This window comes from Dipteris shenzhenensis, chromosome 28 (genome assembly GCF_047967505.1).
Source record: "Dipteris shenzhenensis isolate YYH24624 ecotype China chromosome 28, Dip_SZ_1.0, whole genome shotgun sequence".
NCBI classification, from domain to species: Eukaryota; Viridiplantae; Streptophyta; class Polypodiopsida; order Gleicheniales; family Dipteridaceae; genus Dipteris; species Dipteris shenzhenensis.
The window spans coordinates 28749720-28893898 of NC_141623.1; the positions used below are offsets into that span (position 1 = coordinate 28749720).

General features: G+C 42.3%; 2 protein-coding genes and 3 pseudogenes across 3 annotated transcripts; 1 reads left to right on the plus strand and 4 right to left on the minus strand.

Moving 5' to 3' along the window:
• Window positions 1-13718: 13718 nt before the first annotated feature.
• LOC147883413 (uncharacterized) lies at window positions 13719-30526 on the minus strand (annotated as a pseudogene).
• A 10444-nt stretch (window positions 30527-40970) lies between these two features.
• LOC147883414 (uncharacterized) lies at window positions 40971-49128 on the plus strand. The gene is made up of 3 exons (XM_087399486.1): window positions 40971-41057; window positions 43095-43809; window positions 49070-49128. Exons 1-3 carry the CDS (start codon window positions 40971-40973, stop codon window positions 49126-49128), a joined length of 861 nt encoding a protein of 286 aa, XP_087255612.1.
• Window positions 48920-51712, minus strand: LOC147883415 (uncharacterized; annotated as a pseudogene). The gene is made up of 2 exons (XR_015543792.1): window positions 51663-51712; window positions 48920-51493 (listed from the first exon to the last, which is right to left on the minus strand). The product of XR_015543792.1 is annotated as an uncharacterized LOC147883415 (transcript).
• A 51212-nt stretch (window positions 51713-102924) lies between these two features.
• LOC147883416 (pentatricopeptide repeat-containing protein At3g49170, chloroplastic pseudogene) lies at window positions 102925-103527 on the minus strand (annotated as a pseudogene).
• Window positions 103528-103720: 193 nt separating this feature from the next.
• LOC147883417 (pentatricopeptide repeat-containing protein At2g33680-like) lies at window positions 103721-105059 on the minus strand. The gene is made up of 2 exons (XM_087399487.1): window positions 104528-105059; window positions 103721-104442 (listed from the first exon to the last, which is right to left on the minus strand). Exons 1-2 carry the CDS (start codon window positions 105057-105059, stop codon window positions 103721-103723), a joined length of 1254 nt encoding a protein of 417 aa, XP_087255613.1.
• Window positions 105060-144179: the final 39120 nt, after the last annotated feature.

Below are 144179 nucleotides of genomic sequence, written 5' to 3' on the forward strand. Positions count from 1 at the left end.
TCTGTGTACTTTTGATGGGGGTCTCTTCATAGCAATCAGAAAATAATGTGTAAAAATCAACTACGCTAGTGTTTGGTCAACAGAGAAAAGATTATCTTCCTCCAAACCTCTCAAGCTATCTTACCTGGGGTCGTATTCCCATCTCCATCCCTCATCAGTCATGTATATGTTTTCGTGATGATGGGATACACAAGATCTGATTGGTGCTTGGATATCCTGGGGTATATAATGTACGCTCATCCTTGGGTGGCCATCCTTAGGCTTGGGCATATTTCATTCACTGGCAAGACCATTCCAAAACATTATTCAAGTTTATAACAAAGACTTGCATTTTACTAGAGGCTGGTTCATATAACCTACGTACTTCTAAAAAGACATAAAAGGTAGTCAAAACCATGTTCCTATGCCGCACTCGTCAGTATCTGTGTTTTATGAGTTTGATATGCTTCCCTATGGTCCATATAGACTCTCTACTAACCTCTACACTACCAGACATCTCAGATCGTATTACGTACATGTTCAGGTATGAGGTGCTAGTTTTTTTGCTAGAGAGCTCGCCTTATATCTCCAGTAGGCCTCTACATACCCCCTCTCCAACAACAAAAGAAATATATGCATGGAAAGCTCAATGGCTCAAAGGCCCTTCATTGCTCTTAATCGCATGCATGTATACCTCTCAATATACCTTCCTCAACATACTATAGTCCCGTTCTTATGTTCTCGTAGTCTTTTGACTAGGTGTTAACAAGAAGTACTCTGTCATCCCATATTTGTGAACGTGTTGGGACTTTTGGTTGCCGTTGTTCAGAGCTAAGCCCTGTTAATCGGTCGTGATCATGGTGGCGTTTTGAAAACCCTGTGCGTCTCTCAATCATGGTCACTAGAACAGAGAAGTGGAATGTTTCTATGTAGATAAAGCATGGGTGATTATTTGACTAGAGCGATATTTCTATGGACGTAATTGCAGAGCACCCCATGGCCATTTAGGGCTCACAATAAAACGTTTTGCTCAACATATCGCGGAACGCGACTACCTCAACATGTGCTATGTAAATGCATCACGTATCGCAAGCTTCCCTAGAATATCACATTGTGTGTGTGTGTGTGTGTGTGTGTGTACCGGCCCTTATCCCATGGTGGGCACAATTATTGTGATGGTACACCCCAATATGGGAAGTGCCTACCATTCTCCACAATAAAATGTTGAAGAAGTGAAAGGAAAGCATGAAGCTGAACACAAAACAAGAGAATGCTTGCTTATGGAATGAAGAAAGGTGAGGTCCATATGTAGGCACCTCTGCATGAGCCACCAAGCTCCACAATCATCTCCTCAATCAGCTCCTAGAATCTGTCAATCAGTAAGAGTGCTCTCAACGGAAGCAAGAACGGAAGAGGAAGAGAGAGAAACAGAGAGCCACACAAGTTTTGGTGGGTGCAAAACCACCCTAATCTTCTTTTTCATTCATTTATATATGTGTTTGAGTATTGTACATAACTGGGGTAAAGGCACAGTGAACTTTAACCCCCATAACCTCCCACTTAAAGGACAATGTGCCTTTAAGGGGGAACAACCACTGAGCATACTATCCAATGCCCATCAATACATGACAATACTCAAACCGCTGACTCGGTAGACTCTTCATGAGCATATCTGCAGGGTTATCATCTGTATGAACCTTGACAAGCTCTGTGCGCTTGTCCTCAAGTACCTCCCTGATGAAATGGTACCTGACCTCAATGTGTTTGGTCTTTTCATGAAAGACCGGACTCCGTGCTAGCTGAATAGCACTCATGGAATCACTATGCAATGTCGGTACACCTGTATGAATCCCCCAATCTCCCACTAGCCGATCAATCCATATAGCCTCCTTGCAACCCTCTGTGGCTGCAACATACTCAGCCTCTGTGGTAGACAAAGCAATGAACTTCTGTGTGTGAGACATCCACAACATTGCACCACCTACAAAGGTGAACACATAACCAGAAGTGGATCTCCTACTATCCACATGCCCTGCATAGTCTGAATCTGTGTACCCAAGTACACGCATGTCTCTGTGGGGGTTAAAGGTCACTGTGCCTTAACCTCGGTTATGTACAATACTCAAACACACATATAAATGAGTGAAAAAGAAGATTAGGGTGGTTCTGCACTCACCAAAACTTGTGTGGCTCTCTGTCTCTCTCTCTCCTTCTTCTGTTCTTGCTTCCGTTGAGAGCACTCTCAACTGGTATCAGAGCCCGGGTGATCTAGCTGAGCGTGCGTGAATGCTTGAAGCTCAGCAACTCTATGGGAGGAAGGAGAAGCTTTGTGGGAAGCTTTGTGGGCGACTTTACTTGCATCCGAGTGTGCAGAGACCTTGGAGGAACCTTTGGAAAAGTCACTTTGGCTTTGTGAAGTGGTTTTGAGAGCCTGTTAAGAGCTTTCAAAGAAAAAGTCGTTTTTTTGAGCTTTTCCCTGTTCTGTTCGATGACAGAGACTCCGTATTGACTTGTAGAGGCAACTATTGCTTGCTTTTGGTGTCCACATTACTTCAGGAGCTTGGAAACACCTTCATTCTTGAATCTGGGATCATTTCATTGGATTTTTGACTCACTGTGTCAGTTCCTGCGTTTTTTGCCCGGGTGTTGGAACTCAAGTTTGGAGCAACCATTTGCAGATCTGTCAGTTCCGGTGGACTCAGGAGGTTCTAAAACTTCTATGTTGCTCATCATTCGCACTCCGGTGGAGTTTACAGATAGCTCTGTTTCAAAAAACGTTTTTTAGTCCGTGTGTTGGACCCAGTGATTGAGACCACGGTTTCCAAAACCGTCTGTCCCATTGCGTTCCGGACGCCCAAAAACCCCTACCTATCAGTTCTTGCGCGATTCGGTGAAGGATTTTCAGAGTTATAAATCTCTGTGTATTCGATTTCGTCTCTCTGTTACGCATTTTTCATTCTAAGGTTTTGAAACCTTAGATTTATGCAACATGGCAGTGGATAAGTGTTGACTCCCATTTCTCACTCATCGGTTGGAATTTTGGAGTTCTGGCAGAAGAGAGATATTTGCAGATTTTCGTGCTGATTCCGATTATGCAATGGCGCCCATGTTTTGAGGCATCTCAGGTTCTATTTTCAGTAGCGCTCATTACCGTGGGACTATGATTTCTTGAGCATACCTTATGCAGATCACTCTGGTTGCAGTGTGCGCTCATTCGTGGTATGCATTGGGTTGCAATGGATGATTTATAGGCCATTTGGATGCATTGCAGTCCTTGTTGGATGCGCTGATAGGCTCAAATTGCCTTGTGGGATGCTATTTTTTATGGACGCTTTGCACATGGATGCTATTTTATGCTGAGGGACAGCTTTGAAACATTGCAGGTGATGCACTGATAGTGCTATGCTCTCTTGGATGAGACATTATTGATTCATATGCCAGTGGACAGTGTTTATGCTTGAGTCATTTGGCACTTATTGGCATTTTCTTTTGGGCCAGATTTGCTCATATGGTGCATAGTATATGCACATGAGTCAGATGCATCTTTTTTGATGCTTTGAGCTTTGAATTTTGGTGATATTTCACTTTATTGTGGCATACACATTTGGGTGCACCTGGTATTTGGTGTGATTCTTTCTTGTAGGCACTAGCATTTGGGATTTTGTTTCATTTGCATCATGGCATCCTCTTCCATGTCTGAAAAGGACTTTTTAAGCATTAATAAGTTTGATGGGACAAACTTTTCTTTGTGGAAAGAACAGATAAGGGATGTGCTTATTCAAAAGAAGCAGATTAAACCCTTGGCAGGGATTGAAGCTAAGCCTGCAAATATGTCTGAGGATGATTGGAATGAGTTGGATGCATTAGCAAAGTCTTCTATTAGACTTCATCTTGCAGAGTCAGTTTATTTCACAGTAGTAAATGAGCAGACTACGGAAGATTTGTGGAAGAAACTGTGTGCCACTTATGAGAAGGAAACTGCCTCTAATAAAGTTTACCTCATGAAGAGGTTGTTTGAGCTGCAGATGAAGGAAGGAGTCTCCATTGCTTCTCACTTGAATGAATTCAATATTATTTTCAGCCAGCTTCAGGCTCAGAAGATGAATTTTGATGCGGAGACTAAGGCAATATTTCTCTTATGTTCATTGCCATCCTCATGGGATACCTTCCGTACAGCTGTCAGTAACTCTGCACCTGGTGGAGTACTGAAATTTGATGATGTTGTGGGTAGCTTGTTGGCCGAGGAGATTAGACGAAAGTCTATGATGGCAACAAGCAGGATGCAGCCTTAAATGTGCAAAGGGGCAGATCACAGTTTAGGGGGAAGTCCCAAGAAAGAGGGAAGTCTCGTAGCAAATCTAGGGCACGGCACATCAGCGGTTTGAGTATTGTCGTGTATTGATGGGCATTGGATAGTATGCTCACTAGTTGTTCTCTCTTAAAGGCACATTGTCCTTTAAGTGGGAGGTTGTGGGGGTTAAAGGTTACTGTGCCTTAACCCCGGTTATGTACAATACTCAAACACACATATAAATGAATGAAAAAGAAGATTAGGGTGGTTCTGCACCCACCAAAACTTGTGTGGCTCTCTGTCTCTCTCTCTCCTTCTTCTGTTCTTGCTTCCGTTGAGAGCACTCTCAGTCTCCTCTACCAAAGTAGATGCACATCTCCTTGGTACCCTTCATGTACCTCATGATGCACCTCCCAATGCCTCTTTCTTGGATTAGCCATATACCGGCTAACAACTCCCACTGCAAATGCAATGTCTGGTCTAGTAGCTAACATAGCATACATAAGGCTCCCAACTACTGATGCGTAAGGAACCTTGGCCATCATGGCCCTTTCTTCATCTGATTTGGGACTATCTATATGACTCAGTTTCACATATGGAGGCAATGGAGTACTCATTGCCTTCCCCCCCTCCATATTGAAACGCTGCAATACTTTTGTAACATACTTTTTTTGTGAAAGTGAAAGGAGTTTCCTAACTCCGATCACGCGTGATGCGCATACCAAGAATATGACCTGCAAGTCCCAAATCCTTCATATCAAAGGCCTCATGCAACTTGGCCTTTAATGCATCTAGCTCATAAGTATTTAGCCAATAGCATATCATCCACATATAATGCCAAGATTATCAAGCTATTATCCTTAGCCCTTTTAGTGTAGAGGTAGTGATCAATTTCACTCCTTCTAAAACCCTGGGACCGAATGAAAGCATCAAACTTCTGATACCATTCTCTAGGTGCTTGCTTAAGACCATAGAGGCTCTTCTTTAGCTTGCAAAAACTAAATGCTCTTTGCCCTTTTCTTCAAAGCCTTCTGGCTGCACCATGTAAATTTCCTCATGCAAATCCCCATGCAAGAAAGCTGTCTTGACATCCATCTGCATAAGCTCCATATCCTTTGATGCCACTAGTCCAAGCATGCATCTAAGTGTAGTCATCTTCACAACTGGAGAGAATATCTCATCAAAGTCCACACCCTTCTCTTGCTTGAACCCTTTAGCGACCAAACGGACCTTGTACCTAGGCACATCATCACCTGTGACCTTCATTTTGTAGACCCATTTACATGGCAATGCTTTCTTTCCATGTGGCAAAGAAACCAAGTCCCAAGTCTTATTCTTCATAAGTGAACTCATCTCTGATTGCATAGCATACTCCCACTTGCGTTGATCCTCGCGCATCATAGCCTCTCTGTAGCAAGAAGGCTCCCTGCAATCAGTAAGCATCACATAGTCTACCCCTGGAACAAACCTATCAGGCGGTCTAGACACTCTAGATGATTTTCTCAACTTGCTGTGCCACCTGCATATCAGCCACATTTGGCTCATCATTTCCACCAATAGATGATCCATCATCTACCCTTAATTGTATACCTACGGGAGTACTTGGTGGTACCATTTCTTGCACATTTGGTGCATGGACAGCTTGCTTTCTATCAACATATGTAGGTGGATTCACATCCTGGAAAGTGATTCTCCTCATTTCCACATCCCTCATGGGTGCCTTGTGGATCTTCTTCTCATTGAAGACTACATCATGGCTGCGTATGATCTTCTTTGCTTCTAGATCCCAGAGACGATAGCCCATCTCTCCACTTTCACCATAACCCAAAAAGATGCATTTCCTAGACTTAGGATCTAGCTTCTTTTGAAGCTCTTTCGGCACATATGCATATGCCTCACACCAAATATATGCAAATGAGAGTAAAAGGGCTTCTTGCCACTCCATGCCTCTTCAGGAATACCACCATTCAAACTCTTACTAGGTGATCTATTGATCACATGCACTGCAATCTTCATTGCCTGAGCCCAAAAACCACCCAAAAAACTTGCATTGGAAAGCATGCATTGCAACCTTTCTTGAATGGTATGATTCATCTTTTCTGCAACTGGATTTGGCTCTGGAGTACGAGGGGATGTGAGCTCCCTCTTAATCCCACGTGTATCACAGAAATGCTGAAAGTCATGAGAGAGATACTCTCCACCATTGTCAGTCGGTAGACATTTAGGCGTTCTACCTGACTGATTCTCAACCAAGACCAGCCAGTTCTGAAATACCTGGAACACATCACTCTTCCGAGCTATAGCATAAGCCCACACTTTCCTAGTTGCATCATCAATGAATGTCACACAGTATTCAACCTCGCCTAATGACCATGTAGGCATGGGACCACATACGTCTGAATGCACCAAATCAAGCTTTTCAAACTCTTTCTTTCCCCTTCTTTTATGGGCTGATTTAGTCTGCTTTCCATAGAGACAGTGCTCACAAAATTCAAAATCAAAGAAACTCAAATGCGGTACATAACCGAAACGGCATAAGAGTTTCATTCCATTCTGGCTCATGTGCCCCAACCTACAATGCCACAAAGAAGTGCTTGGCTACTTGTTTATTGCAACAACATGATCAAATACCCCTGATACATGTAAGGGATACAAAGTCCCACACTTGGCACCCCTGGCCAAAAGCATAGAGCCCTTCTGAATTTTCCAACTCTGAAAGCCAAAAGTGGTGTGAAAACCAACATCATCTAGCTGACCCACTGAAATAAGACTCTTGGTTAACTTAGGCACATGTCTCACATGTTTCAAAATAAATGCAAACCCATTTGCAAAAGAAAACTTTATGTCACCTACTCCCACTATGTCACATGCATAGTCATTTCCAAGATGCACACAACCTGTCTTTCCACTGTCATAAGTGGAGAACCATTCCCTATGGGGAGTAACATGGAATGAAGCACCAGAATCCAAAATCCAATCCTGGGAATATGCATCATCTGAAGTGGTAAGCAACTCTACAAATAAACTAGACATGAAGAGAACGTCATTGTCACTATCATGTGTGACTGCATTGATCTCCTCAATCTTCACTTTTCCTTTGTCCTCCCTTGGACTCTCTTCCTTTTGATTTGCACCCCAATTTGCATTCTTTTTCTTATCCTTTTGCTCTCTTTTCAGCTTGTAGCAATCCTTTTTCATATGGCCCTTCTTGCCACATTGGTAACACTCAATGATCCGTGTCCTGGATTTGCTATGCGACTTCCCTCTTTCTTGGGACTTCCCCCTAAACTGTGATCTGCTCCTTTGCACATTTAAGTCTGCATCCTACTTGTTGCCGTCCATAGACTTCCGTCTAATCTCCTCGGCCAACAAGCTACCCACAACATCATCAAATTTCAGTACTCCACCAGGTGCAGAGTTATTGACAGCTATACGAAAGGTATCCCATGAGGATGGCAATGAACATAAGAGAAATATTGCCTTAGTCTCTGCATCAAAATTCATCTTCTGAGCCTGAATCTGGCTGAAAATAATATTGAATTCATTCAAGTGAGAAGCAATGGAGACCCCTTCCTTCATCTGCAGCTCAAACAACCTCTTCATGAGGTAAACTTTATTAGAGGCAGTTTCCTTTTCATAAGTGGCACACAATTGCTTCCACAAATCTTCTGTAGTCTGCTCATTTATACTATTGTGAAACAAACTAACTCTGCAAGATGAAGTCTAATAGTAGATTTTGCTAATGCATCCAACTCATTCCAATCATCCTCAGACATATTTGCAGGCTTAGCTTCAATCCCTGCCAAGGGTTTAATCTGCTTCTTTTGAATAAGCACATCCCTTATTTGTTCTTTCCACAGAGAAAATTTTGTCCCATCAAACTTTTTAATGCTCAAAAACTCCTTTTCAGACATGGAAGAGGATGCCATGATGCAAATGAAGCAAAAATCCCAAATGCTAGTGCCTACAAGAGAGAATCACACCAAATACCAGGTGCACCCAAATGTGTATGCCACAATAGAGTGAAATACCACCAAAACTCATGTCTCAAAGCATCCGACTCATGTGCATATACTATGCATCCATATGAGCAAATCTGGCCCAAAAGAAAATGCCAACTGCAATGGCAATCCAAAATGCCAATTAGTGCCAAATGACTCAAGCATAAACACCGTCCACTGGCATATGCATTAATAATATCTCATCCAAGAGAGCATAGCACTATCAATGCATCACCTGCAATGTGTCAAAGCTGTCCCTCAGCATAAAACAGCATCCATGTGCAAAGCGTCCATAAAAATAGCATCCCACAAGACAACTTGGGCCTATCAGCGCATCCAATAAGGACCGCAATGCATCCAAATGGCCTATAAATCATCCACTGCAACCCAATGCACACCACGAATGAGCGCACAAACTGCAACCAAAGTGATCTGCATAAGGTATGCTCAAGAAATCATAGTCCCACGGTAATGACCGCTACTAAAAATAGAACCTGAGATGCCTCAAAACATGGGCGCCATTGCATGATCAGACTCAGCAAGAAAATCTGCAAATATCTCTCTTCTACCGGAACTCCAAAATCCCAACCGATGAGTGAGAAATGGGAGTCAACACTTATCCATTGCCATGTGGCATAAATCTAAGGTTTCAAAACCTTAGAATGAAAAATGCATAACAGAGAGACGAAATCGAATACACAGAGATCTATAACTCTGAAAATCCTCCACCGAATCGCGTAAGAACTGACAGGTAGGGGTTTTTCGGCGTTCAAAACGCAATGGGACAAACGGTTTTGGAAACTGTGGTCCTAATCATTGGGTCCAACACATGGACTGAAAAACGTTTTTGGAAACAGAGCTGTTTGTAAACTCCACTGGAGTGCGAATGATGAGCAACATATAAGTTTTAGGACCTCCTGAGTCCACCAGCACTGACAGATCTGCAAATGGTTGCTCCAAACTTGAGTTCCAACACCCGGGCAGAAAAACACAGAAACTGACACAGTGAGTCAGAATTCCAATGAAATGATCCCAGATTCAAGAATGAAGGTGTTTCCAAGCTCCTGAATTGAGGTGGACACTAAAAGCAAGCAATAGTTGCCTCTACAAGTCAATATGGAGTCTTTGTCATCGAACGGAAGGATTAAGACGATTTTTCAATGTGGTAACAACATGATCATAATCTTCAGGCATACTTTTGAGCAATACTACCATTGCATCATCTGTAGTGATTGGAGAGTTGATAGAAGCAAGTTGAGTCATGAGACTCCGCATGTGATTGACCTAGGCAGCCAAGGGAGTGCCACTAGCCATCTTCAATTCAAAGAAAGCAATCTTAAGTGACAATTTTGAGATGTGAGAGCTAGCACCAAAAATAATATCAAGCTTCTACCAAGCTTTAGAAGGAGACTCCAAATCAGAAATGTGATGAATATAGTCATCTCCTAAGCCAAGAGCAATAATGCCATAGGCTTTCTCCTCTCTAGCAAGATCTCGTGTCGGGCGTGTAGGAGCTAAGGATTCTCCAGCATTAGAGGCTGTTGAAGAAGAAGTTGAAGCAAGCTTGACAAGCCTCCAGAGGTTTTCCCTCATTAATGCAAACTTAACTTTCATCTACCATGTGTGAAAGCCTTTACCATTGAACTTATCAATATTCAAGAAGGTAGCCATGAGAGGGTCTAACCCAAAATGGGCAGTGTCTACTCTCTTACAAGGCTAGAAAAAGTTGAAAAGCTTCAAAGTACAAGCATTTAGTGTAGCAAAGACTTGTAACCAAATTCCATAAAAATCATAATGAAAATGATACTTCAACTTGCATGCTTCATAGAGGTGGCTAAATGAAAGTATTCCAGGCAAATCCAGGTATAGCAACCTAAAGGAAAGTTGTAGCCATAATTGTACTGATGCTATTCAACACTTTAAAACATCAAAAATGCCAAAGTAGCATCTAATGTAGCACCAAACTCACAACATTGTCAAAACTGTCCAAAACAGAGGCTTGATCTTGGAGGGCTTGTATCTCACTCTTCAAAGCAAAGAAAAGAGGGCTTTCTAGGTAGAAATAAAGCTAGTATAGTAGAGAAGAGCCACTAAAGAGGAAAGGTGAAATGTCGTGTCACGTCACCATAGCCAGGAGCTTGATTGTCGATTGGTTTTTCATCTGTTTCTCCCTCCCTAGTGGACCATTTCACTTCAAATCTGTACAAGGGCTAGCTCATGATGATGTGCAAGCATGTCTTAGAGGAATTTTGAAATGATTGCTCCAGCAAGTCGTATTACACAAAATGGTGTCAGGAAGAAGGCGGCTGTTGCGGGTTTGTGGGGACCATTGCCTAATTGCTCTGATGTGGAAGGTCACCCATACGAAGGGTCTCTCTAGCCAGAAGGACTCTGGGAATGGTTGCTTGTAGGTAGAGAACTCAGCCCTCCAAGTGTTGGGCAGAAAGGGGCAAAATGGAGAGGAAGGTGAAGAAGAAGAAGAAGATGATGACATGGCATAAATGGGCTCAAGGAGGATCATAGTGCTCTGATACCATGTTGAAGAAGTGAAAGGAAAGCATGAAGCTGAACACAAAACAAGAGAATGCTTGCTTATGGAATGAAGAAAGGTGAGGTCCATATGTAGGCACCTCTACATGAGCCACCAAGCTCCACAATCATCTCCTCAATCAGCTCCTAGAATCTCTCAATCAGTCTATGTGGCATCTACCACCACCTAACAGTGCTTATGGGCACCTAACTGTGCCTCTAGCACACACACATAGAACCTAAGGTGTGCCTTATCCCATCATAAAGCTCTTTATATAAAATCATACCTTCAAGGAGTTCTCTAGTACTTTAAGTAGCGCTCCAGGAAACTCTGAGGACATTAGGAAATGTTGTATGAGGTGTAATATTTTTTGCTTTTTGAAACCATTGTTGGTCATAAAACTTACCATTTCTAAAATAGCATTAACAACCTTGGCATTATTGTTGCATAAGTAGGGAATAGGAAAGATCTAGGAAAGGATCATTTTGTAGGCTTGGCCAATAGGTCTATTAGATTGAAAGTGGATAAATCTGGATATAGGAAAAGGAAGTGCTTTTGTTTTATCAAACTTATCCACTGTAAAGGTACCATCTCCTAAATTTCAATAGAGAGATTCATAAAATTTGTGGATAGAATGGTTTCCTTAATCTCAATGATAGGTAGTGAATACTTCTAAAAAGGATTATTTGGATCTCTAATAGCATTTGGATGAAGAAAATATTTTATATAATTGTTGTTAATACATAGAATATCATCAATGTATCTAAACACATGTTTGAAGAGTGGTAACAAATCGATTCTACCAAGTCTCATGAGCCTTAAAATGAAAGAAGACTCATACCAAAAGAAATATAAATTTCACCATAATGGGGCGCATGAAAAACCCATTAGAATCCCTTTAACTTGTTTCCAAACTCTATCACCACATTGTACAAAATGAGTGAGAAGCCATGTTTGTAATAAGATCAATTTATCTTCGTCTAGGCAAATAGAGTCTTGTGTATTTGTCATATATTTATACCACTTTGGTTTACCCCATGTTCCTTTTGACTCATTAAGATGTGTCAAGATGAAGGGATGCATGGATTTTTGCTTAAAGGTTACAGTAACTACTTTAGCAGGTATGGTAACTAATTCATCCTCCCCATATAAAGGTAAAGATTCATAACATTTTGCTATGTCTGCACAAAAGATAGAGTTAACCTTTGTCAGTAGATTAGGAGATACCTCAAATATAGAATTGACAATCCATAATAAAGATGAATCCGCCTTTAAAAAGATTTTAGCAATTAAGGTTTTGCTATGTGCCCATTCCTTTAAAACATTCAAGGGAAGAATAAATGCAGCTATGAGCATTGGTAATCCACCTATGAGATCTTTTGTGTGGTTTAAATATTGAACACAAGAAAGGTAGACTATCATGAGATGGTGTCACACTACATAAAAGGTGAATTAAATCCTTAAAAAGATTAGAGGCAACTTGTTTTTGGACGGTCCATGTATTTCCATCCATGCAAGGGTTGAAGTCCAACCCATTAAGTCTACGGCCAGTCATATCATGTATCCAATGAATGCATTCAAATTCCATAGTATTAGAGCATTTGTCTGATCTTGAAATGTACAAATGTGACCCCTCCATCCAAAAATGAGATTGGAAAGTATAATAATTAAACTGGGATAGAACTTATTAAAGCGAGAGGAGTAATAAAGATAAAAGATGCCAGCGGTTTCTTTATTAAGAGAATTTTGTATCAAAACCAATCTTCCAAAAGACTCCATCAAAGAAGATCTAGAACTTGTGTCACACAAAAGGCCATTTTGAGTTTTTTTACCAAGGTAGGAGCATTGCTATTATTGTAGGTCATAAGCCTTCTTCCCTTATTGGAGCTAGAGTTTGAAGTTGGAGTAATATCACCAATTATTAGCACCACATTGCTGGGGGTATTAAAGGGTGGTGTGGATACATCCACAATGTCTTGGCAAGGAAAATTAGATCCACGGCCACTATTTTGGCGTCCTCCTCTTGTGAAACTTCTTCTAGATTTGGCCCCACCTCGAAAAGGGACCAAATTGCCTCTTACAGTGTCTCTGCCACCATATTTTAGCTTCATAAGGTTGGCACTTTCTCTTGAAAAGGAAGGGGGTTTGATTAATTTTTCAATCATAGTGAGTCCTTGCTCATTATCCATTGAAGAAAAAAGTTTGGCCTTTGGATTTTCTACATATTCCAAGACCCCTTGAATCATAAACTCTCTCACAAAGATGAAAGTGACAAGACTTTCAACTATGGGTTTTGTCAGTCCATTCAACCAAATGAGGAATGCAGTAAAGGATGCTGCTAAACTCATATCCGGGTAAAAGAAATCCAAGTGACTCACCATATACCATATAACATGGTCTACCCAAATGAGAGAGCTACCACATTTATTAGAAACACAAGCACACCCGAGGAATGGTTGTAACCAATTCCACCACAGGGATTTGTAATTTGTAGCCCTTTTTGTACTGGAGTTAAAGTCTCCTTGAACAAGTAATAGTATTTTGGAGTTAGAACATTTCCTAGCATCCATTGTAGAAAGTGTAGGTGCACAAGGAATGCTTACCTTTTTTAAAGATGCCAATGTGACTCCTTTGAGAGCATCCTATTTGCATTTATCCACATCCCCATTAGATAGTGAGCCCCAAAATTTTAAGATATCTATGGTCCATGCCAATTTCTTGTTGGACCAAGAATTTCATAATTATAATGATCGTCTCACAACTGCAGGCAGTGCTTGAAGACCACATCTAGGATGCAGGGAGGTGTTCCAATTCAGGGATTGACATGCAAGCACATCTCCTTCCATCTCTGTTCCCCCTGTTAAAGCAGAACCCACTGTCTAGAGAGCCCTCTCTAGCACATACATTTTTTATTACACTATTCCTCTGTGCCCAATTCCACTGCAACAAGTTTTGCTACCAGGACAGCTACAACCTTGGTGGTTACTAGGTCAACAATAGCAAATTTTGTTCCCAGATCAACTGTATGTTTCTGGGGCATCAGGTCAACCGCAGTAGATCTTCCTTTCTTTGGTTGGATAAGGAGGCATCCTGGCCTCAGGATATAAGATACAATCATCCTTCAACAAACAGAGCAACACATGATAAAGCTTTACTGATCAAAACAGTAAATCTGAGCTTAGGCTCCTCTCCTCTTTCGCTACTAGATATTTTGTTTCTCACTTCTATACAGTGGTTTTCTTGTATCCAAGATAGATATTCCTCTATATTCCATCTACATTTGACTTAATTGTACAAATCATATGATTATAATATAATCAACTATATCTTTGCCAAAAATATATATATATATATTCTCTCTTCACCAGATCAACATGCCACTATAGATCCATCTAAAGAATAACCATAAGATGTAATGTTAGTCATATATTCAAGGAATCATGGTGACCAAACCCCGATGGCAATATTTGTGATTAAAACCCCTCAAGAAGGTCCAAAAATATATGAACAACATTTTTACATCAAATGATATATGAGAGAAGTATTACTAGAGACAAAAATATGGTTGAATCCTGAAACAAGAATATTTCTAGGTTTATAAAGAAAGTTTCCATGATAGAACCTTTGTACTACACTTCAACCAGCAACGCTGATACCTACCACCATCCAACAAGCTTAAGTTAGGATAACTTAAGCCAGAAGGGAAGACAGGTGTCATAGCATTACTGGACTTGTTATCGATGTCCGAAATATAAAGTCAAAGATTAGACCACTGAAAATAAAAGGATTAGGAAAATTCCTCAATCCTCACACACATTAATTATCCCTTTAGAAAGGTATAGCCATATAAAGAAGCTAATGCCATTAGAAAAATATAGGCATATACTTTTTTATAATAACAAATTTCCAACTTGGTAATGCCTTTTCTCTCTGAAATTCTAATTTTCTAACAAACCCAATGAAAAAAGAATTTTAATAAGGAAAACAAGGTGAATGATTCTAAATCATTCATAAGGCCTTCCCTAGATTCAAAATAGCAAGGAAGATGTGCATTGTAGAAAAGAGAGTGAAGATCCAAATAGCGAAACAGGGTAGATTGATGAATTGAGAGCGATGAGGGAGGGGAGAGGGGGAGTGAGAGAGAGATGTGGAGGGTTTCTAGAAAATACAAACTCTAGATTTTTTTGAAAATAAGAAAATGTCCATTTTTACTTCTTCATGAATCGCCTTCACTTAGACCTACCTATGGCAGGCCAAAAACCCCAGCATAATGGGTTCCAAAAGGGCCACCATAGACAACTGTCCAGAGGTCCCATGGTGCTGTTAAAAGGTATCCCAGTCCAAAGGTATAAATAATAGGTCCTAAGGTCCCCTTAAAGGACCTAGACAAATTAGACGAATAGCTTTTATTAATTTTTAACGCAAGCAAAGTATATGGTCACCTAAATGTCCTTAATGTTCCTCCCATGGCTTGTGGCCTCAGGACCCTAGGTCCCTCGGAGTCCAGACTCTCGTGTCAAATGCGCTGGACTGCGTAGTCTTTTAGTTGGAGTCCGTGCGGTCCTTGATGTTTTGTGCACAGTCCATTAATGGTATGCCCATGCATATTATGCATAGCTCATGTGTGCTCGATGTATGATGGTCTTTTGTGTGGTAGTGTGGCATCAACCGTAGCTCTCTTTGCTTAAGGTCCGCGACCTCGATTCTATGTATCACCACATAGATTCGTCCTTGTATGAGGATACAAACTGAGACGCTACCCCATACTGTATTATTGCATACCCACGCTCCGATTATCATGCACAATGTGCAACACGCATTCCATCAATTCTATAATGATTGCTAAGCCAATTGCAATGTAATAGGCTCCTAGAAGTCGCCTTGACCCGCAGACTTGTGTAACTAGTACCTAACGCCTCAACTTAAGAGTCGAGATGAGCAGCTCTAGATCACAGCACATCATCACAATACAAGTCATACTCATGTACATTAGGAGGATGGTATGCTCTTACCTTTAAATCTTTTGAGCATTCAATGGTCACGACTTACGAAGTCCATGATCAAAGTATATGGCCAGTCGACTATTCCACCATGTTGTGACTTCTATGCTCTCAACATGTTATTTATAGTTGTGTCCTCCTTATAAATCAAGGGTCCCCCAAGAAATGAAGGGTCACCCATGAAATAAAGGGCCACATTGCATTTTCCTATTCCTACACCCGAAAAATTAAGGGTCACTTGCAAATCAAACCCTTTTGCATAAATTCTTATTTCTTAACCAATAAGCAACGGTTAAGAATATGCTATTTATCAATAAGCAACCATCTGTATTTGAGTGATTTTGTCACAAATAAAGGTCATGCCCTAATTGATATATGACCTGAATTTTACATGGTTTAATGCCTTTATCCCTTTTTTTTTCATTTTTTCTTATAGCCTCATGACTCATTAAAAGTCCCCAAAAACACTTTTGTTGGAACTAGCTACAAAAAGAGTTAATATTTGATCATAACATGCCACGATCTTTTTGACTTGTTAAATGTTATGCCAAAAGATGACAATGTATGTGTGTGTGTAGATTAAAAAGTCCCATCAATAATTGAGCCATACAATTAATTCCATCAATTGGATAAAAAGTTAAAAAAGAAAAATATATAAGGAAAAAATATTTGAGACATCTAAGTTGAAAAATGTAACTAGAGTTTGCAAAAATTTTAATCAAATAAAGAATTTTTAATAATATTGAGTTTGACGAACATAATATTGAAAAACGATGTCGAATCCTCAAGCAATCCAGGTTTCGAGGTCGGGTCCACTTACTTGCCACCATCCAAATAAACTAGGTGTTAGAACATCATAGTTACGTTTGGGTAGACAGGTAATGTCTATTTTCCCGGGCTTGTTATCGCTTTACTTAGGAATATAGACAACCATATGGATTCTTAGATAATTAAAAAAACAATTTAGCCACAAGTGAAGTTTAAGTCAGAAGTGGAGTAAGGAGTGAATGAGTGCATGGGTTAATAAGGGATTAGAGGAGGTATAGAACGATAAGTGGGCTTAGTATGTGGGGTGGTTAAAAAGAAAGTGTAAATGAAAGATTTCAAGGGGGTACATAAAAGAATAATTCATAGTTAGGGAAGTATTCATGTGTGTGTGTGTGTGTTTGTGTGTAAAGAAATAAGTGTCTGTGTGTATGAGATACATTTACTAATCAAATTTATTTTTGTGTGTGTGTATGGCGTGCATGCATACTTCATTATTGAGCAAAATGTCTGCATCTGTGATACATGATACCTTTTTAAAATGCATACTTCATTTGGACTACATCTATGTTGCGTGCAAAGTGCTTGCCACTTCTTAGAGCTTTCGACTGCCATGCAGGCATTAGTTGAAAAAATGTCCATTTGAATAGTAGATGGGAAGACCAAATATGTCTGCAACATAAAATATATATAAAGGCGTTAGTATAAGTTTAGTCGCCCTCCCCCAAGAAAGAATTACTGTAAGGTAAAAGGTTGCAACGAAAGTATTGAGGTGGTCATTAGATGTTGTGAATGCAGCGTATGTCGAAGGTTTAAGGTGGCGACTGCGTATCTTATCCGAGCCAACATATTCGTGTGTATCATGTCCAAAAGCTCAAGACATGCATACTCTACATTATCACACGTGAAGAACTCTGTGGTGGGTACTAGTTCATGATGCGGGAAAAAGTGATGGCACGAGCTACGAAGGCAAAAGGTCGTGTGGCTGCTCGTCGATAGCTCATGTTCGAGAAGGACTTGCCATGCGAAGTAGATGCATTGGAGGAGCAGGTGCCAGAGGCATGCGAAGTGTTGCCATCAAAGGTCAAAGCAACCCAGGCGTTGTCAGAGGGTACTCATGGTCGTTCTCCCAAATCGTAGATGAAGGAGCCCATCGATGAACCTTCCAAAATGTGAGTGACTTCAACTGTGTCTTGATTTTGGTGTGTTGTGAGTGCCGTCGAATGCCACCTGCTTGCAATGCTACAACACTCAACGCTCTGAATAACGCTGCATTCACCAACTTTGCCTATGCCAATGCTCCAATGTTGTTATGTACTCCAATGCTACGATTCTCGTCCCCCCCCCCCCCGATCTGTGCCATGGATCAATGCTACAACTGCCCCCCCCCCCTTCTGAATTTGCACTGCGAACAATGCTATGGCTCCCCCCCAATCAATTTGCACTTTGGATCAATGCAACAGGCCCCCCGCCCCCTCCCCCCCCCCCCAAAATCTGTTGGGTCCCTGTGCTTGTGTAAGGCTTGAATATGTACCCCCACACAGCCAGTCAAATAACACATGTTTTCCATCCTAAGAGGCATCAAAAGACCAAGAGGCAGACCCAAAAAAGCAACAACCTCAAAAGCAGTAGCGACCAAAGTTTTCAAGATCATCACAATAGGGATGGGTGGTGCAGACATCAACATCGTTGTGCTCAATGATGTGGGCAAATTCTTGCATGAGGCATGCCATGCTGGCCTTTGTTCTTCCAAGAGGGGGGGCACATTGTTTCACGTCCATTTACAGATGGTTTGCCACATAACCGCACGCAACATCCAAAGTGTCAGCAAACTCATCCAAAGGTACATAGGTTGGGACAATGGCCAATTGGGGGGGTGATTATATGCAAGAACTTGAAGCAAAAGAACTTACACACCTTCCACGGAATGTTTGGGTACTGCATGAAGGACTACAGTAAACCTCACTTCTGAACCACTTACAAAAACATTGAACCAAAGGACATGAACATCGACATGGACATGTATGCAAAATACAATGCAGAGGACATCTGGAGTCGTGTTTGCTTGACAAGCTCGAACATATTTGAACGGGTGTTCATGTATTCGAAGTACAAGATGGGATCCGGTTGCAATACTCGACAGGTGCATCATTTACATGCTTCACACCGAGAATTATTACCCCTTTGCCTCATGGGTGACCGTGTACCAAGGACGAGGCATGGACTACTCCCGTACATATTCCTTGTGGTGCACTATGGTCACACCCGCGATGGTCACACTTTCAGATGTGGGCAATATTTTCTTTGCTTCTGACGTCCCCACCACACTACCACGATTGGACTTGCACTTGCGAGGTACTTGGCGAGCCGCCTCTCATTACTTTGACATCAATCCAACCAAATCCCCCATTGCTACGTGCATCGCCTCACCTATCGATGTTCCCAATCCTATCAACTCCGGTGATGCTAGTCCGATGCTAGAGGTCACAATAGACACTCCAAGCTCCAGCGTCGATATCCCTTCCGAGTGCCCACGCAACCCTGATCATCGTACAAGAAAAAAGGCCGCTGTGCTATAGAATCCTAATGATAACGATAGCGACACACCACCCCAAATTCGTTATTTTATACCTTTGATGTCTTGTGCAACGAAGGGGATCCATATTGCGTAGCGACTACTTTCCATTTTTGTTTTCTATAATGTGCAAGCATCATCTTCCCCCCCCTTAATATTTTTCAGAAAAGCAAATTTTATTTTTTGGCATGTGAATTTTTTATGTGCAAAATAAAAAATACCGGTGTCTTCGGTCCTGCGATCGGATCACATGTCAACCCGCTACGATTTTTGAGCCTAATGTACCCATAATGTAATAAGCACTTAAGTAGAAGCAGATAGGTATATAGAAAACCAAAATTAGCACTTAGGTATTGGCTCAAGCAGATATCTTAGCAAATTAAAACAGGGCCTTGATGCGAGATGCAAAATCGAGCACTGGGAAGAGGTGATAACAAAATTGCGCTTAAGACTCTTGGCCAGGTCCTCCAAGCCCTTGGCGAGCTGCACCTCGTCCAAGCTCCTCGTCTGGAACGAGCCATCGCCTGCCTAGGCCATGGTTTGCAGGATGTGCTTAAAAGGGTCATTGCCCAACATGATGGTGTATACCACCAGCCTCGCATCTTGTTGCTTCATCCACCCCACTAAGTACACAAGATCCACACCGCCATTGTTGCCCTGTCGCTCAAAAACACCACCACCAAGATCTTGTTTGCCATCTCCGCACCTCGCATGGATTCCGCGAGTACCTCCTCCGCCCTCTGCAACCCCGCCGAGTAGGTCATGCCCCCTAAAGCTCCATACCTCAGTAGCCCATCCACAGTGGCCTCCGTCAGCTCCTGCAGCTTTGTGGCCACAACCACTATGTAATCAAAGAGAACCACCGACGACGTGTCCTTCACGGCCTGCAAGCTTATCGCGTACAAGTGGATCTTGATGAACTACACCATAGCCTCATACACGCAGCCTAACCTGTTAGCATGCCCATTATTCACGAATTTTGACAAGCTCAGGCATATACACCGTCAAGGAATGGGAAAGAGAGATGGGGACATCTCAAAAGAATGAGAAATTACAAACCCAATCCCAACCCCAACAGAAAACACCAAATGACCTGAGAGAGAGAACATACTGTCATATATGCAGGGGTGACCATAGTCCCTGCTGTCCATGGAGCCTGACTTGTCAATCACATGTGCGGAGCGTGCTTCGAGTGATCACAAGCAAAGTGATTTCCATCCTCCGTCACATAGCCATCACTTGATCCTCCCTCCCTGTGCCAGTTGAAGATCCTTGTGCCAAATGCTCGTCAGACCTGCAGACGTGACCACTAAGGCTTGTTCTGCTTCTTCACATGGGTCCACAAATTGGATGCAATGCCAGTATGCCTCGTGGGTCAACTCATCTAGGAGCACATCCCTGCCCAGCCCAGAGCATTTTGAGCTGGTTGCCATGTGCTTCTCTATGCAACACCCTCCAGTTTCACTTGGACATGGCACCAAATGAGTATGTCCTCTTGTCCTGCTTGTGATTACTACTGTCAACTTCCTTTTGGCCATGGAGGTTTACATAAGACGGTGCATGGCAACATGACTAAGATGAAGTTGGAGGAAGACATCGACATACAAGATCGGAAATATGCACGCAGAGTCCAGCAAGGCTGAGATGTGCATGATGCACTACAAGGCCATTCCTCACATCATAGAAATGCATTGCATTCTTGTTGGTGTGAGGGCCGCCATGGCACCTTTCCAATGGACGGATCAGTATGCAGCAGGCTTTATGTTGTTTGGATTGCGCTAACACATATTCATAGTCAAAATTCCCCCTTTTGCCATGGAAGCTGCGTGTCTGTTTGCACATGGCACACCCCTGACCCCTACATACAGCACTGCATAGGGCAAAATTTTTCATGGCAGGCATGCCTTTCATGGTCACCCCACTCCAAGGGAAACACACAATCATTGTTGCAAGAGGGTAGTGCACACTTCATGCCACATATGTGCTGTCGAGAATTGCAACGATGGTCACCTTCATGGTGGACCCTTAAGGAGCAAGTCTTACTCCAGTTGGATGCCTTTGCAGAGAGTACACAAGGTTTGCCGTAGGTGTGCTTCCGGCACTTGCAATCGTGGGTTCCATCATGCCCAGCAGGGTCATTACATGCGAGTACCATCCAGCCATGATCAAGTTGGTCAAACATCTACTCTTTATATTCCTCAACACAAAAAGTGCATTCTTCTCTGCAATTGTGGCGTCCTAGGCAAGAGTGATCAGAGGTATGCCCTTTCTCTAGGATGCATTTCAAAAAGCAGCTCTGGCATTTGCAAGAATAGAGGACAAGCTTGTTTTTTATCTCAGATAGTCAGGCAAGCATTTCCAGCTGTAGCTTTTGGAGATCACTATCTTCTAGAAAATCTTAAGTATTGACTTGTAACCATGCAAGCACCCTATTTCTCCTCATCTCAACCACACCAGCTAGGAAGCTTACATACGATGATAACCAACTCTCATCAGTTCCTTTGTGTTGGAAAACTCTGGCAAATGCCTCCTTCAAGGGGCTCAGTATACTCCCACGGCCTCATTCGATTCTGCTGCAAGCTCCAGACCCGCATCCGTAATTGTCAGAGTCTGACCTGCTACATGTATGGGCTCATCTTTCAACTCCTCCTAACTATCAAAGTTCACAAGCGGCATTCCATCCAAGCAGTTGCCAAGCCTAAGAGCACTTTCTAGATGCACTCTGATCCTCATGGCTATTCGCTTTGAATCTACAGGAGCCCAATCTCTTGCGCTTATTTGGGCAACCACCAGCTTCAAGTCCAGCATAAAGCTGTGGCCAGTATTGTGTGGGAAATAGTTTTTCAATTGTTTCTCCAATGTCAGAAATGCTGTCATGAAACTCAGGGTGTTGGAAGGGGGGCATTGCAGCAATCTCTACCTCCCCCCCATACATAGTGGTAAGGAAATTCTCCTTGGACTTGTTGCATATCTGGTGGATCTTTTCACAGAACTCATCCTTGAGATCCTCCACATCCAAAGCATCAACACCCTTGATGGACATATAGAACAAGCCCGTGAATAGCTTCACATTAGCCTTCACCAACCTCACACCATCCTGAAACCATTCTGTCTCTTTATCTAGATGAAAACCCTGTGCACACACAATAGATAGACATGAAGACATGAGGAATGGAAGAAAGCAAGGGAATGGAGCAAGCTACCTTCTTGTTGAATATGGTCACATTGCTGATAGCAGCATTCAGGATGGAAAGGAGCATGTGCTCCTGCTCACGTCGCTCAAAACTTCCCAGACCCTTATAATATAGCAACGCATACATGCAATCAGGTTCACAGATGGCAATCATCCACACCCCATCTGTGCACCTTCCGCCTGCTACATCCAGCAAAGAACCAGCCAAGTGATTAAGAAGGTAGAACTTTCTACTGCTTTGCTTGCACATGGAGGATATCACTTTAAAACGCCGTTTCCAATCAGCAAGAACTAGGTCTTTGCTGGGAACAAACTCCATCCACACAAGCTCTTTGCTTCCTGCAAACTATGATAGCTGAATTTTAATGCCTGTCCAATCCATACGCTGAAAAGACTCATCACGGTGGAAGGCCTTGAGTGAACTAAGGCCCCGATCATACATGGCCATGAACCTTGAGGCCTCATCATACACCAAATCAAAACCCCTCTTATATTGCCTCGTAGGATTTCTCCCAATTAGAGAAACTCCGAGCCTTGGGCACAGATAAATGTGCAAGTCTGACTTATCTTTAGCTACCACAAACTGTAACACTTGTCCTCCCTTGAGTAGCACTACCTTGCTGAGAACCTCCTGGCTTGGGTCAAGAACCGCTAACTCCAATGGCTTGCTGCAGGAAGGAACCACTGCATGACTCGATGTTTGGCCATTCATTAGTCGGTACAAGTCTCTCTTATCTGCTATCAACTCAACAGCTGTCCATGTGACCATTTCTTTTTGAAATTCTTCAATGTCATAGTTTAGAGTCATCTTGGTAGTGAAAACTGCTAGCAGAAACAATCTCTGCAACTGTCTTTTTCTTTTTCTTTTTTTGGACAGTAGCCAGATGGGTAACTACTGGTTACACTAACCAGATCAGTCCTGCTCTGGTCTAGTCACATTGACAGACTAGTTAGTCTGTAACTTGGCCACTAGCTTAACCAAACTGGCTAACTGAACCAGTCTAGTCTAGTTAATTAGTCAGTCTGGTTAGGCTGTCCTCTGACCAGATCTCTAACCAAGGTCAGCTAACTAGATGCCACGTGTCAATCACACACGTGTAGGCGCCACGTCACCTGTCACATGTTCTGTCACGTCAGCATCTGAGGTGGCTACCACGTTGATAGGATAAAACCTATATCGAGTTTTTGAGCACTATATATAGCTATGGGTAGGCACATAGCTGTACACATCTAGGGTAGGTGTGGGCTTTTAGCATTTGTGGATTTTTCTTTCACAAGCATGATGGACTGATGTATAGTTTTTTTGAGACAATAAAGTATGTTTTGCAGGGACTTCATGGGAAATGATGAAATGCAATGTGGTTGTACCAGACTTCCAGAGCAAGGGTGTCCAGTGTGTGATCAAGTGAAATGTTTTTAGGGTCATGTAAAGTCAAGTCATGAAGGGTTTTTTTATATTTTCCTGAGTCATTGCATGTTACAGGAATTGAGATGTTATGGTGTCCATGTCAAAGGGCTTTTCATGTGTGTGTACGGGGTTGCATGGGCTGTTGCGACGATGGAGTTCCTGATACAAGATAGTTGATCGTTAGGTGCATGTGAGCTAGAAGCTTGTTCAGAGAGTGCAAGCTCGTAAACGACGAACGAGTCACTGGCTATTGCTTTGGCTAGAGTTCTTGATATGGGCCAGGATCATCATGCTAAGGAGGGCATGTGATTAGAGGTTAGGCTGCCGTATTTGAGAGAGCTATGGATGCTGAGGCTTGATGACAGAGAAGGCGATACTGTGGCGTTGCTACTATGCAAGCGTAAAGGAGAAGAGAGATGCACGTGCTCTGTGAGCAAGTATAGGAGCTGTGAGGCAGTTACCTTTGCGTGGAGGACCTTGGGCGACAGGAAAGGTGATGTTGTGGCGCTATCTTGATCATATGCTAAGCTACGAGCTGCCTACTCTTGTTGGGATCCTAAGAGACGGGCTGTTTGCTTTTGCTGGAGTCTTGGGGTGCTTGGCTATGAATCTCGACTGCAAATTTGGACTAGATAGATTCTGAATGCTCCATGATGATAAGAGAGGCCGTGTTGCTGGTTTTCTCCACATGAAGGAGATGTGGCGGAGTTATGACTATGTGAAGAATTATGAGCTGTTGTTCTTGATGGAAGCTTAGGAGTGTGGGCTGTGGGTTCATAGTATTCTGAGGCTGACTGTGACTGTTTTCTAAGTTTTGGGGGGAAGTTCAATTCTAAGTTCAATCTGTTTCGGGCTGTGTAGTCTTTTGGTTCTCTCTGAGTCTGTGTGATCTATGTTCAGTCATTTTTTGTGGAGGGTTTTGTCTCGGTCCCTAATACAAAGACACATGCTCTGAAACCTGGTTCATAAGCTCATCATCTATGAGCCCACATTGCAGCTGATCCCTATGAAGTCTCAGCTATCTGACGTGGTGAAGTACATAATTCCTGGTTGTCTTTCCTTTTTTTTTCTTATCAACGTGTACTACCACGTCAACATCCCTCAGGCCTGCCTTGCCTACCACGTCAGTGCCCACGTGTCATGCCTGCCACATCATCAAGCCTAAGGTTCCACACCTTTTGGCTAGTCGACATAGCGCGTTGTGCCAGCTCCCTTCTCCTTCAACAACCCCTAGTGCCTGCATGAAGAATCAACACTTTCCATCAAGGATACACCTGCGTAGGGTCTGTTCCGTCATTTCCTTTAACATACATCCCCGTGAAGGTGTCGCCAACCTTATCAACCTTTGTACCGAGGTTCCATTAATTGAACCTGTACGTGACGGAACACCATTCTATGCAGGCGCTTTAAAAGCCTATCGCTAAATGTCGACATAATTAGTGCATCCCTCCCCTCGTTAGCTCTTCATCAATTATAGACACAGCGGGTCTATGCTCTAGTACTGTGACGAAAAGAAAAGCCTGTCGGTGGATGCAAGCTTGCCTACCATCGGCTTCTCGTAAGAAATAGAATAACTGATAGCTGAAACTATTGGTAAACTGAAAGGAAAGCATAGAGTGAACACAAACTCAGAATACTTGCATATAGAATGAAGAAGAGTGAGGTCCTTATGTAGGCACCTCTTACATGCTCACTGACATCACTGATGACTTCAGAGCTCCACAATCATATCCTCAATCTGCTCCTAGATTCTCTCAATCATCCTATGTGGCTTACCACCACCTAACTATGCTTATGGACACCTAACTGTGCCTCTAGCACTCACACATAGAAACCAAGGTGTGCCTGAGGCATACACCTTGAGATATCCCAACAAACCCCCCCTCAAGGGAATGCCTCAGGCTATGTCAAGGATACAGCTAGCACAACGTGTCTCATGCCATCTCATGGTGGTCATGGATCTATCAATGGCTAGGATCTCAAGCTGGCAAGGGTTCCCATGGATGTAAGGTAAACAAAAGGGATACAAAAAGACCTTCCAATGGTTATCTCCCCTGCATGTACATGCACACAATGTCTGCAGGAGGTACCATGGAGCAAAAAAACATACACATGGCCTACATCATAAGGTGACCAGAGGTATTTACAAAACACACAAAACACAATAGTTTATTTCATTCATTTTGGAGGACTATCCAGGCTGAGTACCTTGACTCAACATAAAAAGAGAGATCTGGAGCATACATAGAGATGATTTAAAAAGCATAATCTTCAAAGGATGCCTCATCTTGTGGAGGCACATCAACTAAAAGTAGATTGGCATTTTCTGTCTTTGAAGTTGCTTCCTTTATGGCTCTGGAAAACTTCTCATGATGATTGTTTTTGCCACAGTGTTTGCATGGATTGATTTTGAAGCAGTCCTTTGAGAGGTGATTTGTCTTCCCACAATGATTGCAAGGTGTAAACTTGCCCTTCTGGATTTTTATGGCATAATCTGTGTCATTGCCTTTCCTCAGCTCCATGTGCCTTTCTTCTTCTTGGAGAGCAGAGATAATACCTTCAAGATTAGGATTAGGAAGAATTTTCAAAGTGGTAACAATATGATCATAATCTTCAGGCATACTCTTAAGCAACACTACCATAGCATCATCTGTAGTGATAGGAGAGTTGATAGAAGCAAGTTGAGTCATAAGACTCCGCATATAATTGACATGGGCAGCCAAAGGAGTGCCACTAAACATCTTCAATTCAAAGAAAGAAATTTTAAGTGATAATTTTGAGATGTGAGAGCTAGCACCAAAAATCATGTCAAGCTTCTGCCAAGCTTCTAAAGGAGACTCTAAGTCAGAGATGTGATGAATATAATCATCTCCTAAAGCAAGAGCAATGATACCATATGCTTTCTCCTCTCTAGCGAGATCCCTTGCCGGGCATGTCGGAGCTGAGGATTCTCCAGCATTGGAGGCTGTAGAAGAAGAAGTTGAAGTCGGTTTGACAAGTCCCCAGAGGTTTTCCCTCATCAATGCAAATTTCACCTTCATTTGCCATGTGTGGAAGCCCTTACCATTGAACTTATCTATATTCAATATGGTAGCCATGAGAGGGTCTAACCCAGGTATTGGGCAGTGTCTTCTCTCTTACAAAGCTAGAATAACAACTGAAAGGCTTCAAAATATAAGCATTTAATGTAGCAAATACTTGTGACCAAATTTCAATCAATAATGCTTTTTCTTACATGCTTCACAGAGTTGGCTAAATGAAAGCTTTCCAATCAAAACCAGGTATAGCAACTTCAAGCAAAGCTGAAGCCACAGTTGTACTGATGCTATTGAAAACTTCAAAAACTCAGAAATGCTTAAGTAGCATCTTATGTAGCATCACTTTCAAAACCTTGTCAACACTGTCAAAAACAAAGGACTGAACTTGGAGGGCTTGTATCTCACTCTCCAAAGCAAAGAAAAAGGGGGTTTTTGAGGCAAAAGAAAGCTCATATACCACAAAAGGTCCACTAAGGAGAAGGGGCGCAAATCCGCGTCAGAGCACCATAGCTTGCCTCTTCATTTTCGACTGGTTTTTCTCTGTTTTCAGCTTGAATATGCAGCCATTGTTGCTCAGATTTAAGCACAGGATAGCTCAAGGTATGGAGAAGCTCCCTCTAAAAGGAATTAGAGAAGCATGGAGCAGTCTCAGAGAAAATGCAAGAAAGAGAGTCGCCGATTTTCGTGCAATGTCGTCGAGCAGCGGCGATGATACGTTAATTCCTTGTAGCCAAGGGTTCGCCCCTTCAAGATATATCTCCAGCAGGAAGGGCTTGGAGAATGGCAAAGAAACGGAGGAGAACAAGCTTAAGCAAGATTTGGGAAGAAGGGGAAGAGATGGTGAAGAAGAAGATGGAGAAGAAGATGATGATGTGGCAGAAATGGGATCAAGGGGGATCAAAGGGCTCTGATACCATGTTGGTAAACTGAAAGGAAAGCATAGAGTGAACACAAACTCAGAATACTTGCATATAGAATGAAGAAGAGTGAGGTCCTTATGTAGGCACCTCTTACATGCTCACTGACATCACTGATGACTTCAGAGCTCCACAATCATCTTCTCAATCTGCTCTTAGATTCTCTCAATCATCCTATGTGGCTTACCACCACCTAACTATGCTTATGGGCACCTAACTATGCCTCTAGCACTCACACATAGAAACCAAGGTGTGCCTGAGGCATACAACTTGAGATATCCCAACAGAAACGCCATGTTAGCCCACTGCTCTCAACAGGCCAACGTACTCCTTCGCTTGAATCATCACCTTCTTAAGGAAGAGGGTGAGCCTATTGCTCTGATACCAATGAAATCTTCCTTTGTAAAAGACAACAAAGACACTCTCATTTCTCTCCCTCTCTCCCTCTCTCAACAGATATACTAGGGCCTAGGACAATCGTCGGGCTGGACCCCCCTGAAGGTTTTTATTACTTGAGAGAAAACTGAGTACAAGAGTTCAGCGTGGAAGCTGTTCATACAAAATTCAGACGTGAATGAATTATTACATGAGCTCTTAGGCTCTCTTTCTTGGCAACAAGCCACTTGTCAAACTCTACATTACTTTCCTAATTACATGCCACTAAGGGCAACTCTGGAGTCTTCGAAGCACTTGGTCACGCGAACCGCCTCCTAGACTCTTATTAGACTCCCATAGCGCTTAGGAAAATCACTCTTCCTAGTACCTGCAACAATTAATTAAAGCGCACCACCATGGCACCCATTGATTGTTAGCACTTTGCATGCAAATAACACATTGTGGACTAATTCTACTCACAGTGGGCGTCCCCATTGAACACATGTGCACACATAACAAATATAAAAATATAAATTTATTCTCTGGTTGACCGAAGTCAACGCTCTTGATTATAATTAAGAGGCTTTGACCAAGAGTCGAGGCGCGTTAATTATAGTCAAGTCTCTCCAACCGAAGTTGGCACATCTTGGTTAACCGTAGTTAACCCTCTTGGCAATAAACCAAGTCTCGTTGATTGAAGTCAACACGCTCTGACCGTAGTCAGCTCTCTGGTTCTCTAGTTAACTGCAGTTAACCCTCTTAGTAATAAACCAAGTCTCCCCGACCGAAGTCAAGTTTACTTGACCAAAGTCAAGTATCTCTGACCGTAGTCAATTCTTTGACCATTTAAAAAAAACTCTTTGACCATAATTAACACAAATGGAAAACTCTTTAATTATGATCAAATAAATGGTCAACTTTGACTTAGGATATTTGCATTGTGGTGACATGAATGACTTCCATCAGGGCTAAGACTCTGCAGGTTAGCACCACTAAACAACAATCTACCATGCTGCATACCAGGTTCACTTGACCAGATGCTACAAAGCTCCTCCTCCAACTTCGAGAGTTCTAGCAATAAACAGGCACCATAGTCACAATCCACCTTGCTGACATTGCAACACAGATCATTTACTTTCAACTCTTGATCATTTCCATCAAGAGCTTCTTTACCAGCAATGTTTGGACCCTTTGAACAGTGGTCATTTGCTTTTAGCTATTGTTCATGTACATCACCAGCTCCTTTACCAAATATATTTGTACTATCTAATGCGTTGTGAAGCACACTACCTGCACCATTATCACTATCCACCTCGATCGCGGAACAGCGGCCATTTGCTTTCAGCTCCTGATCATTTCCATCATCAGCTCCTTTGCAGGTAATATTTGGACCATCCAATGCATTATGAAGCACATTTTCTTCCCAGGGACGTCTTTCTAACAAGTAATGTGGCAGCACACGCTTGAATACATCTGAATCATACTATTTAAATCGTTTTGCTTGGATTTTTTGGCATCCAGACATTGCTTCCAAGCCTCTTTGGCTTCATTGTACTCTCTCTCCAGATCTTCTTTGCACATGACCCGCAAGAGATTGACAAAATCATCATCTGGCAAGGCAGTGTACTCCACAAAATGAGAGGCGAACAACAAATTCAAGATAGGTTGAGCATCAATGGAACAATAGACAGCTTGTGCTTGAGTGTTGGTGACCACCTTAGCTGGAATGCGCATGTAGACAAGCAGGGCAGTTCTGTGGTGGCCTTGGGAGAGCATAAAGCCCACCGGTTGGTGGTGCTCATGATCACGGGCAGCACTGGCAACTATTTGGGAGGGCATGAGTTCATGGAGGCGCATAGGCATATTGAATCCTGGCAGAAGCTTGAGGTCATCTTCTGATTCCTTGCGAAGAGAGATTTGCAGCCTCTGGGTTCTCTTCTTTCGGCTAGGGATGCTCGAGCTGCTGGACTGAGATGTAAGTGAGGGGCTTATGTTTGCACCCTTCACGCATGCACACACAGCTGCAAAGCTCCATCAGATATCTCACAAAGTTGAAAGCCACATCCTTCCTGCTAGCTTCGTGCATAACCATTTGTTTGTTCCCACGCCAGTAAAACAAGCAAATTCGATTCTTTTGAGGTGCACATGCAACGTAGAGGCCAGGCTTAAGGGCATCTGCATTCATGCTTTCCAAGTCCCTTCGAGGTAGCAAGCCCTCTTCTTTGAGTAACTGAGTGCATTGAAGCCAAGCTTGGCAAGCTTCCCTTGCTTATCAAGGGTTGCCGATCCTGGCAAGAGCATGTTACAGAGAGCTGCGATTTGCCCCTCAGGGATGAGCACTTTGTCTACGAAGGATAGGTCTTGCTTGTCGGAGATGATTTCTATCAAGCAAAAGATGGTAGGGGGGTGGCTAGTTAAGCTTGCAGCACCTCCATTCTCCATAGGTGTAGGCATGGTGTGCCTGCGAGGGGCAATTGGGGTGCTCTTGGGGGTAGCAAAGGGAGCTCCATTTGTAGTGGTAGGACGAGGAAGAGCATCGACCTCTGGTAATGTTGGTGGAGGGCTGGAAGGAGCTGGTTTCATAAATGGATTCATCAGTTTCCACATACAAAAATACCAATAAATAGAAATAAGTCTCTAAGTAATTCCAAAATTAACTAGAGTCGAACTCTGAAATAGTTGGTATGTAACATTCACTCCCTCTTAACAAACGAGATGTTCTCATCTTGAGAGCAAATTGCAATAGTTCTAAATAAACTCGTTTAATCAAGAAGAGACCCAATCACTGTAAGAAGGATTCCTTAGCAATCCAGTTGTAAGAAAATATGCTTCAACTAAACTTTTAGAGTCTAGTAAGATTACAACTAGCAAAACCTCAATGCTAAAATACTACCAGACCTTCACCATGGTTGTAATTTAAGTTAATAGTATATTGAACTTTAGCATGCACCCAATTATTTTTTAAAAAAAACTTTCAAAGATCGAGATGTGGATACACTCACTCAATTTAACAACCATATAGAACTCAAGACCTTTAGTTTGAGCCTTTATAGGTGCTTTCAAGAAAAGTGAAGTACAACTCAATTAACTTTAATTAGAATTCAGGTCTCCTTCCTTGCATAACCAGAAATCCTATAGACAGCTGCACACTAATACCAAAAGTACTAGACAGTCTCATGAAACTTCCCATTCTCAAAACAAAATCAAGTAACTCTCTTAACATAGCCCCTAACGCCTCACTCTAATTGATGAGGTCCAAAACCTTACAAATGTATATTGTCTTGGCCCCACATTCAACAAAATCACATTAGGCACAGCCTTCTCGTGAAGAAAGACTCTTCTCAAGCCTTTATTTTTCCCAGAGCATCTGCTGCCTCCTCTGGATACACATCGTGCATTATCCTTCGTAGTGCAATCAACTCTAACACCTCAACATTCTCTACCTTCAAAATGCTCATGGGCTCTGGTGATTCTCTAAGCACTAATTGGAGCACTTCCATATATTCATCTGGGCACTAGACTTCATCCAAACTCTCCACTGTAAATGCGACGACATCAACTGTCTCTTTTACCAACTGTGTCTTCATTTTTCTTTTTCTTTTTTGAGGAGAATCTTTTGTTGCTTCTATTGTCTGCCCCACATGCAACAAAATCAAAACGTAAGGCATGCCTTCCCCTCACGAATGACTCTTCTCTGATAAGTGTGCATGTCCTGTAGGGTGCCTACTGAATTAACCACATTTTTCCTGTTTTTGACTTGGATTGCTATGCAACCTATGCAGCTGTCATCACCAATGTCATATTCTCCCTTATGATTAGGCAACACAAAAGGTATGATGAGATCATATGCCTCCTTCCCTTTATTGCATATCATGGCCGCACAATTCCTTATAAAGTCTTGAGAACATCAGTTGAAGAGGTCCACCATAAAAGTGATAAAATGCATTGAAAAACACACGTGCTTCTTTGAGATGGCTTGACTTTGTGAACCCCTTCCAGTTCCTCAAGAAAGCTTGAAGAAATTCTTCCAACCCTTGAGTAGAGAAAGCCTCCCAGTTCTGTAAACTGTCCATGGCATTCAGTAGTAAAAACCGTGCTACTAGCTCTCCTCTTTCTCCTGCACTCGCAATGCCATTCAGGGGTAGAGAGTTTAAATGTCGAAGTTGTGTAGTAACCAAGACTTCACTGTGCAGAACCTGTGCTACTGCTTCAGCTAAAACAGGTTCAGGTAGCGCATGGGTAAGCACATAATCTCTAGCTGCTGATGTATGCAGATAGATGCACATATGTGATGCAACCAGCTGTTGAGCAACCATTGACTGTGGGCAAACATCCACACCTATTCGACGGCCAAGAAACACTAATGTCATATTCAGCTTTTCTTGCCCCTGCACTGACTTTACTTCTAGCCCTCCAAGAAGTTTGACTTTTGCTAGATTTACCAATTCTTTTGTATTGTGACCTTCCAGAAAAGCAGCCCACAATGGCTTGCCATGAACGAGAAAATGTTTTGTAGCTGCAGCCTCGTTCAGAGTGGTGGGTTGTGATGTAGCCAGTATATTAAACGTGGGCATTCTTAATTACGGCACAAAAAGTTGCTGGAGACCGATCCTCACTTTAGCACTTGGGTCCTCCCTATTCACAGGGGTAAAATTGCTCACCCTTGCAGTTGTATCAATAAACAACACAAACGATCCCATGCATTGAGCTCCATTAACCTTGATAGGCAGCTCTGTGCAGGCTCTTCTAAAAACAATAAAGCTTCTCTAACCTGTACCATGGGCTTGAGTAAGAAGCTCCTTGGCTTCGTCTATCACAAACAAAAACTGAACACCAGATTTTTTGAGGGAGTTTTTGTAAGATCCCGTAGGATAGAATAGATGCATCTTGCAAGAGGTGTGAGAACACAATGAAATCTCTATATTGATTGTGAGAGAAAAGACTCTCTCTTATAGAAAAAGGGGAGAAGGTGATACCTTCCCTACATAGTAGCTATCAGTCCCTACATCAGTGGGAATCAATCCCTACATCAGTGGGATTCCCTTTGTCTTACATCATCACTTAGGTCACACACTAGACACATCATAGCACTTGATGTGCCTTTACAACACACACAAACACACATGTGACTCCCCTAGATGCACACATGCACCATAGAGCAAGCCCTTGATCATACTTACCCCAACAAACCCCCCTCAAGGGATTGCCTCTTGCAGTGTCAAGGATACATCTAGTCTCATAGTTTCTCATGCCATCTCATGGTGGTCAAGGATTAATCTACGGCTAGGATCTCATGCTAGCAAGGGTTCCCAAGGGTGTGAGTTTCACAGAAATGGGATAGTCAAAACACATATCACATGGCCTACATCATATGGTGACCAAAGGTGATTTACATATTCTTTTAGGAGTACTACTCCAGGCAGATAACCTCAAAATTTGACCAAGTGATGATAAACAAAAAAGACAAAGTGCCTAAAAATCATAGTCTTCATCATGTGGAGACTCATCAAATGAAAGTAGATTGGCAGTTTCTGACTTTGTAGCTTCTTCCTTTTTGGCTTTACAATACTTTTCATGGTGATTGTTTTTGCCACATGTTTGCATGGATTGATCTTGAAGCAATATTTTGAGAGGTGATTAGTCTTCCGACAATGTTTACAAGGTGAAAACTTGCCCTTTTGAATTTCTATGGCATAGGCTATGTCATTGCCTCTCTGGTATGCTATGTCATTGCCTCTCCGGAGTTCCATGTGCCTTTCTTCTTCTTGAAGAGCAGAAATAAGACCTTCAAGATTAGGATTAGGAAGGTTTTTCAAAGTGGTAACAACATGATCATAATCTTCAAGCACACTTTTGAGCAACACTGCCATTGTATCATCTGTAGTGATTGGAGAGTTGATAGAAGCAAGTTGAGTCATGAGACTCCGCATATGATTGATATGGGCAGCCAAAGGAGTGCCACTAACCATCTTCAATTCAAAGAAAGCAATCTTAAGTGACAATTTTGAGATGTGAGAGCTAGCACCAAAAATAATGTCAAGCTTCTGCTAAGCTTCTGAAGGAGACTCTAAGTCAGAGATGTGATGAATATAGTCATCTCCTAAGGCAAGAGCAATGATGCCATAGGCTTTCTCCTCTCTAGCAAGATCTCTTGTCGGGCATGTCGGAGCTGAGGATTCTCCATCATTAGAGGCTGTTGAAGAAGAAGTTGAAGCCGGTTTGACAACCCCCAGAGGTTTTCCTTCATCAATGCAAACTTAACCTTCATCTACCATGTGTGAAAGCCTTTACCATTGAACTTATCCATATTCAAGATGGTAGCCATGAGAGGGTCTAACCCAGAATGGGCAGTGTCTACTCTCTTACAAGGCTAGAAAAAATTGAAGAGCTTCAAAATACAAGCATTTTAAGTAGCAAAGGCTTGCAACCAAATTCCATACTACAAAACATAATGGAAATGATGTTTTCACTTGCATGCTTCATAGAGGTGGCTAAATGAAAGCATTCCAAGCAAATCCAGGTGTAGCAATTTAAAGAAAAGCTGTAGCCATAGTTGTACTAAAGCTATTCAACACTTTAAAACATCAGAAATGCTAAAGTAGCATCTAATGTAGCATCAAACTCACAACATTGTCAAAACTGTCCAAAACAGAGACCTAAACTTGGAGGGTGCAATTCTCACAACTCATAGCTCTATTCTAGGAGATTTTTATGCAGGAAGAAGGGCCTTATACTAGAGAAGGGCTACCAGCAAGGAGAGGCACAATGTTGCGTCAGGTCGCCATAGCCAAGCTTGAGAGGACCGACTGGTTTTTCATCTGTTGTGCCTCCATTCCTTGTCCAAATGAGCTCAGATTTCAACAGTAGGTTCCCTTTAGTGTCGTGCAGCTTGGGCTCAGAGGAATTGACAAAAGGATAAGCACAGAGGTGGCATTGCGTGAAATTTTATCAAAGAGTGTGAGTGTTGGCGTTTCAAGTACAGTAGAAATGTCACCAAAAGCTTGCAGCTGGAACTTTGCCCATACAAGAGGAGTTTGCAGCTCAAAGGGTTTAGGCAATGGTCATTTGTAGGAAGAGAATAGAGCTCTCAAAGATTTTGGGAAGAAGGAGGAAAATGGAGAAGATGAAGAAACTTGTAGTTTATGCTTGAGATAGCATCTAATGCTAGGCTAGGCTCGATCTAGAACCTAAAGCTCTGATACCAATTGTAAGATCTCGTAGGATAGAATACATGTAAGAGGTGTGAGAACACAATAAAATCTCTATATTGATTGTGAGAGAGAAGACTTTCTCTTATAGAAAAAGGGGATCTCTTCCAAAAAGAATTCACTTTTCTTGCTATTGGCAAAAAGCTGATGATTTCGAAGTTCTTGAAATACCAAAGCAAGATGTTCCCTGTGCTCTTCTTCAGTCTTTCAAAAGACTAGGATATCATCAAAGAAAGTACCCGTGAAATGCCTGTACTTTCAGAAGATACGATCCATCATTCTATTGAATATGGATGGAGCATTTGTCAACCCAAAAGGCATCACTAAGTATTCATACAACTCGAATGTAGTGCAAAAAGTGTCTTATGCACATCTTGCGATTGTATCCTGACTTGATGATAGCCACTCTTCAAGTCTATCCTACTGAAAACTGTTGCTCCTATGAGCTGGTCAAGCACATCATCTATGCGTGGTATCGGAAATCTATTTTTGATGGTCATCTTATTCAATGCACATTCGAAAAAAACCATCTTTCTTTTGTACTAGAAGTACTCGTGAGCAAAAAGGGGACGAGCTGGGCTGAATCAACCCTTTGGACAACAAATCCTGTACCTGAGCATAATCTCCTCTCTCTGAGTCGCACTAACTCTATAAGGTGGTCTATTTGGTGGCTCACTACCATGCATTAACTCTATCTAATGATCTTTTGGTCTCTCTGGGGGTAACTCCCCTGGCAAAGCATCGGAAAAGCAATCTTTAAAGTTTACAAGAAACTGAAATTTATATTTGTCTGCATCATTCATTTCAGCATGCATATCATTTTCTTTTTCTTTTACAAAAACCATGTACGCGGAAATTGCAGACTTTATTGCCTTACCACATGTAACATCAGATACAATGGGGATAGTCTCCCCTTTATTCTTGGCAACTAAACGCTAGTTTTTTCCCCTATGGATAAAACTCAACACCCTCTCAGGGTATTCTATTGTTACTTCCTTTCGATGGAACCACGGTGTACCAAGTACAATATCATGCTGCTTGAGAGGAGAGATTAAGAAGTCCTCCTGATCTACATAGCTCTGTACATGGACACGAAGCTTTCCAATCAAAGGAGTAACTTGCACTGGATTCCCTTGGAACATTTGATCAGCATCAAGAGCTCTACCTAGCTCTTCAGTTTTTATCCCTAATCTCAGGGCTAAATCTTCATATATGAAATTGTCTGTAGACCTGGATCAAAGAGGATTAATGCTTGCCGATCTCTTATCTTTTCCCATGATAGCAAAAGCTCTTTTTCCTTTGGGTCTGAGGTACTCCCCAAAACATCTGGGGCTGCTCCCACCATTGGCCTCAGTGGTACTTGTGGCTTTTTCTGCTCCTTAGAACCCGAAGGCTTCTCAGGGCACTGGGCAACCATATGCCCCTCTTTCCCACATTTAAAGCATTTCCCATCTCTGCGAAATTCAGCTATCTGTTCAGGAGTGAATGGGGATTTGCATTTATATGACTTTGAAAACTGAGTACCTCTCGGCTTCTGAGGTTGAAACCCTTTCTTTTCAACCTTGGGATACTCTTTCTTTTCTAATTTTGAAAAATCGGTTTTCTTTCTTTCAGCACGTCCTGCATGCAAGGATAGTACCGTGGATGGATCTTGTAACCGCACAAGACTAGCTACTGAAGCTGAATGCATAAGGTCTTGAATGCTCTTTGCCCCCAAAGAGCATTCACTACTACCTGAATTCTTGGACTGAGACCTGCTCTGTACTTTCTCATTTGGGTTCCTTTGGAGACCTTTTTGAAAGGTGCAACCTGCAAATAAGCATCCCAAAACTTTTGGTTGTACACATCCACTGTATCTCCTGCATCCATATGCAAACTGTCCCAATCTTGAAGAACATGATCTCTAAACTGTTTAGGCATAAACTGCTGGTAGAAAGCTTTCTTGAAGTCCTTCCACCTCTTTGGGGCTGACCCATTTGTGGTCTGTGCACTCCACCATGCACTAGTTGTCGCTGTCAAGTGCAAACTAACCATTCTTAACTTGGAGGTTCTGAAAACTTTTCTGTACCGAATGCAGCATCAAACTGCCTGATGAACTGCAATGCTTTGTCTGTATGACCATATTGTCCATTATAGGTCATAAACTTGATAGATTTACCTCCCTCTTTGAATTCCTTGGTCTCTCTGAAAAACTTACTCTTCCTAGACTTCTTGTGTTTCCTTCTTTTCCTAGACGGTTTATCTGATAAAGAGGAAGATACAGAAGTCGAGCTCGAGGTAGACGGTGAAGGACTGGGAGATCGGTGATGATGCCTCGATCTCTTCCTGCTATGAGACCGTTTCTCTCTCTGGCTGTACACAAGAGTGTGCCTCTGGCATTGGCACATCATAAGCTACATTAGGCATATTTTCTACTTGAAACAAATGCTGAGCTCTTGGATCCCTTTTGAGATTTTCCATCTCTTGCATACGAGTGCGTACCATCTGCTCAAATTCTTGCTGATTTTGCTGCACACTTCTCTGTCTTGGATGTGCATCTCTATCTTGTGAATCCCACTGGATAGGTGATTGGGCCATTTTCTTATGACTCGTCTGAAATCTGCAAGTTTGTCACACACACTGTGTATGCAACTAATGCACGCAACCTTTGCTTTTCACACAGAAAAATTACCTCAACAAGAGGTGTCTTGCATTCACAATCTATGCCAATACCGGGCTGTCAACTCAAGGCATATACCCACAAAGTTGCCAAGGCATCAACAACTATATTGCCCCTTTTCTGGCTGCTGCAAAAAGCACTGAGTATGCATCTGATTCCCTTTTCCTAAGCACAAAGGCATGCATTCCTTTACTTGTGCAAATCTCTGATTTCTGCTTTTTCTGACAGTAAATACTTTCTCAGATAGGTGAAAACTGCTAGCAGAAACAGTCTCTGCAACTGTCTTTTTTCTTTTTCTTTTTCTTTTTCTTTTTCTTTTTTTGACAGTAACCAGATGGGTAACTACTGGTTACACTAACCAGATCAATCCTGTTCTGGTCTGGTTACATTGATAGACTAGTTAGTCTGTAACTTGGCCACTAGCTTAACCAAACTGTCTAACTGAATCAGTCTAGTCTAGTTAATTAGTCAGTCTGGTTAGGCTGTCCTCTGACCAGATCTCTAACTAGGGTCAACTAACTGGATGCCACGTGTCAATCACACACGTGTGGCGCCACGTCACCTGTCACATGTTCTGCCACATCAGCATCTGAGCTGGCTGCAACGTGTACTGCCACATCAGCATCCCTTAGGCCTGCCTTGCCTGCCATGTCAGCGCCACGTGTCAGGTCTGCCATGTCATCAAGCCTAAGGTTCCAAACCTTCTGGCTGGTCGACGTTGCACGTCGCGCCGGCGCCCTTCTCCTTCAACAACGCCTAGTGCCCGCGTGAAGAATTGACACTTTCCATCAAGGATACACCTGCGTGGGAGAGAGTAATTGCCATGCGTGTAGGAGTCTTTTGTCCTTGCTAGCCTTCCCGTCAAGCAATTGTCTGTTCCATCGTTCCCTTTGCCATACATCCCCGTGAAGGTGTTGCCAACCTGATCAGCCTTTGTACTGAGGTTCCATTAATTGAACCTGCAGATGACGGAACACCATTCTACGCAGGCGCTTTAAAAGCCTATCGCTAAACGTCAGCATAATTAGTGCATCCCTTCCCCCGTTGGCTTTTCGTTAGTTATAGACACAGTGGGTCTATGCTCTAGTGCTGTGACGAAAAGAAAAGTCTGTAGGTGGATGCAAGCTTGCCCACCGTCGGCTTCTCTTAAGAAATACAATAACTGATAGCTGAAACGCCATGTTAGCCCACTGCTCTCCACAGCCCAATGTACTCCTTCGCTTGAATCACCTTCTTGAGGAAGAGGGTGAGCCTATTGCTCTGATACCAATGAAATCTTCCTTCGTAAAAGACAGCAAAGACACTCTCATTTTCTCTCCCTCTCTCAACAAATACACTAAGGGCCAGGACAATCGTCGGGCTGGACACCCCCCCCAAGGTTTTCATTACTTGAGAGAAAACTGAGTACAAGAGTTCAGTGTGGAAGCTGTATATACAAAATTCAAACATAAATGAATCATTACATGAGCTCTTAGGCTCTCTTTCTTGGCAACAAGCCACTTGTCAAACTCTACATTACCTTCCTAATTACATGCCACTAAGGGCAACTCTGGAGTCTTTGAAGCACTTGGTCACGCGAACCGCCTCCTAGACTCTTGTTAGGCTCTCGTAGCGCTTAGGAAAATCACTCTTCCTAGTACCTGCAACAATTTATTAAAGCGCACCACCATGACACCCATTAATTGTTAGCGCTTTGCATGCAAATAACACATTGTGGACTAATTCTAGTCACGGTGGGCGTCCCCACTGAACACATGTGCACACATAACAAATATTAAAAAATATATTTATTCTTTGGTTGACCGAAGTCAACGCTCTTGATTATAATTAAGAGGCTTTGACCAAGGGTCGAGGCGCCTTAATTATAGTCAAGTCTCTCCAACCGAAGTTGGCACATCTTGGTTAACCGTAGTTAACCCTCTTGGCAATAAACCAAGTCTCGTTGACTGAAGTCAACACTCTGTAGTCAGCTCTATGGTTCTCTGGTTAACCGTTGTTAACCCTCTTGGTAATAAACCAAGTCTCCTCGACCGAAGTCAAGTTTAATTGACCAGAGTCAAGTATCTTTGAACATTAAAAAAAAACTCTTTAACCATAATTAACACAAATGGAAAACTCTTTAATTATGATCAAATAAATGGTCAACTGGTACTTTGACTTAGGATATTTGCATTGTGGTGACATGAATGACTTCCATCAGGGCTGAGACTCTACAGGTTAGCACCACTAAACAACAATCTACCATGCTACATACCAGGTTCACCTGACCAGATGCTACAAAGCTCCTCCTCCAACTTCGAGAGTTCTAGTAATAAACAGGCACCATAGTCACAATCCACCTTGTTGACATTGCAACACAGATCATTTACTTTCAGCTCCTGATCATTTCCATCAACAGCTTCTTTACCAGCAATGTTTGGACCCTCTGCAGTAGTCATTTGCTTTCAGCTATTGTTCATGTACATCACCAGCTCCCTTACCAAATATATTTGTACTATCTAATGCGTTGTGAAGCACACTACCTGCACCATTATCACTATCCACCTCGACCACGGAACAGCAACCATTTGCTTTCAGCTCCTGATCATTTCCATCATCAGCTCCTTTGCAGGTAATATTTGGACCATCCAATGCATTACAAAGCACATTTTCTTCCCAGGGACGTCTTTCTAACAAGTAATGTGGCAGCACACGCTTGAATACATCTGAATCATACTATTTAAATCGTTTTGCTTGGATTTTCTGGCATCCAGACGTTGCTTCCAAGCCTCTTTGGCTTCTTTGTACTCTCTCTCCAGATCTTCTTTGCACATGACCCGCAAGAGATTGACAAAATCATCATTTGGCAAGGCAGTGCACTCCACAAAATGAGAGGCGAACAACAAATTCAAGACAGGTTGAGCATCAATGGAATGATAGACTGCTTCTGCTTTAGTGTTGGTGACCATCTTAGCTGAAATGCGCATGCAGACAAGCAGGGCAGTTCTGTGGTGGCTTGGGAGAGCATAAAGCCCATCGGTTGGTGGTGCTCATGATCACGGGCAGCACTGGCAGCTATTTGGAAGGGCATGAGTTCATGGAGGAGCATAGGCATATTGAATCCTGGCAGAACCTTGAGGTAATCTTCTGATTCCTTGCAGAGAGAGATTTGCAGCCTCTGGGTTCTCTGCTTTCGGCTGGGGATGCTCGAGCTGCTCGACTGAGATGTAAGTGAGGGGCTTATGTTTGCACCCTGCACGCATGCACACACACAGCTGCAAAGCTCCATCAGATATCTCACAAAGTTGCAAGCCACATCCCTCCTGCTGGCTTCGTGCCCGACCATCTGTTTGTTCCCAGGCCAGTAAAACAAGCAAATTCAATTCTTTTGAGGTGCACATGCAGCGTACAGGCCAGGCTTAAGGGCATCTGCATTCATTCTTTCCAAGACCCTTCGAGGTAGCAAGCCCTCTTCTTTGATGTCATGTGCACGGATTGGTATCTGACGTGTACTAGGTACACAGAACTAGCTCAGGTTAGCCTGGGGAGGCTTAGAGCTAGGCAGGCTTGATTCTCGGATTGAGTGGCAAGGGCACGGACTATTTATAGGTCTTCGCTATTTTTGGCGCTCGGGGCCCGAGTCTATAAAAGGGGCCCAGGGGGTTTAGTTCTCAGTGTGCAGTTGGGAGCAAGTTTCGTTCCCAGGTGCCAGGTCTGTTCCTGGATTGAGTCGCAGACGCGCGCCTGCATCTTAGCGTAGCCCAAGGCCCAGTGGCAGATCCAGGGCTTCACAGCGCCACCTGGTGGTATGGGACACTAGGCTGGTTTGGATCTGATTGGGAGTTCGTGCCAGTAGCTCAGCTCGTGGCTCGGAGGGGACATCTTCTGATTCGGGATCACATCCCGCAGATGTCATGGTTGGGTGGTGAGCAGCCTGCTCAGATATGACGTGGTGTGTGGTTGTTTTGCAGATCAGGGGTTTCAGGAGTGCTGGGATGTGTTAGTTGGTATCAGAGCCAACTCCTGAGGTAGGAACTTCTGATGCGGGAATTTTTGACGAATTTTTCCTCCAGGTATGCCCTAAAATTCGAAATTTGTTGCTGCGTTTTCTGCTGGGTTCTTGGGTTAGTAGGGGTGGACAGATGTTAGGGAAAAGGAAGCAGAAAGGAGGGAGAGTTTTCGAGATTCCTGAAGGGGCCTGTGAGAGAAGGCTGTAGGAAGCAGGAGAGAGAGCAGAGAAGTAGGAAAGAGAGGGAAAAGAGCTGCGAGGGAGGTGGTAGATGTGACGTCAAGGCTGTACGGAATCTGGCCGGTGCAGGGAGAGGCGCAAAGAGCTGCGAGCAGGGTGCGACCAGCCTGCGTGGAGGGTGCTTTTTTCGAAAAAAGCACCCCCTCCAAAGCTGGGGGAGGTTGGCCTTTTTTGGAAGCAGGGCTTCCCAATTAGGCTGCCCTGCTCCCTATATAGATGGGGCAGGGTACCAGCCCACCCATAGCCTCGCAAAGAGCCTAGTAGCTGCCCCTCGAGTTGCCTGCCTGCTCCAGCCCTGCATCAGCCTGTTCGTACCTGCGCCAGCTATCCGTACGGGTATCTACGTCAGCCTGCCTGCGCCAGCCCTGCATCAGCACCGTACAACTGCGCCAGGCCTGCGTCAGCTGCACCTGCACCGGTACCTGCAAACTGTACGGTCGCCGTACAGCCACGTCAGCTGCTGTACGGCCTCCGTCAGCTGCTGTACGGCCTGCATCAGCAGCCGTACAGCCACGTCAGCAGACCGTACAGCCACGTCGGCAGCTCGTTTGCCGCAGGATTTCGTACGTGCATCCGGTAGCGGGTTCAGCAAAATTTCGGGATTCGTGGGCTTCCAGTTCGCCAGTTTTTCGGCATCTCCTTCCGTCAGCATCTCTTGGGACGGTTTTCCTCTGCTCCATTCTCCTTTTCGCTTCGGTTCAGTCAGTTATTTCTCTCAGTTTATATTCAAATCAGATTTCAGTTATGTCTGATTCTGCAAATCCCGAGTTCACCATGGGAGAGCAGGATTTGGATTACACTCCAGGGGGAGAGGAGGATCAGGGTCTCTATGATGACCTGATAACAAAAAAGGCCTTCAGTGAATTTACGACTGCTCTGGATGGCAAATTTGAGCAGGTTAATGCCAATCAAACGGGGTTGACATAGCAACTCCAGGGGATTCAAGCAACTCTTACTCTTCTGGCTAGCACTGTGCAGGCACTCACGCATGTGGATGCCATGGCCTCAATGCTAGGCCCGAATATAACTCCAGACCCTTTTCCGGGCGATCAAAAGTCTAGAACGAAGGAGGTAGTTGACACTTGGTTACACAAGTGGCAAGTACACTTTCAGTTCCACCCATATCCAGATGAGAAGAAGATCCAACTTGCAACGGCTTTCATGTCAGGTAAAGCATTGCTATGGTGGAAGGAACTCCAGCCTAAGCCCGATACATGGACAGATTTTGAAGGGGTTTTCAGGAAGGAGTTCCTGAAGAAGGAGGATGATTACGATATCGTTGGCAAGCTTAAAGCCCTCGATATGTCAAAATTAAACTTGACCTTTGAAGTTTATCTTCAAAGATTTCGGGATCTGCAAACCAGGGCCGCTAAGATGGATCCAGTGACCTTGTTAGGTTTCTTCATGGATGGTTTGCCAGATTCATACAAGTTGCAGATAAAGAACAACAAATGCACAACGTTGCAGGAGGCCATGAATTATGCGCGCATATATGATGATACCATGGCCGGTGCCAAAGCAACTACAGTTTCCGACACGAGTGGAAAGAACAAACGCAAGTTCTTTCAACATACGACTGGTACTAGGGAGACGAAGTCTACGGACACCACCTCCAAGAAAAACTTGACTCCAACAAAGAATGGTAAAGCCCGCTTCCTTCGTACTTTGAGGCTCAAAAAAGAACGTTGCTTCTATTGCGAGGAGCGGGGCCACACAAAGAATGAGTGTCCAAAGCGCAAGAACCAAAAGTTGGTGCTTGGACTGAAGCTCTAGGCAGGTACTGGTACCAAGGCCAAGGGAGCGAACCAAGTCTCGATGACAGGTATTTCTGTAAATGTCATTACCTGCCCACTCTCTTGTAATTGCACTTTCAATACTTCGTTGTTTGGTTCCCATGATCTTTTCCGAGTTTATGGAGAAGTTATGGACCAACAGGTTCACATTCTCTTTGATCCGGGCAGCTCTCACAATTTTGTTAATTACAAATTTGTGCAGAAGATGGGGCTGTCCACAATACCTAGCGACCACACCTATGAGGTGCAGCTTCCAACTGGGAAGCAGTTTTGGGATCGCAAGGTTGAAGCGCTTCCTATCCGGATTCAAGCCTACACAGGAGCTCTTACATGTTATGTTATGCATCTGGAGCATGTAGACTTGTTGATCGGAATAGAGAGGTTTAAAACCCACAATATTCAGATCGGATGGACGGAGCATACGCTTTCTTTTGTAGATAAGGACACCACATTTTGTATTCAGTGTGATAAAATTCCCTCTTCTCAGGGACCTATTGTATCTGCGATGCAGCTTCGGAATATATTAAACAATTCTCATTATGATGTCTATCAGTGTGTTTTGATTCCGCTTTCTTCATTTGTTGTTTCTGTAATTAACAAGAATGAATTAAGTGTGTTTGAACACCGTGAATTGAGAATCTTGTTAGATAGTTTTAAGGATGTATTCCCGGCTCAACTGCCGGAAGGTTTACCTCCAGAACGGGCAGTAGATCATCGCATAGACTTAGTCCCACAGGCTCAACCTATCAATGTACAACCTTATAGGATGAGCCAAGTAGAGGAGGATGAGTTAGCTTTACAGCTTCAGGATTACCTAAATATGGGCTATATACGCCCAAGTAAATCACCTTGGGGTGCACCTGTCCTCTTAAGAAAGAAAAAAGATTCTTCCTGGAGAATGTGTATAGATTATAAATGATTAAATAAAGTGACAATTAAGAACCGATACCCTCTACCTCGTTCCGATGATCTGATAGACCGTTTGGCCGGAGCGAAGTATTTCACTAAGATTGATTTGCGTACGGGTTATCACCAAATCCGTATCTATGCTAAACACATAGATAGAACCGCATTCCGAACTAGGTATGGTCATTACGAGTTCCTCGTATTACCTTTTGGTTTAACCAATGCTCCTGCTACTTTTCAGCAGATGATGAACGATTTGTTCAGGGATTTTCTGGGCAAATTTATTGTAGTGTTCTTAGATGACATCTTGGTATATGGTCGAACGCTTGAGGATCACATAGGACCGGGTTGTCTTAGTTATTCTAAGACAGCATAAGCTCTATGCCAAGATGAGTAAATGTGACTTCTTTATGAAGGAGATCATTTACTTAGGACACAAGATTTCTTCTGAAGGTATTAGCATTGATCTGGATCGTATTCAGAAGGTTTTAGAATGGCCTATCCCTCAGACTGTGAAACAACTTCGGTCTTTCCTAGGATTTACGGCATTTCTTCGGAAGTCTGTGCGTGATTATTCACATATCACGGCACCCCTGACAAACATATTGAAAGGTCGTGGACGCAGGTCTACTCAGTCGATCTCTTGGAATGATGCAATGAACAAGGCTTTTGAAACCTTGAAACTTTCTATCAAAGAAGCACCCGTTCTTGCATTACCCGATCCTACCCGGCCTTATGTTTTAGAGGCCGATGCGAGTGATTATGCGATTGGGGCAGCTCTATTCCAAGAGGGCAGACCTGTAGCTTTCGAGAGTAAGAAGCTAGACGACACTCAATATCGTTGGCCCACACTTGAGAAGGAACTTTATGCTGTAGTGTATGCTCTTAAGGTTTGGAGACACTACTTGTATGGTTCAAAGTTCCTTGTCTTGACTGATCATCAGTCAATTAAATATGTGTGTGATGGATCAGAATTGAGGGGAAGGAAAGCTAGATGGGCAGAATTAATGCAGGATTTTGATTTTGAAATACGTTATCGTAAGGGTTCCTTGAATAGTGTGGCGGATGCCTTAAGTCGAGTTAAGTTTGTAAATGCTTTGTCATTTACGGAAATATCCTCATACCTATTTCAATCCTTGAGAGGGCTATACGCAACTGATAGTCACTTCAGTTCTTATTGGCAGAGAGTCCAGGATGGGAGCTCCATAGTTGACCAGGACTCAGGGATTGTGCCACCTACAGTACAGGCGGCAGGAGATCAGTGGATGATTAGGAACGGCTTGCTGTTCCGGAATGAAAAGATTTGTGTGCCGGATGTTCTGGACCTTAAATCCAAGATTCTCTGGGAGTGTCATGATGCTCCTAGTGCTGGACATCCGGGTATACATAGGACTCTGTCTCTTGTGAAGCATACCTTTTATTGGCCTAAGATGCGTGCATTTATTGAGAACTATGTAGTAGGTTGCCAAGTTTGTCAGGTTACTAAGGCAAAACGCCTTAGAAGCGCGGGTTTATTACAGCCATTACAGATTCTAGGTAATAAATGGGAAAGTATTTCCATGGATTTTATTACTGGTTTGCCTCGAACGCGCAAGGGTCATGACTCCATTTGGGTCATAGTCGACCGTTTGACAAAAATGGCTAGATTCTTACCTACTAGAACAACTATATCAGCTGTTCAGCTGGCTCACGAGTTTGTGGACCACTTGTTTAAGCTGTATGGTTTGCCATCTGACATAGTCAGTGACAGGGACTCAAAGTTTACAAGTAACTTTTGGACAATTGTATTTGAGAAGTTGGAAACTACTCTAAGTATGAGTTCCTCGGATCATGCACAATCCGATGGCAGTACAGAGAAGGTCAACCAGTTGGTTGAAGACATGGTTCGAGCATATGTATCTAAGAGACAGTCTTCATGGGAAGATTATCTACCTATGATTGAATTTGCTTACAACAGTGCAAAGCATTCTAGTACTGGTTACCGTCCTTTTATGCTTATGTACAGGTTTCAACCTAAGTCACCAATTATGGTTGGGTTAAAAGGAATTCAAAATGATGCTGCTAAGAACTTCTTGCTAGATATGCAAGAAATGTTGCAGTTTGCCGAGGAGTCTATTAGAAGTACCCAAGATCGGGACAGATTTTATGCTAATAGACATCGTTCACCTAGAGAATTCTCTGAAGGAACGATGGTATATTTGCGAATTCCTAAGGAATCCAAGAGCCTAAGTACTGGTTTAGTTCTGAAATTATCCCCCAGATACTGTGGTCCTTTCAAGGTCATTAAAAGAATTGGACCAGTTGCATATCGCCTAGAATTGCCTCCTGATGTTAAAGTCCATCCAGTCTTTCATGTCAGTAGACTGAAAGAAGTCTTGGGTGCTGATGATCAACTTGTTTCTCCTCAAGAGATTATAGAAGTTACAGATTTGACTTTTATTCCTCACGAACCTGAGTGTATTCTTGAATTTCGTGAAAGACAGATTCGTAATCGTACTATCACGGAATACAAGATCAAGTGGAAGGATCGTGTTGAGGAGGATGCAACATGGAAGACATTACAAAAACTCCAAAGAACATTTTCAAATTTTTTAGCGAACTCAGGAGTGAGTTCTTAGAGGAGGGGGAGTATGTCATGTGCATGGATTGGTATCTGACGTGTACTAGGTACACAAAACTAGCTCAGGTTAGCCTGGGGAGGCTTAGAGCTAGGCAGGCTTGATTCTCGGTTGAGTGGCAAGGGTACGGACTATTTATAGGTCTTCGCTATTTTTGGTGCTCGGGGCCCGAGTCTATAAAAGGGGCCCAGGGGGTTTAGTTCTCAGTGTGCAGTTGGGAGCAAGTTTCGTTCCCAGGTGCCAGGTCTGTTCCTGGATTGAGAGTCGCGGACGCGCGCCTGCATCTTAGCGTAGCCCAAGGCCCAGTGGCAGATCCAGGGCTTCACAGCACCACCTGGTGGTATGTAACACCACGCTGGTTTGGATCTGATTGGGAGTTCGTGCCAGTAGCTCAGCTCGTGGCTCGAAGGGGACATCTTCAAATTCGGGATCACATCCCGCAAATGTCATGGTTGGGCGGTGAGCAGCCTGCTCAGATCTGACGTGGTGTGTGGTTGTTTTGCAGATCAGGGGTTTCAGGAGTGCTGGGATGTGTTATTTGAGTAACTGAGTGCATTGAAGCCAAGCTTGGCAAGCTTCCCTTGTTTATCAAGGGTTGCTGATCCTGGCAAGAGCGTGTTACAGAGAGCAGCGATTTGCCCCTCAGGGATGAGCACTTTGTCTACAAAGGATAGGTCTTGCTTGTCGGAGATGATTTCTATCATGCAAAAGATGGTAGGGGGGTGGCTGGTTAAGCTTGCAGCACCTCCATTCTCCACAGGAGTAGGCATGGTGTGCCTGCGAGGGGCAATTGGGGTGCTCTTGGGGGTAGCACAGGGAGCTGCATTTGTAGTGGCAGGGCGAGGAAGGGCATCGACCTCTGGTAATGTTGGCGGAGGGCTGGAAGGAGCTGGTTTCATTAATGTATTCATCAGCTTCCACATACAAAAAATACCAATAAATAGAAATAAGTCTCTAAGTAATTCCCAAAGTAACTAGAGTCGAATTCTGAAATAGTTGGTATGTAACGTTCACTCCCTCTTAACAAACGAGATGTTCTCATCTCGAGAGCAAACTGCAATAGTTCTAAATAAACTCGTTTAATCAAGAAGACACCCAATCACTGTAAGAAGGGTTCCTTAACAATCCAGTTGTAAGAAAATATGCTTCAACTAAACTTTTAGAGTCTAGTAAGATTACAACTAGCAAAACCTCAATGCTAAAATACTACCAGACCTTCACCATGGTTGTAATTTAAGTTAATAGTATATTGAACTTTAGCATGCACCCAATTATTTAAAAAAAAAACTTGCAAAGATGGAGATGTGGATACACTCACTCAATTTAACAACCATATAGAACTCAAGACCTTTAGTTTGAGCCTTTATAGGTGCTTTCAAGAAAAGTGAAGTACAACTCAATTAACTTGAATTAGAATTCAGATCTCCTTCCTTGCATAACCAGAAATCCTATAGACAGTTACACACTAATACCAGAAGTACTAGACAGTCTCATGAAACTTTCCATTCTCAAAACAAAATCAAGTAACTCTCTTAACATAGCCCTTAACGCCTGACTCTAATTGATGAGGTCCAAAACCTTACAGAAGTATATTGTCCTGGCCCCACATTCAACAAAATCACATTAGGCACAGCCTTCTCGTGAAGAAAGACTCTTCTCAACCCTTTCTTTTTCCCAGAGCATCTGCTGCCTCCTCTGGATACACATCGTGCATTATCCTTCGTAGTGCAGTCAACTCTAACACCTCAACATTCTCTGCCTTCAAAATGCTCATGGGCTCTGGTGATTCTCTAAGCACTAATTAGAGCACTTCCATATATTCATCTGGGCACTGGACTTCATCCAAACTCTCCACTGTAAACGCAACGACATCACCTGTCTCTTTTACCAACTGTGTCTTCATTTCTTTCTTGGATCTTCTTCTTTTTTGAGGAGAATCTTTTGTTGCTTCTATCGTCTGCCCCACATTCAACAAAAACAAAACATAAGGCCTGGCCTTCCCCTCAAGAATGACTCTTCTCTGATAAGTGTGCATGCCCTTTAGGGTGCCTACTGAATTAACCACATTTTTCCTGTTTCTGACTTGGATTGCTATGCAACCTATGCAGCTGTCATCACCAATGTCATATTCTCCCTTATGATTAGGAAACACAAAAGGTATCATGAGATCATATGCCTCCTGCCCATGCCTCCTGCCCTTTACTGCATATCATGGCCGCACAACTCCTTATAAAAGTCTTGAGAACGTCAGTTGAAGGGTATCCACCATAAAAGTGATAAAATGCATTGAAAAACACACGTGCTTCTTTCAGATGGCCTGATTTTGTGAACCCCTTCCAGTTCCTCAAGAAAGCTTGAAGAAACTCTTCCAACCCTTGAGGAGTAGAGAAAGCCTCCCAGTTCTGTAAACTGTCCATGGTATTAAGTAGTAAAAACCGTGCTACTAGCTCTCCTCTTTCTCCTGCACTCGCAATGCCATTCAGGAGTAGAGTTTAAATGTCGAAGTTGTGTAGTAACCAAGACTTCACTGTGCAGAACCTGTGCTGCTGCTTCAGCTAAAACAGGTTCAGGTAGCGCATGGGTAAGCACATAATCTCTAGCTGCTGATGTATGCAGACAGATGCGCATATGTGATGCAACCAGCTGTTGAGCAACCATTGACTGTGGGCAAACATCCACACCTATTCGACAGCCAAGAAACACTAATGACATATCTCGAGACTTCAGCTTTTCTTGCCCCTGCACTGACTTTACTTCTAGCCCTCCAAGAAGCTTGACTTTTGCCAGATTTACCAATTCTTGTGTATTGTGACCTTCCAGAAAAGCAGGCCACAATGGCCTGCCACGAACGAGAAAACGTTCTGGTTCTGCAGCCTCGTTCAGAGTAAGTATATTAAACGTGGGCATTCTTGATAACGGCACAAAAAGTTGCTGGAGACCGATCCTCACTTTAGCACTTGGGTCCTCCCTATTCACAGGGGTAAAATTGCTCACCCTTGCAGTTGTATCAATAAACAACACAAACGATCCCATGCGTTGAGCTGCATTAACCTTGAGAGGCAGCTCTGCGCAGGCTCTTCTAAAAACAATAAAGCTTCTCTGACCTGTATCATGGGCTTGAGTAAGAAGCTCCCTGGCTTCGTCTATCACGAACAAAAACTGAACACCAGAATTTTTGAGGGAGTTTTCGAATTTGTTCCAAACAGCAGAACATGCAAGCTTCATCTCGTCCGAAGAGCACTCTGGTCGCTCTAAAAGTCTGTGTAGTATGCCACCGTAGTCCTTGGTCTGCTGTCTGTGAAACAGCTCGGCTCTATCTGGAAACGTTTCTTCGTTGGCCAACCAATCAAAGCAGGCCCAGAAGATGGCGAAAGCCTGCTCAACTTTGGTCATCGTCACAAAGTACTGTCTCAATTGTGGGTGCGAGGGAGGGTACCCTGTAGATGTGGGTTGAAGCAACGAGAAATAGAAAACCATCATACCGCTAGCAGCATGTGCAACCTCTTTCATTGCCCTAGACTTTCCCCAGCCGCTAGACTGGACTATTGGAGCGCATGGAGCATACCAGGTCTTTGTATCTTGAGCCCACTTCATGAAGCACCGATCAATATAGTGCTGAACATAGGAGACAACGAAGCCTTCTGGGTCCTCATATTGTCTATCGAAGGCCTTTTCGAGAAGATCCAGCTCGGTTGGAGAAAGACCCTGGGCGGGAGCGTCGGCTTTAGCATCGTCAATGGCAAACAAGCTCTCTATGATCCGTTGCATCCATTCTTCGCTGTTCTGTGCCGCAAAGATATACTGTAGCGTCCGTGGAGGAAAAGTATGAACTCTGTCCATCAAACTATCAAAGTTTTCATCAGAGAGGGTGCCCCGACTGGCGATCACAGCACTAAATATTCGATAACGACGGACATGGTCCGAAGTCAAAATCTCCGAAGGATCAAAGGCAACGGTGTGCTTGCACTTGTCCCAGCCCTCCTGTAAGCGCTGCCGGTCGTCGCCCATGCTTTTTCAGATGGGAGACAACAGTTAGAGAGCTGAACACAACCAATCTGTTGTATGGCAAAACAGAGAACAACAGGATGAGTGTCTTGTTATTCTCTCTTTTGCCATACAACAGATTGGTGTGTAAAACCAACAGATTGTTATTCTCTCTTTTGCCATACACAACCAACCTTCCTTTGGCGATGGAGATGGAGTTGGAGCTGGAGGTGAGGACGGAGATGGAGATGGAGATGGAGATGGAGATGGAGATGGAGATGGAGAACAGGTGGAGAAATTTGGGTTGAGGATAGGAGATGAGGACGGAGATGGAAATGTCAAGCTCGGAAAGACCTCAAAATTGCACTCGAGTTAGTAGACCTTGACTCAAATAGGTTTTTCACTTGGTCTAACCGATAGGTCGGCAACTGTAGGAGAGAAGCCCGACTTTATAGGTTTTACTTATTTATGTATTTGTTCTCCAAGGCCATTAGTCGTTTAAAGGCTGAAACTTTCTCCACTTTAGCACTATCAAATCACAAACCGGTCATGTTGTCCTATGATTTTGGTAATAGACATACAGTTTCAGGTGGATCCCAGTCTCCTTAAGTATAAGGCAGCGTAGAGGCTCTGTTGCTGGGAGCCAACAGTTAGAGAGCTGAACACAACCAATCTGTTGTATGGCAAAAGAGAGAATAACAACATGAGTGTCTTTCTTGATGTTATGTTCTAGCCTACCCTCCGAGGGAATAACCGTTGGAGGTGTGCAAATGAGTTGTTGCATGCTTATGAGCTCTTCTAATTGTTTCATGACTTGTGTTGTTATGCTCTTGAAGTCCCCCAATAGGTAAGTCAGAGTTTGTGGAGAATTTTTTGAGAGTGGTGGCTTGTTAATATTTTTCTATGACTTTCCGTTTAGAATATGTCAACAAACATCGAATGCCATCCTTGAAGACTATAGTATTCTTCTTGGTCGATTTTGTGCGATAGATCATAGACCCACTGGGTCCATTGTCCATATCGATTCTGTCCATAGACGCTCCATTTCGTTGATGATGCCTCGGTCCATCTTTATGTGTTTTAGCTCAACTTATTCTAATAAGAATAGATTGTTTGGGTCATGGATTATAGACAGTGTTGTGTAGACCAGGCCATGTGTCTTTATACGTATTGGGTCGAATGCTACTGAATCCATTGATAGCCCCTATGCTCTGCATATTGTCCTAGCAACACCTAGTTTAATTGGGAATAAGGATGACTTAAAGGGATACCAATGCCATGTAATTGTTGTGTCGAGACTAAGTATCCATGTGTAAGAGAAGTGGACAAGTGGCTCTGAGGAGGTAGCCTCAGTGCTTTATTATCTTTTTAAGTCTCATTATCTCATTCAATTGTGCTTACATTGGACTAGTACTTGTCATGCCATATATGGGGTTCTTGTTGTACTGTGCATGTTCCTCCATTGAGTAAAGAACGCATAACTCCCTATAATGGTTCTTGGGGTCCTTCGTGCTATAGCTGTTGTAATGTATAACCTTTTGGCATCTTCGTGTCCTTGTTTTGTTTCCAAGGAAAGAGAACTCACTCACGTACTCTGCCATAACCAAAATGGAGGATTGTTTAATATACTTTTTTATTATGCCATCGAAGAAGATATCTTGGCTGTCAGGGTCCATTTTCTCTAGCTACCAACTGTGCTTTAGTAGCAATGTTCGATCTTCTGGAGGGCTAGTGTGCATGAACTCCTTGGTGTTGCTTGTCAAGGGTAAGGACAAACGTAGGTACATTGCTTGTTGTGCACTAATGTGTTGAGTATTGAGAATCACATTGTTGAACTTGTGTACTGTTTCATTGGCAAGTATTTTCCCATTGAGTGTTTTGTTCAAAGCTTTTTTAACCACCATTACGGTGGCCTTATCAGCCTTAGCGATGTATGACATACAGTAAGCTACATCTCGATGTGGGATCTGAATAAATTGGACGTTTGTATCTGCTCCCCATAGTTTTGACAATTTTGGGTTGAAGTCGCTAGTGTGTGAGTCCTTGGGATGCCTTTTTAAGCAAAATTTCCGTTGTTTGGTCATTGAGAGTAGGGCTAATAGTTGTAATTTTTCTATGAATGATTCAAAGTAAAGTTCCAAAGTGGATGTTACATGCAGTTGTTTGATAATCCTCTCGAAGTTTTGTTTATCCTTTTGATCTAGAAGTTGCTGCTCTAGTGGAAGTAATATTTGTGTGGTTCACATAAGAGCCCTTGGAAAATCCAAATCTACATCCTTTGCCACGTTTATTGCAAGTTTTCAGGTGTTTTTGCGTTAAAGGTCCTGCCTCGGCAAGTCCATTAGTGAAAGGCTTGCTGTTATGTATGTCAATGAATGTAATCACCTCTTTGTCAAAAGAATGTCCATAAGTTGGTGCATTGTTGACCCACAGCAAGCCATGGTCATGTTGGCTACCTCTGTTCAACCGAGAATGTGATGAAGGCCCCAATTGCCTTAACATTACAAACCAGTTTTTCTTGAGCTTGTGCTTATAGTCCAATGAGGTTCTTAGGCAAGTGAAGTCACTATATCCAACATTTGACTGCAATAATTTTTCAATGTTGTGTCTACAATTGCATCTCTGGCATGCAATTCTTTGTCTTTAAGTTGTCCTTTTCTCATTCCCACCAACGTAGAGGAAAAACCTGAAGGACCATGATTTTCACTCTTATCCTTTTTTGTGAGCTCCCATTGGGTGACTTTTTCATACGATGTGTGCGAGGGGATCTGGTAATCTCTTGTGTTTCTATAGAATATGCTTGGTAAGGCTGTTAATTGTAGGAACTCACCCTTAGTATTTTAGGGCATATGCACACAGTAAGATGTCAAAGGGTGTGTGTGTGAGGGTTGTGTCTCTCTCAACATCCTCTTGTAGTTGCATTGTGCAATGTCTATGCTAATGGAATGAGTACGATTATGGTAGTAATTTCTCTGTATTCTTTGCATGTGTGTGTGTGTGTGTGTGTGATTATATTAAAAAGTCCCATCAATAATTGAGCCATAGAGTTAATTCCATCAATTGGATAAAAAGTTTTTTCAAGAAGGAAACATATGAGAAAAAAATGTTTAAGACATCTAAGTTGAAAAATGCAATAACCAAATTTTGCAAAAAAAAATCACCAAAATTAAGAATTTTTAATAATATTGAGTTTGACAAAACACGATATTGAAAAAGATGTAGAATCCTCAGGCAGTCCACGTTCTGAGGTCAAGGTCCACTTACCTACCACCATTCAAACAAACTCATTCAAACAAACTAGATGTTAGAACATCATAGTTATGATTGGGTAGATAGGTAATGCATGTTTTCCCAGCTTGTTATCGCTTTACCTAGGAACATAGAGAACCATATGGATTCTTAGATTATATATATATATATATATATATATAATGCTTAAGTCACAAGTGAACTACGGACCAAATGAGTGCATGGGTTGAGAAGGGATTAGTGAAGATATGGGAGGATTAGTGTGCTTGGTGCGTGGGTTGATTAAAAAGATAGTGTAAAGGAGAGATTTCATGGGCAATTACAAAAAAGAATAATTCATAGTTGCGAAAGTATACATGTGTGTGTATGTGTGTGTGTGTGTGTGTGTGTGTGTGTGTGTATGTGTGTGTGTGTAAAGAAATAAGTGTTTATGTGACATACATTTACTAATCAAAATTTGTATGTGTGTGTGTGGCCCACCCCCAACCCAAGAGGGTAAGACCAGATGGTGGGGAGTAAGCCCACCACGTGGAACTTACTCATCACCTAAGTGAATAAAAGTGGATCTATATCATAAGTGTCAAAATAAAAAAATGATGCTAATAGTAAATGCGTAAACCACTTTTGCAAAATAGATATAAATGTTAGTAAAAACTAAGGCAGATAAAAAAATGACTAGGAATTTTCCAGGCTAAGGAATTATCCAATGGATGTGAATTCATTGTATGGCACTAGCCCGCCGACCAAAGGCTAGCTAGGAAATCAAAGTGTATGTTTAGATTAAAAAGTTCCATCAATAATTGAGCCATACAATTAATTCCATCAATTGCATAAAAAACTTTTTTTAAAGGGAAACATATGAGGAAAAAATGTTTAAGACACCTAAGTTGAAAAATGCAATAACCAAAGTTTGCAAAAAAAAATCACCAAAATTAAGAATTTTCAATAATATTGAGTTTGAGAAACATGATATTGAAAAAAGATGTCGAATCCTCAGGTAGTCCACGTTCCGAGGTTAGGGTCCACTTACCTGCCATCATCCAATCAAACTAGATGTTAGAACATCATAGTTACGATTAGGTAGACTTGTAATGCATGTTTTCCCCAGCTTGTTATCGCTTTAGCTAGGAACATAGACAACCATATGGATTCTTAGATTATATATATATATATATAATGTTTAAGTCACAAGTGGACTAAGGAGAAAATGAGTGCTTGGGTTGAGAAGGGATTAGTGAAGGTATGGGAGGACTAGTGTGCTTGGTGCATGGGTTGATTAAAAAGATAGTGTAAAGGAGAGATTTGACAGGGGGTTACAGAAAAGAATAATTCATAGTTGTGGAAGTATACATGTGTGTGTGTGTGTGGCCCACCCCCAATCAAGAGGGTAAGACCACATGGTGGGGAGTAAGCCCACCACGTGGAACTTACTCCCCACCTACTGATAATAAGTGAATAAAAGTGGATCTGTGTCATAAGTGTCAAAATAAAAAAATGATGCCAATAGTAAATGTGTAAACCACTTCTGCAAAATAGATATAAAGGTTAGTAAAAACTAAGGCAGATAAAAAAATGACTAGGGATTTTCCGTGCTAACAATGGATGTGCTAAAGAATTATCCAATGGATGTGAATTAATTGTATGGCACTAGCCAACCAAAGGCTAGCTGGGAAATCAATGTGCGTGTTTTAGATTAAAAATCCCATCAATAATTGAGCCATCCAATTAATTCCGTCCATTGGACAAAAAGTTTTTTTTGAAGGAAAACATATGAGGAAAAAATGTTTAAGACACCTAAGTTGAAAAATGCATAACCAAAGTTTGCAAAAAAATGTCACCAAAATTAAGAATTTTTGATAATATTGAGTTTGACGAACATGATATTGAAAAAAGACGTCGAATCCTAAGGCAGTCCCCTTTCCGAGGTCGAAGTCCACTTACCTTCCACCATCTAAACAAACTAGATGTTAGAACATCATAGTTACGATTGGGTAGACAAGTAATGCATGTTTTCCCTAGCTTGTTATCGCTTTAACTAGGAACATAGACAACCATATGGATTCTTAGATTATATATATATATATATATATATATATATATAATGTTTAAGTCACAAGTAGACTAAGGAGCAAATGAGTGCATGGGTTGAGAAGGGATTAGTGAAGGTGTGGGAGGACTAGTGTCCTTGGTACGTGGGTTGATTAAAAAGATAGTGTAAAGGAGAGATTTGATGGGGGATTATAGAAAATAATAATTCATAGTTGCAAAAATATACATGTGTGTGTGTGTGTGTGGCCCACCCCCAATCCAAAGGGTAAGATCAGATGGTGGGGAGTTAGCCCACGATGTGGAACTTACTCCCCACCTACTGATAATAAGTGGATCTGTATCATAAGTGTCAAAATAAAAAAATGATGCCAATAGTAAATGCGTAAACCACTTCTGCAAAATAGATATAAAGGTTAGTAAAAAGTAAGGCAGATAAAAAACTGACTAGGGATTTTCTGTGCTAAAGAATTATTCAATGGATGTGAATTAATTGTATGGCACTAGCCCAACCAAAGGCTAGCGGGGAAATCAAAGTGTATGTTTAGATAAAAAAGTGCCATCAATAATTGAGCCATACAATTAATTCTATCAATTGGATAAAAAGTTGTTTTAAAAGGGAAACATATGAGGAAAAAATGTTTAAGACACCTAAGTTGAAAAATGCAATAACCAAAGTTTACAACGAAATTTTACCAAAATTAAGAATTTTCAATAATATTGAGTTTGACAAACACGATATTGAAAAAAGATGTCAAATCCTCAGGCAATCCACGTTCTGAGGTCAGGGTCCACTTACTTGCCACCATCCAAACAAACTAGATGTTAGAACATCATAGTTACGATTGGGTAGACAGGTAATGCATGTTTTCCCCAACTTGGTATTGCTTTACCTAATAACATAGACAACCATATGGATTCTTAGATTATATAATGTTTAAGTCACAAGTGGACTAAGGAGCAAATGAGTGCATGGGTTTAGTGAAGTATGGGGGGATTAGTGTGCTTGGTGCATGGGTTGATTAAAAAGATAGTGTAAAGGAGAGATTTCATTGGGGTTACAAAAAAGAATAATTCATAGTTGCGAAAGTATACATGTGTGTGTGTGTGTGTGTGTGATTTCATGTTTATGGATTTCTCCATAAACACTTTGGTGACCACAATTGGTCTCATGTTCAATATTGGAATGTGTATTATAGCCTGAAGGCAAATTTTATCGAATTCCATGTTGGAATGCATAAGTTATGGATTAGGCAATATACCTATCTACAAAAAATTGCCCAAAAATTCATCAAAAATGGTTACATCCAAAAAAACATTGACCTTAATAATAAGTGAAAGAATGTCAACTTTAAATCAATATATTTTAAAAATTAACCATATTTTACAAGGGTGCAAAAAAATAATTCACGTAATATTGAAATAATATAAAACATCTCTCAAGAATGTGTAAAAATGCCAATTATTTAAAAAACTTTAAAATTTAACAAAATTATATTTGTAAAAAAAGTTAAATACATAAAAACTTAGGGGGGAATTTTTTTTTCAATAACAAGACTTACAAACTAAAACAAAGGACATATATGGAGATCCTTGAAACTCAAATGAGATCCTAATAACCCTATTAGAGAGCAAAAAAGATCACAATTCACACAAGAGAACTTAGAATCTTAAAAGAGAGTCTTAGAACTCACATAAACAATAAAGCAAATTAAATAAGAACAAAAATCACAATTCACACAAGAGATCTTAGAATCTAAAAGAAGAGACCCTTAGAACTCACACAAACAAAAAGCAAGTTTCATTTTATTTTAAACCTTCAACATTGCTTGAGAAACCTATGAGTCCTTCCTTCTTTTCTTTCTTTGATCTCTTCTTCTCATTTAGAAAAGCAAGCAAGGGATCGCTCATCTATGAGCCTACATATTAATTAATATTCATACTAATATTTAATTTGTATGAATAATTTATTTGTACTAATAAGTATTGATACAAATAGAAATTATTCATATGAATAGTGCTTTATGATGTGGCAAATTTTGAAAAGAACATGATGTGGCTTTGTTTTTTAGAACTTTTTTTTTTCAGTTCTTTTGAGTTATTGCCTGATTCATAAATTTGAAATTTTATATTAACTATGGTTGTAGTTGCTACTTTCATCACTTCCAATGCTTCACTAGGTCAACCACTTGCATAATGAACCTTTGCCAACTCAGTCATTCATGGTTTGGTGATGATGATTGATGATTAGCTAGGGACACTACATCAATACTGTTGAGAGTTGTGGTGCCATGAGCACATAATTAAAGGCTAAGGTATGGTATAGGAAAGAATTAAAGTAGCCACCCTAGGATGTGGACTACATGATGTGGAGATGTGGATTGACGATATCCACAAGGAGAGATGTGGATGAGAGGATCCCACATGGTTTGACTATTCTAAAGGCTCTCTCTATATAAGAAGCCTATCATGTATTATTGAGTACACATTTTGCAATAGATTGAGTGTTTGCTATCCTATGTCTCTCTTGTGGTGCTTCGATCCCCCTTGATCCCTCACTTTGACATGGTATCAGAGCCGATGGTGCTCCCACTCCCTTCATGAGTGACAAGCCCTCCATTTGAGGCATCTTCTTCACCTTGAGAGTTTCATCTTATAGAGCTAGTCTTCCTCTCCAATTCAGTTCAAAAAGCTCATCATTTTAAGCTATGGAGAGAGAGATATGGTCATTTTTGTGTTGAGGCTCCTTCTATGAGATGGAGAGGTTTAGTGTGATGGATTCTCCAAGAGATATGAAAGAAGAGGACTAGGCTTCATCATAGCTCCAAGTCACCAACCCAGAGCTTCAACAGCCTCCTTCAACACCGTTTGATCTGTAGTGCCCTCCTACATCCCAGCGCTCTCAACATATTCTTCTGTAGCAATGGCAACGAGGCAGCCACGTCACACGGCCCCTCATGCTTGACACAGTCTGCCATCTCCAACTGAAAGTAGCTTCCCATTGCTCCATTAAGCCCGTAGCTCCTTATGGATGCCTGTTGACTCTGTGCCAACATGAACTTATGTAGAAAGAGAATGTGATACAACTTTGTGTTACAACTTTGTGATACAACTTTGTGATACAACTTTATGATACAACTTTGTGTTACAACTTCTACATACAACTTCTACATGTAGAAAGAGAATGTGATACAACTTTGTGTTACAACTTCTACTTGTAGAAAGAGAATGTGTTACAACTTCTACATACGACTTCTACATGTAGAAAGAGAATGTGATACAACTTTGTGTTACAACTTTGTGTTACAATTCCTACATGCAGAGAGAGAAGCTCTCCAATTTGTATAAATACCCCATAATGGAATGAAGCCCACACTCTTTGGGGCATTGTGTTGAGTCTACTTTGGTATTTGAAGCATTTGTCTCAAGTGTCCATGCTTCCTTGCACTCCACGTCCAAAAGCATGTCCTAACCTTGAAACTCCTCCTCCCCTCTCCTCCAACCTTGCAACCCATCGTCTCCCTCTCCTCCTCCCTCCTCCTCCTCCTCCTCCCTCCTCCTCCTCCTCCTCCTCTCTCCTCCTCCTCCCTCCTCCTCCTCCCTCCTCTCTCTTCTTTCCCCCATGCTCTTACACCTTCTTCCTCTCCTACTCCTATGCTCCCCCTAAACCCTTTGTTTCTCAACCCTTAAAACTCCATGATCGACAAGGGAGACAGGTTCTCCACCATGTACTCTACCATGAACCTTGGAACCTCCTTCTAAACCCTGGAACCTCTTTCTAAACCTTGGAACTCCTTTTAAACCGTGGAACCTCCTTCTGAACCTTTGATCCTCCTTCTAACCCTGGACTCCTTCTAAACCCTGGAACCTCCTTCTAAACCCTGGAATCTCCTTCTGAAGCCTGGAACCTCCTTCTAACCTTGGAACCTCCTTTTAACCCTTAAACTCCTCCTAAACTTTACAATCCCCAATGAAGGTGAAAGCCTTCATTACCTCAACAAAGATGATTTACGTTCGTTTTACACATGCATGCACTTTGTTTGCTTATACCACACTTAAGCCTACGTCTCTCATTGAAACACGACTTGAGGTCCTAAGCTACAGATATACTACAACCGACAATCCCAATATATCTGTAGGTGACAAAAAGCCTTGGAACCCTGCATACTGAGAGAACCCTGCTCTTCCTACGAAAGCAGTAGGAAAGAGCCAACATTTGGTGCTGTTTCCAGGGAGATTAGTGTCTCAAGTAGTGAGTAAACATACGTAGGTATGTGTAAAAAACAAACTACTTCGAACTTTCATGAACATAATACTCAAGGGCAAGGAGAGTAAAATTTTTTTCCATTTCTAGCCAAACATATCTACCCTAAGCATCAACCTTGGGTTACCACCTTAAGAAATTTTCTTTATTTCTTAAATAGAAGCCACTTGATAAACAATCAGGCTAGGTAGTGGACACAAATGCGTAGAGCTTGCAATTTTGATCATTTTACCTTTTTTCAAAAAAGCAAACCGAGCTATCCATAAAGAGTTATGGCTCGGGAAGACTTTAGGGTTAAACCCTAAACCTAAACTCAAATCCTATAAAAACCAACTCCACCCCCTCATTCTTCATCTTTCACTTTTTGCCTCCATTCTCTTCTTCATTCCAAGCCCTACGCAAGACACTCCTCCCTCTCCATCGACCACCACCTTACTCCCATCCTCACATTGTAAGTAACTTCGAGCCCATCTCGCAGCGATAACCCAGCCATCCACCCACCGTCCATTGTTCCTCAACAATCCTGTTACATTGAGAAAGACTTGGAAAGCGTTCAAGTGACCACCTCTCCCTCCCTTTCGATTTTCATCCATTAAGTTTTTTATTTCTTCTCTCTTTTTTTCCCCCCCTCCCATTTCCACCACCCCCTCCCCCTCCCCCCTCCATTTCCACCACCATCCCCCCCCCCCCCCCCTTCATCTCCACCTCCCCCTCTCCCTCCCCCCTCCATTTCCACCACCACCACCCCCTCCCCCCTCCATTTCCACCACCACCACCCCCTCCCCCTTCCCCCCTCCATCTCCACCACCCCCACCCCCTCCCCCCTCCATTTCCACCCCCCCTTCCTCCTCCCCCCTCCATCTCCACCTTCCCCCCCCCCTCCCCCTCCCCCCTCTATTTCCACCACCACCACCCCCTCCCACCTCCATTTCCACCACCACCCCCTCCCCCTTCCCCCCTCCATCTCCACAACCCCCTCCCCCCTCCATTTCCACCCCCCCTCCCCCTCCCCCCTCCATCTCCATCTCCACTTCCCCCCCCCCCTTCCCCCTCCATTTCCACCTCCCCCTGCCCCTCCCCCCTCCATCTCCCCCTCCCCCCTCCATCTCCACCCCTGCCCCCCCCCCTCCCCCTTCCATCTCCACCTTCCCCCCCCCCCCTCCCCCTCCCCCCTCCATTTCCACCTCCCCCTCCCCCCTCCATCTCCACCTTCCCCTCCCCCTCCCCCCTCCATCTCCATTTTCACCTCCCCCTCCCCCTCCCCCCTCCATTTCCACCACCCCCTCCATCTCCATTTCCACCACCCCCTCCCCCCTCTCTCTTACTCTCTCTTCCTCTCTCTCTTTCTCTCTCTCTCTCTTTACTCCCTCTCTCTCTTCCCCCCCCTCTCTCTCTCCCCCTTACCCGGGGGGGGGGGAGGGGGAGAGAATGAGAGAGAGAGAGAGAGAGAGAGAGAGGAGAGAGAGAAAAGAGAGAGAGGGGGGTAAGGGGGAGAGAGAGAGAGAGAGGGAGTAAAGAGAGAGAGAAAGAGAGAGAGGGGGATGGTAGAGATCTCTCTCTCTCTCTCTCTCTCTCTCTCTCTCTCTCTCTCTCCCCCCCTTACCCCCCCTCTCTCTACCACCCCCCTCCCCCTCTCTGCTCTCCCCCTTAACCCCCTCTCTCTACCACTCCCCCCCCCTCTCTCTACCACCCCCCTCCCACTCCCCCCTCCCCGCACCCTTGGTCGCCCCGCACGCCAGCACTCGCTGTACCGACCCGCCCGCTCAACACTGCCCGCGGCGCCCGCCGCCCACTCACCACCCGCCCGTCGCCTCGCCCCCTCTACCCCGCTCTCCACTTGTCGCCCGCCGCCCCCTCTACCCCCGCTCTCCACCCGCCGCCCCTCTGTGGCCCCCCTCTCTGCTTCCCCCCCACCCCGCTCTCCGCCTGTGCCTTGCCCCCTCTCACCCTCCCCTCCCTGTGTATTCCCCCCCACATGCCGCCTCGGACACCCCCCTGCGCGAAGCCCCATCTATGCGAAACCCCCCCCCCCCCCCCCCCGGGCATCGCCGAGCACACCCACCCACTGAGTCAGCCAAAAAAAAAAAAAAACCTAAACTAACTTTAGTTGGGTTAGTTAGGTTAGTTAGTTAACCTCGGTTAGGTTAGTTCAGGTAGGCTAGGTTAGTTACTCTAGCTAGGTAAGGTTAGTTACTAACTAAGGTTAGGCTAGTTTGTTAGTTAAGTTAGGTTAGTTTAGTTAACCCTTGGTTAGTTAGACTAGGTTAGGTTAGGTTAGTTTAGTTACCGTAGGTTAGTCTAACTACGGTTAGTTTACCTAGGTTAGCTACTAACAGTTAGGTTAGATTCACTAACCTTCAGTTAGTAATCTAGGTTAGTTAATCTAACTAGATCAACTTGGTTCCAACCCCTCAGTTGGACCTTAAGTCCATTCACACCACCCTTAGGCCCCCCTCCCACAAAAAGGTCAATTTTACCCCTACATTAATCCCTCGTAACTCATCCGTTTGGGACCCAAACTAGACCCCGTTTGAACCCATATTTCACACACCAAAACACCACGCTACGATATTTTTTCCAGCCCATTGCACACCATTTCAACATCCCTAGCACTCGTTCATTCGTGCCCTCGTGTGGGCCCCATTTTGCATAAATTCGCTCATCTTCACGCCGTGACCTCCGACCGTCTGCACCAGCACATTTCCCTACACACATAGGACAATCTTAGGCACATTATTAACATGACGGTCCCTACACAAACTAACACCACTCTAACCCTCCCAACAACACTACATCCACACCCGCACTTGTGGCAGAGACACCCTTGGCAAATCTCGCCCAATCTGCATGCAGCTACGTTTCTCGGCCAACGCCTTCGACTCCAACGCTCGCCAAATCTGCATATAACTCCGTTGCAACAACTGCCCCCACCAATCCTCTACCCCGAATCCCCCCCTGAGATTCAACCACTCCCTTTAACTCCTCCATGACCCAACATGGCTAGACGCCGTCATGAAAATGATGGGGATATTGACCTTGATGCCGAGGCTGACAATTTCTTCAATCGAAGAAATAACAACCATCAAGGCCGACGCCCCTTGGGAAAACTGGAACTTCCCAAATATAATGGTAGGGGAGACCAAGCCCGATTCCTCCAGCCTGATCCCAAATATAATGGTGGAGATCAATCCCATGAAACCAAGGTGGCTTGGTTTCCCATGGCCTTAATTGATGAAGCGTCTGGATGGTACCTAGACCTTCTCATGGAAGAACACGCCACATGGGAACTACTTCAAACAGAATTCAAACGATGCTTTCAAATGGAGAGGCTACAAGATGATCCCGCTCTCCAACTAAGCAAGCTTGAACAAGGCTGATGAGAAGATGTACGTACGTACCTGGGTAAGATGAAGAGATTAAGTGCCAAATGTGACCCACGCCCAGATGCAAAGTACCTCACGGCATGGTTCATTGCAGGACTCAGAAAGAAAATCCGAAAGGATATGAAAAAGATAAGTAGCTATGAAACATTCAGTGCTGCTCATGCGCGGTAGCCATTGACATCGAGGATGGCATGACCGACTCAGGACCGACTCAGACACTAGCAGTGATGACGGCAGGTCTAATACACGAGATAAGCACTCAAAAAAGGGTAAATCAAAAGACACTGTCGAACCATCCAATGAAGATTGCCTAGAGGCCATGACCTTGAAGTTGAAAGAAGATATGATGCAGGCCATGGATCAAAAACTTCACTTGTCTCAGCCACCAACTCAAACATATCCACGGCGAGAAAATGTCTGGTGTCCACATTGCATGGCAAATCATACAGCAAATGAGTGCCCGGTCCTCAGAGCCAGGATCACTGCACAAGCAAATCCACCACCAAGGTTGTGGTGCCATATCTGCATCGTCGGCGGCCATAATGAGAACAGTTGCATCTTCAACATGCGCAACAACCCGCCTCGACCTCAACAATACCAAGCGGCACCCATACCAGTGTACAGGCAACCGGTGCTTACAAAAGCGCCCCCAGCTCCAAGGCTAAATCCTGTATCTGTTCGGACACAAGTCCCATTACTACTCAGGAATCCAAATCCATGACCATACCCAAGAGTACCAAATCTAGCTTCTCAGGCAGTTCCAATACATCAATTACAAGCCGAGGAAGTAGACTCGTTATTTGAGTATGAAGCAAAGTACCCAGTGTACTATGTAGAAGGTGCAGAGGGTCTAATACTAGTTTATGCAAATCAAGTACGACCCAACACATTTCGAGCACCAATCAAGTGCTACGGTTGTGGAGAAAATCATTGGATTGCAGAGTGCCCTCATCGTGGTAGCCCAGCTACTATCCAACCACTCTGCAGAGATTGTGGCATGAAAAATAAGATCCCATAACAAATAGAGATTAAGCCTGACATCCCCATTGGCATCATTGGGGTGGGCCATCAAAGTCTGGGTCCGGCAAGTGTAAAGTCACAACCTATCAATATAATTACACGCCAACAGAAAGAGGCCACCAAGGACCCTAACATTCTAATCCAACCAAAGCGACTTCTGAAAAAGAAAGCACTAGTGCCTCCACCTCCGCCAAGGAATGAGCAGCCGAGCTCATCCACATCAAATCCCGAGCCTCAAATAAAAGAAGCTCCATACCCAAATGCAGAGGTGGAGAAGGCTCATTTTCAGGTACTTCAACAATGGGTCCAAAATGAACAAGCTCAATTTGAGGCTGAGAAACAAGCTCAAGACCCAATCCATGACTTGGCCCCACAAAGTATTGATACTGTACTCGAGCCTTTGTTCAAACAATAGACTCCACAACAGAATGTACCGCCATGTCAACTTGAAGGAGCTGCACTCTCTAGCATCCTGAGTTGCCTGTGTCAATTCCCATTGGAATCCTCCTACGGAACTGTCCCAATCTCTGGGAGAGTTTCAAAGGATGGATTGAACTCGCAAATCCCCCTCCACCTATGAACAACATTGAAGATATCCTTGTGTAGATGGGTGAGAGAGATGACATATGCAACATTACTGTGCCTTTGATCCACAAGGCATATAATAAAGTCCAAGCCATAGTGGATGGTGGAGCAGGTGTCAATGTCCTATCAAAGGAGCTCTATGAAGAATGGGGTCTCCCACCAATGCAAAAGGCTAATTTTAACATATGCCTTGTCGATGATTCATGGGCTAAACCCTTGGGGATAGTGAATGGCGTGTCCACAAATATCGCAGGAGTCCGCTTTTCCCTTCAATTCACAATCTTGGATCTCCCCAAAAAATCCTATCAAATCTTACTGGGATGTCCCTGGTTACAGGAAGCATCAGTCCTCCATGACTGGGGAACCGATAGACTGACAATCCAGAATCAAGACACTGCAGTCAGGGTGAATGTGGGGACAGGAGCTATTAAACCAATTGTGCCTAGAGCATTGGATGACACATCTTCCACGACAATCTCAAGCGAATCAGCTCCCTTGCAACAACATACCATAGCGGGTGACTCATAAAGCAATGTCAATAATTGGATACAAACATTGGCAACCATCGACAACTGCTATTCATTAGACCCCATCTTCTCACAGATCGATGCTAAGGTGCTACAGGTCGATGATCCTCCACCGACACATGAAGAACCAATCGATCTAGAGATGCCATTCTTTATGGCTGACCTCGAATGGGATAATGAACATGAAGAAGGTACCAATACCAATGATGACTCAGATTTTCCTTGGGACCTTGAAATAGAGGCTGCGAATGCTGAAATTGAAGATCAAATCTTTGATAGTGATAGCCATTCTGCATGCCCTAATGGTAGTCGAGCTCCCAAAAGTTGAACCTCCGCAGTTGAATAACAACAGAAGATCTCACAAGAAAGCTAAAGGAGGATTTCGCAAAAAAGCCAAGGCTGAGCACTTCAATGAATTTGAATGAGTCCAAACAAGGATTGTCGAATTGTACCTTGCAAAGTCAACTCCCTCAAAATCAAAACCACCACCTCTTAAATGGTCCCCTGAGGGACTGGAAGGAGTATGCACAGCAAATGAACCCTTACTTGGAAACACCTTACCAGTGGAAAAGTTACCCCATAGTTCCCAACATAAGAAGTTTTGGAAATATAAGCCACATGTGCGGATGAAGCTCGATCAAGAGACTTCAGAAAAAGAAAGTCAAAAAGAGCCTAACAAATTAATAAATGCAACTATGCCACCCAATACACATGACACATGTCAGGCTAGTTCAACCCCATCAGAGGCCAATCTTCGAGAAGTGCCGGAATACTTCAAGAATTATACAAGTGGCAGTGCGCCAATAGCAATTCCAAGACCATTCAGAGAATCTGAAGTTCAAGAAACCGATAGCATTGGAGAAACTCCAATCTATGAGGGACCAACAAAAACATGCACAATAAAACTCGCCCTTGAAGGGAATGAGAAAAATTGGTTTTCATTGGGAAACAGCTTCGTCAAGAAGATGAAACCAAACTCAAAGAACTCCTAATGGAATACCATGACTACCTAGCATGGTCCTACAAAGAGATGAAAGGAATTTCACCAGAAGTGGTAGTACACACGATACTTATAAGGGAAGGTGCTCACCCTAAGGTATGTGGACCTTATCGCACAAATCCTAAATATGGCACCATGGTTAATGACGAGCTGGAAAACTCCTAGATGCCGGATTCATCTACGAGATGGAGCACATTGATTGGGTTTCACCCATTGTCATTGTGCCTAAACACAACAAGAAGCTCAGAATATGCGTAAACTTAAAAAATGTGAAGGCCACCACAATTAGGGATCACTATCCCCTACCCTTAACAGAAACAGTGTTGGAAAAGGAAGCAGGATCCGAAATATATAGCTTCTTGGATTGCTTCAATGGCTATAACCAAGTGCAAATTGCTCCTTAAGACCAATCAAACATAGCATTTGCTACAGAATGGGGTATTTTTGCATATAGAGTCATGCCATTCGGCCTTTGTAATGCCCCAGCCACATTCCAGCGAGTCATGTTTACAGCTTTCAAGGTCATTTTTGAATAAGTTTTTACAGGTGTTCTTGGATGATTTGTGCATCCATTCAAACAAACAAGACCACTTCAAATGTCTGGAAGAAGTACTAATCAAATGCAGGGAGTATGGCATCTCCCTAAATCCAACAAAATGCTAGTTCATGGTCACCCATGGAGTTGTTTTGGGACACATCGTCTCTCAACATGGGATTGCAACTGACATGGACAAAATCAAAATCATCATGGAATTGCCTCCTCCTACAAATTCCAAAGGTGTACATGTCTTTATGGGACATGCCGGCTATTATAGAAGATTTATATTGTGGTATGCCATGATAGCTAGACCACTTTATTGTGGGGGTTAAAGGTCACTGTGCCTTTACCTCGGTTATGTACAATACTTAAACACATATATAAATGAATGAAAAAGAAGATTAGGGTGGTTCTATACCCACCAAAACTTGTGTGGCTCTCTGTCTCTGTCTCTGTCTCTCTCTCTCCTTCTTCCGTTCTTGCTTCTGTTGAGAGCACTCTCAACTGGTATCAGAGCCCAGGTGATCTAGCTGAGCGTGCGTGAATGCTTGGAAGCTCAGCAGCTCTGTGAGAGGAAGGAGAAGCTCTGTGGGAAGCTTTGTGGGTGACTTTACTTGCATCCGAGTGTGCAGAGACCTTGGAGGAACCTTTGGAAAAGTTACTTTGGCTTTGCGAAGTGGTTTTGAGAGCCTGTTAAGAGTTTTCAAAGAAAAAGTCGTTTTTTGAGCTTTTCCCTATTCCGTTCGATGACAGAGACTCCGTATTGACTTGTAGAGGCAACTATTGCTTGCTTTTGGTGTCCACATTACTTCAAGAGCTTGGAAACACCTTCATTCTTGAATCTGGGATCATTTCATTGGATTTCTGACTCACTGTGTCAGTTTCTGCGTTTTTTGCCCGGGTGTTGGAACTCAAGTTTGGAGCAACCATTTGCAGATCTGTCAGTTTCGGTGGACTCAGGAGGTCCTAAAACTTCTATGTTGCTCATCATTCGCACTCCGGTGGAGTTTACAAACAGATCTGTTTCCAAAAACGTTTTTCAGTCCGTGTGTTGGACCCAGTGATTGAGACCACGGTTTCCAAAACCGTCTGTCCCATTGCATTTCGGATGCTCAAAAACCCCTACCTATCAGTTCTTGCATGATTTGGTGGAGGATTTTCAGAGTTATAGATCTCTGTGTATTCGATTTCGTTTCTCTGTTATGCATTTTTCATTCTAAGGTTTTGAAACCTTAGATTTATGCCACATGGCAGTGGATAAGTGTTGACTCCCATTTCTCACTCATTGGTTGGGATTTTGGAGTTCTGGCAGGAGAGAGATATTTGCAGATTTTCTTGCTGAGTCCGATTATGCAATGGCGCCCATGTTTTGACGCATCTCAGGTTCTATTTTCAGTAGCGCTCATTACCATGGGACTATGATTTCTTGAGCATACCTTATGCAGATCACTCTGGTTGCAGTTTGAGCAGTGTGTGCTCATTCGTGGTATGCATTGGGTTGCAATGGATGATTTATAGGCCATTTGGATGCATTACGGTCCTTATTGGATGCGCTGATAGGCCCAAATTGCCTTGTGGGATGCTATTTTTATGGACGCTTTGCACATAAATGCTATTTTAAGCTGAGGGACAGCTTTGACACATTGTAGGTGATGCACTGATAGTGCTATGCTCTCTTGGATGAGATATTATTGATGCATATGCCAGTGGGCGGTGTTTATACTTGAGTTATTTGGCACTTATTGGCATTTTCTTTTGGGCCAGATTTGCTCATATGGATGCATAGTATATGCACATGAGTCAGATGCATCTTTTGATGCTTTGAGCTTTGAGTTTTGGTGATATTTCACTCTATTGTGGCATACACATTTGGGTGCACCTAGTATTTGGTGTGATTCTCTCTTGCAGGCACTAGCATTTGGGATTTTGCTTCATTTGCATCATGGCATCCTCTTCCATGTCTGAAAAGGAGTTTTTCAACATTAAAAAGTTTGATGGGACAAACTTTTCTTTGTGGAAAGAACAAATAAGGGATGTGCTTATTCAAAAGAAGCAGATTAAACCCTTGGCAGGGATTGAAGCTAAGCCTGCAAATATGTCTGAGGATGATTGGAATGAGTTGGATGCATTAGCAAAGTTTACTATTAGACTTCATCTTGCAGAGTCAGTTTATCTCACAGTAGTGAATGAGCAGACTACGGAAGATTTGTGGAAGAAACTATGTGCCACTTATGAGAAGGAAACTGCCTCTAATAAAGTTTACCTGATGAAGAGGTTGTTTGAGCTGCAGATGAAGGAAGGGGTCTCCATTGATTCTCACTTGAATGAATTCAATATTATTTTCAGCCAGCTTCAGGCTCAAAAGATGAATTTTGATGCAGAGACTAAGGCAATATTTCTCTTATGTTCATTGCCATCCTCATGGGATACCTTCCGTACAGCTGTCAGTAACTCTGTACCTGGTGGAGTACTGAAATTTGATGATGTTGTGGGTAGCTTGTTGGCCGAGGAGATTAGACGGAAGTCTATGGATGGCAACAAGCAGGATGCAGCCTTAAATGTGCAAAGGGGCATATCACAGTTCAGGGGGAAGTCCCAAGAAAGAGGGAAGTCTCGTAGCAAATCTAGGGCACGGAACATTGAGTGTTACCATTGTGGCAAGAAGGGCCATATGAAAAAGGATTGCTACAAGCTAAAAAGAGAGCAAAAGAATAAGAAAAAGAATGCAAATTGGGGTGCAAATCAAAAGGAAGAGAGTCTAAGGGAGGACAAAGGAAAAGTGAAGGTCGAGGAGATCAATGCAGTCACACATGATAGTGACAATGACGTTCTCTTCATGTCTAGTTTATTTGCAGAGTTGCTTACCACTTCAGATGATGCATATTCCCAGGATTGGATTTTGGATTCTGGTGCTTCATTCCATGTTACTCCCCATAGGGAATGGTTCTCCATGGGGAAAATTTTATTGTGAGCTTTTTAATGTGAGCTTTTTTGGAAATTTATCAAAGTTTGTGAGCTTTTTTAGAGTCCCATAAAAAAAGACCTACTAATCAAAAAATAACAAAGTAATTACTTATCCTGTATCTATGGATTTATCCTAGGAAATACCAAAGCAATTAGCAATTCTATGGACTAAAAAAGAAAAAGCTATTAATCCAAGTAATTTATATTGCAAGTCAGTAATAAATGATATCATATATAAAAATGAGCCATCACAATACCAGCAAATATGTATTATGCATTCAAGTCTATGGATTGTTGCTAAGGCAACAAAGGTTTAATGAAACTTCAAGTAAGCATATGCCAATTTTCATGTAGTTCTATTATTTGAAAAGGCCAAAGCAATTAGTAAAATGTTCCACATTAAGAACATTGTGTTGACTCAACACAACAAATTTTGAGCAAAAAAAAGTGTCACATCAAAAAGTGGGCTATCATAACACCAACCAAGTTTATATTTTGCATTCAGGTCTATGGATTTCGACTAAGCTTTCGACTAAGCACTGATGAAACATCCATAGTGGAAAGGGTTGGTTGATGAATAAGCATGTGTTGATTTGGATCCAATCCCAATACATGGATGAAGATGTAATAGATATGTTTGCATGCGAGGTAAGGTTTTTGACCCAACTCTCTTTTTTGAAAATCTGGACATGTACACATGGGTTCAGTCTTGATGTGCACATCGTAAGACATCCGAGCCTTGTCAGACCCTGTTGTTCTCAAATGGAAAATACTATGATGAAGAAGCTCCACTGTCATTTCTCCCATGACAACAGCGTGCATAGATTGAGCACTAGCTATTCTTTTTGCAGCCTCCTTAGATATGCCATGCCTCCATTTTGTGGTTCTTACCAATGTGTGTTGAGCTAAATTCCTTGGTATGGATGCCGACCCTCCATGTGCATCACAAAAATTAGTTGGCATCGGTGCTGATCCTTGAGGTACATTTGGTGTCCTCCAATTTACATGGGGTTGATCCACTATTTGCAGTCTGAAACCAGCCTTGATGAGATTGCCTATCTCCTCACTTGTGATGTTTGTTTCCACATCCACCTTCCACACAGATGGACGTTCAGGAACATGCATGATATTATGATCTAGGTGCCATGTATGAGTTATATCATCATTACAAAACCACATCCATTGTGCTTTTGGTCCTCCTACCCCTGGATGCCGCTGTTCAGAGTAGAAATAGGGTACCACCACTCCTTGTGAATTGCTTTGTATATATCGATTACACTTAACCTTTCCATCTATGAATCCAAGACACTTCACTTTAGAGTTTTTGGAGGTCCTTCGAATTGCCCAAAAGGTACGGTGGATAGGCACCTCAACAATAGAGAGGCCACTAGGAAGGCCTCCTTGTCTCATAGGTGGAGCCGTTGGGGCTTGTTCTCTTGTGGGCATGGTCTCATTCTGAGCTCCTTCAGCTTCCCCTACATTGCCATGTTTTTCCCATGATGTTTTTGTAGACTCCCCTTGAACTCCACCTTGCTCCATTGTGGAAGCCTCAACATCCACTGGTTGGGTATTACGTTGCAGTTTTATTGAATGCCAATCTCCACCTTCTGTCTCGAACCTAATTTTTCTCGGCCGCCCTCTTTGCTTATGATCTCTGGTCTCCATCACATACCCTAGCTTGTGTGAGGTGTTTTCTAAATGTATACTTGATGACTTGCTTCTCTTTCTTTGGACTGTTACCTTATCCCCATGTAATGGTCTTGGTTCTTCATACATTGGTGTCCCTGCAATTGTTTCATGCACCATTTGTGCAACTTGTGCTGGTGAAGGTGTACTCCTTGAGGCCACTCTTTGCATCAAGGCTTCCAAGTTAGGACCATCCCCAACATGCCTTCCAATCATATATGCATATTGTTTGGCACTTTGTAATAGGGCATTTGCCATGTCCGAGACGCAACAATCATATAATTGTATCTTTGTCTTAATCCCTTCTCCTGCTAGCCAACTACCATGCATGCTTTCAGCTAGATTTGACCTTGGAGTGTGTGACTCCTCCAAGGAACTCTTTGTTACCTGTGGTAAAAAGGGAGGTAATTAGATTGGCTTATTACATTTATTTAGCTTACTACATTTATCTACAAAATACATACCGCGCTCATGAGATTCCCCCAATGGGCAATCCGCACATCCCACTAACTAAACCATATGTCCATTGAAGGAATGTCGGCCACACGGACATGTCCTACATGCCGCCACTTCCGAATGAGCTTTGCTGGGTTGGTAGCTTCTTGCTTTGTCTTACATAATCTCCAATTCTCACACATGGTGATATGCTCGTTCCTCATATCCTCTTTGATGAATTTCCTTATGTGCTTATGCAAGCTTTGTTCCCAATGGAAGAGACATGAGTGCTCTCTCCCAACAATTATGTTGTTTGGACCCCCATTGAAAATAGTTCTCACAGCTATCCAATTTGCTCCAGCTTCATCAGACATGAAACCATGAAAATCTGCAGGGGGATACCCACATTCTTTCATTGTGGCATTCAACATCTCCCAAAATAGGATTTGGCTTGCAACATCTTCATCTTTCATCTCACATGTGGCGGTGGTCATTAATTCCTGTACACTGGTAGACAAAGCCAACATTATTAAATATTATACCACAACTCTCTTGATGATAGCAACATGGATACATAAGGATGGAGGGAAGTTATACCTAGGATCATAAACATGACATGCCATTGTGCTCCACCCAATCACTCGATGGGTGTGATCAAATTGTACCCATGAATTCCTCAAATCACCATTTCCTCCTCTTCTCATGCGATTAACAAGATCCACACCAGATGCTGGACCATTGGTTGACATTTTAAAAACAAAACATTTTTCATCTGGCAAGCCTTGCCCTGGAAAACGATTTCCATGGAAGAATGAATACATAGACCTTTTCTGTAGTAAAAGAAGGCTGTCATAACCTTCCCCAACTAGTAACCTTGCCTTCTTCTCTTGTGCAACAATCCGTTTGAACCTGTAACATCACAAGTCAACTATTTAGAAGGTCTTTATACCATTCTAAAGTTAAGTAAACTAAAAATCACTTAGCTACAAACAAACATACCGTTGATTCTCAACTAGTGGTACCAATTGCTCAAGAAAGTTGGTCAACTCTAGATCTCCCACACTTGCCCCTTCATTATTGTCTCCTCTCATCAATGATGAATTCAAGAGCTCCTTGGCAACACTCATTTGAGCTTTGCGTGGTCCAGCATTTTTATCCACCTTCAAAACATTTGCAACAAGCTTCTTTGTTTTCTCTATCATTGCCTTAGATGTTCCTGGCTGCACGGGGTGCTGATGTTCACCAACATGGACCATCAATCTAGTCATTGTTTCATCAAATGGCATTACATAATATACTATGCAATTACAAGTATCAATGCAATAAGCAGGCTTACGACAATAGTGACAAACAATCTTGTTCCTCTCCTCTTCAGTCAAGAGTCCAAGAGCAATCTTCTTTTGTAGGTAGCCTCTAAAAAAGGATGTGTTAAACTTCTTATTGTTTGCAAAATAAGGGCAAGTAATTCTATGGCATTCTAATGAGCCAACACAGTAGCTAAGCCTTACTGTACATGAGATAGCCATGTTGGTGGTTGATGGTTTAGTCCATATGTGGCCATCAAATTTTTGCTCCATGCCATTCATGCCATTGATGTTTCCAAAAGTTGGAGGAAATTCCAATAGCATACTTCCATTATATACCCTTGGTAATTCAGTGACTTGCTCCCTTTGCTTTATATTTGCAATCCGCGTTTTGAGTATATTGGCTTGCTTGTTCTCCATGATCCAAGGTATGATGCTTTTGCTAATCTGACATTCATCTTTTGAATGGTCCTCATTTGAGCCTTCAAGGTCAATGTGTGAAGTCTGCATCATCTCAATGTCAACATCAGTCCTCGACTTATAAGAATTGTGGTACATACCAGGCTTCTCAATGGGATTTAACTCTTCAAGATCCACGTAAGGAGATGGTTGAGAGGTTTTCTTTCCTTCTTTGCCAAACTCTTCGGAGTAAACTCTACTAGCAACACAACGTGATGATGAACCAGGCTCTTCAAGATCACTAATAGTACTTACTGCCATGATTGTATTGTGGATGAGAGCATACCTTTTTGTCAAGGAGGCATCCAGTACGTAATGCTCTTGACCATCAATATCCCACTCAGATGAAAACTTTACCTTCATTGTTGCTTCACCTTCAATGACTGCCTTAAGGCAGATGAGCTTGTGCGTATGGGGAAGAAGGCTTTGAAGGAAATGTTTACTAACAATCCTTCTTCCATCCTTGAGCGGGATAGAGTGTGATAGATTCACTCCTTCAATAAGCCATTCAATAGAAGCCTCTTCTGTAGCCATTTTGGATGACACAACAAAAGGTACCAAAGACAGAGGGAGCTCAGAGAAAGTGGTTATTAGAGGAGGTCAGAGAATACAGACAATCTTGAGAGCAGAGGGATGGTAATCCAACATGGCATTGAGAGCAGAGGGATGATAACCCAACACGGATCATGAAAATAAGAAGGGATGAAAGAGAGAAATGCAATGTGATGCAAAGCTAGAAGGCAACCAAAGAGACTTAGAAAGTAATGGTGGGAGAAAATGAAGAGGAGAAAATGACAAGAGAGTAGTATCAGGATGCGTGGTCACGAGAAAGCAGAGTGCAAATATTGAAAATGGATAGAGAATGGGTAGAGGATTGTGAAACAGGTGGTGTTTGAGCTAATTCCAATGTCGATGATGCCCTGACACCACAATCAGAAGTAGCCATGTGGCTGTCATTACAACCCATTGAGCTAGAATGATGGTGAGAAAGGTGGCGGCCGAGATTCTTTCACAAACTTGGATTATGCCAGGATGCCACAATCTTAAGCCTTAAAAGCCACATGCTATTATAGGAATGATTAATGATTGGAGAGAGATGAAGGAGAGACTCTTCAAAACAACATGGGCTATCTAGCATTCAAAACAACGTGGGCTATCTAGCAGGAAGACAGTGGGTACATCATCGATGCACGCTGGCCGATCGCACGGCCGATCGCACACTGATGACGCTTTGGAGACATCCTTGCTTGCGATGGTATCGAGGGATGAGCCACCGTTTTGTTTCATCATTGATAGCTTCAAGCCACATAGAGAACAAAGAAAGTAATTGCATTGTCGAATGGGTCTCTCACCTAGGATGATAGTAATTTCGGTAGATCAACTCCGCCATTTGGTTCTTGCTTTACACTGATCTTCCCCTATAACTTAAATAAAATATCCTGTTGAATACGGCCCGATTAACCGAGTCTACGATGAGTAGAAAATGTAGGTGATTGCGAACCAAGGTACCCAAATCAATTTAACGATGAAGGGCAATTCAGTGATATGATGAGTATAATACGCAAGCACCACGGGATAAGGTCGACCTCTCTCCTCCCTCCTTCGTCCCCTCTCTCGGCTCTCTCCTCCCTCCTTCCACTCTCCTCCCTCCTTCCACTCTCGGCTCTCTCCTCCCTCCTTCCACTCTCGGCTCTCTCCTCCTTCCTTCCCATCCTATCAATATTAGCTCTCTCCTCCCTCTTTCCACTCTCCTCCTTCCTTCCCATCCTATCGATATTAGCTCTCTCCTCCCTCTCTCCTCCCTCCTTCGTCCCCTATCTTGGCTCTCTCCTCCCTCCTTCCGCCTTTCCACTCTCCTCCCTCCTTCCACCTTTCCTCTCTCCTCCCTCCTTCGTCCCCTCTCTTCGTCTCATCTAAAGAAGCTTTGTAAAGGCATGGCTTAGGGAGTCGGCTCTTCTAAAGACTCACACGACTGCCAGAGCAATAGGTAAAGTGATTCGTATGACTTCTCTTAGCAACTTCATATGGCAGGCGTAGGTAAGTATAGAAGCTTCGTAAGCCTTCCCTTCCATAAGCCGGAAAGCAGGAAATGAAGCACTAGTAGCAAAGTCTTACAGATGATGCAAAGTTTTAGATTAGCTACATGCCCAAGTTCAGGGAATCTATGAAACCGAAAAAAAGGGGGGGGCTCAGCAGCCCCCCAGAGTCTAGCGCAGACTCTGGGGGGCTGGAGTTTTAGATTAGCTACATGCCCAAGTTCAGGGAATCTATGAAACCAAAAAAAAGGGGGGGGCTCAGCAGCCCCCCAGAGTGTAGCGCAGACTCTGGGGGGCTGCTGAGCCCCCCCCTTTTTTCCGGTTTCATAGAGTCTGGGGGGCTGCTGAGCCCCCCCCTTTTTTCCGGTTTCATAGAGTCTGGGGGCTGCTGAGCCCCCCCCTTTTTTCTGGTTTCATAGAGTCTGGGGGGCTGCTGAGCCCCCCCCTTTGTGAATATGCTGATGGGAAATTCGTTGGGAAATTCATAGATGGGAAATTCAGCTGGCGTTACCTCCTTTGCAAATATGCCGATGGGAAATTCGTTGTCCTTTACCTGGAACTCATGGTAATTTAGTTCTTGCTTTGCATCCATTCGACCCTCTTCCTCAGCTTTCGTTGTCCTTTACCTGGAACTCATGGTAGTATTTCAAACCTAGGACAGCATCTTGGAGTCATTGCAGTACTGAACTTGTGTATGTATATACAGCTATGTTGTTTATGGAGTTGAATTGCTAACGTATATTCTGTGATCAGCCCATGAACTTGGGCATGCTTTTGTCCATTTGGAAAAACCATATGCTGTGTCCTTTCGTCCAAGGGAAAAAAAGGGGGGGGCTCAGCAGCCCCCATATTCTATGAAACTGAAAAAAAGGGGGGGGCTCAGCAGCCCCCCAGAGTCTGCGCCACCCCAGAGTCTGCGCAGACTCTGGGGGGCTGCTGAGCCCCCCCCTTTTTGGGCTGCTGAGCCCCCCCCTTTTTTTCTGCACTTGTTGTTTTGTCGCATCACTTATGTTAACTCATCGGAAGTGACTGAAGCCTTGATGCTTGTGGGAGAGGAAGTAAATCCAAGAGTAGCGGTTGAAATCATAGACAAGGACGAGACAGCCAGCATGGGTCCACAAAGATCAAGGCAAACGTTTGCCAGAGGAGCCGTGGCTCGTTGTGAAGCCTGTTTCGAAAAGAGTTCCCGATGTTTCCCAAGAATGTAGGAAGGATAGATACCGTGTCTAGTGCCAAGATCTGCTAGCCGATGACCATCTATTCGTGAAAGGCATGCCCGAGGGCTTCGAGATGGAGGTGGCCCAAACCTACAGATTGACACAGCCATATCCCTGGCCTAGCTTTAGGAAGCAAATCATGAAGAGGGTCATCAGATCCACTGGCTTGTCGTGTTCTCATGCATAGGTGTTCCCTTACAGGTTATCTGCATCCTTTGGGGCCAGGGAGGAGAGAGTCTTGTATCAGGTTGCAGAGGGTTGGACGCTAGTCAGATTATCAGAGCCGGTGCTGATTGAGGATCGTATACTTCATACCAGTGGAGTCGTCAGGTTCAGTGATGGTCAATGGTGAAAGCAACATCTTTAAAATTTCTATAGAGCTTGCCCACAAGCATTTTTACATTCTTATGGGTCCAGGCATCCAATGACTGCATGATCCTCTAGGCTCCTCGTGACTTCTTCAACGTTGTCATGGGATATGAGCTGGAATCTTGTGAAGCAGTTGGAATCTTGGAACCAAAGCAAGTTGTTTTTCAAGCTTACCAGGAAAGTGGCAATGTGATTTTCTTTTCCAAAAAAAGGACCTTTTTACAAATATGGTCTTGATATCTAACCTTTTGAAAGTCTTCATGCTCTCGTACATCCAGTAGAACAACTTCATTGGAACAGACGAGGTCGTATGCTGCCTTACATTCAATGCTTTCTAGGTTCCTCTCTATCAATATTCTGTGAACCTCTGCAAGAGAATAAAACACACTCATAATATATTGTCACTGACTCTTTTCACAGCCTTGGGTTTGAATATTATCAACCCAAAATGTCAAGCATGCTCATAAGTCCTAGTTATATCAATGGATTAAGTTACTGCTGATAGATTATCAAAAGTACTATTCTAGGATGTGATCACGACAAGTAGACTTGATGCTTAAGTCATTCTCATGGACGACTACTCCACTAAACAAGGAACTCCAAAATTTAAAAAACCCTCCTGCACAAGGTCAAACCAGTTTGGTGAACATAACCGCACCATATATTTAGGAAAAGGTAAATCTCATATTACATTTGAAAAAATAGCAGCAAGGACATTCGAGCTCATTCTCTCTCCTCACAGAGACTTGTGCTTAGATTGGCTACATAGTGTTGATGGTGCAACTAGCTGAAGTTTTGGAGATGCTGGTTGGGCATTGACAAACTCTGTAGAAATTAAATCCTAAAAGACTCCATGATAATCTTGAACTTCACGAAGTAGCACTGAGCATCATTAAGTTTATAAATACCATATTGAGAAGTGCCGTGCCAAACCACTTGATCTGTGGCTTTGTTTCGAATATTGACACAATTCTCCTCAAACTCCACCTGCATACTAGATTGACACGCGTGGTGAATTGACAGTAGCTGAAAGCCAAGCGAGGGAACGTTGAGGACCTGGATGGGTGGTAATGTCTTGCATGAGAGAACAAGAGGGAGACTTGTGGTGGGAAGCACCACTTCCAGGATCCACTCTCCAGCATCTGTGATGTGAATTACTAGAGACTCTAGGCAAGAAGGATCAAGCAGCTCAAGATGGATGAAGGCGGGGGTTGGTGTAAAGACTGCGGTTGTAGCAGTTGCATTGGCTTGTTTTTTGTTAGAGGGCTTCAGGAACCGCTCTTCCTGATTTAAGACCATAGGTACAAGCTCCTTCCAGGTAATGGTGTTGAGGCGGCCAGACATGATTAGAAAGGAGTAGAAGGCAGAGTACTGGCTGTCCAGGACCACACGAGACAAAAGTGTGATAGCCATATCTTTTGAGGAGAGCTCTTTCCCAACGTGAAGTATATCTTGATGGAGGCCCTGCATTTTATTAATGTGTTCCCGCATAGATGACAAGGTAGCGGGATCGGAAAGACTGCGGTTGTAGCAGTTGCATTGGCTTGTTTTTTGTTAGAGGGCTTCAGGAACCGCTCTTCCTGATTCAAGACCATAGGTACAAGCTCCTTCCAGGTAATGGTGTTGAGGCAGCCAGACATGATTAGAAAGGAGTAGAAGGCAGAGTACTGGCTGTCCAAGACCACACGAGACAAAAGTGTGATAGCCATATCTTTTGAGGAGAGCTCTTTCCCAATGTGAAGTATATCTTGATGGAGGCCCTGCATTTTATTAATGTGTTCCCGCATAGATGACAAGGTAGCGGGATCGGAAAGACGGAGTTGGATCTTTACAGAAACACGCTTCATGGGGGTCACTCGCGGGGACAATGAGTTTAGTTGGAGCTTTTCCGCTTCCTATTATTGAATTAGGATTAGCATTCATTTAAAGATATTGGTATCGAGGACTTTTTTCAAGGAATTGATATGTATCTCAATTGTCTTAAGGGTTTGCATTGCAATGTCTCAAGGGTTACAAATTTCACTATCTTAAGGATTTGAATCATTTGTATATGCTTATGCATTTTATATTCTACTATCTCAAGGGTTACAAATTTCACTATCTTAAGGATTTGAATCATTTGTATATGCTTATGCATTTTATATTCTACTATCTTAAGGATTTGAAACATTTTGTATATATAGGTTTCATAGTAGTGAGCATTTTCATCCTGACAAGATGGCACCAAGGCAAAAGAAATCAGCTACAAGAGGTAATTCTAAAACTTTTTGGTACTGATAACCTTGGCATATCTATGATGGATGTGAGCAATATATAACTCATCCTTGTTGGTTGTGATATGTATTCAAAGGAACTAAAACTTATGCATTGAGATCTGGACCATCAAGAAGATCTGTGAGTGAGGAGTGTACGTCTCGTACTCCACAAAATGATGCAAATAACCCACACATGGAGACACTTGCAGAAACTGAGGCTACTATCACTCGAGAAGAGTCATCGTCTCATCCCGTGATTAGTCTTGAACAACAGGAGGTGCAAGAAGAGCCTCGAGGCCAAGGAGAGCAAGAGAGTGCAGAAAAGACAAAAGAAAAAGCTCCAACACATGTAAGAGTACTTGGGAAGGAGATTCAAATTGGACTTTTGCAAGATGTCCTTGATCAGTTTCGGATGCAAAGAAGAATTGAACCCCCTCTGATTCCTCTCTGTAGATTGGTTCTTAATGAGGCTATTCGAACATCAACGTCTGAGATTACTGTTTTGAGAGATAGTTTTGATTCTAGAGGCTATGCTATAAATAGTGCACCTTTTCTAGTATCCTTGCAATGGCTAGGAAGTGATCAATTTTTCTATGTTACGGCACTTGATCGTCAAGAATGGGGACCTATTTGGAATCAAATAAGTGAGGACTTCGACAACCAGCTAAGTAATGAGTGGCAAGACTTGAAGGGGAAGAAGTTCCTCGTTTGGGATGGAAATCATAGGTTGAAGGCATGGTCTTCTCGGATCAAAGACGGTACTCTTTTGATAAATCTATCATGCATAAGGAAATGTTCTATTATAGTTTGCATTGCACATGATTATGTCATGCTTACTTGTGGAATTGATATGTTGTAGCTTATTCAATAATGCCAACTCGCCATATCCAAGTGAGATGCCAATTCATAGAGGTGCAGAAATCTCAAGAGGGAGAGCTACTTCTTGCCTTAAAATCAACCAATGAGTAAGATAACTTTTTATAATACTTCTATGTATAGCTAGTTTAACTTCTTCTCTTTAGAAACTAAGTCTATTGGTATTTATGTCTTTAACTTCTCCTCTTTAGAAAGTAATCCCCATGTGAATATATGTTGGTATTGCAGACTTGTTCGAGCGCATGTAGAGCATTCATATGGGCACGAGGTCTTCCTCTTTCAAAAATTTGGCATGGCAGATAAATCCTCACTTCTTGAGTTATTGAGTGAAGAGGATAAGAGATGGGTGGAAGTGGAGATGGCAATAGAAAGGAAGAATAGTAACCCATGGTACGCAGCACCAGCTATTGTCTTGGCACAACTTGTTTGGAAGGTATCTGCGCGAACTATAAATATCCCTTTGCTCTATGAAAGGTGTCCCAAAAAGGATAATGTTTTGATTTCTTGTTTTCATGGAAGGTTGATTTTTCACGTGCAATCAAGAAAGCTACTCAAAATCTTAATCAATCGAAGATGGAGTTTGGAGGAGTATACTAATAAATTTATTAAGGCTATTAAGAATGTGGAAGTCATCTTTCATGATCGAGCATACAATGTTTTGATTTCTTGTTTTCATGGAAGGATGATTTTTCACGTGCGATCAAGAAAGCTACTCAAAATCTTGATCAATCGAAGATGAGTCTGGAGGAGTAGACTAATAAATTTAGTAAGGCTATTAAGAATGTGGAAGTCATCTTTCGTGATCGAGCATACAAGATGGTACCTGTTTCCAATCCCACAAATGGTGATGGCTTCTTTGAGCTTCTATTTACTTATGATTGGAATCAAAAGGGTGCCACGACTAAGGACAAAGTGCATATATTAGCCTCATCACGTCTCAATCCTAATAGGTAATGTCAATTAATGTTTTTGCACAATCACTCCATAGTGATGCTAATATTTTTTTCCTTTGCCATGATATTAATAGGAAAAAAGAGCTTCTACAACAATTGATGATGGCACGTGGAAATGATCCAGTTGCATCTGCTAAGTATGGGGATGCTCAAAAGTTTCAACTACATGTGAAAAAGGAAACATATTGGCAATACTTGTTTGAGCGAGGGATTTCCATCATCAACAATTTGCGAAGCCATGATTTGGAATTGCCCGATGGGTTTGAGACATTTGCTCAAGAGCAAAGACGACTTCACCTCCAAGAAGCCTTCCCTATGCTTTGGAAGGATATGAAGTCTACTCTTGAAGCAGATAAGCAGCCAGAAATGCAGGAGTCATCCTTACGCTTGGTGTATAGGTGGTACAATAGCAACCCTCTCCTTTCTCTTAGGATTAATAAACTGTTTTACTCATATGTCTACATTCTTTCATACATAATAGGTGGATACGGTCTTTGCATGATACCAATTCATCTGCAAGGATGCCATATGAGGTCATGGCATGGACAAACATGGAGAAAGAGGGAAGCATGTATCCCTTATCTTGGAAAGATAAGGGCATAACAATTTGGGAGATTAATGTGTGTCCTTGGTGGTTGGATTACCCACTGGGAAAAGTACATCCCACTGAGAAAAATAGACGTGAAGGTAATACTCCAAAGTTCCTATTCCATAGGCATCTAGACCAATGTCTATATATGCGGGTATCTACCATATACTTAAGTTTGCAACATTTGCTGCTCAGTCTTTGAGAAGAACATGGAAGACAATATGGATGAGGATGAATTGGATGCAGAGAACCGTTATGTGGATATCACATTACGACCTAGATCAACGGACGGAGAGTCAGCTATCAAGAAAAGACCTGTGAGACCTCTACTCCTCATACTTATGTAATAGTTAACAACTAACACTAAAGAAAATATAGTATAACCTAGAGTCTTGTCCTTTGTAATTCTTACAAGCAGGTTCTATCGGAGAATATAGAGTCCTCTAAGACTCGAGAGCTGAGAACAAAGCAACGACTTGATTTTCATGCTTCAAGAACCAGTTCCATTAATCAACAACCGAGTTTATCTAGTGAGTATCACTCCTCTCTTTTTCGGTTATGATTTTTTGATTTTGCAGCCAAACTGAAGCTTTCAAGCTAGGATTTGATGCAGATGTAAAGTTGTTTGCATATATGGATGTAATTACAGAGGATATCATTCAGTTGTCGAATGTACCAAAGCTGTAAGTGTTTCTTTTTTTAAGAAATGCGTACATTTAAGAATCTATTTTGGAATATAAGTCATTGATCTAGGGAGATTGAATTGTACATTGTAGGGTTGATGAATTTTTAAGAAAAGTGAAAGCACCAGGTCTGTCACACAATGGTAATTCTTGTGTCGAGGTGGTTCGCTTGGTATGGGCAGATTTTCCCACAAGTTTGGCAGTGGAACTCATAAGTAGTACTACATGCCCAGAGTGGAATAGATTCTCCCTCAAGCTCTCTGCAAGGGTGGCAAAGTTTGCCAATGACTTCGTAGCAGACCAGGGGTGGTACGTGACTTGCTCTCTCCCAGAACATTGGGGCTATATATTTGCACATGCGAAGAAGGCCGAGTTCGAGCTCCTCCATCGATCATATACAGTGCTTCTTGACTTTGGTTATTTACGTGATGATGGAGAGGAGGTACATTAAATCACCTAAATGTTTGTTTATATTGGTCTAATAAGCATGATTTGCTTGTATCTAACTTGAGGTGCCATCATCCATTAGGTTCGCAATCTACAAATGGGTATCTTCTGGCGTGGAAAATCTGACCTCCCACACATGGATCGACAAGCAGGTGCAAATGTCTCTAATAAGCTTTTTCTAGCAAAGACATCAGTGCTACACGAGTGTGACCGTAAACATGTCGCAAAAAGGACACAAGTTTCATCAACTTACTTACGAGGAGGGGCAGAAAGATCAGATTACTTGCACGAGTAAGATCCTATACAAGCACAGATTGAATTTATGGGGTATATTCTTTCAAGGAAAACAAATATGGATTGTCAAACATCCTCTGATCCCTTTTAGTGCTTCTTGTAGGTGGATACTTAGAACATTCACAGACCCTAGTGATTGCATCATCGATGTCTTTGCAGGTTGCTTTGGGATGGCAAGGCTTTGTGAAGAGTTAGGTCGCCATTGTCTTTCCATAGAGAATGACAATGTTGTTGCTGACATGTGTCTGCGATCAATCAGTACAGAATAGCATTTCCATAAACTATGTAGTATTGACAATAATACTTGTGATCATCACTTTTGATGTTCTTGTTGAGGTTATCATGTAACACATACTATGTCCTTGCTCATGGTGGTTGTGTGGCACAAGAGTGTCTTTATTGCTCTATGCTTTTTTCTCTTTTTTGGATCCATAGTCAGAGGTTACTGTGTGGGGAATGCCGATCCATAGTCAGAGGTTACTGTGTGGGGAATGCCCTTATCAATATGTATGCCCATTCCGTGAACCTAGATGATGCAAGGGCAGTGTTTGCAGAGATGCCACAATGGGTTCTGGTCTCCTAAGTGCGATGATTGCTAGTTGTGCTCAGAATGGTGGGCATGGCAAGACATCCCTGCAACTGTTCAGGTGCACAGAGAATTTTATGAACTGACCTATTGGGATGTAGTGTCATGGGGTGCTTTGATTGCAGGATGCACTGAAAACATGTGCATGCTGTTCTTGCTCGAGCTTTTTGGGAAAACGCAACATAGTGGCATGAAGCTATATTCTATTGTAGAGATTGTTTTTCCAAGTTTCGCATCCTTGAAACTTTTGCAGCCTTCCTATATGTCAAAACCTACCCTAACTTTATTTCAGCTTGAGTAAAAAGTCCATAACTTGGGTATAGACTATAGCTTTTACTTTCTGGACATGTCCACCCGACTGTATGTCAAAACCTCTTTTAATTTCATTTCAGCTTGAGTAAACAATCCATAACATGGGTATAGACTCAATATATTTTTGAATCATTGTCTGGCTACTGAAAGCACTAATCATTGCTAGGGAGTGTTTAATCTCATTTCATGAATGTCCTACCTATGAGTCTGTATTTGTTCCTGCTTTCATATCACACATTTTTTGGAAGGAATGTTGATTTTCCATTGTGGCAATGTAACGATTTACAGGTGCCACAACCAATGTTTCATTGTCCTGGCTACTGAAAGCACTGCAGCCTCAATATTGTTGAGGACTATTTAATCTCATTTCATTAATGTCTTGCATTTTAGATAAGTTTGTTTGAGCTATAGAACAATATGAAGCCTATGTGTTTAAATTAGATTTTTTGGCTTTTTTGGTAGCATTGGCAGCGAGCAGCCGTTGCTGGTGTACATGTTTGTACCCTTTTTTTTTACCTGAAGTAGTTGCTCAGCATAACAGATGTAATTAACCATTAGGTTTTTTATTGGCAATCTATTTGCCCTAGTACTACGAAACCACAAGGGCATTAGGTTTTTCAGAGATTATGAGTACACATGCACTTGTACGGTTAATACTTTCAAGCAATTAGATTGGATTAAGTGTTTGTGGATGCTTATGCTTGTATGACATCCCTAGAAGAGGGTCGTGTGACCCATGCTACTATTGCTGGCAATGATGGGAGTCAGATGTTATTGTGGGGAATGCCCTCGTCCATATGTATTGCAAGTGCATGAACCTAAATGATGCAAGGGCAGTGTTCACAGAGATGTCACAGTGGAATGTGGTCTCCTAGAGTGACATAAGTGCTAGTTGTGCTCAGAATGGGCATGGCAAGGCAGCCCTGCAACTGTTCAGTGGAATGCAGGTGAAAAAAAGTCCCTTGACCTCTTTATTTGTTGATAGTGCACTGTGTGGATGGGACTTCTCTTCATGTTGGTTTTCGATTTCTCCTCATCTCCTCCCAATCTAAGTTGTGATACCTTCATTTTGATTTCAAAGAAAGGTTTTTCCAAATTCCATGCACACATTATTGTACACACATAGTATTGCATGAGGATCCTTCCATTACTTCATAAGCCTTACTTTATGAAGTTGTCATGTCAGGTTCATTCATATCCATAAGCAAGGCCCTCTCTCTCTAGGTGACATCAGTAGATGTCGGCCTCTAACACCCCCTCTCAACTCCTGGATGGAATAGAGATGCTAGCAAGATGAGTGAATGAAAAGCTCACAATATTCATGAAAATTGAAAAAAAGCTCGTCACAAAAAGCTCACAAAAAAATCACACCCGTTCTCCACTTATGAGAGTGGAAAGACAGGTTGTGTGCATCTTGGAAATGACTATGCATGTGACATAGTGGGAGCACGTGACATAAAGTTTTCTTTTGCAAATGGGTCTGCATTTATTTTGAAACATGTGAGACATGTGCCTAAGTTAACCAAGAGTCTTATTTTAGTGGGTCAACTAGATGATGCTGGTTTTCACACCACTTTTGGCTTTCAGAGTTGGAAAATTCAGAAGGGCTCTATGCTTTTGGCCAGGGGTGCCAAGTGTGGGACTTTGTATCCCTTACATGTATCAGGGGTATTTGATCATGTTGTTGCAATAACCGAGCAGCCAAGCACTTCTTTGTGGCATTGCAGGTTGGGGCACATGAGCCAGAATGGAATGAAACTGTTATGCCGTTTGGGTTATGTACCGCATTTGAGTTTCTCTGATTTTGAATTTTGTGAGCATTGTCTCTATGGGAAGCAAACTAAATCAGCCCATAAAAGAAGGGGAAAGAAAGAGTTTGAAATGCTTGATTTGGTGCATTCAGATGTATGTGGTCCCATGCCTACACGGTCATTAGGCGGGGCTGAATACTATGTGACCTTCATTGATGATGCAACTAGGAAAGTGTGGGCTTATGCTATAGCTCGGAAGAGTGATGTGTTCCAGGTATTTCAGAAATGGCTGGCCTTGGTTGAGAATCAGTCAGGTAGAATGCTTAAATGCCTACGGACTGACAATGGTGGAGAGTATCTCTCTCATGACTTTCAGCATTTTTGTGATACACGTGGGATTAAGAGGGAGCTCACATCCCCTCATACTCCAGAGCAAAATCCAGTTGCAGAAAAGATGAACCGTACCATTCAAGAAAGGTTGCAATGCATGCTTTCCAATGCAAGTCTTTTTGGTGGTTTTTGGGCTGAGGCAATGAAGACTGCAGTCAATAGATCACCTAGTAAGAGTTTGGATGGTGGTATTCCTGAAGAGGCATGGAGTGGCAAGAAGCCCTCTTACTCTCATTTGCGTATATTTGGGTGTGAGGCATATGCACATGTGCCAAAAGAGCTTCGAAAGAAGCTAGATCCTAAGTCTAGGAAATGCATCTTTCTGGGTTATGGTGAAAGTGGAGAGATGGGCTATCGTCTCTGGGATCCAGAAGCAAAGAAGATCATACGCAGCCATGATGTTGTCTTCAATGAGAAGAAGATGCATAAGGCACCCATGAGGGATGTGGAAATAAGGATAATCACTTTCCAAGATGTGAATCCACCTGCATATGTTGATAGACAGCAAGCTGTCCATGCACCAAATGTGCAAGAAATGGTACCACCAAGTACTCCCACAGGTATACAATCAAGGGTAGATGATGGATCATCTATTAGTGGAAATGATGAGCCAAATGTGGCTGATATGCAGGTGGGACAGCAAGCTGAAATGCCATTGAGAAGATCATCTAGAGTGTCTAGACCGCCTAATAGGTTTGTTCCAGGGGTAGACTATGTGACGCTTACTGATTGCGGGGAGCCTTCTTGCTACAGAGAGGCTATGATGCATGAGGATCAACGCAAGTGGGAGTATGCTATGCAATCCGAGATGAGTTCACTTATGAAGAATAAGACTTGGGACTTGGTTTCTTTGCCACATGGAAAGAAAGCATTGCCATGTAAATGGGTCTACAAAATGAAGGTCACAGGTGATGATGTGCCTAGGTACAAGGCCCGTTTGGTTGCTAAAGGGTTCAAGCAAGAGAAGGGTGTGGACTTTGATGAGATATTCTCTCTGGTTGTGAAGATGACCACACTTAGATGCATGCTTGGACTAGTGGCAGTAGAGGATATGGAGCTTATGCAAATGGATGTCAAGACAGCTTTCTTGCATGGGGATTTGCATGAGGAAATTTACATGGTGCAGCCGGAAGGCTTCGAAGAAAAGGGCAAAGAGCATTTAGTTTGCAAGCTGAAGAAGAGTCTCTATGGTCTTAAGCAAGCACCTAGAGAATGGTATCAAAAGTTTGATGCTTTCATTCGGTCCCAGGGTTTTAGAAGGAGTGAAATTGATCATTGCCCTATCTTGGAACCTAATTGACTTGAGATACATGTCATGAGCACTCTCTTCATCATGCTTGCACTTAGGTTGCATCCTCCTTAGATTAGTGTTGTATTAGGATGTTGTCTTAGTGACTAGGAGAGTAGGATCCTCACTTTGTCAGTATTTGACCACACAGTCACTTCCTAGTGATGATTTTGCATCAACAGGCAACAAGGATGATTCTACAACTCCCAATATCTCTGCGCATAGGCATACGATGCAATTTCTACGGCAACTTTTCACGAACCAGCAGAGCAGTGGTCGCATAGCAAAACAGGGGCCTTTTTCTGAGTGCCTACAAAGAACTTCCGCCTTTAAAACGGGCCTCGAAATGGCCTTGAATAAGAAACAGTCACTCTCACCACACCGCGAAGGGCATCTTAATCTGAAACAGTGCACTCTTACACTTCCAGCTGTGCTACCTGTAGAGATTTGCTCCCAAACTGAAAAAAGGAAAGCAACACTGGTCCTCTTACCAGGAAACCGTGAACTTGGTTTGCTTTGTTGAGCTCCTTACCATGAACAAGGCTCTGATACCATGTGAAGAGAGTGGGAGAGAGGGAAGGAGTCTCACTTGCGGCTTTCTCACATACACAATGGGGGAATACACACAAAGGTGGAGGCTGAAAACAGTTTTCCTCTTCTTAGTTGTGAAAGCCAAAAGAAGTCAAGTACAAAGAAATAGAAGAACCCTATATGTGGGTCTCAAACCAAACTCAACTAACTAAGGTGGCATACTAACTAAGCCACGAACTAGTGTAGATAAGAATAGCTGTCATCCAGCTATTATTCATGGGCGGTGTACCAACTGCATCTGTAGGTAACAAGTCGGTGACATTAATGCACAACGGTCACCCTGGCATATCACAAGTGGAGCTCGATATCTCAATAGTTGGGACAGCAGACGGAGCTGTATCTCAAGTTTATGTATTAGAATCCACACATTTCAATTGGGCAAAAGAGCTTCGAGCATTGTAAGCCCTGGCACGTCAGGAAACTCAAAGACATGAATGTTTGTTGTTGCAAAACACACATAGACTTTGACTTGGCCTAGCAAGCTATGAATAACTTGAGATCTGGTTGTGTTGAAGCATTCCTCTATGGGGATCGATGCCCATGCCTCCCTGATGAATGCGTAGGCTGTAGGTCACCTAGACCCTCATTGTGTGTTGCAAGGGAGGGCAGGCTTTGTAGCCTAAGCTCTCCATGGAAGCCATTGGTTTGTCCAAAGGGAGACCATGAGTGGCACTGGATTGAATGCATTTGTGGCACATGCAAGCATTACAGTTTGAAGTTGAAGAAGAAGACATTCAAATGAAACGAGGAAAGGCAACCATGTTGCTCTAGAATGAAGGAGATTTGAAAATGTCAATGTTGAAGGATCCGATAAAAAGAGATCCATGTCTACTATCATATAAGAGCACCCAGTCAAGGGAGCTTATAGGTCACATGGCTCAATCCATCCCAAAATATGTGCTTCATAATTTCATGGCCAATTGGCATGATAAGCAGTTCAGGACGTGCCTTGCCAATTTTCCCCGTGACACTATTGTCTCTATCATATATTTTGCTGAAAATTATTCATTTTAAGAATAAGATGAGATACAAAGTGCTCATTGGTACAAGAAGTTGATAACAATTTGTGCATTTGCTCGATTCTTCCATGCTTGCTACCAATCTGCTTATTGGCTCATAGGAGTCCAGGTCAGTGCAATGCATGTACCATTTCTACATTTCACATGATAGGAAACATGACGCCTTATTTGTGCAGCATGTTTTTCTACTACATTGGGAATGGCTGAAAAAGAAAAATCCCCATGCAAAAAATATAAAACAATGTTGGGTGTGGTCAAATGGTGTTGCCTCTCAATTTAAATCAGCCCGTGGATTCTACTTCATAGAGACTTCATCTCAAGGTTCAAATCCCTAACCGGTCTAGAAATGATGTGGAATTTCTTTGGGTCTAGCCATGGCAAGGGTGAACATGATGGATGCGGTGTTGTTATTAAGCAAGCTCTTTTTAAATACCAATTAGCATGCCCTCAAGAAAAACTGAATGATGCTCATGATGTTGTAACATGGCTTACAACCAACCTCTCCACAAGTGAGCATTCAACATACAATAAACAAAGCCTTAAGAATACTATAGTGTGCAGAGTGTTCCATGACGTGAAAGTGGATGAAGTGCAAAGGAGAAGCCGGCACGATTTTGAGAAAATTAAAGGAGTTCCTGGTCTGCACAAAATATGGGCTTTTCAAACAACCAACTGATTAAAACAAAAAAACTTTCTTGTTTCTATAGTGAGTGCATCATAGGGTATCATGATGATTGTGAGAACACTACAACTATCAGGACATGGGAGCGAGTTCAAGTTTTCCCTCTATGAGGACATGGGAGCGAGTTCAAGTTTTCCCTCTATGTTTAGATGGAGTGACAAACAATGGAGAGACAAACGACTCACCACAGTTTGGGGAGAGTTTTGATGACCTCACTGACTGTCTGGAAGAGGGGGATAACTTTGCAGTTGTCATAGCATCTTGGGAAAACGAGGAAGATGACCCATACTTTCTATTACAATGCCCAAAACCTAAGCACAAGGTTGAGGAAACATTTAAGGATAACTGGGGAACAACCTATAAGAAGTGGGATGTAGTAGTCACAGCTTTTTGGTACAAAAAAACATCCAAGAGAGGCTACAATTATGAACTGCTACATAAGAGTCCACAAACATGTGTGTACTCTCATGTAGTAAGAGCTATTAAGTTCTAGATGCAACATTTTTGACAACAAAAGAAGGGCAAGAGTATCTTCAAATTGGATTTAGACATGCATGTGCACATCTTGGTATGTCTTGGAGTGGTGGACAAGGACAACTAAGATAGTACTAAGAAAATGTATGTAGTCTCATTGCAAGGAAACAATATGTCCACTTGTCCTAGAAAATGGAATTTGTATTTGAGACTATGCTTCTTTTTAGTATGTCCGAAACAACCACCGTGCTAGTTTTATTAAATTGTTTTTGTCAATCCCAGATGGTGAATCCCATGCTTGTTTTTAATATATCCCAACAAGCACCGCGTCTGTTTTCCATAACAAATCCACACATCCACAAATCCATTCATCTTGTAATAATAGAAGCAAACCACCGCACTGGTGGCTGTTAATATCCTAGTGCAACCAACCACTGCATTGGTGATCCCTGCACTATTGCCATGCTATCCTAAAAATTGTTGCTCAGTGCTATATTAAAATAGTCCCCTTTAGACTATTTATCATTTTATTAACCATAAGATTTCATCCCATGCTTGTTTCTTATATATCCCAACAACCACCATGCTGGTTTTTCATAATGAACCCACACATCCTACAAATCCATTCATCTTGTAATAATAGAAGAGAACCAACACTGCAATGGTGCCTGCTAATATCCTAGTGCAACCAACCATCACGTTGGCCATAACTTATGCTGCACTACTATTGTGCTATCCCTACAATAATTCCATGCTATCATAAAATTTGTTGCATAGTGTTATACTTAAATAGTGCCCTTTAGACTGGTTATCATTAACTGTCATATTTCAACCACTGGGCTATTTAAAACATTTAAGTACTAACATGGAAGTAGGTCGATACAAAATCAGGTATTACAAGCACCATGAGAAAATCCACAAGTTTAAGAAATGTCTACAAGATCTTTATTTGTTCAAAATATGATGACATTTTGCGACTCAAGGAAATTTGAGACTCCCAACTATCTTATCAGACTCTCTATAATAAGTATCTTGTAGCTCTTTAGGCCAGTCTGATGCACAATGGAAGACCTCTTTACACACTTGGATTACACACTGCTTTCTTGACTTTGCCAACTTGTATGACCATAGTAAATCCTCCTTTCAGTGGGGGTTCTCTTCATCCCGATCTTTGCACTCTATCTATCTTTGTGCCATGTCTTGCCAAAAGAAACCTACATCATGAGCTTGACAAGTATCTTAAAGGAGTAGGAAAAATGATAGCCAAGGAAATTAATATTCACCATCTCTACTGACTCCAAGTAATACACCCACCACCGAAGCATGTCCTCCTTGTGGCTATTTTCCTCCTTCTCTGGGTTTGTTTCTCCGAGGAGATCATCCAACCTCATTTTCAGATGGAACAAAAGCATTCTAAAGTTTTTTGAGTATGCCATATATTCATAGTAGGTGGATCGGTGTACAAAGTTTGGATTAGTATACAGAGTTTTGGGGCTAGATTTCATAAGGGGCTCTTAGTTGTGTTTTTTGTGCACTTGAATAGGGAGAGAGTTCATTGAACCTGACCTTCTCAATCTTCAATCTAATGTTAGTCATCTAATCAAAATCTATGAGTTCATTGAGCCCGACCTTCTCATTCTTCAGTCTCATGTTAGTTGTCTAATAGAAATCTTTCGTCTCACATTAGTTGTCTAATTGAAATATTTTGTCTCACATTAGTTGACTAATCAAAATCTTTTAGTCTCACATTAGTGATCTAGTAAAAATCTTTCATCTCAAATTACTTGTCAAATCGAAATCTTTCATCTGACATTATGATCCTTGGCATGGATCAAAGGACACTATCTAGTGACATAGCTGAGAAAGCATTGCCCAAGTAAACTCTGGAGAAGATTAACAATTCAATAGATTACACAAAGATTACATAGGTTACATCTCAACGACTCCTTTCCTTCAGATTACATCTCAAGGACTCCTTATTGAGCTTCCTGATTGCAGGATCAGCCCTCCTTGCTCCTTTGAAGAATGGGGCTAGTTCCTTGCTGTAGGGGCCGAGCCCCTCCCTTCATGCAGCTTCCTCTTTCCTTGATTTGAGCTTCCTGGTTGCAGGCTTAGCCCTTCTTGCTCCTTTCCTGAAGGGGCCTGGTTCCTCCCTTCAGGCTCCTTTTCCTCGCAGTCAGTCAGGCTCGGTCTTGGCCTTCTTTAATTTGAGCTCCTTGTCTTTTGCATCTTTTGCCCAAATGGGAAATTGAGCTACAACATCTATGTTCTCATCATAGTAGATAGCTGTAGTAGCAGACACATTTGATCTGTCCATGACCTGGGCAATGGCAAATGGCATTCTCTACATGGTTATTTTGTATGCACAAACACCCCAAAGAAAAAAATGTGCACAAGGTGGTAGAATGTAGGCCATGGGATCATGCAGCTATCTATGATGGGGGTAACATTCTTGCTTTGTACATGATGAAGTTGCTTCTTCCTCCCTCATCCTAAGGCTGCCATGTTTTCCTTCATCTCCTCCACTCTTTGTTCACTCTGTGCAACAGCTTCATTTGAATCCCTCAGCATCTGTTGAAGCTGCTTAAATTGCTTAAAAACATCAACATGGGCCGTTTCCAAGACTTCCACTCTAGTTTGGAAATCTCTGAGGATGACGGACTGCTTTTCATAAATGTCAAAAGCCATGGCAAGCTCATGCATAGCCCTATTGTAATCTTGTTGCAGGGTCTTATAGCTTAATCTTTGGACTTCCAATAGTGTTTCAAAAAAACAACCCTCACCGTGGTTGCTGCAAATTGCTCCAACATGGCTACTGCGACTTGCTCCACCATGGTTGCTCTTTGCATCTTTCCTAGCCTAGAGAGCTACCTCATTGTCTTCTCCACCTCGGCTACTCTCTGCCCCATCCTTCCTAGCCTTGAAGCTCTATCGCAGTTCCTCCATCACTTTTCTGGTTTTTGCATTCTCCCTTTTCAGCTCCTCCATCATTTGTTCTTTTTCAATGTTTAATGCATTGTGCATGTTGCAGAGCCATTTGTAAAGACTCTCCTTTTTGGCTCTCTAATCTTCAAGCTCCTTTTGCATTATTTCTAGTTCCTTGTCCACCATGTCCCCATCACTTCTCACTACTTCGAGCCTATCTCAGAGCTCCTTCATGCACTTCTTTGCTTCTTCTCTTCTATGCCTTTCCATGTCAATGATTTTTGTAGTGGCCTCAACTTGCTCTTGTGCTTAGCTTGCCAATAGACCTCGAAGATGTGCTGAAGAAGACCATTCACTTCTTTCTTGATACGAGAGGAACCGTGAAGTTCTGAAAGGTTCAAGCAGCAATAGAGCACCCAAAAGGATGTGATGTATCTTTCTCAAGGGTGATTTCCAAGAGTGTGCTAACCAACTTGAAGAATTGCGTGGATGGCAAATCCCAATCGTCATCTCAGTCCGTTGGATTTGCAATGCACCTGATGGCATCGACCCTCAAAGGGATTTTCGAGCAATATGATAAGTAGCTATCTTAGAAGGTGACTTTTCTACAAGAGAAAGCCACCGATGCAGCAAAGGCAGTGCAACTTGAGAAAAGTCTCAGGGAAGGTGCAGAAGGCAAGGTAGAGGAGGCACAACAAACAATCCTTTTTTTTTAAACAGAGAAATTGAGAATGACAATCCCTTTGGATGTGATTGAATTTTAGCTTGATCTTGACTTGACCATCTTTACTAATCTGAGCATTGGGGTAAACATCTAGAATATCCAATCTCTTCCACTGCTTATTGAAAAAGTATGCTTGCAAACTACCTCCAGAAATTTCTAGAGCATTTTCAATCACGCTTTCATTGATGACTTCCAACATGAAGCCAATGAGAATAGTCCATTACCATCATCAACCCATGCATAGACTCTAAATCTTTCCTCATACATGCTATGCCTAGGAACTTGAAGTAATCTTGAGACCTTTTCCAGGGGAATGCACTGATTGGAGTTCATAAGCATAGTCAATGCACTTTTCTTCAAAAATAACTCATCTTTGGAAGCTGGTTTTACAATGGCCAATGTACTGCGAACATTGTCTATGAGGCATGCTTGAATGTTACCTTTTTCTCTCAATAAAAGGTCACGAAGGCATTGGACTTGAGGATGTTCCAATATTGAATTGAAAAGTTCAGTCCTGAGTTTTGCACCCATGCCAGTCGTCATGCTATAAAAAAATTTCATAGTTTTGTAAACAATCCTTCGCTTCTGGAAGTCATCAATTCCATGTATAGTGACCTCCCTCCTGTGCTTGTCTCTTGCACACTGCTCTCTTTTCTTTCCACCTCATAATCCCTTATGACATTGTCCCGTACTGTTGGTTCAATGGATCTTCCAATGTTGCCTTGCATTGGCTCACCTTGTTGGTCACTCAAATGTAAACCCAAAACCTACAATTCAGTGTAAGCTAGAACTAAGCAATGCTCTCAACGGTTAACATGCATATGTTGTGTACCACACTACATCAACATAGTAGACAAATTTCAATAAAAAGGGATGGGGAACAACATGTATGCACTATACAACATTATCTATGGACTTTAGGACTGTGAGTAATGGAACATTCTACATAGCACACAAACAAAAATGTGGAACTAAAAAATGCTTTGAAAGATGAATAATATAAACCAAGAATCCATACAACTTTCTGCATCAGCTTAGAGATTCCAGACGCAGACATCAAGGTTGCAGAATATAAGAGAGTCGAAGAGATTTATAGAAAAGCTAGATTCAAGTTATGATTTGGTGACTACATATCATGAGCATACTTACCAAAGCTTCAAGAAAGCTTGATTTTAAGGAGATCTTGACAAGATTGTGGTAGCTTCAATGTAGTTTGAAATGATTCATGTCGTTGGAGAGAGAGAGAGAGTCCGTTGAGAGAATACTCCGACTCAACAAGGATTCTTTGTAATGGACCGGGAAGGAGGAAGCTTGTAGCTGTGGGTGAGTGTGTATGAGAAAGAGAAAGTCAAGGCACTGCAATGTCACCTGCAGCAGCAACAGAGTAAGTCAAAGGGAGGAAAATAGTTTCTGGCGATGGAAGAAGCAGGAGGAAGATTTCACCTCTATTAGAGAGAGAGTTGGTGATGGAGCAGGCAGGATCAAGATTGCACCTCTATGCATGAGAGAGAGAGAGAGAGAGAGAGAGAGGAGGGGGGGGGGGGGGGGACTTATAACTGAAATTTAAATTCAAAAGATGGATACACCCCACATATGGGCTAAGTGTAACTTCCAGTTAACATTATGCTCACTTACAAACAAAGCCAAAACATGCTATTCAATTGTGCTTCTTAGCATTGTCCATGGACATGCTTTTTTGAGCGGGTTAATGTGCTTCCACCCCCCAGTGACCAAAGTAGTGTTAGTTATCCCTCCTTTAGCCTTGAGGATTAGTGCGACCTTTAATTCAAAGTAGTAGTACTTGTATACTAAAATTTAGTACTACTTTGCCTGCCAAGGTAGTTCTAATTTAGTACCTTGAAAGAGATTTTCTAGTTGGATTTGTGACACTTCCAGCCTGACATTCTGGATCCATATTGACATTATTTGAGGAGTGGAAGAGGTTACGATGTACCCAGCAAATAGGCAAGTTCAACAACCACACCATCTAAACCTCCATAGTCGCCACAACGGACACCATCTACACCTACCAACCCAAGTGTCACTAGCAGAGTTCAGACCCTCAATTGAGACTTCGAGCGATAACAATGGGCTCATCAGAGGATTTATACCGAGCAAAACTAGGAGTAGAATTGCCCACAAGTGATCATTCTGATAGACCACTTGCCTTGGAAGAGAGACCACCTAGTTCACTAGCTATCTCTACAGTGGCCTCCTTTTTCAAGAGATCTTTTATGACCTCAGCCCACCATCCAGATCTACCACCCCCTAGGAGAACCTACGTCTCCCTAGAGTTGGTCTCAGAAGGGGGAGAATCCCTCGTAATTATGGTCAGGAGATTTGAATGCATGCAAGGGAGCTACTTCTGTGGCTTACCATGCCAAATGCAATACCATTGTGAGACCATGTTTTGGTGTTCATTCGGAACACCCAAAACGGTATTCTATGCTCACAACAGACTACCTATTACTATTCCATTTCATACCACACACACTCCTCAATTCTGTGAAAACATCTCAAGTTACATATTCATCAACATTAACAGAATTGGATTTCACATTGGATTTCACATTACGAATTGCACAATTGATAACTCGAAACAAGAATAGGAAATAAATAGAGAATGGAATAGATTCATTGACTCATAATCCCTGAGAAACAGACTGCATTTCATTCATTCATTCTTCCCTCGCTTATGCAACTACCATATGCATATAAAGAACCATTCAAGAAGAACTATCCAAGGATACAACAACACTGGAGGGGGTCTACAAACTCTTTCAAGCCTAAGTATTGGAATGGCAAAGGTATTCGTTGGCATGCAAAGGTCACCAAAGAGTTTCAAGAAAGGATAAAGAAAGGACACTTGTTGCTTCCATTGTGAGAGAAGATGTTGTCATGTGTAATCAGTCTCACATATTTCCTATTAGCAGCACTGAGGGGTCTCGTGCAGCTGGAGAGTGCATTATGTAGTGACGGTGTCTGAGTTTCCAAAATGCTCATGTCCTGATTTCCAAAAAAGGGAAGCAAAGCATAAGACATATCTTCCTTGAAAACACATGTATTATGTTTTCTTGAAAGCCTTGAACTTAGATGCAACTATGCACAAGTTTATGCACCAAGCAGCATTAACAAAGATGGAACTATTCCAAGCACTTTCATGCCATCGTTTCTATGCAAACTCAGGAATTCCTTGATGAATTGTATTCCACCTACACATTTTGTCTAAAACAATTTTGGATGCACGGTAACCACCGGCATATGTATTTGGGCAAAAGGAGTTTTTTGGAGTTATGTTTGGATCACTTAACTAACAACATGGCTACTTTGGTTCCTTTTATTGACATTATAAGAACTTTCTTTTTATGGAATGATTTTTGTAGATTGTTGCCAGTGATTCTTTATCTAGTGTATCTTTCCCTATACACAACACACCTTTCAATGCTTTTGGGTGAATGATTCTTTGTTTTCCAGCTTGGAGCTTTCTTTCAATGTAACAATATTCTTTTGAGTTGGTAATCATGAAACAAATTCAAATAGATATTTATCATTGCCTAGCTACTCGCGGTTTAGATTTTGGCTCATTCCCACTTGCTCGTGAAATGGGCATCCTCCATTTATCAGTGAACCTTCCAGCTTTTCTACTGCTAAAGCATCCCTCACCTCCTTTGAGTCACCTTTCTCAAGCCCTTCTTCTCTTCGCTCCTCGGTGGCACCCTGCATAGTGGTTCCCATTGGCTACTCATGCACCACTTGCTGCACCTCCAACTGGTTTCCTGGTTGCCCCTCTTTCTCCTGTTTTGTATCCTGGAAACCTATCTGAGATTGCTTGAACCTCAGATTCTTGAATTTCAGCTTAATTATCCTCTTTTTTGAGGGGGTCCTCTGTGGTTGCCTCTGTGGAGATGGCAGTGCACTCGTAAGACTTTAGCCACCTTGTAAGACTGTGCAATCTCCTCAGGGTTATACCCTACTACCAACATTTCCTACCTCTCTACCTTTGTAAGCAGCATGCGTAGATTTTTTTAATCCTCTTCTAGTGCGATCAGTGGGGCATCCGGATTCTGATCTTGTGTGTAGACAAAAATCATTTTCAATATCTTCCTCAACCTAGACTGCGTGACTCCTCTCCTTATGTCCTTCCTTTTTGTCTCTCCATCAATTGTATTGAATATTATTTGAGCCCAACCGTTCCCCAATCTGCTGTGTATATCATGGAATAGTTTATAGTTAACATATCATCACTGGTAAGAAAAAGGACTCTCTCCATGAACCAAAGAAATTGTTTTTGGCAGTGTTTACTCTTGCACCTCTTAATCATATAGTAAGCTCTAGCTCCTTGTGGCACACCAAACTCATCAACCATATGCTATGTTGTGCATCTATATACTGGTTTAACTAATGCATCTAGAATCAAAGGAACCTAAAAAACGTAAGATACCAGCTCCAGGGTAAGCATTAAATTACTCAAGTGTGACTATGGCAAAGTACTCCATAGGAGTGCATTGGACGCGACGGGGGCCCTAGTGGATACTTTGTGTGGTTAGTTGGGGATGCCTGACTAGCTTGTGTTTTTGCTATGCTAGATGGTCGGTATTGTGGGTGATTCCATGTTAATACTGATGTTGCTAGTGTTATTGGTGTTGTGCTTGATTATTGTACTTTGAGCGTGGTTATGTTGGGATCGGTTGATTTAGTGATTCGTTCAATCGATTGTTAATAACATAACTAATGTAATTGGCAGCTTGAGTCCAGGTGATGGAGCTCATAGCGAGGATTGGAGTTAGTGTGAGGGTACCAATCGAGGTGTCGCACACTGCATCTTTTATGGCCATGGGCCAATTTCGTATTTCTTTATTATTGCAAGTTTGAGCAATATATTTTGGAGAGGACATAATTCAATTTTGGGCCTAAAGAGGCTATGTAAAGAAAATCCCTTATTTTGGAAGAGAGGGATAATTTTGGCTCCTTATGCTTTTTATGAAATATCATAAATACTCTAGATGAGGAAGTGGAGCCACTCCTCTAGGGGGGCGGAGATTGTACCCAGTCTGCTATCGCTTTCGTGGTGTGATTTGTGTTCTTCTTCTCCAATTGATTAAGTGGTGAATTTTGTGTGAAAGATTCTACCTGTTGGTTTCATAGGGCATACAAATTTTCATTGGAAAAGTCCACAATGAGGAGCACCCCCAACAGTTGTATAGGCATGTAGGTGTCCAGGGTCTTTTAGATGGATAGGGAGCTTAAAAAATTGCTTCCTTTTAAATCCTTCACCTTGCATAGATGAATAGGAAGCTAAAAAAGTTGCTTCCATTTAGATCCTTCACATAATCTTGGCCTTGCAACTAGGCTCTGTCTAGGAAGGGTTTATCACATTCTGCATCCATTGGCTCTTGTGAGTCATCATCCTCAAGGGGCAGTACTTTTACCTTGTCGATCTTCATTTCCCTTTCACCTAGCATAACAACAAGCTTCATTCAATGTCAATTTTCTTTGGATTTTTGACCTCGCCTACTTCAACATTGGTGCTTCTTTTTTCTCTAGTGGCAGCTTGGAAGGGATGTTTGCCATTCACACTTACTAGTGGGTGGGTCGATGCGAGATTTGTGAGATAATAAGCTTGGGCATGATAGAGGCAAGAGCTCTTTGTGTGTTGAAGGCATTTCAATGAGAAAAAGAGGACCCAAGAGTAGTGCAAAGTGTAGGGTTCCCTTCCATGTCTGCTTGTTAACTCCCAGCTCACTACCCTTTTTAATCATGATGTCGTCATCATGAGATTCACTTGTTACATGGGGTTGTGGCCATTTAATGCTTCTTGCTTTTGGGAATCCATGGCCTAATTTGATACTTCCTCATATGCATGATTATGCTTATTTGTGGCCTTAATCCTGATTTAATAACTACCCCTTGGAAACTTGTGCCCATCTAGTGGTGGCTGATTGTGGCTATTGTGATGAATTGTGCTCGTGGTCAAATTTCCATCAAACTTCATTAGATTGATTCATTTGGCAATTCGTTTCTTTCTAGGTCTTCCAAAGTGATGGCCCCTTATCAAACTCTTTTTGATTTGTTACTATCCGATGCATATGCAAAGAAGGTGTTGCTTCCTTGCTCCTGGCGGAGCATTGTGTAAATAGCACGAGCTTGCCTTCTTTGAATGCTCTTTGCTTGATATGCCACATGATATGGAGCGTGCTTTGTCATGGCCTTTAATGCCATGTGTGGAGTGTGTGGTCAAAATCATTTCAGTGTTTGTTCATAGTTTTTGCGAATAATTCTTTGGAGCACCTTATTCATGGCTTTGGCTTAACCATTCGCCTGTGGATAGTAGGTTGTCGATTTCTTATGCTTAATAAGGAATTCCTTTGTTATAAGGCTGATGAAGTGAATTGATTGGGTCTAATATGATCTCAATGGCGCTTCCACATTTGTAGATATTGATCTCATAACGCAGACATCTTGTTGTGTTGTCCTGCAAGGCTTTTACTTTGGCCCATTTGGTGACAGACGGTTGCCACCAAATGTACTTGTCCTCTAGATATATTGGGACTTATCCTCCTCTAGATGGGTTGGGACTTTGAGTGGACCAATGAAATCCAATCTACATTTTTGGAAAGGGTCTCATGGGACAGGTGGGCATAAGTGGCATGTGATCTTGGAAATGGCAACCTCCCCACCCATTGGCATGCGTAGCACCTCTTGGAGTGTTTTGGGACATCTTCCAGCATTTTTCTTCTTGTGGCATCGATGGAAAAGCAACCTCTTGCCACTCCTTGATGGACTTCATCCATGATGATTGGAAAGGCACATCTTCGGAGGATCATATCCCCCCTTTTCTATACAGATGGCCAGAGATCAACGTGTATTTCCAAGATTTGCGGGTTACCCTTCGCCATTCGTAAGTAGACGCGTTCTTTGGGGCATGTGATTGTGGGGAGATACTGCATGATTTCTTCGCACTTGTCCTTGATTTCTTCGCTCTTGTCCTTGTACATCGACATAAGGAGCAATCATGATTCCTTCTTTGGATTTCTCATCTTCCGATGTGAGACGAAGAGTTGGCGCTATAGTGAAACGATCCAAGTTCGTGAATGATCTGGAAATTGGATTCGTGCAACAACAACGATCTTATCAACCTTGGTTTCATGATTGTTTTGTTGATCAGATATAGCAAGGCTTGGTGATACACAAAGAAGATGAATGAGTTGTCCAACAGATAGTGTCAAAACTGCTTGATGGCGCTTGGTTCCTTCATTTTCTGAATGGCATTAATCTTTGACTTTTCTATCACGATGCCTTCCCTGAAATAGTGTGCCCCAATAAGACTCCTGAGAACACACAAAACACGCACTTGTGCCAAGCAATTGTGTCCTGATGGGAAATATCTAGACATATTTGTTCTAGTGATATTCCTTGGGAAGCACCAGTGATTGTGGTGGGAAAGGATAGTCTGTGCAGATGTGTGTGGATTATAAACCCTGGATGGACGAGCTCATTGATTGGTGCACAAATGGGATGACCTCGTGTCTGGGAAATCACAAACTTGCGCCTGACTCAGCCATCAAAGACCTTGCGGGTTTCTCTTTAACATTGCACTTTGCCTCCATCATCCTGCTTCCAGCTGCAACATACACGTTTGATAGCAAAACATAAGGTGCAGTATTTTCAGGATCTAGGACAAGCACAAGCTTTGCAGCATGTTCTCCTCGCACCACATCCACCTGATATCTACAGGCACCAAGAAAGGCAACAACTGCAACTATCATAGCTTGAAATGGCATGACTTTAAGCAAGGACTCTGCCTCATCCATCTGTCCAGACCTTCTCAGTAGGTCAATCATGCAAACATTATGATCAACAGTGGGTGCAATCCCATATTCACGTACCATAGAATCAAAGCATTGCAAACCCTCGTTGACCGAACCAGCATGGCTGCACGCAACAAGAATACAAACAAAGGTGACCTCATTTGGTTTTACTCCTTCATGCTGCATCTGGTGGAGGAGTTGCAGGGCTTCCGAGCCCTGTCCATGTTGAGCATACGCTGCAATTAGGGTAGTCCATAAGATAACATTGTGCTGCCGCATTTTAACAAACACCTCCCAAGCTTCTTTAAGACTGCCACATTTTCCATACATGTTAACAAGGGAAGTCCCCAGACTCAAGTCCTCTATTGACTATGCAGGCATTAATGTGTTGGCCTGCATCTAGGGCTGCCCAGCTAGTACAGGCATCAAGAATGCTGATAAAGGTGGCCTTGTCTGGCACAATTCCTTCATGCTGCATTCTGTCAAACAGTTGCAGGGCCTTTTTATCTTGCTTGTGTTCTGCCTATACTGCAATCATAGCATTCCACGAGACTACATTCTGCTCCAAGATACCATCGAATACCCTCATAGCACCCTTCAGACTTCTACATTTGCCATACATGCTGACTAGAGCATTCTCAACACCACCATCTAATTCAAACTTGCCACCGAGGATGTGGGCATGCATCTGCTCATCCTCAGCTAGAGCTGCATGGCTTGCACACGCACCCAGGAGGCTCATAAACGTTGCACTAGTTGGCATAATTCCTTCACACTGCATTTGGCTGAAGAGCTGGAGCTTTCCATGACCTATATAGGACCCAATTAACGCATTCCAGCAAACCACACTCTTGTAAGGCATTTTGTCAAATAAGTTCCGAGCATCGTCCAGGCTGCCAAACTTTCCATACATACTCACCAGTGCAGTTCCCACAACGATGTCAGACTCGAATTCACTCTCCGACATGCAGGCATGCATCCGTTTGCCTTCAGCTAGGGAGGCCTGGTTCGCAGATGCAGTAAGAATCGTGATCAAGGTAACCTTATTAGGTGTGACCCCTTCCTGAACCATCTGTTTAAAGAGGTATAGGGCATTTTCGCCCTGGCCATGCTGGGCATAGACTGCAATCATGGCAGTCCAAGAGACCACATTCCGCACAGACATTTTATCAAAGACCCTCCTAGCATCCTTTGGGCTGCCAGATTTGCCATACATGTTGACAAGAGCTGTACTGACCACAATGTCTACATCCAGTCCACTATGCAAGATGCAGGCATGTATTTGCTTGCCTTAAAATAGGGCTACATCTCTGGCACATGCAGCACTTACAAAGGTGGGGAATTATTCCCTCCTGCCGCATTTGGCTAAAGAGTTGAAAGGTTTCCCTGGTTCTGCTTTGCCGAGCGTATGCTGCAATCATCACGGTCCACGAAATTACGTTTCGCTCAGGTAAACCGTCGAATGCCCTCCGTGCTTCCACAATAGAGCCACATCTTCCGTACATATGGACAAGGGCAGTCCCAACCACAACATCGGAATCCAGGGCGCTGTCTACGATGCGAGCGTGCATCTGCTTGCCTTGAGGCAGTTCTGTGTGACAGTTGTAGGCAGACAAAACGCAGACATATGTTGCTTTGTTTGGGATCGTTCCTTGCAGAAGCATCTGGTCAAAAACTTCAAGCCCAGCTTGGCACTGGCCCTGCCGAGCATACTCTCTTACGTAAAAGTTCCACGAAGGCAAATGCATGTGATGGGTGCCGGCAACAGAGGATAATCCATGCTTCACAGCTCCACAAGTGTCAAACAATCGTGGAGAAAGGAAAGACACCTTTCTGAGAATGGTAAAGGAGATTTGGATCATGGGTGCATCTCCACCGTCCCATCAACTACCCTTCTAGATCAAATTGAAGGTTAACGTCCACCCGCGCATGGTAACATCAATTTAAAACTCAACAAGCAACCTCCACATCAGCTATTCCAAGCGCGGAACATGATGCGGGACAAAATTACCTTTCACCATGTGGCACAAACTGTCACATGTCAGACCCAACGTGCCATGCCATCTGACACCACGTGGTCTGACCACACAGTCTCTACCAATGTGGACTTTAAAGCTCAAATGCCGTTTTACTACGATTTACCCCCTCCCAACGGACCTCGATGATTGAAAGTGCCTTGCTTGCACTTTCCCGGTTGGAAAGCCGCCGGGAAATGTAGCTCGCGGCCTGCCAACTGCTCACCACTTTCCTCGGGCTTCCCTCCCGAGAAAGTGCTCCCAAGGCACTTTCCCTCCAACAATGCTGGCTTCCATGCTTAAGCTAGGTTGAGACACGTGGCAGCGAAACCCTCCTTTCTCGAGGATTGCCACTACTTTGTGATGTTCAGAATCGGTGGACATGACGTTCAGAAACAGGTCCGTTAGAAGGCTATTGGCTGTTGTAGCCCGCCAGTCTATCTCGGGGGAGGGTCTTTTGATTATCTTACTATAGAAAAGGTCTTATATGGAGTGCCATTGTAGCGGTTGAGGGATAAGGGGGCCAGACTCCCTCGGACATGGACCAGCTTGAATGGGATTTAGCCATATCACTCGCATGTCAAAAATAGGTCCATTAGAGGGCTCTTGGCCGTTGTAGCCCACCTACGAATGTAATTGGTTCAGCCTACTTGGGCAGAGGGGGAAGTGCCAGATAGACTCTGTCGAACATTTTACAAGCTCGAATGGGATTTTGCCATATCACTCAATGCCCCTTTGAGAAGGAGGGTCAACATCTCCAATGGAGTCCAGATTATCCAACGAAAAAAGAAAGCGGGGCCTGTTTTCGGAGAGATGGGCACACATATGAGATGTATGAACCCACATCTGGCTCAAATGGCTTCCATCTGCAGGCCCATATCACACTCAAATGGCTCCCATAGCGGATCCACGTCTGTCCTCACTTGGAAGAAACCCTATGGCAAGGTTCCTAGAATTTTCGAAGCAAAAATGACCTGGAAGGTTGAGTGCCTACAACCAAGCAACTCTTACTACATCCAGATAAGGGTCATCATTACGAGCCATTTCTAGCCTAGAAATGGAGAGCAAGGAAGACACCAACATTGAGGATCTAGAATATGTGGCACATCAGCAAGATCAATGAGTAAAATGCAGGTAAGGCGACTCGTGAGTAAGCAAGAAAGGGGATGGCACAGGATTTGAGGCATGCATGCCACATTTCTTGTAGAAGAAATGTGCCTCAACAGTAGGTTAATAATCTTGAGAAAAAGGTTGAGGGATTGAATAGTGAGGATCAATCCTCACACAACTCCCAACTTTGGCAGAATTGCAATCTTCACAATCTAGATGATTATTCCTTAAAACAGGGGATGTTTCAAGATATCAATGTCTAAGAAAGGGAAAAGGGAAAAAGGCCATGTAAAAACAAGATTTACACTTTTCTATCCTTTTCCCCTCCCATGTCAAATGACTCTAAGTCTAGACTTATTTATCTATGTATATCATTATAGACCTTAGGTAATAAAGCTCGGCTAAGTTTCCAACTTCTTGCCCATGACAAAAGCTTACTTAACTCTCAAGTCATCAAAAAACTATGCAACAAGAAATGTTATCCTCAACGAGCAAAGCCCAATTCGCACCACAATACTTCTCTTGCCCATGACAAGAGATTCCTTACCTCTCAACCCATCCAAAAAACATGCAACAATAGATGTTATCCTCAAGGAGCAAAGGCCAGTTTGCACCACAATACTTCTCTCAAAAGTTTCCTCGTTCCTGCATTGCCAAATGGTATGAGCACGCAACATAGGGCCATGATAGTGGAAGTGAGTGCACACGATATAGCTACTTGTCCACTAGTTGTATTGAACATGAACATGAAGATATACATAAGAACCCCTTCGGGTTAGAATTAGGGTTTGCCCCTAATGCCCTAGAGGTATGGTGCAATTTACACCATCCTCAACACCCCCTCTTAAATTGCACTGGGTAAGTAGAGAGTGCATGTACAAGACCTGTTTGTGCATTTCATTTGGTGCATATGATAGCATCCAAAATTGAAAATAAAACTGAAAAGAAATCAGAGTAGTATGTGTGTATGTGAGCACAGTGACTGCGTAGCGAAAGCATGTACAATGAGTACAACTTACGATCCTGTGCATAACGTGGATAATTTTCCCCTCTTAAGTTGTGGGTCATCCTTTGCCTTTGGGAATAAAACCGAGAAGATAGGCCGAAGGGAAGAGGAAGGGAATGTGTAGAAAGTAAAGTCCACTTGGATCAAAGACGGGTCGATCAAAAGATGACTGCATGAACAGTGTGTATGGCTACGCACTGAACATGTCATAAGTCTCTGTGGACTATGCAACTGCTTTGAAGAAGAGGCATCCGGATGTGAAGCTAGTCGATGTAGCGATGGAGATGTGACCTGGTAGGTTGTGACATACGAGAAAGTCACCAACCCAAAAGAACTAACAACAATGTGTGAGGGATGCTGCAGAGTGTAATCTCTGTCCGAATGATGCGGGGTCAAAGAAGACCACATAGTCAGTGTGGGCATCCAGGGCTGAAAATCTGGGGCCAAAGATGCAAGTAAGATACACTGCTCTGCTGAAGAATAGGCGTATACAAATGACAAGGTATGGCAACCTGTCAAACTTGTATGCCCAACTGTCATGAGCTAAAGGTCATTTGATGTGTGCATGGCTAAGCATCTGTCTGAATGGGATGTAGCATTTGTCAAAGGCTCAAGGTGGAGCTGATAGTATAAACGTGTAGAAGCCTGGAATATCACTGAAAATGCATAGGATGTTCCTGAGGCATATGAGGTGCCGAATGCTGATGTAGGGACTGATTTGAAGTCGTGGATCCAACCACTGAGCTACATCAAGTATGGACTATATATACAACCATAAGTGCATGCTGAAACACTGAGTCTCCCCAGGTTGCGCTATGGCTAAACCTGATGATGTCTACTGCACTATGGCATGACTGCACTGATGCATAGGTATCCTCACGCTTAGGAATGATCTGGTGATCAAAAGAGGTGGGATCCAAGGGTGGTGCAATGTGACATGACTGAGATGATGCTAGAATGTCTCGAAGACTAACGTGCTAATCTGTATTGCTAAAGGGAACTGAGCCCAAGGTATGCTCTGTGTCAGAGGTGAAAGCATCAGTGATGGATGCTAGAATGGAATCACCTAAAGAGCTGAATGCACTGTGGCATGTATCTCCGCATGCGGCTAGAGATGTGAGTGCCTCGTACTGAAGACTTACTTTCTGAATAAGTGCATGATCAATGGTAAACTCTTATTGAGTATCTGCATCTGATGTGACAATAAATGGAGTTGGATCCATACATAAAGATTATGGCTGTGCATCATAAGAATCAATTTGTGCTAATGTCAATGGGACTACCTCGTACTGAGGACTTACCATCAAGTATGCCTCGTGTTGAGGGCTTACTGGCCGAATGTGCCTCATGCTGAAGGCTTACCAAGAAGTGTGCCTCATGCTGAGGGCTTACTATCAAATGTGCATGATCAGAAACTGTGGGCTGATCCATGCTAGCATGTGGAACATCTGTGTCCGATCTCTTGAGACCAATGTCGGCCGGCATCATAAACTGGTACATACCCTGTGGCAATGAATGGTCGAAGAAGGTTCTCTTTCCACTCACGGATCTCGTTCGGAGGCATGATTGGTGTATCATCAACTATGTGATGTGCATAATTCCATGCTGGAGGCTATCCAAGAGGCTTACCCATGTACCGATGAGAGTGTCTACCCATGAGAACATTGTATGAGAGCTACTATTGGGGGGCTTATGCTCAAATTGCCGCTCGGGGATTATGCTGAACTATCAAATTTGAACCAAGTCATGTGAGAACAATCGAGATGTGCCAAGGATCAAGCTTGTAAGAAAACGATGGTAACTAAGTGTCGAGCGTAGCTAAGAGGCTGTATAGGGCTGATGTATATGTGTAGGAACCAATGCCAGAAAATAGTCAACCAATGTGACTTTACATTGGTGGCATGTGTGTGTGCAAGAAGAATGCAACAATCCTGAATCCGAGACGAACTCTGCCAAGTGTCACAAATCGTGATGATTTGCCGAATGCCAAGAGACTGACTGGTGTTAGATGTGTGAATGTGAATCACTGATGATAGATCCAATGGGACTAACACCGGTGGGAACTAATCAGGTAATGTGGCAATGGCTTACTTGGCTTGGTGGAGTTGGATCTCCTCTAAGGCGGTGCTAGCCTACAGCTAGACTACACATCGAAGCGCAAAATACAACAAATGAATTTTATCTGGATTCATTTTATGTGTTGGGTATGTTGCAATTGATCAGGAGGTGGTTCCGATGAAGAGGATTTGATGATTCTGACCTGTGGAAATGTCAGATGGCAGATCTTAGGTGCTCAGTGCGTAGAGCGCGTTGGCGAGCAATTTTTCTTTTTGAAGCGCTGCAAAATTTCCGCCCCCGAAAGGATAGGCTAAACTTTTATCCCAAGAAAGGGTGATGCGTCCTGTGATTAGGTGGCAGTGAGGGTCACTTGCAGAATGAAGAACTGTGCCTATGGAGAGGGAATCGCGCCTAGCAAGAGGCTGTGACATGTGGCAGACTGAGGTGGCCAATTGATAACCTGGCTACTAACTGGGCATGATGAGGTGGCCAGTGACATGGCATAGGATAAGGTTGTTGATGTGGCACCTGTGTGACCAAACCCTATCTAGAAGGCTAACCCAAAGTTAACTCCAGCCAGGTTAGAATGACCATTGACCAAACCATAGTTAAACTAATCAACCCTATCCACTTGACCCGAGCTAGTTTCAACCAACCTACCACGTGTCACGCAGAGGAGAGGATAAGGTTCTGGTCAAAATCTTTCATGATTTGTCAAAATCTTTGTAAGATTCCTTCGATGCTTGTCCATTCCGTCGGTGCCCACCCATTTCGTCGGTGCTCATTGTTGAGGCTTGTGAAGTCTGGTCATGGTCATGGGAGTGTGGCTGGTCGTGGAGCTACTAAGGCGTGTAGTTGTAGAAGTCGAGCAAGGAGCCATCGCTGGAGGTGTTGCCAGTCGAGTTGGCTATATATTCTCTACCAAGTTGTGGTTGGAGCTGCTAGTAGTGGAGACAAGGAACCTCATTATAGAGTCTCTCCGGTCCTTAGCATATAGGGAGGCTCTCAGAGTGACAATCTCTGTCTCTCGGCATTCTTTTCTCACAAAAGAAATGCAAGACTAAGAGGAAAATAAAGAAAGGAGCCAAACTTCTCTCCTATCTCAAAACACCATACACAGAACATAAACTCTAAAAATCTCACACCCTTGAAGAAGACAACATCACTAAAACGAACATAGTTGAAGCTGCATGAAGCAGAATTGGAAGCTTTTTGCCTCAAATTGAAGATGAGGATGAGCTCTACGTGAAGAGCTAAAGATGTGATGAAGGTGCCTCAAAGAGAGGGCTTGTGCCTTGATGGAACAAAGGGCTTAACGCCTTGATGGAAGCAAGGGCTTGAACTCTCTCTGATGGAATTCTCTCTCAACGGAAGATGCCTCATGGAAGGAGGGCTTGATACTCATGAAGGGAGTGGGAGTACCATTGGCTCTGATACCATGATAGTGGAAGTGATACAGGGAGAGAGAGAGGAGTGCATATGATATAGCTACCTATACACTATATTTAACATGAACATGAAGATATACATGTGAACCCCTTAGAGTTAGGGTTAGGGTTTTCCCCTAATGCCCTAGAGGTATGGTGCAATTTACACCATACTCAATAGGCCATGTTGATTACAAGAATGGTCTAATCACCAAGTCAAACCCTATTTCAGAACGTGCTTGTTCTTGCAATGTCAAGATTGTACAAGGCAGGGGTCAACCTATTGGGTCCCTTTAAACCTACAACAGACTAGCAATATGTCAAAATGGCACATGGCTACATTTCTTAAAGCTAGTAATGTAATTGAAACAACGTAAATTGCATTACCTACAAAGGACTCTTAAGCGTGTATGGGAAAACCTAACCTTAACCTCTAAAGGCTATATGGGACAAACCGTAACCCCAACTCTAAAGGGGGTCTTGGACAAACCCTAACCTTAACCCTATAGAGTGAGGCACTTCATATGCTGAGTTGCTTTTGTAATACTAGTTTACTCTTAAAATTGGTTTAGAGAGCTTATATACTTGAAGTACGTCCTCTTGAGTTTCTTGAGTATTACTAATCAAGAGTGTGAGTCTTTTTTGTGATAGAGGAGAGTCTGAGAGGAAGACAAGCAAGAAGAGAGATCATGGAAGTTGAAATAGATAGACTCTCCCTCCTCATTACTTTGTACTTGGTCATAGTGTTCAAATCTCGAAGACTATACATGGCCCTCGAGGTATTTTGCATAGGGTCCAACAAGCCCACTTATCCATGGATTCATTGTCTTGTTGATGATATACAAGAGCACTTGATGGTCCACATAGAATACAAAGGGGTTGCCAAGGAGATAATGGTAGAACTCCTATACACTATACACCATTTCCAAGGCTTCCTGTTTGGTCATTGAGTCAATAGAGGAGAACATTTGGCTTGTATGGTAGATTGGGAAATCTAAGTTTCTTTGGGCCAAGCCAAAATGGATCCAATAACCGTCAACAATGCATCAACATGCGCATGGAAAATTATGTTCTAATTGATCTTTTGTAGGATTGGTGCCTTAATCGCCATTGCCTATAGGGTCTTGACTTCTTTTTCACTCTCGTTTCTCCATTCAAACTTCATTCCAACCCTTGTGAATTGGTGAAGTGGTTTGGTGACACTTGCGAACTTCTTGATGAATCTTCAATAGAAAGTGAGCTATGCCACAAAAAACCATGCTTGCTTAACGTTGCTCAACTCTTCTCATGTTTTGTATGGTGCCTGCATCATGCTATAGGCTGAGAGGTTGTCTAGGAATATGGCAAGAAATTCATCAATGTACTCCTAGAACTTTCCATCATGAAGCGTTGAAACGTGTCCAATGCATTCTTCAACCCAAATGGCATTACTTTTCTTGAGTATGCCTCAATTTGGTGAAGAAGGTTGTTTTCTCCTAGTCCTCTTTGGTCAAAGTGATTTGATTGTACCCACTATATCCATCCATGGACAACTACATTTCGTGGCTAGTCACTTTGTGTAGGATTGTGTCTATGAATAGTAGTGAAAATGCTTCTTTGGATGATGGGGTCGTTTAGCTTCTGGTAGTTGATTTAGACTCATAGTTTTCCATTCTTTTTTGGCACAATAATGATTTGGAATAACTAATCGCTTTGGTCTAACTAGTAGATGAACCCTTCCTACAACACTTGGTCTATTTCAGCCTTCACCAACTTGGCATAGTTAGGCTTCATCCGATACCTTTGTTGTTAAATGGGCTTCGCATCTGGAATGGAAAGGATTCAGTGCTGGATCAAGCTTGGTGGAACCCCCTTCAAATTCATGTACTCCCAGGCAAACACATCTTTGTATTCCTTGAAGAGCACTTCTGCTATTGTGAGGAATTCCATAGGAAGCGCTTTGTTGATTTATATCATTTTTAGCTCCTCGGTTGACCCTACATTGACTTCTTGATTCGCTTGGATTTTGGTGATTCGTCTACATTGCCTCTAATTGGATTGATTGGGTTCATTGCTTGTCCTTGTACTTTGCAAACCCCTTCCTCATCTTTGGTGAGCCCTTTAGAAAATCCCTCTGTGCCTCTTTGGCTTCGTGCATCCATTTGGTTGCCACTCATAGCGTTGATAATTGCAACCAAAAGAATACTCATTGCAAGTAGCTTCTCTTCAATATTTGAGGCATAGTGTTCCTCTACCCCTAGATATTCACACTTGCATTCCTTCTTGATCGTACCTTTACCCATTGGTATTCACAATCTCTTTCCCTCTTGGGTTATTCTTCCCCCCATTTATGAAGCAATTTAGCACCCCTGATCCATTGCTATCGCACAACATCACGTTGATAACAAGCACCTCTTTGTTCCAAATCATAGTTTCGATCATTGGGATTGTTGATGCGAGTGGTGTGGCCATAGGTTGTTGGTCCAGAACTAGACTCTAGAAGAACTTGGTGTAGTTGGAATTTTTGCTTCAATGCTTGGCTAATCTTCACCACCATCTTCTTTTCTTCACTCAATCAAAAGTGGGGGTGTTTGGTTTTCGGTACTTTAGACTTAGCTAGACTTTTTGATCTAATGACCACCTTTGAATCCAATTCACTGAGTACCATGCTTACTTGAGGTGTGCAATCATCATTTTTGCATGCTTTTTCTAGCATTTCTAGTTGCTTCTTCCATAGTTGACATTGGATTTTTTGGTGCCCTTCCCTCCCATAGGAGTAGCACATGATAATATTCATCATAGTTCATTTTCCTTGATAGAACTTCTTTGTCTCTTGCTTTACTTGATGGACTTTGGTAGCCTACTTGCTTTGTTGTACCAACAATGTTTGGTGTTGTGGCTCGGACCATTGCAAATGTTACAAAATCAGCTCAACTGACACTCATTTCCTGTGTGGCCATTCATCTTTCACTTGTAGCATAACCAGGTCTCTCCTTCTCCAGGTTGCCTTGAATGCCAGTCTCTTTCAATAGCTTCTTGAGCCTCTCCTTTTTCATCTTGGTGTCCTTTTTGACCTCCTTTTTGCCTCCTTTGTCTTCATTGCTCCCCACTTCGTGGATAGTTTGTCTTCATCTTCCTTCAAGGCTATTTGTTCATTTTTCTAACACAATCACTTAGTTCAACAATTCATCATATTTCCTTGTGGGTTGTGTTATCTCCATGTTGTCTAGGTTGGATCCCAGAGTCAGGCCACTCATTAACCAAGAACTCAACACCATTTTGTCTTGCATGTTGGTGAGCTAATTTGTGAGCACCTTCATCTCAACTATGAAGTCATACACATCTTTGCCCTTTAGTTGGTGGAGATTGTAAAGTTCAACAATACATCCTCCTTGTTGGATTCATGCTAGAACCTTTTCAGGAAGATGGCATTCAAGCTCTCCCATGTTGTGAATTGCACATCACGGTAGAAGTTGTACCATTTGATGGATTTCTTGGAAAATGTAGGATTGTCACTCCTCAAATAACTCTCAATATGGGATCAATGATTTTTTGCCTTGGTCTCGGTGAATTTTTGGAACTTCATTTGTATTCTTGGCCCTCATTCTTGATTTGGACCTCTTTGTGAAGTGAGTTTGATTTTTGCTTTTCTGTAGTCCATGCTCCCTTCATACTCCTCACCTTAATTAGCTCATCTTTCCTCCCTTATCTTTGTTCTTCCGCTCTCTCATCTCTCCGGTCTTCTCTTCTTTCATCTCTAGCTCTATCCATTTTGGCTAGGTCTGTTTGCTTTGGTCTTCCTTGTGAGGGTGATTATGAGGATTCCCTTTATTGTCCTTGCCAAAACTGGCACAACCATTGTAGCCAAAGTTTCTTGACTCTCTTGGTCAATCCCTTTATCCTCTCGGCATTTGGTGCTAGTGATGGTGAATTAATCATAGTCTACCCATGTTCCTCTATCAAGGATTTTTCTCCTTGACTAATGGCTACTAGCCTTCTTCTTGTTTGGGTGTCAAGTCCAGCAAACAGTTTCTCTTTATTGTGACTACTCAGTTGTCTTTTGTCTCTTTTATTTGGTAGCACGACGAGCGGACAAAAGGTGGGAGGGTCCAAATATATAGGCTCAAGTCATTTTTGGGGAGCAAAAAAATCCAAATTATTTCAAGGAATATGTACGTAAATATGAAATATTGATAAATAGATATAGATATAAATATACCTTTATATAATATACATATATAATGTCTAAGTGGTGACTTATTTATGACTTTCAAAAATCCTTTCTTTTCCTTTCACCATTGGTTGGATCATGAAATTTTGAGCAAATATCCTCTTTACAGTTCCTCAAAAGAAAAATATATAATACCTTTTTAATAGACTCTCTAAGTGTATTTTGCCAGAGGAATATGGTTTGAAGAGCTTGCCCCAACCCTATTCCATCGGCGGAATACCCTTGGAGAGCCTATGCAGAAGGGGTCATAACTTTTGCTCCTTAGCTCAGATTGAGGAGCTGTAAAAGGGAAAAATGTTCAGAATCTCATGATCTATGCAATGGTAGGCTTAAAATTACACTTTTTATAGTTATAAAAGAAAAAAAATAAAAATTTCAAGATGTATATGAGAGTTACAACTTCTCCCTAATTCATATTATGGTAAGAAGGAGTTCAATAGAGACCACATTTCCTTAAAAGTACTTAGGTTTGGAGAATTGGGAATATTTTGAAAATCCCTCCCTTGCCTTCCCATTATAATTTATGATCAATTATAATGGCTTCAAGTATGAGGTTTCCAATATCTTTTTCCTACTCATCCAAGGAATATGGTATACATTGTTATATGAGAGCTTCAAATATGGGATTGCTAAAGATTAGGGAAACTCTTTTAAATCGATTGAATTACCATAATCCTCAAAAGAGAGTATGGTAGGGAGGTATTTATAGGAGTTTCTAAAGTGTTCACTGTTTGTTCATATATAGATGATGTTCTCTAAAATGAGGGTTATAATGAAAAATAAGTAAGTATATGGTTCCATAAATGAGAAATTAAGAAAGATTTGTATATTCCTTTGAGAAATATACAAGCATGGTTGGTGTTAAAAATTATCGCTTGGACTTTTTAGCTCGTAGGTTTTTGCTCGAAAACTGTGCACATCCCATTTACTGCACTTGAATCACTCACACTCTGTTGGCTTCTCCATTGCATGTGATTTACACTTCCCAATTGGATAACCAAATGTTAACACCAAATGCATAGATCCATGCACTGGTTTGATCTACCATCCTATGGCCTAGGTGGTGTTTCATTTTTGGATGGCCACTGAGTGGTGTTCTTCTTTGAGCGATAGTGGATCAAGTGTAGAGAACACAAACCATGGAGCACAATGGTACAAGCAATTGAACAAGAGAGAGGGAGGGAGGGAGAGAGAGAGAGAGAGAGAGAGAGAGAGAGAGAGAGAGAGAGAGAGAGAAACTTTATTAAAGTCTTCAGAAGATTGATGGGTCTATGAGACTGTGAAAAACCTGATATAATGAGCTGTGGTAGTGGAGCTACTAAACGAGCATCCACACCAATGCAGAATGCAAAAAAATGCAAAATGGCAGTACTAAATCCAAAGTACAACATAGTCATATCTCGACTATATATATCAGTCTTAGCATCATCTTCGACATCATCATCATCATCAGCAGTAGCAGGACATCAGGGATGAGGCTATGAAAGTGGAGGCATGAGGTCAGCAATAGAGCACTATCACCCTCCCAAGGGTGTAGTCTTGGTACGTCTCCTGGTCGTAGCTCTGCATCTAACCAAGGCCACTGTGACCCCCATCCGTCGGGCTTCGACCCTAAATAAGGAGGGGATGTCCCCAAGTGTGATCTGTGAGTCAATCCTCTGTCTAAGCTATTGGGTCACAGGCTCTGGGACATGGCCATGTCAAGGTCTTACCTCATGGGGGTCTATGTGATCTGACTAAAAGAACTTCATGATAGAGCTCTGAGAGGTATCAGTCCAAGAAGAATTCTACTCCCGTCTCTGTGCTCGGAGTATCCTATCGCGGTGTCTGAGCACCTCCTCATGAATGAAACTAGCCAAACATCGCTGGTCTGGGTAGGAGAGGAAATGGGCCAAATGTGAAGATAGTGGGAGAGAGGGAAGGAGTCTCACTTGCGGCTTTCTCACATGCACAATGGGGGAATACACACACAAGTGGAGGCTAAAAACAGTTTTCCTCTTCTTAGTTGTGAAAGCCAAAAGAACTCTCGTACAAAGAAAATAGAAGAACCCTATATGTGGGTCTCAAACCAAACTCAACTAACTAAGGTGGCTTACTAACTGAGCCACAAACTAGAGTAGATAAGGATAGCTATCATCCAGCTATTATTCGTGGGCGGTGTACCAACCGCATCTCCAGCTAACAAGTCGGTGACATAAATGCACAACAGTCACCCTGGCATATCACGAGTGGAGCTCGATATCTCAACACTCCCCCTCGAGCTCAATCCCAATTCCTGCACACCAAGCAGGTCTCTGAACTTGTGCAGCTTCTCTGTGCCCAATGCTTTCGTGAATATGTCAGCTACCTGATCTACAAGGAATCCTAAACTCACATGTGCATTGGCACTTTTGCCATTATCCTAGTACCATTGTCTGCTAGTGGTAATGTGCATTCTTCTATGTAGTGATCACTGTCTCTGCTGTGTAGAGATCATATGGAATTGTGTCAATCTCTGTGGAGAATGCCACCAGTGGAGAATAATAGTGGTGCCAATCTCATAACATGACCTGCAATGAACTAGGCATCGAACCACTAAATGCACTATCTGGAACTCAGCACCCAACCATAGAGCTATCAGCTCACCCCTGAGCACTAAAGGTCACAAGGAAGATACTCAGCTTACCTCTGGATCAGTAGTCCCCCGCGTCCCATAACACAGAAGCCCCATCTACTAGGGGTGCATTGGTCTAGCCTACCAAGTACTGCCATGCCTCTAGTAGGATCCCTATCCAAGCATTGATCAATGTCCTCATATGTATGCATACAGTTGCAACACAGAATTTGACACCCCTAAACCATAGCAAAGGTTCTCAATTGGTTTATGGGAACTTCAAATAGTGCACTTTTAAATGAACAATTGCTTCCGTATATGTGTAGAAAAGGTTTGATGTTTTTAAAGTATATTGGATATCCTATATAGTCCAAGATGCATGCTTCATAGGCACTATAGCATTTGCAATAGTTCTCTAATCTAATTCAAGATGCCAATTATGTAGAGTTTTGATCTGAAATTCAAGTTCAAAATTTGTAGATTAGTTACGGTTCAAGCAAGTTACCCAGAATGACCCTATGCAATATATTTCCCGAGCCTCACAAAAATTGGCTACACTCAATCATGCATTTGCCCAAAAAAGCTAAGTGCCTTGGAGATCGGATCTTGAGATAAATAAACTCTATCAAGTCTAACCTCTCTTCTATGATCACCAAGTTACTTGTTATTGAGAGTGCTCTCAACGGAAGCAAGAACAGAAGAAGGAGAGAGAGAGAGACAAAGAGCCACACAAGTTTTGGTGGGTGCAGAACCACCTTAATCTTCTTTTTCATCATTTATATATGTGTTTGAGTATTATTGTACATAACCGAGGTAAAGGCACAGTGACCTTTAACCCCCACAACCTCCCACTTAAAGGACAATGTGCCTTTAAGGGAGAACAATCAGTGAGCATACTATCCAATGCCCATCAATACACGACAATACTCAAACCACTAACTAGGTAGACTCTTCGTCAACATATCTACAGGGTTATCATCCGTATGAGTGAACCTTGACAAGCTCTATGCGCTTGTCCTCAAGTACCTCCCTAATGAAATGGTACCTGATCTCAATGTGTTTGGTCTTTGCATGAAAGACCGGATTTTGTGCTAGTTGAATAGCACTCATGGAATCACTATGCAATGTCGGTACACCTGTATGAATCCCCAAATCTCCCACTAGCCGATCAAGCCATATAGCCTCCTTGCAACCCTCTATGGCTGCAACATATGCAGCCTCTATGGTAGACAAAGCAATGCACTTCTGTGTACGAGACATCCATGACACTGCACCACTTGCAAAGGTGAACACAACCAGAAGTGGATCTCCTACTATCCACATGCCCTGCATAGTCTGAATCTGTGTACCCAAGTACACGCATGTCTCCTTTACCAAAGCAGATGCACATCTCCTTGGTACCCTTCACGTACCTCATGATGCACTTAATTGCCTCCCAATGCCTCTTTCCTGGATTAGATATATACCGGCTAACAACTCCCACTGCAAATGCAATGTTTGGTCTAGTAGCTATCATAGCATACATCAGACTCCCAACCGCTGATGCATAAGGAACCTTGGCCATCATGGCCCTTTCCTCATCTGATTTGGTACTATTTGTATGACTCAGTTTCACATATGGAGGCAATGGAGTACTCACTGCCTTCCCCCCCTCCATATTGAAACGCTGTAATACTTTTGTAACATACTCTTTTTGTGAAAGCCAAAGGAGTTTCCTACTCTGATCACGCGTGATGCGCATACCAAGAATATGACCTGCAAGTCCCAAATCCTTCATAGCAAAGGCCTCATGCAACTTGGCCTTTAATGCATCTAGCTCATAAGTATTCTTGCTAGCCAATAGCATATCATCCACATATAGTGCCAAGATTATCAGGCTATTATCCTTAGCCCTTTTAGTGTAGAGGCAGTGATCAATTTCACTCCTTCTAAAACCCTGGGACCGAATGAAAGCATCAAACTTCTGATACCATTCTCTAGGCGCTTGCTTAAGACCATAGAGACTCTTCTTCAGCTTGCAAACTAAATGCTCTTTGCCCTTTTCTGCAAAGCCTTCTGGCTGCACCATGTAAATTACCTCATGCAAATCCCCATGCAAGAAAGCTGTCTTGACATCCATCTGCATAAGCTCCATATCCTCTAATGCCACTAGTCCAAGCATGCATCTAAGTGTGGTCATCTTCACAACCGGAGAGAATATCTCATCAAAGTCCACACCCTTCTCTTGCTTGAACCCTTTAGCGACCAAACGGGCCTTGTACCTAGGCACATCATCACCTGTGACCTTCATTTTGTAGACCCATTTACATGGCAATGCTTTCTTTCCATGTGGTAATGAAACCAAGTCCCAAGTCTTATTCTTCATACCTGAACTCATCTCTAATTGCATAGCATACTCCCACTTGCATTGATCCTCGCGCATCATAGCCTCTTTGTAGTAAGAAGGCTCCCCACAATTAGTAAGCATCACATAGTCTACCCCTGGAACAAACTTATCAGGTGGTCTAGACACTCTAGAAGATCTTCTCAAGGGCATTTTAGCTTGCTGTCCCACCTGCATATCAACCACATTTGGCTCATCATTTCCACCAATAGATGATCCATCATCTACCCTTGATTGTATACCTATGGGAGTACTTGGTGGTACTATTTCTTGCACATTTGGTGCATGGACATCTTGCTGTCTATCAACATATGTAGGTGGATTCACATCCTGGAAAGTGATTCTCCTCATTTCCACATCCCTCATGGGTGCCTTATGCATCTTCTTCTCATTGAAGACAACATCATGGCTGCATATGAGCTTCTTTGCTTTTGGATCCCAGAGACGATAGCCCATCTCTCCACTTTCACCATAACCCAGAAAGATGCATTTCGTAGACTTAGGATCTAGCTTCTTTCAAAGCTCTTTTGGCACATGTGCATATGCCTCACACCCAAATATATGCAAATGAGAGTAAGAGGGCTTCTTGCCACTCCATCCCTCTTCAAGAATACCACCATCCAAACTCTTACTAGGTGATCTATTGATCACATGCACTGCAGTCTTCATTGCCTCAGCCCAAAAACCACTAGAAAGACTTGCATTGGAAAGCATGCATTGCAACCTTTCTTGAATGGTACGGTTCATCTTTTCTGCAATTGGATTTTGCTCTGGAGTACGAGGGGATGTGAGCTCCCTCTTAATCCCACGTGTATCACAGAAATGCTGAAAGTCATGAGAGAGATACTCTCCACCATTGTCAGTCCGTAGGCATTTAAGCGTTCTACCTGACTGATTCTCAACCAAGGCCATCCATTTCTGAAATACTTGGAACACACCACTCTTCCGAGCTATAGCATAAGCCCACACTTTCCTAGTTGCATCATCAATGAACGTCACATAGTATTCAGCCCCGCCTAATGACCGTGTAGGCATGGGACCACATACGTCTGAATGCACCAAATCAAGCTTTTCAAACTCTTTCTTTCCCCTTCTTTTATGGGCTGATTTAGTCTCCTTCCCATAGAGACAGTGCTCACAAAATTCAAAATCAGAGAAACTCAAATGCGGTACATCACCCAAATGGCATAAGAGTTAAACAAAGGGATTTCTAAACGGTTGAGTATGAAGACTTCTCATACAAAGATAGAGTGGCTAAGCACCCAATGTTCACTTTCTCCCTCATAAATGAAGATACCTTTGGTATGTTCCTAACTCCATGCTACTAGACCCAATTATGGTCGGCACTTAATGCAATAGATGGACTTGACTACGCTGGCACCCACAGTGAATGAATGAAAATCCATCCAACTCTTATAAGGCCTGATGAGAAGTCAAATGCCTTATCCTATAGGGTTTAAAACAAGTTTAGGATTAATTGTTAGGGCTACAAAAACTCATTTTTATTTTTTTTAATAAGAAAACACAGACACACACACACATTTGTATTTTTTTTGCTAGGGCATGTGTGTGCGTGTGCATGTGTGTGTGTGTGTGTGTGTGTGTGTGTGTGCATGCACATGCGTGTGCGCATGTGCATCTACAACCCCTCAAACTACTGAGCTTGGACCTAAGGATTGTGAGCCCCTTCCCCATCCATTTACTGAGCTAGAGAACGGTGTCTCGCAACCACTAGTCGGAGACAAAAAACACTTTCCTTGTAGCACATATAATGAAGAATCATGTATATCAATCTCACAAATCAGAACATCAAAATTCATGGATGCTGTTGTTGGATACTGTGCATCATTTGCACATTGGAAGACATGTGCATCATTGCACATTTGAGGAGAAAACTCGTGCCTCAAATGCATAAAAAGTAGAGAACTAAGCCTCAATCACTTGCTAGAGAAGAAGAAATAGGTGCCTCTTTGCACATCATGAAGAATTATGTACAGCAATTACACAAAAGTACAATAGGAGAGAACCAACATCGATTGCTTGCTAGAAATCATGTGTTTTAAGTGCACGATTTAGGGAGTCAAAATTTTGGAAACCCAAATTTACTAATAATTGGAAAGTCAAAATTGCATTAGGGAGGACAAATACAGTCAAATACCAAAACTAGTGGACTGATAAACTAACAATCCGACGATTGACGAAGGATGCACGCCATATGAGTGACCGACCAATGGATATTTGATCATGGAGTGCCGGACTAGCTAGTTGACGAGCATCCAGACAAACTAAGGAGGGAGAAAAAGAATCCAATGGTTATCTGATAATAAAAATATGTGCATTAACACCTTGCATCACTGGATAGGGAGAAATTGTGCTTTAATGCATGTTAGAGAAAAATAGAGTTGGATTTACAAGCGGGTACATACCATTGTTGGGATTCATATGTAGCTCTCGACCAAATAAACATATGCCTAAACTATACATCAAAAAGGGAGTGCGAAATGACTACACATAACTTAGATAGAAGAAACCATGCCACACCTATATCTATTGGATCCTGAAGTTGGAGATGGTGGGACAAGATTGCCAAAACATTGGATACTGCCAAAAATATGGCTTTGGGTGGATATCCTACAAAGCTGTAGTCTCGTTCTCATCATCGATGCTGCATGTTGCATATCATTGTGCCATTGGATGTTAGGATTGGACACATGGATGATTTTTTCCAATTAGTTTCGTTAAGAAGCGAAACTTTTATATTGGTGTCAAAAGTTTGTATGCCTTGATAAAATAAAGTTTTGAAAAATTCGCCAAGATTTGAAACTTTTATGAGAAAATATTTAAAGTTTCGCCTGGATTTGCAACTTTTTCTTTAAATTTCAAAATGAAATATACAAAATTATACTATGTTCTGCAGATATTGTGAAACTAAAAAAACTAGCTCGATAAACTTTCGCCAAGATTTTATATTAATATATAAGTATTGCTTCGATAAAAACATCCCTGATTGGACACTATGACATCAAAAACTAATTCAAAATGTGAAGATTGGAGATGCATTGTCTTTGTCATCCTCAAAAGTCTCTATGCTCAAAGAAGATCCTTGCTTCAATTTTTAGGAACTTAGTTTTGTTGAGGGCATTGTCATTTGCATTACACAGGGATCTACTGGTAATACCACAATGGGTGCTAGCTGTTTGTCTTGGATGTGGATCTTCTGGTTAGTAAAGACGTGGGGGACTTGAAGCTTGTAAGTGCCTCTATGGAATTCTAATTCCTTCCTCAATTATGGTTCACTTCCTCTATACTTCCAACCCCTGAAAAGTCTGGATAATTGTTCTGAAGAATAGGGTATCAAAATCAAATCTATGAGGGGGCCTTCAGACGTTTATGTTTCTTACATAGCCTTTGAGCTACTCATCCTATGTATCATAGAGGGAAATGCTTATCATTATGAGGGGAGCTATGAGATGAACACATTGTGAAGACTATGATAAAATTATGCAATTTCATGGTAATCTAGAACATCTTCCAAATTATGAGATTATTCCAATGCAAGAATAAGGGCACCCGATGAGGTCTCTTGGCTTAGACCCAAATCATGGCAATGCTCGGATTGTAGCATTTGTTGGTCTGTGGCTATAACTGCACCAATAACATCGTTGAATAGATTGCCTCTACTCGGCCCCCATCACCCATTGTTTCAACGATGGCCTTTCTGTGATAACAATGCACCTTGTCTCATTAGTGTTTGTCATTGGTTTGTATGGCCACGTGAGGACATCTAAATACTTTTTTGCATGATGTTCACTTGTTGGAGCTAGGGATTTGGTGCAATGCTTCCTTATATATCTTGTGAGCATGAGAATACTTCTATTGTCAGATAGAAATCCCAAGACCACCCTCAAAGACTCATTTGTATAGTATATTTCTAGCTTTAATTGGTCCCTTGCTCTACAACTGTCTCAGCCTCAGGCCATCTGCTAATGGTCTGCAAATAATCCCTCCTCAAGGGCAAAGAGTCGCCCTTGAATACAGGACTGCACACCTAAATGCAAACATCCCATCGTGCACCCAAAAATATGTAGTCTAGGCCGACTTCCCACAGCTCCGACTGACGGCTTACTACGAATAATCCGTGAGAGCAGCAGCGGACTGCGGTGGGGGAGAGGAGCAGTAGGGTAGGGGAAAGGGAGTGGAACAGGGGGGGGGAGAAAAGGAGCAGGGTAGGGGAAGAGGAGGTGGAAGGGAGATGTGCTAGTAGGAGTGGGGGGAAGGGCGGGGGGGGTGGGGACAGTAGGAGGGAGGAGGGGTGATGGCAAGGGGGCTACAGCTCCAACTCATAGCAAAATAAATTTGGACACGGAGCTGTGGGAAGTCGGCCTAGACTACATATTTTTGGGTGCACGATGGGATGTTTGTATTTAGGTGTGCAGTCCTGTATTCAAGGGCGACTCTTTGCCCTTGAGGAGGGATTATTTGCAGACCATTAGCAGATGGCCTGAGGCTGAGACAGTTGTAGAGCAAGGGACCAATGAAAGCTAGAAAAGAAGATAGTATATTTCCTACACTTTAATGTGCTACATGCCGACATGTTCTATCAGGATGTGTTGAGGATGAAATAGGCATGCAACCTGTACTTGATCTTGTTAAGCACAATTGTCATCCTGTGTTGCTGTTGATCTAGAAGATGTACTGCTCAGTTTTGGTAAATGACTCTTATTTTGGCTAGATGACTTTGATTTATTCTCGATGACACCAATTTTGGCCTATAATCACCTTGAGAAGAGGATTGACCTTTCCATTTATGGTTGGCAGCAAAAGTCAAATCACTTGTGTGCACAATAGACTATTTTTCCTGGATTACTCCTCTTGCAAGAGCATAGACACCAACTCCTCAAATATTAAGGCATTAGATTCCATTTTGTCCTAAGTTTGATGGTGCATGCAAAACTCTTGTATGAATTTGGCAAAGCATTTCAGATAATGTGCACCAATGAATCGCTAGATATAACCTCGTCCATACTATATCTCCCTTACTCGTATGTTTAGACTTTAATTTCTTGCATAGATAAGCAGCTTATGCTTCATTATGCACTTGATATAAAGTTACAAGCATATCCCAAGCATCTTTGGCTATCTTACATGACCAAATGTGAGGAATCATACTCCTCTTGATTGATAGGACAAGCAATGCATGTGCCTGTATGTCTTTGCGATCCCATTAATCCTAGTCTTCAAGGTGGGGAATATGCCCAACACTTTCTTGTCTGATGGCTGCAAGTTTGCGGATAATAAAGATAAAGAAATGAATCAAGCTTACGAGAAGCTTTCATTGAGGGTTGATCCTCACAGACGCCTTCATTGATTTTTGATTGAGCTGCTCTCACTATTGCCTTCATGAATATTATGTTGCTCATCATTGTAGCATTACCTGTTAGTCATGGGAGTCAAAAAAACTTTTAAAACATGTGTCCTTTCTTGGCATATGCAAACCTCGACTGATTTGAAGATAGGTCGAATGATGGCACTGTTGCATGGTTGGAGGAGCAATTGTTTCTATTGAAGCGGATCCTCTAATTTTGCATAGCTTCTTGGGGGCATTGTACTCTTGCATGCCTTTATTAGTTTCTTCATTGCACTACTTGTCTTCATCATCATGAAAGAGAAGTTTTCTAGAAACCATTGTGGTCACCAAGTGTTGAGGACAAAATCCCTTAGCAGTAAAGCTTAGAAAAAAGGGTGATTACCAAAGTGATAAATGGAGACCGCATCTATGCATGAGGGGGTTGGGGGCTAAGAACTACCCCCTAACCATGCATTGCTGGAACAACTACATCACATACAAGGAAAAAGAGAAAGAATACCTAAAACAAAGGGGTTGCTAGAAGGCTAAGTATGCGGAAAGACTACCCAAAAAAAAGACATTTGGAACTCGCACGAAGAAGGCTCCATACAAAGATATAGGTGGCCAAGTACCCAACATTCTTCTCAACGTTCACTTTCCCCCTCATGAATGAAGATATCTTTATTATGTACCTGATTCCATGCTACTAGGCGTAATTGTGGTTGGCACTTAACCGTGTGTACAAACTTGGTCAAGACTTAATTCTTGGAAGGGGTGAAACAAAAACAGAAGGCTTATAGGGATCTTGCATAGGATGGTCTTTATTGGCTAGGTTCATGTCCTTTCTATAGGCTCATTTGCCTCTAGTATACATCTCTTGAACCAACAAAGAAACTAGGTAGTAGGAGGACTGATGCCAAAAAGTAAAGTCTTGCAATTCTTCCTAAGAGAAAGGGGAGATGGGAAGTTCTCGAAGTAAGTTCTTTCCCAAGGGACGGTGTCTTTGTCAAGTCTAATCCCAAGCAAAGAGAGGGGATCTAAAGTGAATGTGTAGGTTGGTAAGGAGAAGATGGGATGTTCCATAAGAGTCTACTTCCATTCTTCTGATAAGGCCATCATAATCATGAGCAATAATTTTGATCAAGGGCATGGTGGCATCTTCAGGAGTGGCTATTGGGTCGTGTTTCTAATATGGATCCCAATGGTACTCCAACTTGTCTATTCAAGATGGTCACAAGTCTAGTATTGTGTGTTCTAAGACCTCTTCTTGCAAATCACCATGCAAGAAGGCATTCTTTACATCCATCTGATGTAAAGACCATCCCTTTGATGCAACCATAGTAATGGCTGCTCTTACGGTTGCCATCCTTGCAATTGGGCTCATAATCAATGCCATATGTCTGTGCATACCCCTTGACAACTAATCTTGCCTTGTATCTATTCACAGAACCATCTGCATTGTGCTTGATCTTATAAACCCACTTACAACCAATTGCATTCTTGCCTTTAGAAAAAGGCACCAATTCCCATGTAGCATTAGCATCCAAGGCATCCATTTCTTCATCCATGGCTTTCTCCCATTTTTCATTTCCCATGGCTTGCTCAAAAGAAGTGGGTTCTGGTTCCTGTATCACTTTGACCATATAGGCATAGTGAATGGCTGTAAATCCATCATATTTCAGCCTATCCACAGGATACCTAACCCTGGTAGACCTGTGCAAAATAGGCTCACTTCTAGATGCTCTCAAAACATCCCTGGTCTTCCTTACTCCAGGTGTAACAACAGAAGGAATACCCAACTCATCATCAATGCTCTGTTCTGAGCCACTGGATTCGCCATCCACATAAGAGTGACCTGCATTCACATCAAACATGGACTGATCTACCTTCTCTTTTCCTTTTCGTGATACCTGCATACCACTCTCTGCATTGCTTTGAGGAGATTCTCCTGATCTCAATCTGCTTGTCCATGGTGAAGTATGTGAGCCACTGCTAGAGGACACTCCAGGTCCACTAATATTTTGTGATTGCTGCTGTGAATTCTGTGCAGCATTACCATTTTGTGTATCTACATCAATCATTACATTTACTGGTTTATACCAGCTGCTCATCTCATCAAAAACAACATCTCTGCTCACTGTGAACTTTCGTGTAGAAGGGTTATAGCATCTATACCCTTTCTGCTACAGAGAATAACCAATAAAGACGCACTTCTCAGCTTTTGGATCCCAACTTGGACCTCAACTCATCTGGCACATGGACATAGGCAATGCAACCAAAAATTTTCAAATGAGAAATATCTGGTTTCCTATTAGTATACATCTCCTCTGGCATCATGCCATGTATTGCTGCAGTGGGAGTCCTGTTCATTATATAAACTGCTGTAGCAACTGCTTCAGCCCAATAATAATCTGGTAGACCTTTTTCATTTAGCATAGCCTGAGATACCTCTCCAATATGCCTGTTTTTCCTTTCTGCAATTCCATTTTGCTGTGGGGTGTGACTGCATGAATATTGCTGCTTTATACCATGCTCCTGCAAGAACCTTGCAAACTCATTTGAGAGGTACTCTCCCCCTCCATCTGACCTTAGGCATTTTATTTGCAGGCCTATTTCTTTTTCAACCATAGCTTTGAAAGCTTTGAAGTGCCTAAACACTTCACTTTTCTTTTTCATAAAATACACCCAAGTTTTCTGCTGAAGTCATCAATAAATGTGACAAAATAGTGACAGCCTCCAATAGATGCAGCTTTAGTAGTCCACACATCAGAGTGGATTAATTCCAATGGCTTTTTACTCTCTTGAACATGCCTAGGAAAAGGTTTCCTTGCCTGTTTCCCAAATTGACAGGCTTCACAAACCTTGTGCATTTCTGCAACCTTGAATTTAGGCAATCCTGCAACAATATTTTGGGCTTGCATTGATTTAAGTCGCTGTATATTAACATGACCAATGTGTTTGTGCCAGATATCAATATCTGCAACTACACTGGTCCCATGTGCAAACATTGCTGCACTCAATTCAGGCATGTCCGCATCCAACGTAAACATCCTGCCCTTCTTCTTTCCTTTTGCTATCAAGCGACCGTTATTTTTCATATCCTCAACAAAGCATCCATGAGGATTAAATCTAACCTGCAAGCCTTGCTCAACCATTTGACCAATAGAAACCAGGTTCTTGGTGATGTTCGGGACATGAAATACATCGGACAGGTATTTCTTTTTCCCATCCTGCATAAACAAAGGAATTTTACCAATCTGCACAATAGGATGTGCAATATCATCACCAGTCTCCACAAATCCTGGCTTTTCCATTTTCCTTGCATCTTGCATCCATTCTGCATGACCTGTCATGTGGTTTGACGCACCTGAGTCAACATACCACACATCATTTCGTTCTTCTGCACTTGTCACAGAATTGGTCATATGCTGCACCATAAATAGATGCTCATTTCTGTCATCACCCTACCTACTAGAAGATGCATAATTGCCTTGCTATAATTTTCCATTCATAATGTCATTCTGCTTTTTATAGCAATCCTTAGCCATATGACCCATTTTGCCACAATAGTAGCATTCAACATTGCTGTTTGCATTTTGGCCTCTTTGCCATCCACCACGGCCTCTTTGGCTCCCCCTACCTCTAGAGTTACCATGTCCTCCTACATAGGACTGGTGACGTGCATGACAAAAGGGGGAGGGGGAGGAAAGAAGCTTCATTTTGAAAGCTAAAATTATTTTGTGGGAATTGATCCTACTATGTATGGGAAGATGCTAGGAAGCCTCATTTACATGACCATTATGAGGCCCGACTTGAGCTATGCAATCGTTCTTGTTAGCCAGTTCAAGCAGAAGCCAAGAAAGCCACATTTGGATGTAGTCCAAAGGATACTATGGTATGTGAAAGCCACTATAAGGTATGGATTGTTCTATGAGTTTGGGATATCCACTATGGAAAACTAAAATAGGGGCTTCCTTTAAATGGTTTTGATGTTCACACAGTAGGCCTGATGAATGCTATTCACTCATCTTTTTCCCCTTATTTTTTTAGCACTGCTTAGAGGTAGCGTTATAGTGGAGGATGACATGCTTTCATGAATCTCCCCGTATAATTTTCTTTTAAATTAATTAAGTTGTGTGTTCCAAATAATCACCTTTTAATAGCTCCCTAAAACAATTGTATGGTTTCTCTTTTGCATCCAAAAGCTTTTTCTCATATCACTCTACTAGGAGGCAATGTCCATGTGCACTTGTGTGCTCTTTTTTTTTTAATGTCATCACAAAATGACCGCTAAGAGAATATATACCAAAAAGAGCAACAAAAGCCCACCACTCATACAACCAATGTAGGAAGTACGACCAAGCATCTAGTATCACTCATACAATCAATCTAGGAAGTACTACCAAGCATCTCATTTCTCATCGAGCAAACAATCAAAGGACCTAATAAGCCCAAGTGTTCGCTCCCAACATTGTTCAAGAGAGCATGATCTCTGAAACTTGAACAACATATCATTTGAACACCTCCAAATGGCCATGAGTGATGAGCACTTGCTACATCTCTAAGTTGGGAACCACATAACCGGCTAATTGACAATCTCCAAACAAGATGAAGGGCTTCTTATAAGAACATGCTACACCTTACAGTTGAATAATAAAACCTCTCTTCTACCAGATTTCGTGTTATAAGAATCGAGCTCTTCATTTCAAACAATAGGTACATAATACAAGATGAGTTCTTTTAAAGAGCCACTCTTCCTAGCATCTCCAATCTTTCCACCATTTATGTGTGGAAGGTTGAGTATTCGTGGACCACCATCCATTAGCTACTTCCATGCAGCACTTTCTCAATCAGCACCACTCAATGCAAACTGAGCCTAAATTGTATTCTTCAAAAACTATAAATTTTTCCTCCATAGAACCAAGACATATTGAGATTTAGTCTAGTTAGTAGTGAGGGACTTGTCTTGAACACTTGGAGCACTATTGACAGTCTTTTTCCCTTGCCCCTCTATTGACCCCTCTTTCACAAAATTGGTTAACATTTTCCTGTTTTTGTTAATGTGTCATTCACGAATTTTTAGTCCAAAATAGTGTGAGAATGAGGCCATGACATTGGTAATTGAAATAACAACTAGTAAACCAGATAGATATAATGCCAGTAATTTTCAAAAGGGGAGATTTGGGGGGCCTTTGGAGAAGGTAAAAGAAAAGTTACATTCTAGTTGGATTGTTCAAGCCAATACATTCACGACACAAGCTCAAATTCCATTTAAGATTCAAATTTGAACTTCAGAGCGAGAATTAGAACTCTAATACACCTTGTCCAAACTAGACCAATATATAGATATCTTTTGATGATATGATTCTAAAAATATACAATTCGATAAATTTGGGCAATTCTAGCTATTTGTTTTCCATGGCCACCAAAGTTGCCCTCCAAAATACCCATGAACTTTTTTTAAATGTTAAGAACCTCCTTACAAGGCCCTTTTGAGACCTCAAATCTCCCCTAATGGACACTACCAATAGTACCGATAGAACAATTGGTGGTAATAGGCTATATACTAACATGCTATTTAACTACTACTAGATGTGCTTGTATAAAATTGATGGATTTCATTGCTAAAGCTAACCTTAGGTTGTGTTGATTTTGTGACCTACATATAATGGCTTATCAACCCATACATGGGCATTGTTTTTGTCTTTAAAGCTTCCAAATTGTTTTCTTGATTTATGTTTCCAATATAGGTCTTAAGTTTTCAACAAAAAAAAAAGTGTAGTTTTCAATATAGGTTTTAAGTTTTCAAATTTTTCTTTAATTAGTGTAGTTTGTCAATTGTGTGCCTCACTTATGTAGACCTTAATCAACACACATATAGATGAAAATATTATTGTTTTGACCATGAGGGAAGAGAAGAACAAGGATGGTTATGAGAAAGAACATACATAGAACAAAATGCATTAACTGACAAGATAGTAATTTAATAAAGATAGTTACAAAATGCACTATGAACTTACTACTTTCACGATAAGAAGATTCGATCTTTTGTTGTGGGGCATGTGCTAGATAGATCCACCTCTCATGAGCTCTTGCTTTTCCAAGCTTCTCCTTTGCCAAGGGTTAATCCTCAAGCAATTTTTGTAGTACCCTTTTGCTTGTTTTCCATTCTTTTAAGATTGGTGCATCACCCTAGTGCTATGATAATTATTTGCAAATGGTATAAATGATGCCCCAATACCAAACATATCTAAAGCATATACCTCACATTGACTAAAATTCTTAAATAAAAAACTTCTCCTCAAGTCTTTAAGGTCATGAACTGCAATAATACAAGTTGACTTCTCTTCCAATCCTACATACTCAACCATCCCTTCCTCCAAAATTTGCATGGTTATTGACTTTAATTTAGCAAGAAGCATAGTAATTATTTATTTCATATCAATTTACCAATTATATTTAACATTGATCAATGTTCTTAATATATTGCTACAATCAGACAAAAATTTTGATCTCCTTCTAGGAAACATTGATGATAATTTTCACCTATCAAGGCACACCATTAGAAATGCCTTCTATTCCAATAAGGGGGTTCTAATGGTATGCCTTGACGGTTCAATGTTGGGCCAAAAAGAGACCTTGATTTTTTGTCATTTTGGCCATATATTAAAACCATGGATCATTGTTAAAGCCAATTGGTTAGGTGTGAAGGAAGGAATTACTATGCTTCTTGCTAAATGAAGCTGATAGACCTATCCCTTTTGGATGTAGCGATGTTGACTTCGAGTTGTATGGTGGCAATTTTTTATCTAAAAACTTCAATCACTATGAGCTGCACCCTTTGCATATCTTTGGGATTGGAGCATCTCTCATAGCACTTACAAACCATCATTATAGCACTAGGGTGATGATCCAATCTCAGAAGCATGGGAAACAAGACATAAGATACTCTACCAATAGCACTAGGGTGATGATCCAATCTCAAAAGCATGGGAAACAAGACATAAGATACTATACCACTTGCTTGGAATTAATATTTGATACATTTGGCCAAATTTTGTTCTACCTCCAAAATCCTTTAGTAAGTACAAGGGTTGGATGCTTACTTGGTGCATAACGATGCAACATGACAATAATGCATGATAATGCTACATGAAAGGGTGCAACAAGATATTATTCTTGCTGATGCTACATGATACATATACAATCTATTCCAAGAAGATTCTAGGAAAGTAGCCTCAAAAGTGAGAAAAAATCTATCATCTCATTGTAACAAACATATGTACAAAGAATTTGCCTTGTATTACTAGTCCCTCAAGGTTTAGAGCAAGGTTTATCTCTTCATTGGGCCATGTAGCCAACCCCCCCTATTTGGTGGCTTATTGTGGCTACTACAATGAATTGTACCTATTGCCAAAGCACCTTGATTGATTGTATTTTTTTTGGCAATTCATCCCCTTCTAGGCCTTCTAAGGCAATGGTCCCATTACAAAGCACCATCTGATTTCGTACTATCCAACCCTTATGCAAAGGAGGTTTTGGTTCCTTGCTCATAGTGGGAACATTATATAGTAGCATGAGCATGCTATCTTCGAATGCTATTTTCTTGATATGGTGGCCATGCCATTTCCTTTCAGCTCCTATAGATTATGCTTTGTGTGCCAATTCATCAATATTGGACAATTTTTCTAATAGTTTTTGTAGGGCTTTTTCTTGTCCATTTTATGCTAAGCAGTAACCTTAGACATGACAAATAAAATTTCACTGGTACCACTACTTCTAGGCCGAATGCTAGCTAGATTATAGCATGGTTTGTCATTGCCTCAAATGCCATTCGATAGGTCCAAAGTTCCACGTGGAGCTTGTGGTCCCAATCATTTCAATATTTTTTCGCAATTTTGTGAAGAAATTTGAGAACTTTATTCATGAATTCCACTTGACTATTCGCCCTTGGATAATACGCTGTCAATTTCTTGTGATAGATCAAGAATAATTTATCATAATTTCAATAGCCAAGTTGATAAAGTGAACTTTTTGGGCCAAAATGGTTTCAATGGTAAATCTAATCTACAAAAGATATTAGCATATAGAAACGCTTCTACTATGTACCTGCTATTCTTTGGATGTGTTGGGAGTTTGATTGGGATGATGAAATCCAATCCCCACTTTTGGACATCGGTAGGCTTCAATGGCATCTATTGGAAATTTGGCCTCCCTATCCATTAGCACCTAGCCCTAGGGCATGCATCATACTTTTGGTAGTGCCTCGTGACAACTGCATATATGATGCCCTACGATAGTCTTAAACTTAGAATTTTCTTACTGTCACATCAATGAAAAAATGACCTCTCGCCACAATACGATGGGATTTTTCCATGATAATTTCTTTCCTATGGAAAGACACACCATCAAAGGATCATATTCCTCCCTTGTCGGTATAGGTGGCCAATAATTGGCATGTATTTCTAGGACTTGATTTCATTACTTCACCATTCATATATGGATACATCTTCAAAGTATGTGGATGTGGTGAGGTATTGCATGACTCTCTTTGTGCTTATCCTTGTAGATTGACATAGTGAATAGTCTTGCATCAGGAGACAATCATCTATCCCTTCTTTGGATTTCTTATCATGGATGCAAACCAACTAATCAATGCCACATTAAGATGAACTAATCTTTTTAATGATCTTAAAATTTAATCCTTGTAATAATAGCATCCGTATGGTCAACCTTGTCATCATGATTATTTTATTTCTTTGATAGGCCAATGTGTGGTGGTTCACATAGTAGATGAATGGGCACACCCAAAAAACAGTTTCAAAACTTTTGATAATTTATATCATTCCTAGGCCCTCCATTTTAATATTCAATTAATTTATCTTTGCCATTGGGAAGATTTGGCCTGCATGAAAAATGGAGAATTCCATGTTCATGGAGTATGACTAAGCTAGAATGGACCCAATTGCCATCCTTGATGCATCCACAGATACATGAAAGATTGTATTCAAATATTGATTTTAGAGTAGTCACACTTTTACTATCATCACCTTCAAAATCTAGAATGATTGTACTCGATTGGCATTCCATTCAAACTTTGTATCTTGCCTTATGAGTTATTGTAGGTGTTTGGCTACACCTACCCCTAAAAGAGCTAGAGGATATTGAGGAGGGGCTTCATCACTTAAAAACTTTAAATCTTTGCATATGGGCTTGCATTCATATATCACTTCTATGAGGCACTTAAATCTCCATGTTTCAATAGTTAACATTGTTAATTACATGCTAGCAGGGGGCGAATGTGCCAACACATGCACCTAGTTTATCCATCCATGTATAAATACGCCTTGTGCCTGAACACTTTGCCTAGAATGTTCTCTATGAAGGGAGTGGGAATTGATGTTTGATTGTTTTTTCATTGTGCTTTTTGTAGATCACAAACTGATAACTAGCGATTCTTCTTTGGCACAATTCTGATTGAAAACAACTAATCACTTCTACTTAACTCATAGATGAATCTTGACCTTAGCTATTTATCTATTTTGTCCTTCACCTACCTGGCATAGTGGGGTTCCCTTCAATACCTTTGGTGCCGAATTGGATTTGCATCTAGAATTAGAGGGATTTGGTTTTGGATCAATTCAATGGTACCTCCTCCAAACTATTTATTCCCATGTGAATACGTTTTGCACTCTAGAAAGACTTTTGGGCATGGTCTAGGAATTCTATATGGTGGGTTTTTATATCAACTTTCATTCTTCTTGGGAGCCTACATTGACTTCAAAGAATCTGTTTGGAAAGGCCATCTTTGGCTCTTTGTCATACATTGGAATTTTTATCACTACCTTCATTGCATCAATGTTCAGCACAATAGATTGCCCTCTATATCTGATCCATATGCCTCGTCCACTTCTAGTCAATGTGGCTTGTTTTTATTCAAGGAATTTTTCTTTTCCATAACCACCTTGGCCCCGTCCGCCATATCCTCCCAATTCCATGCAAATATTAAAATGTGATGGATTCAATTTTTTTGACTTGAGCCATTATTGGACCTCCTTGGAGATGATGTTGACCTCAGAGCCTCCATCAATGAGGACTCCTTTCACTACATCTCTGGCACATGCAGCAAGAAGGCTTACAAAGGTGACCTTGTTGGGAATTATTCCCTCCTGCCGCATTTGACTAAAGAGTTGAAAGGTTTCCCTGGTTCTGCTTTGCTGAGCATATGCTGCAATAATCACAGTCCACGAAATTACGTTTCACTCAGGTAAACCGTCGAATGCCCTCCGTGCTTCCACAATAGAGCCACATCTTCCGTACATATGGACAAGGGTAGTCCCAACCACAACATCGGAATCCAGGGCACTGTCTACGATGTGAGCGTGCATCTGCTTGCCTTCAGGCAGTTCTGTGTGATAGTTGTAGGCAGACAAAACGTAGACATATGTTGCTTTATTTGGGATCGTTCCTTGCAAAAGCATCTGGTCAAAAACTTCAAGCCCAACTTGGCACTGTCCCTGCCAGCATACTCTCTTACGTAAAAGTTCCACGAAGGCAAATGCATGTGATGGGTGCCGGTAACAGAGGGTAATCCATGCTTTGCAGCTCCACAAGTGTCAAACAATCGTGGAGAAAGGAAAGGCAGCTTTCTGAGGATGGTAAAGGAGATTTGGATCATGGGTGCACTTGGCGGCGCAAAAGGCTGTGCCGAGACCCATGAATGCGTCGGAGCTCCACATCTTTCTGCCCAATTTTTTGGCACTTGTTTACGAAAGTCCAACGCATCCTACTGATCCAAGTCTATCAAAGACCTCCTTCACGCCTAGAAGTGCATTGCACTGTGCAGTATTGTTACTTTTGTTTTGTTTTGAGAGTCGGCTTTGCCTGACTGAGGACCCTTGATGCAAGAGAGTAACAATAAATAAGGCAAGGGAAAGAGTTCTCCATGAGATGTGTGGTGGGTGCACGAGGACCTCCCCGCGTCTCACTGAGGCTGGGGAGGTTGCCATTCAGCATTTTCTCGCTTAAAGGGAAGCACGTCCCTGCGAATCTGGATTGTGCACCTCCTGCAACTTGCTTTGCAAGTCCCTAGCACTTGGGAATGAAGGCCCATCTTGGCGGTTTTAGAAAATGATGCTCCATTTTACCAGTTCAACCAGTCCAGTGGTGGAATGCTGAGCTAGAATCTGGAAAATCCAGGCAGCTAGGGCAGTAGTCTACTGCCAGGAAAGTGGCATCACTGAGCATTTTAGAAGCACGGGGCTGTAAAAGGATCATGCTAGTAGGGCTCCCCAAGCACCACTCGCTGGCACAGGGAGGCGCCTCACACTGGAGGATGCATCTCCACCGTCCGATCAACTAACCTTCTAGATCAAATTGAAGGTTAACGTCCACCCGCACATGGTAACATCAATTTAAAACTCAACGAGCAACCTCCACATCAGCTATTCCAAGCACGGAACATGATGCGGGACAAAATTACCTTTCACCATGTGGTACAAACTGTCACATGTCAGACCCGACGTGCCATGCCATCTGGACACCACGTGGTCTGACCACACAGTCTCTACCAATGTGGACTCTAAAGCTCAAATGCCGTTTTACCCCGATTTACCCCCTCCCAACGGACCTCGATGATTGAAAAGTGCCTTGCTTGCACTTTCCCGATTGGAAAGTCACCGAGAAATGTAGCTCGCGGCCTGCCAACTGCTTGCCACTTTCCTCGGGCTTCCCTCCCAAGAAAGTGCTCCCAAGGCACTTTCCCTCCAACAATGCTAGCTTCCATGCCTAAGCTAGGCTGAGACACATGGCAGCCAAACCCTCCTTTCTCGAGGATTGCCACTACTCTGTGATGTTCAGAATCGGTGGACATGACGTTCAGAAACAGGTCCATTAGAAGGCTATTGGCTATTGTAGCCTGCCAGCCTATCTTGGGGGAGGGTCTTTTGATTATCTTACTATAGAAAAGGTCTCGTATGGAGTGCCATTGTAGCGGTTGAGGGATAAGGGGGCCAGACTCCCTCAGACATGGACCAGCTTGAATGGGATTTAGCCATATCACTCGCATGTTCAAAAATAGGTCCATTAGAGTTACCACTCATAGCGTTGACCATTGCAACCAAAAGAATACTCATTGCAAGTAGCTTCTCTTCAATATTTGAGGCATAGTGTTCCTCTACCCCTTGACATACACACTTGCATTCCTTCTTGATCGTACCTTTACCCATTGGTATTCACAATCTCTTTCCCTCTTGGGTTATTCTTCCCCCTGTTCATGAAGCAATTTAGCACCCTTGATCCATTTCTATCGCACAACATCGCATTGATAACAAGAACCTCTTTGTTCCAAATCATAGTTTCGATCATTGGGATTGTTGATGCAAGTGGTGTGGCCATAGGTTGTTGGTCCAGAACTAGACTCTAGAAGAACTTGGTGTAGTTGGAATTTTTGCTTCAATGCTTGGCTAATCTTCACCACCATCTTCTTTTCTTCACTCAATCAAAAGTGGGGGTGTTTGGTTTTCGATAGTTTAGACTGAGCTGGAACTTTTGATCTAATGACCACCTTTGAATCCAATTCAGTGAGTACCATGCTTACTTGAGGTGTGCAATCATCATTTTTGCATGCTTTTTCTAGCATTTCTAGTTTCTTGTTCCATAGTTGACATTGGATTTTTTGGTGCCCTTCCCTCCCATAGGAGTAGCACATGATAATATTCATCATAGTTCATTTGCCTTGATAGAACGTCTTTGTCTCTTGCTCTACTTGATGGACTTTGGTAGCCTACTTGCTTTGTTGTACCAACAATGTCTAGTGTTGTAGCTCGGACCATTGCAAACGTTACAAAATCAGCTCAACTGACACTCATTTCCTATGTGGCCATTCATCTTTCACTTGTAGCACAACCAGGTCTCTCCAGGCTGCCTTGAATGCCAGTCTCTTTCAATAGCTTCTTGAGCCTCTCCTTTTTCATCTTGGTGTCCTTTTTGACCTCCTTTTTGCCTCCTTTGTCTTCATTGCTCCCCACTTCTTGGATAGTTTGTCTTCATCTTCCTTCAAGGCTTTGTTCCTTTTTCTAGCACAATCACTTGGTTCAACAATTTGTCATATTTCTTTATGGGTTGTGTTATCTCCATGTTGTCTAGGTTGGATCCAAGAGTCACAGGCCACTCATTAACCAAGAACTCAACACCATTTTGTCTTGCATGTTGGTGAGCTAATTTGTGAGCACCTTCATCTCAACTGTGAAATCATACACATCTTCGCCCTTTAGTTGGTGGAGATTGTTGAGTTCAACAATACATCCTCCTTGTTGGATTCATGCTAGAACCTTTTCAAGAAGATGGCATTCAAGCTCTCCCACATTGTGAATTGCACATCATGGTAGAAGTTGTACCATTTGATGGATTTCTTGGAAAATGTAGGATTGTCAGTCCTCAAATAATTATCAACATGGGATCAATGATTTTTTGCCTTGGTCTCGGTGAATTTTTAGAACTTCATTTGTATTCTTGGCCCTCATTCTTGATTTGGAATTCTTTGTGAAGTGAGTTTGATTCCTGCTTTAGTCTTCCTTGTGAGGGTGATTATGAGGATTCCCTTTATTGTCCTTGCCAAAACTGGCACAACCATTGTAGCCAGAGTTTCTTGACTCTCTTGTTCAATCCCTTCATCCTCTTGGCATTTGTTGCTAGTGATGGTGAACTAATCATAGTCTACCCATGTTCCTCTATCAAGGATTTTTCTCCTTGACTAATGGCTACTAGCCTTCTTCTTGTTTGGGTGTACCAGCAAATAGTTTCTCTTTATTGTGACTACTCAGTTTTCTTTTGTCTCTTTTATTTGGTAGCTCCATCATTTACTGCACTTGAATCACTCACACTCTGTTGGCTTCTCCATTGCATGTGATTTACACTCCCCAATTGGATAACCAAATGTTAACACCAAATGCATAGATCCATGCACTAGTTTGATCTACCATCCTATGGCCTAGGTGGTGTTTCATTTTTGGATGGCCACTGAGTGGTGTTCTTCTTTGAGTGATAGTGGATCAAGTGTAGAGAACACAAACCATGGAGCACAATGGTACAAGCAATTGAACAAGAGAGAGGGAGGGAGGGAGGGAGGGAGGGAGGGAGGGAGAGGGAGAGAGAGAGAGAGAGAGAGAGAGAGAGAGAGAGAGAGAGAGAAGAGAGAGAGAGAGAGAGAGAGAGAGAGAGAGAGAGAGAGGGGGGGGGGAGGGAGGGAGGGAGGGAGGGGGAGAGAGAGAGAGAGAGAGAGAGAGAGAGAGAGAGAGAGAGAGAGAGATAGAACACCTAGTCATGTGCCTTTGCCACGGACTAGGACCTGAAGTCCTATGTGTTGATACTAGGGTGTGGCCATGTACGACAACAACAATTAAGTTTGGGAGGTCCAAAGGTCTCAAAGGATTGAAGATGAGTGCGCAGACCACCACTTATTGGAGGACTCATCACTAACATGTCCACATAGTTGAATGCCGACACAGGGATGCACATCATAAGGATGACTATGCTAGTGATGAGCGACCCAAGGGTCTCAAGTTGGCAACTATCAAGGTAAGACCATCTACTCCAACCAAGGTCAATCTTTAAAAATTCAAGGGAATCGAAGTTGAAGATCCATACAAAGTTTTCTATGACTTTATCACATTAATGGCGAAGATCCATAGAGAGTTTTTTGCAAGTAGGGAACTGAAGATGAAGATCCACATAGCCGCTTGTTGCAGAGTTTTCCACGAGCTTATCACAAGAATATTCCCTTATACACTAACCAAGGTGGTGCAATGCTCGTCTAATCAATTCCCAATTGGTTACTTCAAAGATTGGCAATAAATGTCCGAAGCTTTTCTTAAAAAGAGCAGGAGATCAATAAGGAAGACATCCGCACCAAGCATTATGACTCGAAGCAGAAGGGGCATGAGTCTATTCAGGATTTTGTGCCCAAAATGCGAGTTTTGATTAATCAACTCAGTGCACTACTAGATGACAAGTCATTGTGCACATGGTTGACTATGGGTTGTACTCAAATTGACCTTAGGTCCCCAAAAATAGTCAATCCGACCAAGATAAGTAAAGAACTATTGAAGCAAGTTGTTGCATCAGAAAAGAGAAAACTTGCCAAGAAGAAAAACCAAGAAAAAGATAGAGGCGGCGAGTGATGAATAGGATGCCTCATGAAATCTAGATAGGTTGAAATCAACATTGAAGAAGGATCTCAAAGAGATGGGTTTTCTAGAGAAACTAAGCTAAGGCTAAAGCATGTAAAGAAGATCTCATGCATGCATGGGTGAGAAAGTGGGCTTGATCACAACTATGGATGGAGGCTCTCACCTCCACGTGAGTTCAAGGGTTTAGAAGGAGGTTGCAGGGTTTGAAAGAAGACATGGTTGAGAGAGCTATCTAGGAGTTCTAGGGTTTAGAGGGGGTTGCAGGGTTGAGGAGTGGAGAGATATTCTCTGTTGTGACTTCGAGGGGTATTGAAGAGGAGGGACAAGGGAGGAGAAGGAGGGAGGAGGGAGGAAGAAGAAGAAGGAGGAGGGGGAGGGAGAGAGGGGGAGGGAGGAGGAGGCGCAAGAGGAGGAATCCAAGGTTGGAGAGCTAGTCTCCTTTGTGACTTTAAGGGGTAAGGGTTGAAGAGGAGGGGCACAGAAGGAGAAGGAGGGAGGAGGGAGGAAAAAGGACGAGGAGGAGAAGCGAGAGGGAGGAAGGAGGAGGAGGAGGAGGAGGAGGAGGAGGAGTGCAAGGGTAAGGGCATGCTAGAACACAATAGTGTAAGAGAGCATGGATGCATTGGGATGTCAATCACATCAACACAATAGTGAGCTTGAACACTGAACCCCAAAGAGTGGGACCTTCATTCCATCAAGAAATATGTATCCATGTTGGACTCTATACAATCCATAGGTACCTCCGGGGTGGGACCTCTTTCTTAGGAGAACTTTTGGACAAGACTCGGGACCTTTTGGTTCTCTACACAAAGTTGGGGGACCTCCAAAAGTGTAGGCTTTTAGTGTTTCTCTCTCTAGATTTAGTATTTCTCTCTCTAGATCTTGATTTTGCAAGTATGATTGAATCTTTTCTAGAGAGGATTTTGGCTATCCTGATTCTTAAAGATTCATCATACCATCTTTCAAGCTCAAGATATTACAAGCAGAGTGTTGCCACTACTCTACATACACAATGATCTCATCGTTGTTTCTCTAGACTACACTTATGGCCCTTGTTGCCATAGGGTTAACAACTCCCTCGAACCAATTTGACTACCCATCCTTGGTTTATGGTTGAGTCTATAGATGATGTGTTGCTGCAGTAGTTTTTACCCAATGAGTATGGTAAAGATGGCATCAATGATAGATGGATTGAGCTTGTTGTTGATCTTTTCCTTGTAATCCATGAACATCGTAGATTGTTTGCTTAGTTTTTAAGATGCGAGTGTCAACCATTTCTTCACACATACCGCCCTTGAAGAGATATGGCTCTTTGAAAGAGGCAACTGGTTGTTTGAGCACCTATCTGTTGATTTGGGTTGAAACTGAGGTTGGGTAAATGGTCATCAATGGTGAGGGACACCTCTAGGATTATTGCTGAATCTTCACTATATTTTGCACTCTCCTTGAGTGTTTTATCATAACTACCTTGCATATGTGATGCATGTTTGTCCAAGGATCTGATGAGTGTTTCTTGGCTTGTCCATTTGATCTTGGAGTTTTTATTGATTAGCGGCCAATTGCGAGGAGCATCTACCTTATTTGGATCATGATGATTGGATCCCATTGGTAGCGATGATGACATGATACCGCATCAAATGTGGGATTCATTCGAAAGGAAGATGGATCTTGTAAGTATTCAAGGGGTACTTTTCTTTAAGTAGCTTTGGTCTACACCAAGCAGGTTGAGGCTCCAATTTGTTGCTTATGTCTGGAGTGATTTGTGCTTGGCAAATATTCATTGAAATTCCGAAGAGGTCCCATCCTCCTATCCCAAGGAATTGTTGCAATAAGGGTAGGAGTTTGGATACTACTCAAAGAGGGGGACTTCCCAACAAGCACTCATATAGAAGTATTGCACTAGGCTTTAACTGTATGAGATTTGCATGCACTGAGAGATAGAACACATGTCTCTCTCTTCATCCATCTACTAGCATAGCTCTCAGAGAGGCTTTATGCTTACTGGCTTGGTCCAATCAAGACCAAATACTGCATGTAACATCTTGATTTGCAAGTGCCCATTGAATAAGTATTCTTCTTCAAGGTGATCCTCTTACAGAAGGACTGCAACAAGCTCTTGGTATAATGTGGTGATGCCCTGTAGTAATAGATCTTGTGCTGACTCCTCTGCATCATCATCAGCTTGACTTAATAGTTGAAGTTCCATCTTGGAAATTATTGCCTTTTGATTTTGCAACTCTATGCACATTTATACTTACCTAGTGTTGAGGTGTATGCAAGCTTTAGACTATTGAATTGTTGAGTTGCTTTTGGTTGCCCCGACAATTGATCATTAAGCATGCAGAGTTGGAGTATCTCTTGTTCTTGATCATCTAGTTCTGCTTTGGCATTCACAAGTGTCTCCCTTGATGCTATGCATTCCTTCTCTAGTGCTTGAATTTGATGCTTACCTTCTTTCAAGCTGTGTTGCAACTCATTGTTTATGTCTATTGTGGCATCAATCTGATCCTCTTTAAGTAGCAGGCTTTTGTTAAGTATACCAGTTATTTTTTTAGATAATCACAAGAGACTTGCATTTGGGAGAGGGTAACTCAACCTCTTTCTTTTTTCTCAAGGCATCAAATAGCTGTAGGTGTTTTTCCTTGAGAAAAATTGTTGCTTGCAAGGCATCCTTCCTACTTTCTACTACTAGAGCATTTCGTACAAGGGGCTATTGCTAAATTTTCTCTACCATGCTTTCGTTGAGTTTATGAATTTTAGTCTCGACACTTTGCAACTTGATTTGGAGTGATGGGATCATCCATTTTTTCATTTCTCTTTGTTGCTAATTTGATGCCATGCTAGCAAATAAGTATGACCATTGTTGTAATTGCTGACTATGATGTTATACAATCTAGAATGTGCTATTGCCTTGCTTGTATTGGTCATATGGTTTGTTCCCATATGACCATGCAGAATCATGATCCTTTTCCTGAATGGTAGTCTATTGTAGAGTGTCACCAGGGACATTTTGCAGTTGTGTCTCTAAAGCAATAGAGTCGTCAATGTTGTTGACTTGTCATTCTTAAAGAGGCACACTATTTGGCTCACTCATTGTGTGGCATGGTTCCCTCTTGGATTTCTTCCCTTGAGTCCTTCTATTGCAATAATAATTCTGAACTCAGTTGCAAGATTCTTTGGTAGAGTTCCACATTGTCATTCCCTGGAATTTGTTTGGATTGTCGTCCATCCATGTCATCTACATTGAGAGTAGATGGAGGATCTAGTTCCCATTCTGGCGATAATATCAATTTTTCTAAGTCTTCTATATCTTGTGTTGAGAGGGGTGCAGAGGCTTCCTTTTGCTATATTGCAAACCCAATCATAACAACCAATAGATGGGTAATGTATCTTTTGCCATTATATGTCATGGATACATAATTGGTCAGTAGCAAGGATATTTGTTGAGCCCAATCTTGTAGTTTTTACATAATTGGTCAGCAGCAGCAAGGATATGCGTTGACACCAATCTTGTACTTTCTCCTTGCCAAGGATGAGTTCCATGCGCTAAGAGTGCCATGTGCCAATACTGCATGTTTCTTTTGTGAGTTTTTGATGCATTTTACTCTTTTTGTGATGAGGGGTATGTGTCATGTGATTGCTCTC

Excerpts from the sequence above, each read along its gene's own strand:
- LOC147883414 (XM_087399486.1), top strand. The coding sequence starts at position 40,971 with ATGATCACGGGCAGCACTGGCAGCTATTTGGAAGGGCATGAGTTCATG. Across the intron at positions 41,058-43,094 it reads AATCCTGGCAGAACCTTGAG|CAACTCCAGGGGATTCAAGC; the intron begins GTAATCTTCTGA and ends GGGTTGACATAG. Across the intron at positions 43,810-49,069 it reads CTTGACTCCAACAAAGAATG|AAGTATATTGTCCTGGCCCC; the intron begins GTAAAGCCCGCT and ends AAAACCTTACAG.
- LOC147883417 (XM_087399487.1), bottom strand. The coding sequence starts at position 105,059 with ATGATCCAAATCTCCTTTACCATTCTCAGAAAGGTGTCTTTCCTTTCT. Across the intron at positions 104,443-104,527 it reads GGGAATAATTCCCCACCTTT|ACATTGTGGTCAGTACAGCT; the intron begins GTAAGTGCTGCA and ends GACTGGATGTAG.